The sequence below is a fragment of the Thalia democratica genome, chromosome 4 (assembly GCF_965202585.1).
Source record: "Thalia democratica chromosome 4, ktThaDemo2.hap1.1, whole genome shotgun sequence".
NCBI classification, from domain to species: Eukaryota; Metazoa; Chordata; class Thaliacea; order Salpida; family Salpidae; genus Thalia; species Thalia democratica.
The window spans coordinates 60,681,871-60,791,523 of NC_139168.1; the positions used below are offsets into that span (position 1 = coordinate 60,681,871).

The 109,653-nt window shown below is 25.2% G+C and overlaps 5 protein-coding genes and 1 pseudogene across 8 annotated transcripts; 5 read left to right on the forward strand and 1 right to left on the reverse strand.

Moving 5' to 3' along the window:
• The first annotated feature begins 20,160 nt into the window (after positions 1 to 20,160).
• LOC145834546 (RING finger protein 37-like) lies at positions 20,161 to 26,844 on the forward strand. Of its 2 annotated transcripts, XM_082941994.1 has the most exons (4): positions 20,161 to 20,290; positions 23,101 to 23,252; positions 25,138 to 25,274; positions 25,365 to 26,844. In XM_082941994.1, the coding sequence occupies exons 1-4, from the start codon at positions 20,174 to 20,176 to the stop codon at positions 26,000 to 26,002; spliced, it is 1,044 nt and encodes a 347-aa protein (XP_082798120.1). In that variant the 5' UTR covers positions 20,161 to 20,173; the 3' UTR covers positions 26,003 to 26,844. The 2 variants fall into 2 exon arrangements, with proteins under 2 accessions (XP_082798120.1, XP_082798119.1); XM_082941993.1 differs by having other exon boundaries at positions 25,138 to 26,844.
• Positions 26,845 to 37,638: 10,794 nt separating this feature from the next.
• On the forward strand, positions 37,639 to 73,879 carry LOC145834498 (uncharacterized). 3 transcript variants are annotated; one of them, XM_082941940.1, is made up of 12 exons: positions 37,639 to 37,785; positions 39,297 to 39,371; positions 40,572 to 40,669; positions 48,212 to 48,344; positions 48,970 to 49,006; positions 49,229 to 49,293; positions 51,216 to 51,249; positions 54,856 to 54,948; positions 60,861 to 61,021; positions 61,147 to 61,269; positions 72,345 to 72,530; positions 73,747 to 73,879. In XM_082941940.1, exons 1-12 carry the CDS (start codon positions 37,651 to 37,653, stop codon positions 73,780 to 73,782), a joined length of 1,176 nt encoding a protein of 391 aa, XP_082798066.1. In that variant the 5' UTR covers positions 37,639 to 37,650; the 3' UTR covers positions 73,783 to 73,879. The 3 variants fall into 3 exon arrangements, with proteins under 3 accessions (XP_082798066.1, XP_082798067.1, XP_082798068.1); XM_082941941.1 differs by having other exon boundaries at positions 49,232 to 49,293; XM_082941942.1 differs by lacking the exon at positions 72,345 to 72,530 and having other exon boundaries at positions 73,747 to 73,831.
• Positions 73,880 to 75,834: 1,955 nt separating this feature from the next.
• LOC145834597 (uncharacterized) lies at positions 75,835 to 79,579 on the forward strand. The gene is made up of 6 exons (XM_082942068.1): positions 75,835 to 75,924; positions 77,228 to 77,258; positions 77,500 to 77,615; positions 78,024 to 78,158; positions 78,536 to 78,671; positions 79,445 to 79,579. The coding sequence occupies exons 1-6, from the start codon at positions 75,922 to 75,924 to the stop codon at positions 79,471 to 79,473; spliced, it is 450 nt and encodes a 149-aa protein (XP_082798194.1). The 5' UTR covers positions 75,835 to 75,921; the 3' UTR covers positions 79,474 to 79,579.
• Positions 79,580 to 81,494: 1,915 nt separating this feature from the next.
• Positions 81,495 to 82,309, forward strand: LOC145833487 (uncharacterized). The gene is made up of 3 exons (XM_082940661.1): positions 81,495 to 81,598; positions 81,657 to 81,737; positions 82,153 to 82,309. Exons 1-3 carry the CDS (start codon positions 81,510 to 81,512, stop codon positions 82,307 to 82,309), a joined length of 327 nt encoding a protein of 108 aa, XP_082796787.1. The 5' UTR covers positions 81,495 to 81,509.
• A 1,853-nt stretch (positions 82,310 to 84,162) lies between these two features.
• On the forward strand, positions 84,163 to 84,949 carry LOC145833489 (uncharacterized). Its single transcript, XM_082940662.1, has 3 exons — positions 84,163 to 84,190; positions 84,307 to 84,409; positions 84,769 to 84,949. Exons 1-3 carry the CDS (start codon positions 84,163 to 84,165, stop codon positions 84,947 to 84,949), a joined length of 312 nt encoding a protein of 103 aa, XP_082796788.1.
• Positions 84,950 to 94,273: 9,324 nt separating this feature from the next.
• Positions 94,274 to 95,926, reverse strand: LOC145833490 (glutamate--cysteine ligase catalytic subunit pseudogene; annotated as a pseudogene).
• Positions 95,927 to 109,653: the final 13,727 nt, after the last annotated feature.

The window sequence follows — 109,653 nt, forward strand, 5'->3', positions numbered from 1 at the left end:
TGAACACATAGGACAATAAATAATTTCATTTACGGTTGCATTATTATTCAAGTTTAGACAACTCTTGTGGAACCATCGCCTACATTTAGTTTCATCGCATTGCACCTGTAAATAAAGCTTTGTTTAAATGAAAGAAAATATATAGAATTGAATTTGTTCATCCAATTTTTAAAATAAATCATACCCAGTTATCTGTCTTTCGCCTACACGATGCAGCTTCTTCTACTTCCTTTCTTCCACATTTATAACAAAAATCGCTAGGAGGACCTTTGTTGTATAATTAACTTTAAAATTATTTAATAATATTGAAAACTTAAAAATTTTTACAAAAAAACCTCCAATTTTTAACAGATTGTTTGCTATATCTTTGCGCAGATCATTCGAAGATTTAATTTCTAGATGGATCTCTCCTCTGTTTGACAAGATTTGTTTTGCCATCTGTTTATGTTTTGATGTTAATCTTAAAATTATAATTAAAAAAAAATTCGTTTTTTGTTTGTTTAACTAACCTCCAGCATAACTACTTTGGAATTTATTGTCTCAGATAAATGAAGGATGCTATGTGAGACCTTATTATACTTTAAATCACAGTTCATTATTTTACAAAGGTAAACTCCTAAAGACTTATTTTCTTGTTCAGGAAAAAAAGGTTTAACCAATGTCCATGTTTTATTACCCATGTCTATGAACTGAAATAAATTAATTATTAACTTAGTATTTTTAGAGCATAAAATAGTAAAACTCGTATTAATGTAGCTTTTTGAATAAGAAAAGCTTTAACACAGTTTCTAAAATCAAATTTTTGTTTAAAAAGAACTAGATATCAGTGATTACTTACCAAAAGTTTTGGAGTTTTTCCTTTGATAACAAAAAATAAATTCTTCAAGTGTTTTAAACTTCTATACTCATCATCTTCAATGTCTATCTCAAGTGTCTCATAATCCAAACTTTGTTGATTAATAAACATCGTTGATATATCTATACAAAAAGCAAAATTTATTTCAGCTTTATTTAATCACACTAACAAAAACTTACCGTTTGAATGAAACACTCTCATATAAAACAGCCATGTTTTATCAGTCATTTCATTTTTTGGCTTAAGGGAACAAAAGTCATGATGCGTTAAAAAAGTATTCTCGTGTTCATCAACTACGCAAGCCAATACATCAAGGCAGGGTTTACAAGTCCACAAATAGTTTCTCTGTAATTAAAATTAGAAATTTAAAGTTGCTGTGGATGTTTAAAGAGTATATTAATGCATTAATAGCTAACATCTTCGATTAATTGGCACAGTTTAGCATCATAAGTCGTATTTCCTTCCAAGTATCTAGATCTCTGTACCTTTTGAATAGTATATTGCATCAAAATATTATCTTTTAAACTTTAAATTGTTAGATAAATCAACCAACCTCTTGATTTTGGTTCCAAAACGACTTAATTGTTTTAGCATTTGCTTTTGTTTTTGTTTTGCATAGCGAAATTCCATCAACTGCCAGCTCTGTTTTACTCATTCTACTTTCATTTTTCTTGGCATTCTTCCAAACGATGTCATTATTCAAAATATAAAAATTTTCATTAAACCTGTTAATAAAAATTAAATTATTGTAGTGTAACTAATAAATCATTACATGTAAAACATATTCTACCTAAATCGTTTTCGAGAAGCTAATAGGAATTGCCCAATATCCCAAACTCCTGATCTTTTAGTAAAATCGTTCACTGCAACTTCTTCTCTCTCTGGGTGGGCTAATTGATGGTTTTTAAGATTAGAAAATAAAGCCTCAGCAGCTTGATTATTTTGTAAGAGTTCTACCTCTCCAATAATTTTTAGCATGAATCCGGTCCATAAAGGAACAATAGGAGCCCACTGTCTTAAGAAATATTTTACAAATAGTGGACAAAAAAACTCATTTTTCCTCATTGTTTTTTTGCTGAACAATTTTTGTTTGACATCTTTTTCAACTGCCTGTAAAAAGTAACTAATTTAAAACACAATAACAAATTTTAAAAACATATAAATTTTACTTAGTACAACTGGTTTGCATATTAGAATTCATTAACTTATGCTATATATATTTTTATTTTTTATTTTTTTAAACAACTTTAAAGTCTTTTGTAAATGGAGAACTGTAGAAAATCTCTTCTTCCAGTTCTTCCTCCTCCTCTAAAAACTTTGTTATTTGGTCTTGTAGGAGTGTTTTATCTACTAGCTCTTGCATATCAGGACTATACATTATTTTAGATGTTAATTTTTTTATTGTATAATAACATATATTTTAATGCATTAGCTTACCTGTTCTCTAGAAGTTTGTTGAGGACTCTTAGGCTTCCCTGCACTTCATTTGTAACTTCTGGAAAAGTTTATAGATAATGTTTATAATATTTGATAAAAAAGTTTGTAATAGTAATCTTTTTAATCTTACTTTGGTTTAAGAGTACTGTGCAAAGATGGTAAAAAATATATTGCACTCTTTCATAGTTTTGAGATGTTATCATTCTACAGCAGGCAGTCATCAACAATTTTCTTAAATCCTCTTTAATTCTGTTGTTTGTACACCAGCGTTTAAATGAATGCATCATGTGACAACCGCATAGATGGATTGTACAACGAATCATGTTGTCAAACATTTTTTTCTGCTCTTTTTCTGAAATTAAGTTAAGAAACTAGAGTTAATATTAAATTTATTACAACATATATAAGTGTATTAAATAAAAATGTAGTATTTATTGAAAAATTAACTAACGTTCGCTTGTAAAAACTGCGTATACCATTTGTAAATAGGTTCTTAGGTCAGTACCATTAAATTCTTCAGCTGCTGCGTTAATGATAGGGAAACTACAATCTGACTCCAACCTTTTGAACAATTTACCTAAAGTATTAAATATTTTTGTATACGTTTATAATATTTTATACTACTCATTAAATTATGTTTATCTTACCTCCTGATACCTTTTTGTAATCCCTTGCTATGAGAGACATCCATGCCTTGTAGTTGTATTTGTCAGTGTGGGCAGATATCATATCACTAACTACAAGGCAGGGTGTGTTTCTTGAACTCATCTTCTTCCCTTTTGACTTATCAAAACCTTAAAAAAATAAAAACTTAAAACTTAAAAAAAGAAGACTTATAAAACATCTTACCTCTCAAACAGGCAGCTGAGTAGCATATGTTACTACCATCCAGTTTATTAAAAAAGCCGGTGGTAGTATCAATGTGGAGTGTTTCATAAATGTTATTCTTCAACTTTTCTTTGGCTATTCTGAGTTGGCCTTCTTCGTGAGCCACTAATCTGAGAGGCTTTACACAGAACTCTTGAACTACCCCTTCAACTAACTGTAAAAATATAAATGTAACATTCATATTTTATAGCTTCATGGTTTAATGTACCTTATTATTGACGTATTCCTTGCTTAATTCAAGAGATTTTATTGCCTCCTTTATTTCTTCGTCAAACCCTTTATCCATTTCACTTCGTTTTTTTTTTATTCGATGTTTTTTGTTTCGAATAATCTTTGGGTTAACGAGGTTGTTTATGTTACCTTATAATTTTTAATGTTAGAAGTGCTTTTAAAGTAATAACTTAAACAAGTAGTAAATTATTAAGTATCTGTAGTTAATCTTAATATTAAGTTTATGTGGTGTTGTATAAAAAATTTAGCATTATTTAAGTAAATAAAAAACTAAAACCTGAATAAAAGTTATCTCTTTCAAAATTTTGTGACATTTTCATTGCAACTGAATTATTGTTGCTATTTTCATCAAGTTGTTTTTCAATACACTCTTTAAAATTAAAAGTTTTATTTATTAACTTACAAATAAAATTGATTAACTTATTTCTAAAAAATACATCAACTAGATAAATTGTATATCTAAATAGTATAATGTTTGTAATATATTTTAGAAAGTTTAGAAACTATATAATCTTATCCATTATATTAAAGTTAGAACAAATTTAAACCGCTATCAGTACGACTAATTTTAGTTCTTCTGTTTTTTTTGGCGTTGTGATGATTTGGTTCTCCCGTTCTTTTTAACTCGATTTTGTCTGAATCCATTGAACCTGACCAACTAACATTACAATCTTTGACCGTGCAGCTTAAATTTAGCCGGAAAGACTTAGTTTTAACCAAAAAAAAAGTGTTTTTAAACTTATAGGTATGACAAAGCTTTATTTTGCCGTGCAATTTTTTGCGTATGACCTGTATTAAAAATAAGCTAATTTAGTTAAATCAGTTAAACATCTAATACATCAATTAATTAATTTTAAGTGTAAATAAAATAAATAAAAATATACCACTTACTTCAGTGTAACCCTTCTTAGTCATTTTGAACTTTTTTTTTTTGCTTTCTAAATTCTCATTGTTTTTATTGTAAACTAGATTCCATTCATCTACAGTAACTGGTAATGATATCTTTAGTTCTTCTTCATCTTCAGTTACTGTTGTAGTTACTGGTGAGCAGTTACTGGTGATTTCTTCAGTTATTGTTGTAGTTACTGGTGAGCAGTTACTAGTGATTTCTTCAGTTACTGTTGTACTTACTGGTGAGTAGTTACTGGTGATTTCTTCAGTTACTGTTGTAGTTACTGGAGAGTAGTTACTGGTGATTTCTTCAGTTACTGTTGTAGTTACTGGTGAGCAGTTACTGGTGATTTCTTCAGTTACTGTTGTAGTTACTGGTGAGCAGTTACTAGTGATTTCTTCAGTTACTGTTGTATTTACTGGTGAGTAGTTACTGGTGATTTCTTCAGTTACTGTTGTAGTTACTGGTGAGTAGTTACTGGTGATTTCTTCAGTTACTGTTGTAGTTACTGGTGAGTAGTTACTGGTGATTTCTTCAGTTACTGTTGTAGTTACTGGTGAGTAGTTACTGGTGATTTCTTCAGTTACTGTTGTAGTTACTGGTGAGTAGTTACTGGTGAGTAGTTACTGGTGATTTCTTCAGTGAATGGTGAGGGTTCGTGAGTAGACCAAAAATTGAGTCCAGCCTTTATATTTGTTATTAAAAATGATAAATAAAAGCAAAAAATTTAAAACAATTATTTTTGTGTTTATTACATAGTAATAATTCAAGTCTTAAACTATTATAATTGACAGATTTATCTACTATAAAAACACATTATTCACTATAATACAACTAGCTATGATTTATTAAACTCATATTTAATCAGTGTACTTAAAAAATACTTTTAAAAAGATTATAATACTATATTTAGTTATATACATAATGTATATTTATTTACCTCCTCATTACAACTATGTAGTTGTTCATTTTTGCTTTCAAGGTAAGCATTTATCAGGTCTTCCTCGTCTGAATTGATACCATCTCTAGAAAAAATGAGTTTTTCTTTTTCTTTAACACTGCTACATCCAGCCTGGAGAGTTTAATCAGTTAGTGACATTCTTAAAATATTAAATTATTTAATCAACTAATATTATAAAAAAATGTAGTATTAAATTTTGTTATCATAATTTATTATACTAAGAATCAATTATACTATTAAAAACATTATAAAATATGATATATTTATTTACCTCCTCATTACAACTATGTAGTTGTTCATTTTTGCTTTCAAGGTAAGCATTTATCAGGTCTTCCTCGTCTGAATTGATACCATCTCTAGAAAAAATGAGTTTTTCTTTTTCTTTAGCACTGCTACATCCAGCCTGGAAATTTTAATCAGTAAGTAACAATCTTAAAAAATTAAAATTGTTTAATCAACAAAAAATTTAAATAAAAATTTGTTAAAAGAAAATTAGTGTGAAATTTAAATACCTTTAGCTTACATTTATAAATTACTGTAGTTAGAGCTCTATAAGTAATTAGTTATATAATTATAACTATAACTATAACATTAGTACTGACAATTTAAAATAACAATTATAAATTTCAAAAACAAACTTTGCTTTGGTTGATATTTGTACTTCTTCTTTGATTTAGTGATTTATAAAACTTTTGTGTATTATTTCTTGACCTTTTAATTTTATTAAGCTTTTTTTCTTGTATCCCATCTAAATTTTTCTCTTCGTTTGTAACAGGACTACTTAAAATAAGATATTTCTTGTTTTTATTAGCTATTTCAATAAAACTACTGTACCAACTTTTCTTAATTTTAAAAGTAGTTTTTTTCTTTAGATATTTTAAAATTATTGGTTTGATAAGAAATATAGGCATAGATTTTTTTTCTAAGGTTTCGTAGAAACATTCTAAATCATGAATATACTGCTGTACAGCAGGTTTTGAACTAAATAGTAGTTCGATTTTACTTTTAAACTCTGATAACAACATTTCCAACAATGGTAGGTTTATAAAATAACAATTTTGCTTATGTATAATGTTATTTAAAAACTTGTTCATGCATAAAAATATTAGCAAAAACTAAAACATTACATATTCGATAATTCAAGCTTGTAGAAGTATATTTGGGTAACTTATTGTTAATTCTAAAACAAATTGAGTATGATTAATGTAATAAGTTTGAAAAATAAATTATATTAAGAACTTTTTTTAAATATATATATAATATTTTCTATTCGTAAACAAGAACAACCGAACCTATAATTTATTTTGTAAATAGTCACTCGAATGATTAAAAAAATCTAAAATTAGTATATCTAAAAAGTATATACTTTAAATTTTTACAATAATTGTAAAGTAGATACTACTTAAAATGAAATTTGTTTAGAAGGTATTTTTTAATTTTTGTTCAGTTTTTAGTTAACTTAAAACTACCTGATTAATAAAAACATTAATCTAATCATACAGTTAGAGTTCATATTTTAAAAACATAAATAAATACTTGAAACTATAAACATATTTAGTATTTAAAAGGCTAGGTAGTTACTAAAATTTGTTCAGACTTTAGTGGTTTTTATTAAATTTATATGTTATTGAAAATATTTTTCTTAATAATAGAGTCGTCACCTCATTTAATCGGTAATTATGAAACTTAGACTCTAATAACTATTTAGCACATATAGTAAGTAGTTATATTCAATGCTAAATTTTATTATTCTAGAGAACAGTAATATTATTCAATACATAATACCAGTACTATAAAGACTACACATAGTTAAATTTAATTTATACAATCTTACGAAAAATTTAAACATTATGTTTTAGTTATTTGCATTAACGAATTTGTATTTAACTAAACTTATTATATTTTTTCCGTAATTTTAACCATATATTTACTTATATAACAAAAAATTAAATTTTTGCTCGAAAAGAATAATAAAATGTATAGAATTGTTAAAATAGTAAGTTAAGTAATAAAAACAAACTGAACTTTGTTTGTGACTAATCAGACACAATATTAATTTTTAATTTTTTGGTTTACTAAACAGCTTCCAAATTTGCAGATGTTTAGGTTTAATGACAATAAAATTTAAAGAGGTAAAAAAAAAAATAAACTCAATGTCTTTACACTTTTATTTATTTAAGTATTAACAGTTTCAAAGAGGAAAAGTCCGCTCTGTAGCATATACCCCTTACAGTTAACTTCCCTAGCTAGTTATACCAATCGCAGCAACCAGTTTTTATTGGTGAGCAACTTCTAGTGAATTAATTAATTGAATAATGGCTTAAATGTGAACAATAATAGTAAAAAAAAAAGTTAGATGAAAAAAGAAATTAATTGTACTTTTTATAATTGTTTCTGAATTATATCGTAGTTTAAGTTTATTTTATTTTTATTTATAGAGAAAAAAAGTTTATTTATCACGTAATTCTAGAAGTAATTGTTGTGTATAAAGTCACCCGCAATAAATAATCTTGTTTATTAAAATGCAAAACTTATTATATTTATTAACCGAAAAAACAACTCACATACAGCAGTATCGATGGCTGAGTTGTCTAGTGCCTCGGACGCTATATCTTTAGTTTCAGTTGTAAGGGTTCAAAGCCAGGCCTAACCACATTTTTTTTCACGAATAATTAGTTTTAGAGCGAACTAAAGTTTGAAAAAAGTATTTTTTAGTTTTTTCTTTAGTACAACTTTAAATTACTACAACTTTCACAATACTTTAGTTAGAGCTTTAAAATTTAAAGCGCAATTTTTTAATACCTTTTAAAACAATAATGTAAAGTTTGAGTTATTTCTGTAAAGAATTGTTTGAGTTAGAGCGAACTAAAGTTTGAAAAAAGTTTTTTTATGTTATGAATTGTAAGTTTGAGAGCTAACTAAGCTTTGAAAAAAGTATTTTTGGCTTTTTCTTCAGTACAACTTTAAAAAGCTGTTAGTTGAACAATACTTGAGTTAGAGCTTTGAAATTTAAAGCGCAATTTTCTAATACACCTAATTACATTACTGCAAAGTTTGAGTTATTTCTGTAAAGAATTGTTAGTTTTAGAGCGAACTAAAGTTTGAAAAAAGTATTTTTTAGTTTTTTCTTTAGTACAACTTTAAATTACTACAACTTTCACAATACTTTAGTTAGAGCTTTAAAATTTAAAGCGCAATTTTTTAATACCATTTAAAACAATAATGTAAAGTTTGAGTTATTTCTGTAAAGAATTGTTTGAGTTAGAGCGAACTAAAGTTTGAAAAATGTTTTTTTATGTTATGAATTGTAGGTTTGAGAGCTAACTAAGCTTTGAAAAAAGTATTTTTGGCTTTTTCTTCAGTACAACTTTAAAAGGCTGTTAGTTGAACAATACTTGAGTTAGAGCTTTGAAATTTAAAGCGCAATTTTCTAATACACCTAATTACATTACTGCAAAGTTTGAGTTATTTCTGTAAAGAATTGTTAGTTTTAGAGCGAACTAAAGTTTGAAAAAAGTATTTTTTAGTTTTTTCTTTAGTACAACTTTAAATTACTACAACTTTCACAATACTTTAGTTAGAGCTTTAAAATTTAAAGCGCAATTTTTTAATACACTTTAAAACAATAATGTAAAGTTTGAGTTATTTCTGTAAAGAATTGTTTGAGTTAGAGCGAACTAAAGTTTGAAAAAAGTTTTTTATGTTATGAATTGTAAGTTTGAGAGCTAACTAAGCTTTGAAAAAAGTATTTTTGGCTTTTACTTCAGTACAACTTTAAAAGGCTGTTAATTGAACAATACTTGAGTTAGAGCTTTGAAATTTAAAGCGCAATTTTTTAATACACCTAATAACATTACTGCAAAGTTTTAGTTATTTCTGTAAAGAATTGTTAGATTTAGAGCGAACTAAAGTTTGAAAAAAGTATTTTTTAGTTTTTTTTTTAGTACAACTTTAAATGGCTATAGCTTTAACAATACTTTAGTTAGAGCTCTAAAATTTAAAGCGCAATTTTTTAATACACTTTAAAACAATAATGTAAAGTTTGAGTTATTTCTGTAAAGAATTGTTTGAGTTAGAGCGAACTAAAGTTTGAAAAAAGTTTTTTATGTTATGAATTGTAAGTTTGAGAGCTAACTAAGCTTTGAAAAAGTATTTTTGGCTTTTACTTTAGTACAACTTTAAAAGGCTGTTAGTTGAACAATACTTGAGTTATAGCTTTGAAATTTAAAGCGCAATTTTTTAATACACCTAATTACATTACTGCAAAGTTTGAGTTATTTCTGTAAAGAATTGTTAGTTTTAGAGCGAACTAAAGTTTGAAAAAAAGATTTTTTAGTTTTTTCTTTAGTACAACTTTAAATTACTACAACTTTCACAATACTTTAGTTAGAGCTTTAAAATTTAAAGCGCAATTTTTTAATACCATTTAAAACCATAATGTAAAGTTTGAGTTATTTCTGTAAAGAATTGTTTGAGTTAGAGCGAACTAAAGTTTGAAAAAAGTTTTTTTATGTTATGAATTGTAAGTTTGAGAGCTAACTAAGCTTTGAAAAAAGTATTTTTGGCTTTTTCTTCAGTACAACTTTAAAAGGCTGTTAGTTGAACAATACTTGAGTTAGAGCTTTGAAATTTAAAGCTCAATTTTCTAATACACCTAATTACATTAATGCAAAGTTTGAGTTATTTCTGTAAAGAATTGTTAGTTTTAGAGCGAACTAAAGTTTGAAAAAAGTATTTTTTAGTTTTTTCTTTAGTACAACTTTAAATTACTACAACTATCACAATACTTTAGTTAGAGCTTTAAAATTTAAAGCGCAATTTTTTAATACACTTTAAAACAATAATGTAAAGTTTGAGCTATTTCTGTAAAGAATTGTTTGAGTTAGAGCGAACTAAAGTTTGAAAAAAGTTTTTTATGTTATGAATTGTAAGTTTGGGAGCTAACTAAGCTTTGAGAATTGTTTGTTTTAGAGCGAATTAAAGTTTCAAACAGGTTTTTTATTAAAAATTTTTATTAAAAAAGTTATTAAAACGTTTAATCATAAACTATAAAAAATTTGCTTTTCTGCTCTTTAGTTAGGACATTATAACGGCTAAACATTTACAATAAGTAGCCTACTTCTAGGCTACCTTTTTCAAAGTTGAACTATAATAACCTTAATATGTTAGCCAATCTCAAAAAGGTAGTCTAGAAAAAGGTAGCCCAAAGAGACACCAATCATATGTTCTAACTTCATTAATTTTTTCAATTTGTGAAGTTAGAACATATGGAATATAAAATTTCAAGTTGTTTAATTTCAAAAAAATAGATAATCATAAATGCATACAAACCAAAACAAAAGTATTATTTGTGTAACTAATAATTTACACAATGATCTTAAGTGGATAGAGTTTTTCGTTAGTTATATGTAGAGCACAAGTTTTCAGAAACTAGAAAAACAACTTGCTTTATTGGCTATTCTATCTTCTTCTTTAACTTTCTTTTGGTATAAGTTAATTAGTAAATATGATTTCAATGTTTCATACATTATTAAATCACTAAATTAAATAAAGTTTGTTTCAAACCAACTGACAATGAGTATTACTTTAAATATTAAAAAAGTTTGTACTGAATTGCCTTTTTTTATGCACAATATTTTTTTGTGTTTTACTGTGCAGAGCTTTTTAAAATTTGAGAACTACTGGTTTATGGTATCTAGTTAACAAAATTTTATTCATTTAATGCATTACAGAAGTCTTGACACTGGCTGCATATATCTTATTTTCTGTGAATTAATGTGTAATCTACCAAAAGACAAAGAGCTGTAATTTAATGCAACTCTGCTTACCAGCTATGTAGGTTGTAAATATAATGCTTAGCTAAGCACAAAAATGAAAAAGTGTTCAGCATTCAACACAAATTTAATAAATACAGAGTGTAAGTAATTAAAAAAGCTCATAACTTAGGATGAAAAAATAAAAAATGTTTTATTTTGTTTAAGTTTAGTCAAAGCTATTATAAGTACTATAACAAATTTTGTATAAATTATAAATGAAGTAAAAATATTGAACAAAGATTTTTTTTCGATTATGTTTTTTAGAATAATATGCTAAACCTTGTTTTAAAGTTGTTTAAGCAGATGCATATACATATTTCACTAGAAAACTTATCACTTAATTTAGTATTTCTTATTATGAGCATTAACTTAGCTCGGTTAGCATTTTTTGCAACTTTAAAAAAGTTTCCAATTTTAGATCAAATTAATTTCTTTTTTTTTAAATCTAACTAAGATTTTTTTTTCTAGAGTAAGCTCCTTTGGCTTTAATTTAAAAAAAAATAAATAGGATTTGGATTTGAATTTTTGAGTGCAGTAAAGCCCCTTAGAAAAAATATCCTTAAACAAATTAAGAATGTTTTAGAAATAAAAAAAAATCTTACTTTGCTGTTTTCTTAAGGGTAATTGTTTTATTTTTCTAAATTATAATGATTTAATAACATTTACAAATATGCCCGATTGTAAACTTCAAAAACCTTCAATTTTCTAACGATCACTATAGCAAAAGAAACTTATTTTAATACACTTAATTTTAACTTTTTTAAATGGTCCACGCTTTTTTTTTATGTAAACTGTTTTTATGTAATACATGACCCATGCACGTTATACTAAAGTTATCATTATTTGAAAATAAAATCCCTCATAAAACAAATATGGGAGGTTTTATGTTTGCTTATTGGGATACGATTATAAAAAATCTTTAATTATATATTTATTATAGTTACTAAAAGTTTCTTTTATATATTAGTGTTATATTATCAATGTATTAAGTTTGAATTGCAATTTTATAGTTTTAGCTAACGTACTAATGTTTTATGCAGTTAACGTTTTAATATATTTATTTTAATTTATATATTTTATTTCAATATGTTATAAAAATACTTGTAGTTTAACATTTAATATAATAAGTTGAAATTGTCTAATTGTTTTAAATATTATTATAACATATGATACTTTTAGTTATATAATAATAATTATAGTTTAAAAAAGGTATCTGTGTGTGAAGTACGTACGTACGAGTGTACGACTCAATAATCAAAAGGTTCTTCGCAACTTACACCGTACAGGACCAAATATTTTGAGCAATTTTTTTTGTCGTTCGACAAACTATATTATTGTAAATTGTTGTTTTAAATTTAGGCCCTGGAAGAAAAATTATTTAAATATAAATTTATAAGTTGGATATCAATATCAAAACTATGGGTGAATTGGAAACTCGTTTTTTTTTTTTGTGATCATTTCAAGCTAACTTTAAACTAACGATCTTAAATTTAATATTCATTATAATTTCAATACCAGGTCAAAACATCTACATAGATAGGGTGAACAACTATTCTATTCGTACAATTCAATTTCTTTTTTTTTAATTGCCTCAACTTTAAATTGATTTACTTATTGATATCTATAAGCCATTTTTAAATGTCGCAAAATTTTAAATATTTTTTGAGATATCCTTAAATAAGTTGTATTATAAACTAAATTTTATAATTTCTAAATATCTCAAAAAAATTAAAAAAAATGGCTTGTAGATATTGGCAAAACCTACAAACCTATATTTTATTTTCTCAAAAAATGCTTATATTTTAAGATATGGTCTCTTTAATACTTTTTTTTAGGAATTTTAGTTATCATATACCACAAATTTACTGTAACAAAAAAAATTAAGTTCAACGTATTTTTAAAAAAATCGAGACAATAAATGTAAAACTTTTTAAATAATGCACAATTACGGTGGATAGAAATAAATACTTCAACACTACACTACAATAAAACTATAAAATAACAAAAATATTACTTTTTAAATATGTTTTATTATTATTTAGTTTCATTTGAAAATAAATAAATAAACAGTAAAATATAATTACAAACTAAAAACTATATTCGGTTTAACATAGTAAAACTTAAAGAAATTACTACTTTAAAAATAAATAACGATAAGTAGTACCTCTTATAACTTTTTTTAATTCTTAAGTTATATTTTTACTTATTTAAACTATAAAAGACGATAATTACGATAAACTGGTTTTAAAACAAAAATTGAACTAAATTTAAAGCTAACAAAGAAAAAAACTCAAATAGAAATAATATTTTTAAGTAAAGTGTTTTTTATACAATTAAAAAGGATTTGTTTAAAAATTTTAGATGTTACGTAGTACGTACAGTGTGTTTACCAACAGTATGTTTTTTTTTGTAAAGTTTGAAATGAAAACACAGTTAAAAACTTTCTTTATTTAGTAAAATTTTAGAACTTGATTACAAAACGTTTCTTCATTTAGTAAAATTTTAGAACTTGATTACAAAACGTTTTTTGTTCTTTTTAATGAGGTTTTTAGATTTATATTATATTATATGTTTTAATTAGCTATTCACGTATGAAGGATAAATTTAAAAGACTAAAACTGTTAAAAATATTTTTTATGTAACTATTGACTAAAAGGAAACTTTTTGTTTAAAATAGAAACGAAAAAACTGTGAAACTACCTTAAAAAGGGTTTGAATACGATTAAATCTCTAATCGAACTAAAGTTTTATAATCAGATGTCTTAGTGGATTTAAACTAATAATTTGTTAGTTTCCCAAATATTAGTCTTTTACTAAAATAGACACTAGAAAATGTTTAAACGACCCTTTTATTAGCCTTATGAGAATAAAAGACAATATTTGGTAACAGCAGCAATTTAAAAACTTAATAAACATCCTTAATAGAACCCTTTTAATAAAGTAATGACAAAAAATTGTAAAGCTGATAGTTTTAGTATTAAAACTAATAAAAAACAATATTTTTAGTTATAACAAAGATAAAAATACATATAGCGACTTAATTATGACCCATTTTTACATGTGACAAAAAAGTTTAAATACGGAAATTTAGCAGATTTATTTAATATAGTTGACTTTGTATAATTATAGTAAATATATAATTAACAGTTTCTTAATTATAAACAAACAAAGTTTTTTTTATTCAAAACAAACATATTTTAACAATTTTTCTTGGTGTGATACAATTGTAACAAAATAAAGAGAATTCATTATTTATATAATTTTATACATCAGATATTAGTTAGTCAAGCAAAAAACAAAACAAAACAGTAATTAAAATGAAATAATCTGAACAAGGATGATTATTTTTATAAAATGCTGAAAATAATAACTAACGTGACGAAGTTTAAAGAACTAGAACTTGTGAAAGACAATTTAACAACAAATAAATTAGAAAAATTAATCTGTAAAATATTAAAAGGGCTTGTTAAAACAGAAAGCTATTACAACAATACACTAGTAGGTTCTATATGACTTCCTTAATATGATTTACCAAATTCACATAAAACTGATCTACCTCTCACACCTATAATCTCTTATGTAAGATCTCCGCAACACGAATCAGCTAGATATTTAAATAATTTTTTAGAACTAGTTTAGAAACACTTTTCACAATACACTGTCAATTTTTTTTCGAATTTGTTGATGAATTGAAACATCAAAAAGCTAATGATACTTTTCTTTGTTATTAGATGTAAAAAGATTATTTACAAATGATCTTCTGAAAGAGGGTGATTGATATTTGTGCTGATACACTAAACACTTTGATTACTTTTTTGTCTAGTTTTTACTTGATATCTAATTACTAATGTAATTATAAGGCTATATAAGTTTAAATTTTCTTTATTTTGTCACAATTGTATCTCATTGACGAAAATTTGTAGAAATATGTTTATTTTAAATATAAAAGACTTTGTTTGTTTTTAATTAAGAAGACTGTAAATTATATGTTTATTTATACTAGTTTAAATAGTATGTCTTAACTTAAATCTATGAATTTCTATTCAAAAACAAAACTAACTGCTTAATCACATATTTGTTGAGATAAAAATTGTGCACAGTGGGCTAAAAACGGGGATCAAGCGGCCATTGGCATAAAACTGTCATAAAAAGCACTATAATACAATTTAAAGTTACACTTAGTGTTACAATAAGAATAATGTTTGTTTTGATTTAAAAAATAGTTAAAATTTTAATTTGTAATTAAAGTTTAAAGAAAGAAACTTAAGAAAATAGAAAATTATAATTGGCTACCTCAAGAGAGCTACATTTACTCCCATTTTAGTTTAAATATGAATGAATTTTCAATATCAAGCCGGGTGAAACTAAACTCTAAATACATTTTATCTTTAATTTTAGGCTGATCTTTGTATATCAAAGTTTGTATTATTAATAACGTTACATTTGTACTAGTTTATCAAAAGAAAAAAACCGTAAACATTTTGAACAATAAAAACACTTATTCGTTGCAAAACAGTGCAAATAACATAATAATTTAGCCTGTATTTCAAAAAAGTACTTTAAATTTACTAGAAAATATAAGTCAAACAGTAAGTTCCTAGTACTTCTTTGAAATTAAGTTTCTAAAATAAGTAAAACACTCTATTCAGTAGCACAAAGCATATGTAACAACGTTTCCCATTCTGAACTAAATGATGAAAATTTTTCATTTAGCTGCAAACAACTTCGCGCAGTATGTCCAACTTCTTTACAATAAGTGCAATTAAGTCTGTCTAAAGTGTTGTTGTTAACATTATAGTCACTCTTGTCCCATAATCGATTTAAACAGTCTGTTAGATTTTCATACTGAGAAGTTTTTCTTGAAAAGTTCATTCTGTACTGTCTTAGAAACTTGTTGTTAGCTTCCAACCCACTTTCGGTGTAATTTAGCAAACCTCTACCGTTGTTTTGCTCAATTAGTTCAGCACAATGTGCAAGAACAGTATCCGCAGTTGGTGTAAAGCGAATCCATTTAACCGACATGACCAGCATCATTGTTTTTTGACATAAAACTGAGTATTTCTCTACAATAATCTTTCTGTTAGAATTTATGAGGCATAAAATAATGGAAATATACAAAATAATTTTGTGAATGTTTTCTTTTAAACTAACATCAGAAATATGCTTCGTCAGCAGAGTCCTATTATTGGTGTTTAGCAAAGTTTTGACTACGTTACATGTTGTAGAAGTTCCACCATGGCCTGTGGGATCCGGTTTTTCAAGAGCAACATTAATTTCTTCTTCTAAACATTTCTGAATTTTTCTTTTTGACTCAATTAAATTATTTACACCTTGACTTTTAGATATTCCTTCAAACTTCGATTCTGACCAATTAAAATGTCCAGCCTCAGCATGATAACATACTTTATAGATCCATCCGAAAACTCTGAGGTAACTGTGAAGCGGATGTATAGTCAAGTGCTCTTCATTTGTAATTGGTTTCTTAGTTACTCCCTGTCTAAGATGTTAGTTAAACTATCCATATTACTGCTAGGTTTAAATAAGTTATAGTGATAAATCTACAAAAAATATATTACTTTTAATCAGATGCAATACTCTGGCTATCTTGTAACATAAATAAAAACACTACTTTTACAAAAACTACTATTTAAACTTCAATAGCAGTACTACAAAACCTTAAATTTGCTAAAATAGTAAAATAAAAACTATTTCAATAACTAAAACATACGCTAAGCTACCATGTTTTGACCAATACTAACTGTTCTCATCATTCTTGGAGCTTAAATGATCTGTAAACAAAAGTAAGTGAATCTATACACACTAAGAACCTTCTAGAACATACAAAATGGTCTTTTTTGTCATAGTGAAAAATCAGGGATAGGATATTATATCAATTTTTTTAACAGAAATATTGCTTGTAAAAACCTAAAAAAATAGTTATATTCTACATAATAGATTTGTTTGTAAATTTGTATATAGATTCCTTGTCATTTTTACTAAATTATAAAAAAAAAAATTATGTTGGTTTTAAGGTGGCGAATTGAGAAAATTAACCCTAAAGAATACCCTAAATTGCCAGAAAATCATCAATGAATTTTCGGCAAGAATAGAAGATTTTTTAAATGAGAAATAATTTACTTTTACATTTAAATATTCAGAGAATTATGACTTTTTTCAATTAACACTAAACCAAAGAAATGAAAAAACTTTAAAAAAAGTATTTGTATAAAAGCTTTTAAGGTGTTTTTTAACAGTAGATGTAGACCTTAATTTTGACAAAAACTTAAGCATTTTTCGAGGCTTTTTTAAACTTAAAAAAAGCAAACTTTGGCTACATTTAAGCTTACATAACTTTTAGTATACTTTAAGCAGAACAGAAACAAACCCAGTTTTTAAAAGACGAAACCCCGCTCTAAACTATTAAATAAAAATCTTGCTTTAACTGTTTAGTCGCGAAAATAGTCAATGGCCACTTGCCAGCCCACTTTGTTGTGTACGGACTGAAATTGCAATAAATAGTTTTATGGTTAAAAGCAAAATTTATTAAATATATAAACGCAAAATCTACTCTGTATATGAACGATGGTCGAACGGTCTAGCTCTAGTATGCCAAACGATAAATTTGATAAAATTATTTTTGACAGTCTATGGGTTTAAAACCAGTCAATGGTGAACTTTCGTCATAAAAACTGATCTTGTTTTCCAGATTTCTTTTATCAAATGAGAATTTATAATTAATACCAGAAATTAAATATTATTAACTGTTAGCGTATTATATTTTATCCAAAATTGATTGTAAGTAACATTTTTAGTACTAAAATTAATTAAAAAATTATATTTTTGTTATTACGTCATAATTACTTTACAGGATTATTATAAACTATATGTGTAAACAAATTTTCAGGTCATCTTAAGGGAATATACAATAGTTTCTAATTTTGAACTGTATTTAAAAGAAATATTTTTCAAAATACTAAGCTACAATGTATATATAAAGTTTTATATGAACTTTACAGTAAACTTTTCTCTGATAGAATTTATTTTGAAAATAGTTAACTAATTATTTTTACTCTTGACTACAACAGATTACTGATTGTGTGTTTGTAACTGTATGACTGTTTAAAAATAGTCTTTTTGTAATAGTTAAAAAACTATTACAACAAATCAATAAGCTTTAACTACAGAAAATGGACACTAAAAAAGAATTAAATCCTTTTAAACTCAAATTTATTCAAAATCAAAAAAAATCAAGTTCTTCAACAGAATTGGTTATGGTATAAGAAAATATTGTAACTAAATAATCTAAATCACATTTAAAATCTAGCAAAAAATAAACTCTATAAAAACCGGTTCTTCTAGTTTATACAGTAAATATTTTATACATATAAGTGCTAATGTTATTTTTTTGTAAAAAAATGTTGGACATAACATAAAAGTTGTCATATTTGTTTTTAAGTGAAGTATAGGTTTTCTTGGTTGTTGTATTTAAACCAATTTAATATCACAACAGAAGCAAAAATTTGTTATTTTGAAAAGATAAGAGCAGCTTTGTTCTGATTGGCTTAATAAAAAAAAAACTGAGTTTTCAATTCATTCCAAAGTTATGTATACAATATAAACATGGGATTTACCTAACCTGAAACCTAACGCACTTAGAGTTTACTTTCCTTTAAAAATAAAAATGAGTAACTCAGTTAAGGATCTTATTATCTCAACTATTAATGTTGTAATAACTACAGCATTGCCACAGTGACATTTAAAATTTTTCTATAACCTGATAATGTTAGACATACTTTTTTTGAAGATCTACTAAAATGCAGTTTTAAATATAAACCAAAAATTTAACAAAGTTACACTTAATAGTAGTGAAAGTTTGTGTATGTACTATTAATTGAAATTTTTAAAATATCAATTAATTATAGTGAAACAAAAAAACTAGTTTTAATCTAGGAGCTACATTTAAAGAAAAATTACAGCTAATATAGTTGTGGAAAATATATAAATACTTTTGAAAACATTTTGAAATTCACTTTCTTATATTAAGTTAATATATATATTTTTTATGGTAGAAAAACATCAGTCTTACTTTTCCCTCATAACTTTTAACATTTAGGTAAAGCGATTAAGTTACATCATGTGTCAATTCTATCTGTCCCATTAAAATTGCCATTAAAATTTGTCCTGGACATGACTTTAAACTGTATCCTGGTGTATGACTCAATAACCGAAAGGTTTTTGCGTACACCAGGTCCTTGGACCAAATATTTGAGTGCTTTTTTTCTTTGTTCAATAAGCATAAACATTAAACTAACCAAAAATAATAAAAAACTATACTTTAAAGGTTTTTAAACAAATTTGGACTGGCCCTAGCTAGTTTGTTTATAATCAAGCTTTTTTTTTACCTTTGCTTCAAAGAGGTGCTACTCTGAATAGTAATATGATGTTTTAAAGATTCTATAGTTAATAAAACAATTAAGGTCTTTTAATAAACACAAATATATTTCAAAAATTTGCTTCAGTGTGTTACAATTGTTCAAAATAAAGAAAATATTTAACCTATATAGCCTTATAATTGCATCAGGAATTAGTTAATCAATCAAAAAAAAAAGTAATCAAAGTTCAAAATAAATATTTAAACATAACATAAGAGCTCTAATTAACTAAACAAAGATAACAAATAATCAAAATCTCTCTATTCACACAATTTTGGTTTATTTAAATGAATGTATATGGCTTCAATTTTGATGAGGTTATAAATATTATTACAACTTCTTGATTTTCTAAATTTAATTTTGTTTTAAGTTTTTCCACAGTTAGATTTTTTTATTAAATGTTCTGATATTGAGGATCTTTTCATTGTATTTGAAGTAATCAATTGTAACACACTGAAGAAAATTGTTGAAATATATTTGTTTTTAGTAAAAGGCTTTGTTTGTTTTACTAATTACAATATCACACTAATGTTTAAGATTCTATAGTTATTAACTTATATTACATTTATCTACAAGATACCAGAAAACTAGTTATACTTTAACATTTAAAGTACTACATTCACAAACTTTAATTATTTTTTAGACTGTTTAATCAATACAATGCTGAAGAATACTATAATTGATTTCATGTGTGAAGAAATGAGTACAAAAGTTTCTTGCACCTCAGTTGCCTCTGACCATTTTCCACTTTCCAATTTACTTAAAAATTCAGCTGAAGTATGTTATATAATCTTCTAATTGTTTTTTGTAAATTGAAGTTTTTAGTTTTTTAATTCTGTTAATATCTTTAGATTTTTTTTGTATTTTGTTAGTGTCTTTTAATTATTAAATGCATCAAAAATTAATGTTTCATCTTTTTTTTCCAGATAAAAAATTTAATTTGTTTAATATACCTTCATAAGTTATTTACTTATATTCACTAATTATTCTTATCAGTTTACATTTAAATAAGTTTTATCAGTAATTTTCATCTTATTTAAATACAGTTTAAATTTTTAGCTAATTTTAAAATTTTTGTTTAGTTAAATAGTGTCTTGTTTATAGTCGTCAAAAACAAATTATTTTTTTTAATTGAAACTTTTTTGTTTTTAAATAGGTTATTTGAGGTATTTTGAGTTTTAACAAAAATAAATCTATGTATAACAATTATTTCACAATTTTATTTAAAGAATATTGATTAAAATGTGTTTTCTAATTAAAGTACATAATAGGTCCTATGTTGTATTTTTTAAATAGACTTTTATTGAAATTTAACTAAGTTAAAAGAATTTTGTGAGAAATAGGAAATCAAGTACTTATGAAAACTTTTCGAAGGGATGATATGAAAATAGCCATTTTAAACAAAATTAAATTACAATATAATTAGAGCTCATTTTAAGCAACTTTTTTAAAAGTATTGATTAAAATTTTTTAGTAGTAATTTAGAACTAAACTATAATTAAAAATAACTTCAATTGGAAAAGAAGTCTATTAAAATCCCATATGACCTTCACAATAAATAAGCTTATAGATAAAAATCTATGATTAGACCAGGTCACTTATAAAAACTTTACAAACTGGTCAAGTGAACAAGAGACTTACATATGCTTGTTTAAAAAAAAAACTTTTAATACTCTTTTTTATATTATAATAGGGGTGGGCAAGGCTTTTAGATGATGGGTCATGTGTAAAATAATTTGATCCTTGTCACACTTTTTTTTGAATTTAGTTTAATTTTTTACATAATTTGATAACCTACTTGTTACTTTTTACCACTTGTTAAAATTCAGAGTAACTTTTGAGATATAAGCAATCAAAGAAAGAGGCTTCAATAGATTCTTTATGGGAGGTGCAAACTAAAAGGGCAAAAATAGACTATTACACTACAAATCTATCTCCTCCTTCAGTTTTTGAGCAATTTTTTTAAAAATTTTGAGAGTAATCTTTAATAAATTTTAATTAACTTGTAAAAAAAAACAGATTTTTAATTTTTGTAAAAAATAAAATAATAAAAAAACAATTTAAAAAAAAAATTATTTTGGTCATAAATTGTTTTAAGACTTTTTTTTCAAAAATTTGCTTTCTACAAGTTGTTTGTAATATTAAAAAACTACGCTTATTGAAAATATAAATTAAATTGTTAAAAAAATAAAGGAGTAGATTGATTTTTAGTGTTTTTTTCAATTCTGTGAAAGTTTGCCTTGAAAATTTTTCATTCCATACGGTTGTATCAGAATTTTTTTACAACACTTGTTATATCTCACAAGTTAATTGAATTTTTATGTTCTAAAAAAGTATCTTATAGTATATACTCTAAGCTTTGAAATAAGTTTTAGTGTTAATTTTCGTAACAAAAAATGTTAAATTCCCCTATGCCCTTAACAAGTTTTAAATTGATTTGATTACTTTTTTAAAGTTATAATTCTAGTTCGATATTTTATAAAAATACCTTTTTGTTTTAATATTGTAAACATGGTACACTTAGAATCCCTTAAAATTCTAAAGTATATTTCAAAACATATTCAATTGACATATATATGATATTATATGTATTATATTTTTATTATATTTATTTATTATATTAAATATTATGTTTTCAATACAAATTGAAATTTTAAATTTTTAGTTTTTTTTAATAAAGAAAATTTTTTTACTAATCAAAAATATTCAATTATAAATGAAGTGTTTGATAAAAGTTAAAAAAAAATTGTAATTGCTTTGATTATTACATGCTATAATATCTATACAATTTTTATTGTGTATAATAGTTATAATCTAATGTTAAACATTTAAGGGCATAGGGGGGGTCCAAATTTTTTTTTTTTAATAAAAATAACATTGCATCTTATATGAAAACTTGAAGTACAAACTACAAGCCAGTTGTTATAGAATTGAAATTTTTTATTTTACTTTTGATATATTGTAATAAAAAAAAAGTTTCCGATACAAACGTATAGACCGCAAATTTTTTGGAGTCAATTTTCTCGGAAGTTTAAAAAATCATTAAAAATCTATCTTCACCTTCATTTTTTGATCTTGATATCTTAAACTTTCAGGAAACGTTCCTTTTATAGATTAAAAAACTTTGAATGTATAAATTATAATAATATTAAAAAATAAAAATTGTAGATAAAAAAACAAAAAAATAAGTGGTTTTTTTTAATGAAAATTTTATTTTTTAAAATTAAGAAAATTCCTCCATTCAATCTTTTTTAAATTTAATAATACACTTTCTGAGAAAATTTAAAGAAGATTGCTTAAAAAATGAAAGAGGAGATAGATTTTTAGTGAAATGGTCTTTTTTTGCATTTTTAGTTTGCGCCTTCCATTAGGAGCCTTTTGAGGTCACCAACTTTGATAGCTTATATCTCAAAAAATACATTAAATTTTTTCAAGCGGTTAAAATGTCTGGTAGTTCAGATAAAACTCTATAAAATAAGATCACCTTGTAAAAATCAAGGTGGACCCCCCTATGCCCTTAAATTTATTGAGCAATTTAATTTTTACTGTTAGAATCTAATTTATATGAGCTTCTTTTTTTTTTGCAGAACAAAGGTTTTCAAGTTGAAAGTTTTGTTAAACCGCCTTCTTCTATCATAATACGACTTCCTTGCAGCATTGATTTGATGGAAATACATGTTGACCCTCGTATGCCTGGTCATTGTGGGAAAATATTTCACTTAAATGTATTTAGTGGAAAGTAGGTATACACTTTCATGTCTTAGTTTAAAAGTAATTAATTTTGCTGATGTTGCTATTATAAGAACTAATAATTAATTATTAGCGAAAGCTTATATTGGTCTAAATCAGGGTTGGCAAACTGCAGGCAGGGTTGCCACTCGGTCAGGAAAAATTCAAAAAATTGACAAGGTCAGGAAAAGTCAGGAAATTTGATAAAATTTAAAAAAAAGTCAGATTTTGTCAGTTTAAATTTACAAAATTCCTTGTTTTCCAAAGCCTTCAAATGGTAAATATTAATAAAAAGTCATTTATAGTCAGAAAAAAATTCCAAAATTTTCCTAGAAATTTACAAAATTATTTAATTCTATTTCGTATGCCTTTATCTGATATAAATTAATAAGATATGCTTTATAAAACTGCAAAAATTTTCTATTAACATATTGAACAGCTTTATATAGTTTCAAGTGTTAGATTATGTATTTTAGAATAAGTTAAATTTAAGATTTAGAAAAGTCAGGAAATTTTTCTCAGCTTGATCAGTGGCAACCATGTAGCAGGCCTATTGTGATTTGCAAAGGGTAAATGTGGGGCCTTCAAGTATTTTTTACTTTAAATGGAATATGACTGGTAAAAGGTAAAACTGCAGTCTGAAGGTATGTAAATTTCGCCTGCTTTTCCTTAAATTTTCAAAACTTGCACTAGATATTTAGAGTCTGTAATAAAGAGTAAAAAAGAAATTTTGTAACTAAAAATACAAATGTAACAAAAATTTTAATTTTAATTTATTTTTTATTTGCTTGTGACCACCAGATGACTCCCTGATCTAAAGGTATAATAATAATTTAGTTAAGCTGTAGAAATTTTTTGTTTCTAATTTTTGATTAAATATATAAAGATTTGGACTTAAAAAATCAACAAAGCTTTTTTAATAAAGTCCTCATTATTGCTTAAAGTACTTAAAAACTTCGTCAGCAATCAAGTAAATGGGACAATTTGGAAAACTTAATTGTTATAGTATTATAACTATTTTTAAGTACAAATAAAAAATAAGTAATAGATAGTTTGTCTAAACTTTTATAAGTCAAACAATCTTTTACTGAAAATGTTTTACAAAAAAATATTTTAGTAAATGTTTAAAAATAAATAGTATCTTATCTGAATTTATCTTTATCATAATTTTATTCAACAATTGTTACTTTAGCTGACACTGTTTCTCCTAATAGGATCTTCAGAGCATTTTAAGTAACTTAATAACAAAAATAGATAAACAATAAACTATTCATGATTAATATTAGCTTATTTAGTTTGTAAATACTAACTGAATTGATTTCAATTTATACATATGTACTTGTTTTATAATTTGATAAGCATATAAACTTTGTTAGAAGCCAGTGTACTACGTAATTTTACAATAGTATTAAAGTATATCTTTTAGTTAAATAAAAAACACATGCTTATGTAAACTAGATATTTTACTTATATAAGAAAAAAAAAACATTTGATACAAGTTATTGTTCATTTTCCTACATAGATTTTTACAAACTTTTAAAATAATGTATTTAGTTAAGGAAAACAATTTCTTTGAACTAAATAATGACTTTTTTTATAACAATATTCTTGATTACTTAGTTTCTAATTTTCTTTGTAAACTGGCTATATTATTAGTAACAATACAGTATAAGTTTAATTAAAAACTAATGCTGTTGAGTTCATAAAATAAAATTTTTTAAACACTGTATAAATCCTTTTTGCTTTGACACAACTCATTAAAAACTTGATTTAAATTAAAGCTTTAGTAATTTTTAAATTAAGTTTAAAAGTAAAGTTAAATATTGTTTTATAACTAGTATAATTATACAGAATTTTACATAAAAATTTAATATCCCTAATTCTATTAACAACAGAACTCCAAGTGGTTTAATAAAAGATGATGAAATAAAATTTCGATCTGCAACTATGAATCTGAAAAAAGCTGAGAAGTTTTCCTTTGTCGCAGCTAACAACAGCAGAAATTCAGATAACAACTTCACTGTGATGAAAGGTAAAACTTTATCTGTCCAATGCATAAAACTCACAATACAAAGGATGCTTAAAGGATTCGTTCCCGCAATAAAAAAAATTAATATTTTAGGGTCTGTAAATAGTTCGAATTCGAAAGAAGTAAAAGACAATGTGCTGAAGAATTGGAGTCTTCATCAGCAAAAACTAACTAATAGCTTACAAACAACGCCTGTAAAACCTCCTCTAAAAGAAACAGGTGTTTCAGTTTCAAATGAAAAAGACCAACAGCAAATGCTTGAGAGTTACGAACCTTTTCAAGACTCGTTAACATTTCTTCCAATGACAACGCCAATTCTCCTTCCCTCCGGACACCACGTGGACCAATCGAGTCTGGAGAAATTAATCTCCTCTCAGCAAAGCATGGGACTTTCTCCAAGAGATCCGTTCACAGGTATTGTTTTTACTGACAGGTACGAGCCCGTATTAGATGTCAGGCTGAAAGTTGAAATTGACAGCCGAAATTTGAAGAGAAGCTCTTCAAGTCAGATTGAAATTCCAAACAAAAAACTGAAGAGTGAGGTTTCGCTGAAATGCGCCAAATGCAATTGCTTTTTAGATTTTTCGGCTCCTACTTACAAGCTTTCTTGCGGACACAAAATTTGTGGTCGCTGCAGCCACTATGTTAAGGACAATACTCAAAAATGTTTTAAATGTGGTGTAAACTATAGTAGATTTGATATCACCAGAAGTCATGGAATAGTACAGTGATATTTTTTTTTTGATAGTTCTAAAACTTACATTTCCGAGTTTAATCATGTTTTACTTTTAAAATGCACAAAACTTTAGTTTGTTATGTAGTAAAATGTTGAAAATAGTTTTCATAAAATATATTGATTTTCTAGCCGATAACAAATTTTGAATACAAAAATTAATGTAAAAATCTTTTATCGTTTAAAACGGTTTAGTTTATGTATATGAAAGTAACAACTTTTTTTACTAGAAACATTTCTAGGATAACAGTAAGCGTTTAGTTTACCGGTTTTTATTTGTTTCTTAGAAACTTATATATTATTATAAGATCTACATGGTTTTTATACCTTAAATACAGGGTTGCCACAAAACCTGGAATCCTGGAATTTGACAATTTAGGCTATAAAAAAGGGGATTTGAGAAATTTTTGTTAAAAATCACTGAAAAAACCTAAAATTTTAAGCAATTTTTTACATTTAAGTAGTGAAATTTTGATATGACAAAAAAAATCTTTCATATAGATAAAAAACTTTGTCATCATCAATTTTTTTACTAAAAAACAGATTAAAAATAGCTTTACAGTAATTTTAATGTTGTTTAACTGTTTAACACAGTTTTTTACTTTTAACTTAGTTTTAAACTAAAAGTAGGTTTAAAAACAAGTACTTTTAAAAATCTGGAACAAATTTAGAAACCTGCTTAAAATTTACCAAAAATCAGTGGCAGTCCTGTTTGTATAAAATACGATTTGTTTGAGATACTTTTACTTTTTTGATACGATAAAGCCTTAAATACCTTTTTTCACTGCCAGTTTATTTATTTAGTTTTGTTAAAACATGGAAGAATGAAAAGTTATTTAACTGTATGCAAAGTTTATTGTTACTTGAACTGTAAAGCGTTTTTGTCATTTCAAGTTTCAAAGTCAACTAAAAGTAATAAAGTTAACATATAAAATGTGATCAGAAGTTTGTATTTTATCTCTGTGTTTTTTTTCAAAACAGTAATATAAAAGACTCTTAATTTATTTTATCATACCCAAGCCAAGATGTTTATTACTTTAAGAGTTTCTTGATATAAAAGTTAATTTATGAACTTTTATAAACTACAATAAAGTTAGCTAATAACTTAAATGCATTTTAGTTTTATATATTTTGCTGGTTATTTACAGTTCTTTAAAAAGTTCAATAGTTAAGAACAAGTTTCTGAAATTTATGGTACAATTTGTAAATAGATGAACTTTATTACAAAACGTGTTCACAAGTTCTTAAAAGTTAGAATTCCTGAATTCTTTTAATTCACAAGTGTTCTATAAAAAAGTTAAGGAATTCATTTTTGCCTTATAAATTTCTTTCAAAAATGTTTAAATTTAAAAAAGTCCATAAATTTTTTATTTGATAAAAAAGTACTTAATGAAACTTAAATATATCTTTTATAGACTTAACATTTCACTATTAGATTAAGTATCGCTTATCTTCAGAGTTTAAATCTATTTTTTTATAATCAAACATTACTGATTAGTAACTTATATAATAAGAAAATATGACACAAAATTAAAATAACTATATATATATATATATATATATCATAATTAATTTTATTTAAACAAAGGCAACGAACGTCGTTTCACCGAACAGGGATCTTCAGGCCTGCAAAGTAAAAAATAAGACGATGGATAACTTAATAAATAGTGCAAAACGGTTAATGTAATGAAATTTATAAAGTTTAAAAAAATCATTACGTCAGTTTAACATTATTGTCTACTAAATAAGATTTGTCGAGACCTTTTGTGCTAAAGGAATACTCATTACATATACCTAAATATATATCATGCTATCCTCATCAGTAAAATACAAAGCTAAGGGATGATTTTCAACTTATATAGTAACAAAGTAATCAAAAAGCAGTATAAGACACAAGTAGTTAAAAACAAATAAAACTAAATAAATTTACTTACAAATAATTTACATTAAGTAAATCTACACATTAATAGAATGACAATAACACGACTTATAAAAGATATTACGAAAATAAAGAAACAGTATAATTAAAATGTTTTATTTAGCTTCAAGTTTAATTATTTCGAAAATATAACTACAACTTTGATATTTTTTAAATCCATTTAAATAATAACCATTTTACCGTTGGGTTATTTACTAAATGTTAGATAATTTATGAGATAAGTAGTTTGTAGACAAAAAAAAAATGTACAAGATCAAATACAGCTATATTTTTTTTGTAAATTTTTTTTTTTTCTAAATAAAAATAATACATATAACTTAGGTATACTATTTATTTCTTTATCTTTTTTTTTTAATATTATTTTGTAAAAAAATAGTATTGCAAAGGCCTGAAGATCCCTGTTGGGTGAAACGTTGCCTTTGTGTAAATAAAATTAATATTATTAAAATATATAGCACAAAAAAGACGTGTTACGATGGAGTTGTTCTGATAGTAGGGTAGTCTTTCTTTAAGAACTTACTACTTTATAGCTACATTTATACGAACACTTTAGATTACATATTAAACTATTAATTAAATAAATTTTATAGAAGCTTTTGGATATTGAATAAATTACAAACAAACGATGAGTACTTTCAAAATAGTAATGTGCTTAACACAATAAAATATTTTTGAACAGTTAGGTCTAGAAATATTAGTACACTTATGAATGAAAAATTAAGACAATTTTGATATTTTTGATTACACAGTAATGCCTGTAAACTTGAAGGGCAACTAACAATAGTTTATATCAAAATAATCAGTTAATTTAATCTTGCAAGTTCTTTTAAAATACTCTGTTTTCCTTTAGTATGAACAGTTACAAAATTAAATTACATATAAATCTCTTTATATATGCAGCTACGATTTAGCTTTAAATTCAACATTTACTAAGCATTATTACGCTTTTATTTTGTTTTAAGAACTATCAATTGTTTAAAAAACGTATTTAAAATTTACACTTAACAACTAATACTTTGGTAGTATTTTAAATAGCATCAAAGAGAGCCCGTACTTAAATACACAAGTAGTTTTTTTCCTGAGTTTTTAAGTTCAAACTTCCCGTTGAGTTTTTAAAACGTTGTATTCAAAGTGCAAGTTTGTATTTTAGTAATCTTACGTTAACAAACTTCTACTAACTAGATATAAATGAAAAAAAAAACAAAGGTTTTTATATCTAACTAGTTAATAAAACAAGAAAAAGTATTAAAATGATAAAAAAAAGCTAATAAAAGTAAAGAAATACTGCAATTTATATCAAAAAATGTTGAACACTAATAAAAAAGTTTTAAAAAGCAATTAGTAAAACTTACATACTACAAAAACAGTGTAGTTTACATCTAGATATTTTATGATTAAACACGAATAAAAAATTGGTAAACGCCATTAATAAAACTTACATATTACAAAAATGAACATTCTAACTAAAATTTCTGTCATTAATAATTAAATTATGAACGTAAAAATTATCTAGAATGAAAACCTTTAAAAACAAATTTTAAGACTAAAATGATAAAAAGTAAAACTTACTTTGAAGTATGTCATGGTTTTCCAAAGTTGTCTATAATGAGCAAATTCGCAGGTCATGGAGCAATAAGCTGCAAATGAAGGGCCGTGACTAGTTGAGGGGAAATAAGGGGGTACTTAGGGTCATTCTAGAAATACATACGAGAAATTCAAAACTTACTTTATATATTCTAGGGTTCGTAATAAGCTAGGTCGATAATTTCTCAATTCTTTGAAAAAAGGGGCGTTTTCAAAAATAATCTTAGGAAACATTAATCTAGAAGCAATAAAGGCTTTTAATAATAAATTTTCAAGGTCTTGCTTCTTCAAGTCTTTTAGACAGGCTACTTGTGTTAACTTAAATTGTTTGACATACTTTATATTGTTTTGGAGTTTAAATGTTAATCGTTAGTTGTGATTTATTTGTAAAAATAAAATATTATAACATAACTGTTGAAATCCCAATTAAGCTAAGTAGTTTACAGTAACAAAGTATTATTGCTGTGTTAACTTTTTACTAGCACTGAAACAAGTTAAAAAACTTTTGGTAAAGAAAAATTACAAAGGTTTCTGGATAAAAAAACTTTTCATTTCCATCTATTAGAGTTCTTAATGCAATATTTTAACTTAATTTTTTAGTAGTTAAAACAATTCACAAGCTTAACTTTTTATTTCTACTATTCTGGTAGTATAGGACTCGATAACCGAAAGGTTCCTTCGTACACCAGATTCCCAGACCAAACTTTTTGAATGCTTTTTTTATCGTTAAATAAACAATATATATTCTATTTAAACATATACCTAATGAAAACTTTAGAAATTAAATTATATTACATAAAAAAAAAATTCTAAAAGAATCAAAATGAACAAAGCACATAGTAAACATAATATTTTTTAAATAGCATAGAAATCTTCGAACAAAAGCGATGAAATGCAAAACGCTTAAAGTGGAGGAAGCGACTTGCAACAATGAAATTCAGCAAACTCATAGCCCGAAGAAGCCTTCAATGGAACTAAACTTTGGGGTACGCAGCCGTCTACGTTAGTTCTTGATAATCCGCCTGAAAATAAAACTAAGCTTGAAAGATTGAACAAGCTGATAAAAACTTGGAACCTCATCGTTGGTATGATCTGGATTTGGTGCCTCCCTACGGTGGAAACTTGTTTCGAATCATGAAGAAATCAGTATATTTTGAAGTTTAATATCAATGCTTTACTGACAACTATAATTTACTAACGCACTTTTCCAGAATATTGAATGCACACAAGGGCGACAGAATCAAGTTTGTCTGGTTAAAAGACGAGTTTGCAACTGAAGAAGAACAAACGTTGAAGATGAAGCTTCTTAAAGTTTTCACAGAAAAGATTTTAAAAATTGATAAGTATAAAATTGACCATAAGTAAACTTGCTATTAACATATGTAAAATCTTATCATTAAGTTTCTCGAATATGAATAATTAAATGTTGACAGGTTCAGTCGCTTAACTAAGAACTAGTTTTATTTAAGAAACTATGTTAATTGTAAAGAATCGTTCTAAGTTTTATTAAAAATTATACTTACTCAAACTTTATTTAATGTATAAACATTACATTTGAAAATTATTTTAGACCTTATAGTGGTTAAAACTTTTGTAATAACTGTTATAAAAAAATTATAATGTTAATTTTTTGTAAGTTCTTTAAAAATATTAAGTTTCGTATTATATATTTTTGACTATGAATGATAAAGTTGATCATGATTCGTGTGTACGAAGTTTCAATAAAATATATATAGATGTATATGTTTATTTGTAAAACAATATAGCTTGATTCTTGACAACGTTGTTTAAATTCGACTTGCACTGCTTTTTGACACTTTATTAACCTAAAAAACTTTTGAGCAATAAATTATCTTAAAAACAAGAGAAACTATTATGTCTTTGTTTTACATAGCTTAAGTAATAATTAAAGTTTTATTGTATCAATCTTTGTAGTTTTTTAATAAGTCTTTAATTTTTTGATCCACCGGATTCAGTACAAAGGATTTTATAAAGATATCGATCCGGTAGACCACTGAATTAATTCGTTTTAGCTTCTTCAAGTTATTGTTAAAATGCCTAGAAAATTTCAAAGTAGTAAAGGTGCTTTAAAAAACGTCTCATGCATATGAAAAAAAAGTTTTGAAAATTACATTACAAAACTACTAGGATATTTTATTACAGTAACTACTATTTGGTTCTTGTTTTTAACAGTTTTATTATCATTTTTAAAATTTATCAACAGGTCATAACTAATAAGTAAAATTTTAAATTTTAAATAGTTTTAAATAATGTAAAGTAATTTAAGTTAATACAAATAGTGAACTACTTTTATTTTTATTTCAATTTATAAACTTTTAAGTTTATTTATAAATGTTTCTTACTTAATAACTAAAACTAAGTGTTAAAAAGTATATATATATATATAGAATAAATAACAAACAAACAAAATTCTTTAAACTAGTAATTCACTGAATCCAGTATCCAGAAATCCTAGAGTTATTGAACAATTAAATTACTGTATATACTTTAATCTTTCGAGATTCTTACAGTTATTTTATATAGAAAATTTTAGACCAGTGGTCTTCTCGGGCGCTTAAAAAATAAGGTCTTATGCGTATCTGAGGGAATTTTTGAAAACTACACTAAATACAATTTGGGAGCTTATTTTACAATTCAACTAAGTTATTATTATTACAATAATCTCAGCATGTAAATTTTTGTTTTTACTTCTCTATTTTTTAATGAGGATTTAAAATAGGCTTGTGTAAAAGTTTTAATTTCATTTTTAACGGGTTTCAAGCTCAAGTTTTTTATACTGAATAGATTTAGTATAAAGATTTAATAGTCTATCTAGGTAAAACATATTGAAGATGTTGCACTGCTAAAGATTATTTTAATATAATTTTTGTTGAACTGATTTTAGATAGTAAATATACATTTTAAGTATGGCTACAAGACTTAAGTTTGTTGTATTTTAACTTAAGATGAATGTATACCACAACAATAGTTTGAGAATGTTTATATCAGTATATTATTTTTCTTTTAGAAGTTAAAAAGATATAAATGATGCATTTTCGTTAATGTATTTAATATGGTGGTATTATTTAAAGTTGCAAAATTTTTTTAAGTTTAGCAAAAAAATTTTAAGATCTATATAATCATTAGTTTCGGTAAATTTGTGTTGTTTTTAAAATTCAGTAGAAGTAATTTTTTTTAATAAATATTTAAAACATGACATGCACATAGCTTGGTACGTTTCTGCAAATCTGCAGAAATGCATACTTTTGTGCGAAAAAAAACTTTCTTTTGTTTTAATTCTTCAACTGATAAAGGCCCTGCTTTCTTAGCTTTTAGTATTTATTCATACATATTATTATTGTTTAGTTTTGCACTCCTGATAGATAATTTAGACATATATTCACTCTTAAGCACTTTTAGTGTCGTAAAATTTAACGAATTAAATACATCTGAATTGTATGCTTTTAGCTCATATATATATTATTTATCAAAAAGCTATGCATTGCAAAATTTATTCTAATAAAAGCTGTGATTTTTTTTTCAAAATTCAAATTATACAATTTTGTGTCACAAAAGTTTGCATAATTTAATGTTGTTTCTATTGACTTCGTTAAGTTATTATTTTTGAAAATTTCCACAAAAATTTCGAAAGTTGTAAAGTTAAAAATATAACTGTTTTTGATTTAAATTGTCATTTTCATTCTTATTTTATATGAAATTATACAGGCTTACACAAGTGGCAACACATAAAGATACATAGGAGGTGTGGGGCAACATAAATTGCCTTGTATATAGATACAGCTATCTCTCATATTTCAACATTCCATTCATTTTTGAAGTTCAAACATAACTGCGTACTTTCACATTAAATTAAATAACATTAGAGGTAGTTTAAATTGCCCCGCTAGGATGTTATCACGCGCAATTTCAGATGTTTTAATTTATTGCAGATTCGTAACTTTTTTGAGCCAGCTACGTCCCTGAAAAATGATATATTGTAGAATTAAAATTATATTTAAAGTTTAACTCTTAGAAAATTTTTTTTAGCATATCTCCTTAAACCCTAGTTGTATGTAAACTTTAACTGTTGAACTTAAAATTTAAAGTGTAAATTAAAAAAATGATACAAAGATTATTAATTTTTGTTTTATTTATGCTTTAAAAATGTAGATATTGTAAAATGCTTCCATGGTAAGTCTTTGTTTATGTTTTTTAAGCTTTTGTTGGTTTATATGTTCCTATATATATAAAGTCTTATTCTTATGATGTTTCTGTATTTTTAGGAATATATAGCTTCGACAAACAGGGGTAGCTTGAAAATATACATATTGTTAGCATATAAACTTATTGTTTGCATTTTACTTGTTTAAAACTTATACCTAACTTCCTTACCCAAACATATAAAAAGTAAAACAAAAAAAAAAGTTTTAATAATTAAATAAAATATAAAATGAAAGCGACAACTATTTTTTGCTGAAATAGTAAATACGCAAAAGTTTTGCAGAATTATGCAAACTATTTGCAGGTTTTTAAACCTACCCGACAATCTGTAGTACAGATTCTGTACACAACGAAATAAAGTAGGTTTATCCCCTAATTAGAAAAACAAGCATAAAACAAATTTTAAAACTTGCTACTAAAATGATTAAAAAAAATTAGCAGGAAAAATATGTAAGCTGAACTTAGTTTGTGTTCACTTTTAAAATTTTAGTTTTTGTTTTTAGTCTTACACTCTCAGAATGAATGTATTCTGAACATTAATATTTGTATAAAAAACAGAAGCTATCTATGATTTCAACATAATGTTGTGTTTGTTCTGATACGTTTATCGTTGTAGAGGGGAGAGTGGGTTTCTTCTGATGTTTTTCTACCTTTAAAAAAAAAAAATATATATATTTTTCAATGTCTGATGTTCTAAATATCTGATGTTTTTCTACCTTAAAAAAGATTTGACTACCCCAAAAATGTCTATAAAACTACATTGATAGAAATGCTCCAAAAATATATTATAATAGTCAGGTGATGCAGTAGACCACATTTCCTTACTCAAAAATCTACAAAAATAATACATTTTTAAGCTTTAAGATTTTTTGAGGTTTCAGAAGGTAAAAGGCAGATCTTTGAAATGAATTTTCATTTCTTATCTAGTTGAAAATAAGATAACTATAATGTAGAAATCTGTGTTGATTTTAATCTCCTATTCCAAGAAAAACAGAGTCGACAGTCAAGGTTTAGAGACTGCAGCCGAGATAAATATTAAAAATGGTTTTGCTGGTGGCATGCTCTTTTAGACTATCAATGACTACAGAATACTTTGAGTACACTCAGTAATTTTGACATAAACTCAAATTGTGAAGATTCTTATAGAAAAATAATATCTTTCTCTCCAATGCCTACGTTCAAGTATTTAAGCTCTTTTAAGCTTTTTATAATGCTTTTGTATACTTGTCATAGTTTATTTATAATATTAACAAGGAGCAGTTATCATCTTGATGTTTCTTTTCATTGAAGTCTTTAATCATATGCCTTGTTGATCTATTTAAGTTTATGTTTACTTTTTTCTGAACAGCTTTTTGTATTTTTTTTGATCAAGGAGAGGGTGCATCCAGTGCTCTGAAATTGGAGTTAAGCTGTGTAATTTTTTCAAACATTATCTTTTGTAGTTTTGAGCTATTTACCTTCAAATTTATACTTTATATTGGTAATTTTGATGAGACAAAAAGTAAGTCAAGTTTTTTGTGTATTACATGTTAGCTTTATTTTTTAAATTTTATCTATGTTTTAAGTTGCTGTTCACATATGCTTTATGATAAGATTATTTTTTAAGATATGAAACATCATAGTTGTAAAATTCGATAGGTATTCTGTAGAAAAACCAAACTAAAAGAAAAATCTTCTTGTGTAAAGTTTATGATCTTCTACAGTTTTCAAGCAGTTATTTTTAGGCTAAAAAGTTTAGTCTTTGTTGAATAATAATTAGTTTGTTGTCAGTAATTAAAATTTAAATAACAAAAATAAAGACAAAAGAAAATTTTTGACACCAAGACAAGAATAAAAAAGTTATATGTTTCAAAAATTTCAGAAGTAACAATAAATTTAAAATCTTCATCTTAATTTTGTCAGATTTCAATTCAATCCTTTCAAATCTTTTAAAGACGTTAAACTTTAGATTTTCTCATTTTATTTTGATTGTTAAAGAGCTAAAAACTTAATCTAGTAGCAGCTCTATTACATGGTGCCTACAACTACAAGCCATCCTAAACGTTTGCTTTATTAATACTCTTTAGTAGTGTCACACAAGTACTTGAAATATGCCCTGTATTGAAGGTTGTATATTGTCAAAATCCCTATCATAAGTGCTGTTCAAACAGTTCCATTTTTTAAGGTTCATCATTGCCACACATACCCATGCATCAAATATTTTGCAAATTTATTAAATTATTTCTTTCTTGCTATCACTTATGAGCAAAGTTATTCTAAAATTTCCTTATGTACTTTCAGCTTGTGTTTCTAATTTCTATTGATGTTGTCTTTTTCTAAAGACTTAGCCTAGCTATTCTGTTAGTTTTTATGCCATTAGGAGTCAAGTTTAATGATGTTTCTTTCTTCTTGAGATAAATTTGGCTCTCCATGCTTTTTATTTTCATTGTCTATTTAGTAACTTTTAGCCAAAAGGGCATATTTTTGTCTAAGGTTATTGTTTTGTCTTTATTACCATTAACCAGTGATGCACTAGTAGCTAACTTGTTTCTACTTTTTTACAAAACAACTATACTAATTTTAAGTTATATCTACATTATAGTTTTTTCCCCTATTTTTATTTTTTTTGCATATAGAAAAAACCTTCTAGTTTGAAGTTAATCTAAAAACTTAAAACTTTAATGTACAACAACAAATTTGTTCATTTTTTATAATAAGAAACTTTTGATCAATTATTTTTTTGTTGGTTATTTTATTTGTTTGATGGTTTCTGTATTTACTGTGTAACCAGAGTTTTTATTTAACAAACATAAAACCTAAACATTTATACCTCCAACAAAAATACTTATTGTCATTATCAAGATTTTTTCAACCCAATCTTTTAAGTTATCTTCTAACCAACAATTGTTGAAATGTGACCTTTATAACTTAGCCATATTAATTTACATTTTATTTCCAATAACAAAGGCAATACTACAAAAATGTTAGTATAAATGCATTAAAATTTCTAAAAGAAATTTGATAATAATACTTTTGAATATAGTGTTAAGTTGTGTATACTTTTTGAATAATCATTTGTTTTTTGTAGACTTAATTTTACTATAATTAAGGAAATGATGCCAAATTAAAATTTTTTTTAGTACAAATAATAAAATCTTTTTGATTTTCTAAAAAAATTTAAAAATAATATTTTTGGAATTGATAATGTACTTTTCTATTGACACATTCCAGGATTTTTTTCAAAGAGATGAGTATATTTATCAGTGAGAGGGGAGTATCTTAAAATAGGTGTATTAGTATTGCTGTAGTTTAAGTTGTTTTATAATTTAGAGTCAAGTGAGCTAGCACTCTGAAGGTAAAACGACTTTAGCAGTTTCATAACAATTTAAGTTCTAAAAACTCAAACTATTTTGATATTCTCCATGGGCTATATCAAATAAAATAATTTATAGTTGAAAAATGCACAAAAAAGTCTTATTATAATTTGCTACTCCTTTACTACTAAAAAAAGGACTTTATCATTTCATTTGGTTAATAGCTCAACTTGCAGCTGACCAACTAAGGTTATAAAAAATGTCAGTCTAAATCTAGGCATGTTAGTCTAAAATTGCAAAATAATTGTAAAAACTCTACAGCTATTTATTAATACAAAAGTTGAAAAATATTTTATTTTTAGTTTAAGTTCGTGCTTAATAATTAAAACGCTGTATTTGTGCAGTAATAAACTATACTTGTTTAAATAACAGTCTGCATAGTTTTGCATTATATTTAACAAAGAAAAAGTAAACCACAAGTGAAGGTATAAACTAATAATTTTCTTTCCACAGTAGCACTTTAACAAGCATATTAAAAATTCAACTAGAATTATAAAAGTTAATAAGTTTTTAATTTTTTAGTTCGGTTAACTTTAAATGATATAAAGTATGGACCCAGATGAAGATGAGTTCTATTGCAGCTTATTCAAGTTGCATGATGAAAGTAATGATAAAAAACTGAATGAAAATCAATTAATTGACATCTTCAATACTGTAAATGATGGATATCTTAGTTTACAACAGGTATTTATATTTCAGTTTAATCTGATAAAAAATTATCACTTAAGTAAAATTATCGTCAAAAATTTTTTTTGCAAACCTTTTGCATTAATGTCTGTTTTTGTTTTGCTTGCTTGATATTGTTAATAACCTGAATTTAACTCTATTTTCTACAAATTATTAAAAATTGTTCTTTATACTTAACAAGGTTTTGAAGTTTATTTGAATTTCATTTTTCACAGTCATATCAAATTTTTTGGAATCGTAGCTAGTCAGTACTTATGTTGTTTTAATTTTTACCTTTAATGCAACTTTGTAAACCTAGTTTATAACCTCAATTAAGCCTGCGTAGATAATTCAGTTTAAATGTTAGGTAATATATTCAATAGTTTTTACTTTTGTTGACAAATTGATTTTATTTGCAATATTTTATCATACTTATGTAAATTTTTACGGCTTACACAAATTTAAACAAGCAATGATTACAGGATTTTTCTTAAAGAAAAGACTTTTTTTATTTATTATGAAGCTTAATTTAATAAATATATTTTATATTTATAAGAATGGTATTCTATGTATTTTAACCAATAAATAGATTTAAAGTTCTTCTGTACTCAGATAATAATTACAAAGTCTTACCAAAACTATAACTAGCCTTACTGTAATCTATTTGTTTGAGTTCTAAAGCTTTTTAGCTTATTTTGTAACTTTTATGATATTTAATAAAACTTATTTTTTAGCAAATATGTTTTTAACAAGTTTTGTTTTGAAGTCTTAACTTCTTAATTTGTATTTAACGTTATGTAAATTGTATTCTCTATTAATTATAAGTCAGCCTATAGTCAAATCTAAAAAAAGGATGCTATTGACTATAATTCGGTTGTAGTAATGCATATTAGTGTTTACATATTTATATATTAACTGAGCAGTCTAATATTTTATTTTTGTCTTATATCTTGAGTCTAAGATGTTTTTAAAGTGTAAGATTTTAAATACTTTAATTATCTAATTCTTATGTCTAATATTTTATATTATTTTTTATATATAAAACTAACAGTAACTTAGTAATATTTTATTTGCACTGTTTTTTTATGCAGATAAAGTGTAGAATTTTATATAACTGTTTATATTATATGCTTGATTGTGGAAGAAATAGTTAGAGATCTCTACTTTTAAAAGGAGAACAATTGTACTATTTATTTTAAGAAAAGTTTATTCTGCAAACAATCTTTCGTAAAAATAGCTCACCAGTGCTTACAAAACTGAAATATATTCAAGAATTTTTGATTATACAAGCACTGACAAGATCTTTGAGCGGAACACTGTTTGCAGAATAAACTTTAAAAATAGACAGTATATAGTTACTTGTTTTATTTTTTAAAGTTTATAAAAATATATAAAGCTTACTTTAAAACTTTGATACTTTTATTACTGATTTTAACAAAGGTTGATCAATTATATTTCTTAAATTATTATCCTGGTTTATAAACTTAACATTGCTTAACAAATACAAAGTTAAAAAATAATAATTAAAGATGTCAGCATCTGTTTTAGAAGTATGTGGAAATAAGTTATGTACAAGTCCTGAAAGTCTCAAGCTTGTTTTACAGGTAAAATATATTTTACATGTTTTGTTTACTATTTTGTTTTATATTTGATTATAATTATATAGATATAATGTGAAATTTAAGTTTGAAGTCACCTGATAAATTAGATTTTCCTTTCACCAGAATTGCAAAAAAAAATCTGGAATCCATAAAAAAATTTGAATTTTACAATTTAGACAAAAAAAACTTGAATTAAAAAAATAACTGTAGTTAAAATAATGAAATTTTTATTAGATACGAAAAATTTCTTGTATTCAACAAGTGGTGTTTGTATAATTTTGAATTTTGGTCATTAAAAAATACTTTTAATTAAGGATTACAATACATTTTCAAAATTTTTATACTATTGAAAAACTTTTTTCACCTTAAAGTTTATTTTATACTAGAAATGGACATAAAAAACTCTGACTTTCAAAAACCTGGAAGAAATTAAGAAAACTAAAAAAAAATTTCAAATAACCTTTGGTAACCCTGTTAAACATTTTATTCTATTTAAGTTATTTATATTCTACTTTATTTAATACAAACTTATTGATATGGTTGCTACTTTATAGTTATAATTTCATCTTTTTTTTGAATTATTTTTATTCTAGCTGTAAGATTTTTCAAGCTATGTGCTAAACTATACAAATTGATTTTGGTGAATGCTTTAATTAAATTCAAACTATATTTCTTTATGTTTTAAAATAATATTATCTGTCACAAAAATATATTATAAATTTAAAAACTTTTGTGAAAATAACTAAAGTAAGCTGTAAATAAATAAAAATTTTCATTCATCAAAATAAGTATCTGTTTACTAAACATATTTTCAATTAATCGGAAGTTAATACTAAACTTATAAGAAACAATTTTAGAAGATCACTAAAGTATGAATGAACAGAGTAATATATCCGTTTTCATATTTTTTAGCAATTAAAAAAACATATTTTTAATTAATATTTTTTGCGATCAAGTTCTTATTTTTCTAAGGTTATTTCTAGTCAATAATTTTTATAGCCCTATAAATTGCAAAATAGTTATTTATATGTGGGAATATATATTATACAAAGCTGATTAAAACAAGTTTAGTATTTTATTCTTTACTATGGATAATTTTAGTTTAACTTTACTAAACATAAGTTGTTAGTTTGTGGAATTTTGGGTTATTTTTGTATTTATTTATAATTGTTCAATTTTAGTTTTCTTAAATTTTTTGTTCAGGAAATGGAAAGAAGACAAAACTTAATGGAGGATATTGAATGGGAATTTAAGTTGTTAGATGAAATAAAAGATGGAGCAATAAATATAACGAATGCCAGGTATAGCAATACTCAATAGTAAATAGAGAAAATAATGAAAAACTTAAACAGTTGTAATCTTTTTAAAGCTATTTTTTTCGATAAAAATTAATAAGTAACAAACTTTATAAAAAAAAAATAACCATGTGTGTTATAAAAAGTAAGTTCCAGCTGTACACTTTTTTAACAAACTTTTAACTGCAAAATTTTTTTAAAGCCACAAATAAGTAATTTTTATAATAAATATTGTTAAAAGAACTTTAAAATAAACAAAAATTTCACAAGAGTTCTAAATTTTTCTAAAATATTGTTTATTTTTTTACATCATCAAGTTTAAATATCTTAAATGAGATTACGTAATAGTTATAGAACAAACTCTCTGAGTTTAAAAACTTATTATAGTTGTAAAAAAATTATAATCATAACAAAGCTTAGCTCTAACATACAGTAGTTTTATGAGACAGTTTTACCATCTATGTTTTAATATTTATTTCGACCATCTTGTTATGAACTGGTTTACTACAGTCCTAAAACTCTTATTAAAATTTTTTTTTATAAAGCTTTTATTTTCTTTTGACATTTTGATGACTTTTTTATACTTAACAAGTTTAACCTATTTTATTTACAAACTATAAATATTGAACTTTTTCTCAGTAAAATAGTTATTAGAACCAAAATTTAGAACATTTGAATATAAATAAAAACATGCTTTTAGTAATTTTTGTAATTTTGGTGGCTGTTTACGCGACAAAGTTTATTTATGTCTTTAGATGTAATAGATGATATGTATAGAAGAATTCATACGAGACATTTATATATATTTAATCATAATATAAATATCTAATAGTTTAAAAAATAGTTCTTATAAAAAATTTTGTTTCCAGTTTAACCTTATATTTTTATAAAATCGAGATATGAATAGAAATGATAAATATTAAAAATAAATATAAACATAGTTGTTAAAGCAAAAATATTGTTTTTAAGACTTACATTTTGATTAATTGAAAAAGTCGTTTGGATATGTGTTTTAATCGAGCTTTAATTATTTGATTTTAATTAGAAAACGAAAACTATTCATTGTTATAAAATGTAGTTTGAATTGTATAAGCAAGTAATTTTAATTTTTTGTATTAGAAAGTTGAGGTATAAATGTTGTCTACATTTTATTAATAAATAGTTTTTCGAGCGAGCTCGCTGAAAAAATCTATTAAAAAAAGTTTCAAATCTTTGATAGGATAAGTAAAAATACAGTTTTCAAACTTTTAGTCGTAAATATTTTGAAAACTAGTATGTTTAATATAATTTTAGGTAGTGTAATTTGCATTAAAACATTTCAAAAGTTAAGTTACGTTATTTTCCACTTGGTTACTTAACTTATTTACTGAAATTATATAGGTTTTTAATTGCCTAGTTAAAGCTTTAAATTTTTAGATATAAAAATGTAGTTTTCAAAAGTTACTATTTCGTAATAAAAATTTGAAAGCGTCATGAGCACTTAGAAACATGTTGTTATAAGAAACAAAGAAACTTTCAGCACATGTTTAAAAGACACAATGACCTTACTTTTAAAATTAACAAAAAACATCACGAATAACTAAGTAAACAATGATTGAATTTACTTTATTTTTTGATATATGAAATTTTCAATATAGTTTTGTTTAGTTTGTTTTATCGTGTTTTACAATCTCGTACTTTCTAAACTTTATCGTTTTCTCTACTTTTAAATATTTTATTTAACTATTAGCTGTTTTTTAAGATAATGGCCAACTGTAAACTTTTAAGTTTTTTTCATGTTTTTTTTTTTGATTTTTCTAAGTTTATTACAAGTATCCAAATATTTTATAACTATATGAATTAACCTTTTTAGTTAACTGTTTGAAGATTTGTTTATATAAAATTTTAAGTTTAGTCATCTATTGCAAATCTACGCACATTGTGTTTACACTAAAAGTGCGTAACTAAACAAGAGGTAGCAAGTATACTTACTGTTTTCTTATAATTCATTTGATTGGATAAAGTTTTGTACTTAATCACTTTTGTTATTTACAAAAATAGTTTTCATTCAAGTTGAAATTGTGAAAAACCTTGAATAAAAATTGTATATGTGTTGACAAATTATATTTTTTATACCTTAAAATAGAATCTTTCTCTAATACCATGTTAGAGAAGTTAAATTTTAAGGAGGTAAGGAGCAAATTACTAAAATTAAATGGTTTATTGAGTTGAAATAAAACTTTATGCAATAAGTTAAGTGAGGAATTGAACATTTTTTGTTTGATTTGTATATAAAGGGCGACTAAGACACCTGTAATATAAAAAGCAAAGCCCAGGGTTCTTGCGCGTCAGGCTAAGTCAGGCTAAATCAGGCTAAATCAGTTTTTTTGAAAAAAGTTGAAAAACGTCAGGCTAAATCAGTTTTTATGTTTAAAAATTTGAGAATCTCAGTTTTTGTCAGTTCAAATGCATAAAATTTTTTTAATTAAGAATAAATTGAGATGTGAATTTATTTCTAAATAAATATTTAGTTATTAAAGACAAAATCAGTCAGTATTTGTAAAAATAATTGCTTAAAACCTTTTGTTGAATCTCTAAAATAATTTTAAGAATCTTCATTATTTTGTTTTTAGTAGATTATATACGTCATAATTATAAAAATTCATAAAAAAGTACAGTTTAAACATTACAGTTTAGTTCAACAACTAAACTGTGTGTCTGAATTTGTTTACATGAGCTTTGTTTTTTAGAGCTTAGTTGTTTAACTGTTTTAATTTCTAATATAAAGGCTTTATACCAAATACTTTTTAGATTAATACTCTTAGTAGTTTGTTCATATATTTTATTTTCTGTTCATTCAAAGTTATTAGAGATATTCACAAGACTAAAACTTAGCTTAAAGATATAAGTTTCATAAGTAGTAGAATCATATTTTGCAAGTTAATGAGTTGATAGTAACCTTATTTTACTCTTTTTAAATGTTTCAGTTTATTATAACGCTTAGATAATTTTACTTAGCAAAATGAAGCTTATTTTAAAATTTAGTATTTTTATTTAAAAGGTTCAAATTAAGTGATATAAGCATGTATTTTAAAAACAGGTATGTGATAAACTTATTGTTTTCAAAATTATGTTGTTAATGAAAAGATAAGTTTTAGAGTCCAGATCATGTGTTTAGTACTTATCTTTATGTATTCGTTTAAAAGGATTCTTTGAAATAACTTTTGTAATATCATGATTAGCTTAATTAGTTATATTAAAAATTAAGATGCTTTAATGATAACATAAAGTTTTTGAGAGATGTGTTTAATTATATTTTGTTTTTCTTTTACAGACTTATTCACATTTCTGTTTTAATAAAAGCTTCTGGTCCAGTTATGTAACTTATAATTGACGAATTCAAGTACTAATTGACACGAACCCTGTATATGGGTGATAATAGGTGGATGTAACTAAGCCCCAAAATTTAATAAAGGTATGAATTCATTGAAGCAGAAATTACAATGACCAGTTAAAAATATTCAAGTTGCTGGGTAAGCGATTGATAGATGTTGAAAAATAATTCATTTATAATTTTATTTTCTTTAAAAGTAGTTTTGTGAATACTTTTATTGTGTTAATTTGCTAATTGAGACCCCCCGATACCCAAAATGCCTTCTGAAGGTGATTTTCTCTACTTTGAAAAAATGTCAGGCTAAATTGGTCTCTGTCAGGCTAAATGAAAAGGAATTTCGCGCACGAACCCTGAAAGCCATAGAATTCAACAAGTTCATTATGGAAGGCACAAACTAAAAACACGAAAATCTCATTTAATAAAAAATCTATCTCCTCCTACATTTATCCAAATATTTACTTTAAATTACCTTAAAATGTTCTTTTCAATTATTGTTTCCAAAAAATTAAAACTATTTGTTTTTGTACTTTTTTAGAATTCTAGAATGCGTAAATAAACGAGATGCTTAACCAATTAAGTGTTTAGATTTGCGAGAGGTGACTATATGTGTATTTATAAAGCTTTCTGCGTAAAGTCGCCATAATATTGAAAAATAATTTTTAAAGAAATACAATTTTGGTACTACTTTTGAATTTATTTCGAGGCAATACAATAACAAAAAATCTCTTCACTATAACTATTTAGAGTTATTTACGTGGAAATTTATTATAAAAAAAAACATTACAAACTATAAATATAAAATTTATGGAAACAAGTGTAAACAAACAAATTATGCAAAAAGGTAAACAAAAAACTTAACTGACTTAAAATGGACATAATGGCATAGAGGAGGGGGAGGTCCACCTTGATTTTTACAAGTTGATCTTATTTTATAGAGTTTTATCTGAGCTATCAGAAATTTTTAACCGCTTGAAAAAATTCAAAGTAATTTTTGAGATATAAGCAATCAAAGTCGGTGACCTCAATAGGTTCCTAATGGAAGGCGCAAACTAAAAATGCAAAAAAAGACCATTTCAGTAAAATCTATCTCCTTCATTCTATTTCATTTTTTAAGCAATCTTCTTCAAATTTTTGCAGAAAGTGTATTACTAAATTTTAAAAAGATTAAATGCAGGATTTTTTTAAATTTTGATAAATAAAACCACCTACTTTTTTGTTTTTTTTATCAAAAACTTTTATTTTTTAATATTTTAAAAGTTTCAACATTCAAAGTATTTTAAACTATAAAAAGAACGTTTCCTGAAAGTTTGAGGTCTCTATCTCAAAATATGAAGGAGAAGATAGATTTTTAGTGATTTTAAAAATTTCCGAGAAAATTGACCCCAAAAAATTTGCGGTCTGTATGTTTGTATCGGAAACTTTTTATAAAAATAACAATATCTCAAAACTTCAAAAAAATATATTTTAATTCTATAAAAACTGGCTTGTAGTTTGTACTTCAAGCTTTCATATAAGATCCAATCTTGTTTTTAGTAAAAAAAATGTTTGACCTCCCCTTATGCCCTTTATTTTAAAACCTTAAACAATTAATAATAATAAAAATAATAATAATACCGCTGTCAAAGTAATTATAGTTAAAAGTTATTACGGCACAAAAGCAACTAAACATAGATTTAAAGTTGAACAAAAAAAGATTATAGAAACTGCTGTATAGACAGGTCGGGTTAATATCTTAAGATATGAACTGCTTCTAATATTTTATTAAGGTAATAAATGTTGTCATTTTATACTATGGAAAATCAATTCAAATCATAATTTTTAAAACATTTAGGATTGTCAATCAAATATTTTTCTATTGAAGATGTACTACGATGATTACTGTTAAAATTACTATCTTTGATGTCTTATTTGCAAATCCATTCTTATTTAGTATTTTTTAAGTAAATGTTGATTGATTCTGTTTAGTAACATATTTAATATCTTTTCCACTTTTATATGCACACACAAAATTGTACACAATGTTGTTTCTATAATGAATGAAAATTCGTTCTTTGTTGTTCACTGTAAATAATCTATTCGTTTAAAAACGACTCTGAGTTATACAGTATGATAACAATTTTTAAATTTCTCCATTAAGTTATTTTGCAAGATATAGCTGTTAGTAATATTATATGGTAATTTTAAACATGCTGGACATTTCTTAGGGCTTAATTTGTTGTTTTATTATTGCTTTTCATTTCAATATTTTCAGACTTTATAATCTTTACTGGATACCCCAGGCTACTAAAAGTATTTACGCAGTTTAAAAGCTGTTTTTCTAAATACTTACAGGACCAATTTACGTAGCTTTATAAGCTATACAACTTATTATTTTTTTTTGTCAAACAAGTTATGTGATAATCACAAAAAATAATACTGAAAAAATGTGGTGAAAACCGCTTGTGTTAATGTTTTGTCTTGTAATAAACCTGAAAATGAGTAGCAAAAACCTTTTTGGATTTTTATTAGTTGCATGTACTCTATAGGTCATAGATATATAGAGATCTTGTTTGAAAGTTTAAAAAAAAAATCATAAAAAAAGCTTTAAAGATTTTTAGCTACAAAACCAGTAAGTAGCCTAATGTTTTTCATTACTTTAATTCTTTTTTATATGAAAAAGTAAGACAAAAAATAAATTGAATAGAAAATTTAATAATTTATAATCATTACTAGTTAACTAACTTTTAAATTTAAGCACTAGACAACTAGTTTCCATAAACGTTTTAGAGCCTTTTCAATTTGAAAAGTCGTCAAATTCTGTTAAAATAGTTTTTAATATTTTAAAATTATTTTTTTTTTAACGTTTTTTTTTGGTAAAAATTATAACCTCACAAACTTCAATTTTTTAATAATATGTAAAAACGACATCGAAGTTAATTAACTTAAAAAGTTTCAAAAACAGTTAGTTATTGAATTAAAATTATAAACTTTTCATTTTTATAAAGATTTATGCAAATTGTTTTTCTTATTAAAAGCTAAAACGTTTTAATTTAATTTAAAACTTCAAGATATGAACCTTAGTTGACTCAGTTTTTCACTTCATTACTATTTATAACTAGTTGGTGTTTTTTCTTATTGATTTTGTTCTGTTTTTTTAATAAGAAGTTCAATTAAAAACTTTTTCTTTACCAACTTTGTTTGTGATGAAGTAGTTTTACTTCTGTATTTTACCTTTTAACACAGACTAAATAAACTTTTTCAGGTTAAGTTTTCCAATAATCTTGAGTAAGTTTTCTGAAGTTTGAATGTCAAACAAACTCATCAAAAAAGAATTTAAAAAAAATACTATGTACGAATAAAACGGTTTTACTCGAAAATAAAACAACATTCCTTGAAGTTTGTTACCGGCCCATCATAACCGCAGTTTTGTTGCATTAATGACGTCATAATAGGTCGTTTTAATGCAGCAAAAGCTGCGGAGAGGATGGTAAAAGTCGGCAAGACATTTTTAGTTACTTTTTTAACCTTTGCTAACTGAAAGATCTAGTTGTTTTACATGATATTTTTAATTAAAAACAAACTAAAGTTTTTTTTAATTAAAATTTCACTTTTTACAGAGTTAAACTGTTAGTTCTAGTGATAAAACATTTTAACAAAAAAGAATATTTTTGATACAAAAAAGCAGAAATATTTTTGCTCAATAACTTGAACAACTAACTGAACTTGCATTAACAAAATGTGGCAAAAACAAGTTAGATTTCTGGCTTAAACCTTCTTTGTATGCGGAAATACACGTATAATTATTTGTCATCATTTCTTTGTGTTACACAGCAAATTATCACCACTATTTGGTGCAAGAGAGAATTTTTTCTAACCTCCAAAAGAGGAAGCAAATATTTAGCCAAAAGTTGAGAAATTTGTTTTACAAGAAATTTTTTTTTGATTGTTGCCTATCTATACAGAAAACGTAAGGTTGATTTGAAAAATTAATAAGTTTCTTGCTAACAAACTTTTTCAAAGATGCTTCACAACTTGTAAAAACAATAAAAATAATACTAAAACAAGTTTAGCATACTTAGTGCTAGCATAAGAGGTCCAAACAAAAGAAAAAGCTTTTGATAAAAACATTTATTTATAATTTATTTATATTTATAAACCTGTGTGATGTTAAAAAATCAATCTATTTTTTTTGTTAGATGCTTATTCGAAATAGTACACGGAGATAATTTCGATGAAGACACATGGTCTAAATTTGTCGAAAGCCGTCCAATTAAAGATGCTGAAGTTTTCCTCAGCGAAATTGAAGTGCTACTGTGTGATCCAAACATGGTTTGTTTTCAATCGCACTAAATTGTTGCTTACAAAACTATAATAAAATATGCGTAAGTTAAACTCGCTAATTATCTCTTGTACTAGAAAAATTGCGATTAAAAACGTTGTAATCAATTTGATCAATTTATAAACATCAACTGAAAACTTAATGTAAAATTTTTTTTTGGTTGCAAACCTGAGTTTTGAAGAATAATATAAGAAAGTATATTTAAAATTTATTGTTTATACTTTTTATTTCTAGAGTTAAAAAATAAAATTAAAGTTAGAAATTGATTTACTACTTTTGTAATACTTATTAACATAGTTGTCATTGTGTTTTGAAAGCATGGTCATTGGTCATTATAACTAAAATTATTTTAAAACCAGCGGCACTTTTTTCTTCTACGATTAATTTTTTGAGAATAAATGAACAGAAATATAACTGTAAAAAATTGAAGCAAACAAAGCCGTTAGATTTTCTTAAATTCTAGTTACTTTTCATTATGACAACCAGGCTCAACAGAGCTTTGTAATTTTTAAGTTAATTAGAATTTTTATACTTTATTTTTTTAGTCATCTTCATACCAAAGAAGAGCTTTGTAATTTTTAAGTTAGTTAGAATTTTTACATTTTATTTTTTTAGTCATCTTCATACCAAAGAAGAACGAACATTGAAACTGGTAAGTACTTTTAATTTTTATTTATTAAACAGATTGAGTTTATATTTTGAAAGCTCAAAAATGCTGAAAATTCTAAGTGTAAGTCTGCAAAAAAACTATTTAGTTTTTTGAAAAATAATTATTTCAACAAACAAAAGTGTTTAAGAAAATAAAATGTTTAAAAACGCTATCGTTGCAATGTATAGAACAATCAGTTCATAGAAATGAATCAGCAATTGTTAGCAGGTTTGATTGACAGTTCAACAAATAGGAAGGAAACAAATGAATGTACAAATGACAATCTTCAGGTTTGTTAACATTAAAAATTAAAAATTAAAATATTTTAGAAGGTTTTGCATATATCGATATTAGTAACATATTTAATGTTTTAGTTTAATGCTGTAAATACGTTTCAAAGTTATGTAAGGTTTTAAAAATATTGTTATATTTTTCTTTAAACTTTTAGTGACATTTAAGTTATAGTAATTGGTTAGTTTTATGACTAATTAAACCCTAAAGTAGCTAATACAAAAATGCATTTAGTTTATAAATGACCAATGTCGATGAACACATGATAAAGTTTTTTATACAAATTATTACACAATTTGAAGTTTGTCATACACTCACTTTAATAACATTCAATTTGAATATTTATAGTATTTTTTTTAAGTCAATGTTTCAAATAACTATTTTACCTTTTAGTTAGTTTTCTAACTAAAATTCACCTTATTATACCAACCGTTAGGTTGTGCTGATAACCTAAAAAATGTTTTAAAATAAGATATTCAAACAAACTTCAATACAAAATTGTCAAAGTTGTTATTGTCACTGTAAGTAACCATTAAAAGTTTTTAAATTCCCGTATTTATTTTATCAAAAGTTTACAAATTTATTGTTTTTAATTTAAATATTATTAAACTGAAGTTTAAACCAAATTACATTTACAAACAAACTCTAATGTGATTTGAAGTTAAATTAAAATTATAAAATAGATATCAAATTTTTAGCATATTTTTTAGAATTCTCTATCTTAAGTTATAAAATTTATACTCTTAAAGTAAACAGGTTATATTAAACTTTTTAAACTGTAAGTATGCATAAAAGAAAAAAAAAATAGAGCCCTAAGGTCTTTACTTATAGTTCTTTTCTTTTTGAAAATTATGATTTACTGAACTGTTACTAAGTTACTTACTTTTACCTTCAGATAATAATTTTATTTGTATATTTTAGTTTCGCTCACTAATTTAAATAGTTGCTTAATTAACAATTCTTTTTCCATGGCTTTCAAATTTTTTTTTTAATTTTTAGTTTATTTAAGAACTTACAGGCTCTTAGAACAAAATTTAGTTTGCCAAATAACCCTTGGAAAATATAAAAATAAGTTTTATAAAATAGTGTTTTATGTGCAACAAATTATTATAAGATAAGTTTATTAAACTTTAATGTTGTCAATTAAAAACTTAATCTGCTTTTAGCAAATTATAATATATTTAGATAACTAAGCCTTTGATTTTTGCCGATTATTAAACTTGTTCAAAATTTTACATTTGATTTGTTTATTTTTAAGTCTTATGTAATTTTTATTACAAAATTAAAAATAAACATAAGAATAACCTGAATATATAGCAATCATCCGTTTAATTTTCACTCTGTCACAATTAAAGTCAGGTTTGTCTGAATTGATACAAAAACTTTTACAAAAAAATCTTTTTGTTTTATGGAATTATCGATATGACTGTTTAACATTGTTTCAAAGTTAAAAATGAACCCAAAGTACTCAGTTCTGTATAATTTAAGATATTCAATGGCTGCGCACCGAAACTAATAATAATGATTAAAAACTAAAAAAGTAAATACTAATTACTAATACAATTACAAATACCAAATATTAGTTTTAACATTACAACTTTAAAACACTTTTGAATCAATTATGGACTTGGTTGGCTTTTGGCTTTTGTGATAAAAAGACGTTTAATTTGAGATTTTAGTTTATTATTTTGTTCATTGTTTTACTAGAATAAAAAGTTATAATATAAAATAATTCAATGATGAATAAGCAATAAACAGTTAAAGTCATGAGGGTGTTAAAGTATGTTTATACTCTTTTTCATTAAGGATGTTTGTTAATGAATATTAAATTTTATTATTTTGAGTCTAAATATCAAATCTTGTGATTACTTTAAATTTTGATTTGTTTTGAAGTAAAAACAAAAGTTCATTTATTTTTCAGACTGAAGAAAAATCTAAAGTTGAAGAATTAAACGGTATGTTTTTTCTGTTTTTTTTGGGTTGTTTAAAAAGTAAAATATATTTTTATACCAGTTTATATTTGCGGTTGAGATCATTGAACGTGGAATTTACAACTACGTACATTTCAGAGTTTTATGTTACATCTACCGATATTTTATTATTGACAAATTACTTCCATCTTTTGACTTTTAAAGCAGTGCTATTACTCTACGTATAAAAATTTTCAGGGAATTTTTAAACGTTCCTTATGATTTCGATCTTTCACAGCAAACTTTTTTATAGACTTAAACCAAAGAGCTAAAATAAATTCGAAGTATTTCTTTTGTAGTGATAAATTTTTTTTTAGTATTTTTAGATTTTTAGATTTAAATTAAGTTTATTTATTTTATAGAGGTAAAGTTTATTAGAAATATTCTTAGAAAAAAGTTATTAAGGAATCAATTACTAATTATTCAAATTTATATTATATGCTTTTATTTTTAGAAAAAAAATAAAAAGATCTCAAATACTAGAAGGAAATAGTATATTTTATTCTTTTAAGACTTAATTACACAAACTCAGTTTTGGTCAATGACCTCGTCAGTGCTTATTTAAAAAATCGTATTCAAATAGAATATTAATAAAGTTATGTTGCCCTAATATAATTTTTCTAAAAGTCTGGTTCTTAATGAGTATTTACAAAACTTGACCCCGCCGACTCGAAAATTTGCCCAACCTTAACTTAAAGGATGTTGAAAAATCAATTTTTATCATATTTTATGACTTAAGTTGTATATTAAATTAACTACTGAGTTACACTTTTAGCGCAATATCTGGAAAAAATATTAAAGATAAAAATTTTATAGTTTTTATTTTATTTTTATTATAAGAAAATAACATTTTAATTGCTTTAGAAACCATTGAAGGTAAAAATATCTAATATTGATTATAATTTGAAATTAAATTCTAAATTGTAAAAGTAATTTATGATCGATGAGTATGACTTTAGACCAGGGTTTCCAAAACTAATTTAGTTCTAGCCTACTTGGCAGAAATTAAAAAATAATTGCTCTCCTATACTTTTATCTCCCATTTACTAGCAAACTACCTTCATTTAGTTTCCAAACTTACATAATAACTTTGATTACATGCGTAAATGTAACAAAATTATTTATGAATATATAAGTAACAATTCTCTACTATAAATATTAATTATCTGCTTGCTATATACTCGCCTAATAAAATCAAACTATACAACAGTTGTATACTGTAACATGTGGTTGATACCCGTAAATGGAAAATTTATCGTTTTTTGCTGTACAAAGTTAAAACGAAAAAGTTATTTTTGACTCTTATTTTTCTGGTGTTTATGTAATAATTTATAGTAAAAAGAAGTATCTTTGTTCATTTCGACTCAGATTAATTTAGTTAAAAGTAAAACGTTACGTAAGCTATAAACAATTATATTATTATTCAACACTGACCTGGAATTTTAGAGCTTAAAGATTAGTAATAATAATGAATAATAATTAATAAAAGTACAAATATTTTTATTATTTCTAATTGTCTTATTTATTGTATGTTTAAATTCTATTTAAACTTTTATCAATAAACTTAAATCAAATCAGAAAAAAATTCAGTTATTATAAATTATAAAATCAGAAAAAATTATATTTTTAATATTTTTTAGCGTTTTTAAAGTATTTAACTAACTAAATAAAAAGTTCAAAACTTACTATTACAACTACTGCAGCCTATGTTAAGAGTTGACATGAAAGTTTTCTGTAGCTTGAAAAAATATTTTACAAAAAGTTGTGTTATTTGAAACATATATACTAATATAATTTTATTAGGTTAAACATATTTTTATTAAAATCAACTTAAGTTATAAAAATTGGTGTCAATTGTGTTCCTTATGTAGGTTTGGATTAGTTTAATATAGGTAGTAATTAATTAATTCGTTTTTGTAAAAATGGTTTTAATGATAAATTTTTTTTTTGAAAATCATTCAGACTTTATATTACTATATAATCTCGAAGTACATTTTACAAATAGGTTTTAAAAATTTTAATTGCACTTATACTTATAACTAAGAGCAAATTTCAATCGATTAAAAAAAATTACATATATTGTAATTTTACTTTCTGTGCCTAATCTAACCTTTGTTCACAAATAATAAAAGTACTTTTAATATAAAAACATAATTTCTATTATTTATACACTTTTAAGTTTAAATTAGTTTTATAACAAATAAAAAACCCTTAAATATTTAAAAGACTAGGCATGGCGTCCGTAAGAAAACTTGTACAATGAGCTTGTTTTATAAAATATTAAAAAAATTTACTTAAACGTTACCCAAAAACTTTTAAGTAAAAATTGTTTTATTAAATTTATTACTTTGCGGTAGAATACTTTTATTATTATTGTGAGCAATAAGTCTAAAATAGTATGTATATGTTAATTTAAGGATATGATATACCTACGAAGGTACTTAAAAAAATTACCGTTACTTTCTCTTTTGTATTATAAATAATAACAATAAAAATAGGAATGAAATAGTTTTTTAAGTTTTTAATGTTCTTGTTACTAATACTTTTTCATGATAAAATAAACATAACTACAGTTTATTATAATGATTAAACTATATAGGCTTTTGTTTTCGTTAAGGAATTAATTTTTCAAAACAAAAAAGATAAGCTTTATAGTTTGTAACAAAGCAGTACCCTTGTTTTTACACGTAATAGTTTTTTCAACAGTTTCAATTTACACATTAATAAAAATCTAAAGAGTGTTTAAAATAAGTGCCCTTAACTTAGTTTTAAATAATTAAATCAAAGAACAATAAAAAGACTTCTGCTTTTTTATGTTTAGACTTACAGTATAGTTTATTTCAATTTAATATCTTAAATTAAAATCGTTCTGTAAAATATTTTCAAAAAATTTCAAGTAGATCAGTAGCTTTATGTTTAATTTTTGTCTAAAAAACAAAATAAAAAGTAACTGGTATACATTTTAATACGCATATTTAAGTGGAACACATATAATACAGTAAGAATTAATTGTATTTTGAAAAACTCTTTAGTTAGAATTTATTTTCATACTTTCTAGAAAATGGTATACTCAAAATAAGAAAAGGAGAAGTTGTTTTCAAGTATTATTCAAAGTGATTCTCAAATAATACTTTTTGTTTATGCTTAAGAATGCTTTTAAAATTTAACTTATATGTGCGTCTTGTGTAGGCAATACTACTTAAGAACTACAAGTTAAAATATTAGAGTAAAACAAAACCAACAAAACCTTTAACTGTTTTTTTTTATTTTTTACTAACAGGTTTTTTACCAAATTTATTTTTTTCTTTAATATATATATAGAAAATTATGTATTTAAATTAACTAATACACCTTCCACTTGAAGGGCTTTTAAATAGTTTATGTTGAAAATTCGAATTTAAATATTAAACTATATATATATATATATATATAAAGAAGATTTATAATTTCAATAAGTTAATTAATATTGTAGTTGCTGCCAAGCTAAAACCGAAGTTATCTGTAGTTTTATTTAGCTACAAATTTTTTATTGGTTTTTATATATATGTAACTAAATGAGCTTCTAGTTTTAACACCAGTAATTAAAAACAGAAACTGTTGAAAGTTTTGAACAACTGTCAAAAGAAACAAGAGATATAATTGAAGCTACTAACATTTCTTCAGATCTTATAAAATGCACTAAAGGTTTTTATAGGCGAACGCTGTAGTTTTAGTTAATACGAATTAGTTTTAGTGAAATTTTCCAGCAAAATAACCATAGTAGTATTTTAGTTTTAGATGTTTTAAAAGCATGCTCGGATTTTTTTTCGCTTTTAGTATTGTACTTTTATTATTAGACTTTATAAGATGACTTCAAAATTGTTTATTTGTTTTGTTTGGACTAAGATTATTTTTCTAAACTTCAAAAAACATCTATTTATATATTAAAATTATGTTATAAGATATGTTAGCTGCCTTTAATTTTCATTACTTTTTGTTTGTTGTATATTACCGATTGATGATATTTTTATATTACATACGTTTTTTCAATCATAAGTTTTAACTATAAATATTGATATAACAAACTCTTCATATGTTATGAATTTATATATAGCTCTTTGTAATTTAATTTTCAAACTTAGCTGATGTAAACTTGAATAATTGTAGCTATTAAAACGATTTCAAAATAAAGCGCGTATTTTACCTGTTTATAAAAAAAAATTTATTGTTTCATAACGTTTTTGTTTAACATTCGTTATTTTAATTAAATTAAAATTTTGTGCAAAAAAATTATTTATTTAGAATAAGTCTAGGTTCAAAAACTTATTAGCATATGTTTATTATAATTTAGAATTATTTCTACTTTTCAATAGCTGATTAAAATAAATTTGAAATACAGTTTTTATTCAAACTTCGATTTGATAAAAATTGTGTTAAAATTGCTAAATAATTTAACTATTTTTTTGTAGGTTTTAAATGTTTTAAACTTGTACATTTCAAGTAAACATAATTTTTCAAATGTAAATAGTATTAAGTAGTTCAAAACTTAAGCCTTCAATTGAATGTTTATGTACTAAAACGTAATACAAACATGGTATTTTACTCATAAAAACTTAAACAATAATAACTTTTAAGCGAAGTTAAAAATTATAAACTTTTGATAAACGTCTACTAAAAGATTAGTTTTGCTACTAGTAAGTGTAAATTTTTTTAGATATATTTTTATGTTACTCTTAAAAAAACTGGTACAGTTGATCTTAAATTACATAAAACATTGTAAGATAGCAACACTAAGTTTATGTCTCTTCTAAAAATATATGTTTGTGATTGTGAAACATTAGAAAAAATATAATATTTCTAAAACTTTCAATTCCACCAAGACATATCTAGCCTTAATAGTAAGTTTTATTTAAGTCTTATTAAAATGAGTTTTATATTTTCAAAAATTATTCTTACATTTTATTAAAAACAAATTTAAGCATCCTTTATGAGATAATTAAACTTGAAAAAATCTTTTAAACAATTACTCTAAAAGTAACTTTTTAAAATAGACTCGCAGAAAGCTATACTGCTTTGATAACTTTTGTACTTTAAGGAAAGTTATTATAATGGTATTTGAGAAAATATATTTTACTTATGAGTCTAGTAACTAAAATATAAAAATTTGTATAATAAGATATTATAAAGTTTTGCATCTGAATAGTTTTCTTTTTGAGACTACGATGGTAGACAATAATATACTTTTCATTGACATAACGATAAGCATACCAGATACCTAAAGACACCTGTAATCTAAAACTTTGAATTTCTCACCTATTTACAAAGAGATAAAAACTTGCTGTCAAATTTATAATAACTTCCAGTTAGTTTTATAGTTTTCACTTTAAATATCAAAAGCGTTTATTATCTACTAAATAACACTAAAACTCTATAAATTTTTAGTTTTAATATTTTCTTAATAGTTTCAAAAAATTATACTAACTCTACCCGTATGCTTTGTAAAATATATAAATAAAAAACATTTTACGCAGAGATATCATTAACTAGTTTGTTTACTTACATTAGAAAAAGTTAGTTAAGCTTTAACTTTAATAATTTAAAACTAAATGATGAAATTTTGACATTTGTAAATAATTTTTTACATGATAACATTCATAACTGTATTTAACATTTAAGTATTATTACGTTTGATAAAATCATATTGTATCATTAAAATTAGTTTTGTAGATTTCTTCAACTTTAGTATACTTTTTTTTTTAATTGATTTATTATCACAGCTCTCAGTAAAGTTTTTTAATCTATATACATTTATTTTTTCCAAATTTATATAGTTTACTAGAGGTTTTCAAAAGAACTTGAAAGAAGTATTATAGTTTTAATATAAAACAATATAGCAGTTGAAAAGTAGTATTTTCTCGAGATAATCGTTTTCAATATAAAACAAAAAGGTTAAAACTCTAATTTGCCATACAGCAATAGTTTAAACACTAATTTTTTTTTCAAAGTTTGACAAGTCATTAGTAATACTTTGGTTTAAACGTATTTAAAAAAAAAGATTTTTTTTTGATAGAAATTTTTTGTTATTGTACTAAACTAAAATTATAAAAGCTCTCTGAAACTAGCGGCAGATAGAACGAATTATTTTCAACTTTATGTTATCATTATTTTTTCAGTCTTTGACTTTACTTAAGCTCATTCTTTTTTAATATATTGGTTCAAACTTACTTACATTTTGGTTAGTAGCTTAGTTTCAGCAGAAGTATTTTATTTTGTAGCTAATAGTTTTTTAATAACTTTTTTTTAATAACATAAATAGAAATTTTAACATACTGAGTTATTTTCTCAAGCTTTAAAAAAGTATTTTTTACAATTAGTAAGCTTACTTAAAAATTTTAGATAAAAATGATGTTTTATAACACCTAAATAGAAAGTTTTACGTACTAAGTCATTTTCTCAAGTTTTATAATGTGTCTTTTACACCCTAAAGAGATTCTATTTGATTAAAAACATTGCTATAAATAGTCGGTAAGCACCGTAGAAAATTCGGCATTACCTTTGTTGCACGCCACAAAAATAAGTAAAATATATTTCATCAAGTTTTTTTTAACCAGCCACAGGAAGCAGTTTGACAGATCTTTTAATTTTTTGCTTACTGTAAAACGGTCGAACTCGTAAATGTCGAATTTTGAAAGTATTTCTTGTTATTAGTATAGATATTTATGTTATAAATACACTTAGAAATTAGGTGCTTTTCCAACTTTTTATTACAGAAAAATTTCTTTTAAGTTTGTAAAAACAAATCTATTGATATAATGAGTTATAAAAATGGACAGATTATTTGTGTAATAAAATCAAAAATTGCAAGTTTTAGCTTACTTAGAAACTAATTTTCTCCATTTTCTCTATAAAAGAACACATTTTGTTTTATTTGAGAACAGTTTTTATTATTATTTTGTAACTGGTAGAAAAAAAATTGTTACCTTCACTGTTTTTCCAAGTTGTAAAATACTTTTTTTAATAAACTTTTTTAAAAGTATGTTTTTAAAATAGCCGCTGTAGTCTACAATACTCTAACGTAGTTTTTTACAATGATACAATTTTAACTAATATATTTTTTATAATAATTATATAATAGTTATGTGTAATATAAATAAATAATTACATGTGCTTTAGAAGAATAATAAAGTATATATTTTAAATTGAAACTAAAAATTAAGCTTTATATAACAATGATACTTTATTTAAAGTATTGAATTTTTTAAAACTAAGTTTTAAGTAGTAACATAAAAAAGTTTTTAAACATGAAAGTAATAATGTTCCACTAATGTTGTACTCACAAAGTTTTTTCTAAATAGAACATTAATTTTTTAATTTAGAATTATTCATATAGAAACTATCTCTTAGCTTTTAAATTTTATAAAACACCTTGATAACTGTTTTATAGTTATTAATCAAAAAAATCCAAAACAGTCTTTTTTAAGTTTCGGTAACTAAACCAAAAGCCGAACAAGCATACAAACCCCTAACTTGTATAATGATTTGCATACTGAATGCAATGCATGTTTCTGAATCATTTGTCTGGATTTTTTCCAAGTGAACTTTTTATTCACTAGTACTAAACTTTAAGCTAAGTTCACTTATGTTCTTTCCACTTAGCTAAGAACTAAAGTGGGTATCAAACGAGGTTAAAACAGAAAGCTTGTTGTAAAGTTTTATTTAAATACTATTTTATTAAAGTTTATTTTTAAGGCCTGCTCTATTGTAATAAACTTTTTTATGAATAGTTTTAAACTTATTGAAAAGATGCATTAGTTATATTTCAAAAATACTTGTTCGAAAAAACTGCTTTGCATTTAATCATTAAAACATAATAAAACACTTCAAATAAAGATGTCAGATAGTATATAAGTTTTTCTTTAGAAAAGTATTTAAATCAAATAAAAACATTTATTTTTTAAAATTTGCTAAAAATTAAGCAGTTTTTATATAATGTATAAGCTATTTCGACTATTTTTTTACTACATTTTATTAGAAATAAGTGGTTTCAAAACAAAAAAGTGTATTTATAATTTTAAACCGAGAAAATTGTTTTGTATAGTTTTAAAAATACAAAGTTTACGAAAATCTGTCATTTTAATTAATATCTTTAGTATGATCTTTACATAAAAAAACATAAAGATTAAACACAAATGCAAAGTATTTTGCTGCAAAAATATTTTATGAAATTGTTGGGTATATAAGAATCGTTTGTTTGAATGTGACAGAACTTATACAACTAATTTTATAAAGGTTTCTTTATGGTCAACGTAAGCGTTGTAAGTAATTTCTGTATGATTGTATAACCTGAATTAAAAAACTTCAATTGTATACAAATTTATAACTTTTTTAAGTTAATTCTTTGCTGTTTTGCTAACACTGGGTATTAGGTTAAATCTTCTTAATTTTATAAAAAAAAGTTATCGAATTAAAATTAAGCCCTTCGATTTTCGTTGTTATAAATAATTATTCGATTAAAATTCTAGCTGGCATTGATCTAACTTGCAAAAATACCTTTACATAACACTAAACATACTTTAGTATTAAATTCATATATTTTAAGGGTGACAAATGAAAAACTAAACTGCATTTAAAAATTATTTTTACTCACAAAAAAAGAAAAAAAAAATTAAACGCATAAGCATGATTTAATCGAATTGATATAGTAGAACTTTTTTTTCGAATAAAAGTGTTTAGGAAAAATAATCAGTAACTATGATAATTTCTGATTTGCAAAAAGCATATTAATCTATTGTTAAATGCAGTTTTGATGTATAATAAAAGAATTTGCAATGTAGATATATTTTTTATCTTATCTTATCTAAAAAGTATCTTTTAAATTAGTTTTTAAAATGTTTAAAATTTTTATTAAACAGTTTACCTAAGTACTGTTTGTTTATATTTTAACAACCATTTACTCTAAAATTTGGTCTGCACCTAATATTTTAAGAGATCTATTGCTTAATTCTTTATAAGAAGCTATCTGCTAAAAGCTAATTCATAAACAGCGCTGATTTTCATGCTTATTTTAAACACTAATTTTTTATTTACAGATACCTATCATAACTTTTAGGTAAAAAGAGTAAAAACCAATATGTCAAAAAATCCTTAAGTAAAATTGTAGTAGTTAAAAAATATGCAAGAACATTCTGTTCAAAAAAAATTTTATCGCTATGGTTTTTTTATGACTATAATAAATGAAACTTGAGTTTTGTTTAAAAATTTTTAATTTCAAAAAATTCCGGTTTAATAATTTATAAAAAATTGTTTATTTTAAGCAACTCGGATAATGAACAATTTTTGTAATGTTTTTATTGAAAAGTACTCAAGATTTTTAATAATTTCGTTTTTATAGAAAACTATATATTGATTTTTTTTACAAATTTTTAATCAAAGTTAAACTTGTACAAATTTTGACGAAAATAATAGATATTAATAAATTAGCTTTTTGTATTTTTAAATTGATCGTTAGCTTGCTAGAAATTATTTTTGACCTTAGTAGTGATTATCAAAACAAAATAAATTTCTAACTTAATATATATTGCGATTTCACTATGGTTTTACTAATATAAAAAATCAAGCTCTTCAAGAAGCCGTTTCCAGCCGAGAAATAAAAAAGCTAGTTTCTGCCATTTCGCTTGCAATTAATTTCGGATTCGACCAGAGCGAGCTTGCAAACGAAACCATTGAAGCTTGCAAGCTGCTCGAAAAACTTCGCAGACTCGAAAAACTTCGAATGGAGGTTGTATTGACAGCTTTTGTATATTTTATAATAACACACTTTATAAAAAGTAAGAGCAATTTGATGAATAGTTTAAGTTCCAAATGTAATTTACACATTGACAAGAAAAAAACATATATATTGAGGTATTGGAATTAAAGCAAAGTACCATTTCTGAGCTGCGAAGTTACAACAGTCCATTGAAAATGATACATACGGTTATGATTGCAACTTATCTACTGCTTGGAACTCCGGAAAATGAAACAAGAGTTAGTCACGTTCGTACAATACCTTTTAGAATGTATATTCTGGAAGTTTACAATATGACTTCTGTTAGTGTTTTATAGATTTTAAAGTCGTTTAAGTATACTTACATCAATAAAAACTTCTTGTATTGCGCTTAAAATTTGTTACAATAGTAAACTTTTTTGTTTTTAATTTTAAGCGCTTCAGAAAAAAATATTCATACAACTAACTATACAGATTTATTCTGTATTATAATTTATCTAAAATAACTAAGTTTAAAAATGTCAACTTTTAATAAAAACAAAAACGCAAAGATATCAGAGATGCTTTACATTAAACATTTTTAAAAACCATAAAAGAAGCAATTTGCATTATCATATTATACAAAATGCTGGTCAATGCTATACAAGTGTCAAAATGCACTTTATTAACATATTTAAAGCGTTAAGCATCATACGCTTTGTAAATCATATCATACACAAATCAATTTTCGCATTTGTGCTTATAATGTAAAGAAAACACAAAAACCTGTCGTTCTTAAGCTAAATATCTAAGCAAGACAAATTGAGAAAAGTGTAACAAGTTAAATAATACTGTTTTTTGCTATGTTGAAATTTGTTGTCGATGTGTTTATTAATAATATTTTAGCAGTTAATTTGCTTTTTAACAAAAGTGTTGCTCGATATAAATCTAAATTTACAGTTAAAATAAAGTGAAAAATATTTTCTATAAAATTTGTAAAATTTTAAACAGCTAAAATTTTCTTTAAATCTTGTTAAAATATTCATAAGAATCTTATATACAATGTTTTATAAAGTATAACGTAAGATAATAATCATTCAAAAAACTAATTTGCTTGTCTAATTTAGTTGTTTTTGTTTGACAAAACTTTTAACTTAGAGAATTTTAACAGTATTAAAAATTCTATTCTTTTTTAAATTGGATCAACTAAAAAGTCAAAGTAAATATATTTTATAACGTTTTTTAGTTTAGATTAAATATTCTTTTAACTTTAAAAGCTCAAGCGATGCTTAAAAAATATTATCACAGTGTAAAAAATAAGTCAAAAAACCAATTTGAAGCCACAAAGTTATTAGGTCTATGAGAGTTATAATTAATTTTATACATCTTTCAGCTTTAGATAAAAATCTATGAAATAAATTACGGAGAGTTTTAGGTGATAAAAGCAAAATCGATACAACTGCAGTTTCGACGCTTATTGTCTCTTTTTAAAACAAAAACACTGCATAGCTCACTGGTTATATGATATTTATTTCTTCGCAGACTGCAGGTTATTATTGATTGAAATTTGGCGTAGCTTGTACTTAACATAGGCGTGCAAAATTAAAACATCCTTTGTTTTTTATCATTTAGTTTCGCTTTGCTATGGAAGTGTTTGCTTTAGAAAAAAGAAAATTTCAAATTTCGTAACCAACTTCATTCAAGCAGATTTTTTGGTTTAAAATTAGATAATGTTAATTAATCATTATGTTTTTAATTAAACTCATACTAGTAGGTGTTTAAATGTGCATTAACTATAAACTGCATTAGAAAATTACCAAAAAATAATTTTAATTTTCTGTGGTTAAGCTTCAAAAACCAAAACTGATAATCTTTCTAAATCTATTCAAGATTTCCGAAGTATAAAAATGAGAAAAAAGTATGGCAGGCTAGCGAAAATGTAACTAAAAAGTAATAGATATAAAATAATATATTAATGACATATTGCAAAATGTTTTTCACACAATTGTTATGCCAAAATTTTTAAAAGATTTAAGTTTAGTTGCTTTTATAACATAACAAAAAATTGTAACTATGTATTATTGATTCTCCTTTGAAAGTTAAGCAGATACGGCTGTTGTGTGTCTTATAGCACCTTTAGGTCACTATTACCTACCACAAGTTGTAATGTTTGATAATCTAGATGTGGTAAGATACTTACGAAACAAGTGTGTAATTTACTAACCGATAAGCTAAGCACTAGTCGAAAGAGTAAAACTTTTAAATTGTTTCAGATGCGAAACTTTTGAAGAACTTCAAATTAAAAATCATCAGGTACTAAGTAATTTAAAAAAAATAAACTAAGGCTAGATTAAACTTTATAATATAATTTTAAAAAAAGCTCATACTCTTTCTTGTCAAAAAAAGCTAACAAAATAAAAGCAAAATGCGTTTTTATTTTTGAAATCAAATCAAAATACTATTTAATAAATAACAACCTAGGTAAAGTTTTTAAGTATTAGAAATTATAATATCATTTGAAAACTTGACGAGTAACTTTAATTAAAATTCAAAATAACATGAAGTCGACTGATATTAAAAAAAAAAGTATTTTTTAGTAATAATTTGTTTTTTGTAAAAAAATATATCCTAAAATAAATAAGTAGCTTTCAAATTTTTTTGACTATGCTAACAAGTATTCTAAGCTTTTATATTGAATGTTAAGTTTAAAAGTATGTTAATTTATTTTATACGTTTTTCAATGTTAATTATTTATGACATTTGCAATATTACTTAGAAAATATTATGGTTATATTTCAACTAGCTTTACATGTTCTTATAATCTTAATAAATAAAGGATTACGCTCGTTTTTTAGACTATTTAAGAATAGTAAAAGAAGGCAATTTTTTTTTTACAATTTTAGTTTAGAAAATTTAAGTATTGAAGCATTTTATAAAACATATCATAGTTTAAAAGGCAACTGTTTTGAACTTTGAATATTCCAGTCGTATGACTGACATTTACAGTACTAACCTTTAAATGAAAAGCACGAAAACACATTTCTATTCAATAAATTTTATTTCCAAAAACGTTGCTCAGCAAACAAAAACAAAAAAGATTGAATTTACTTGTTATAACCATTTAACTTTTCAATAACTCATTTCTTATAATCGGCACAAATAGTCTAAAAAAGTTAAATAAATACCCTGTAAATGTTTAAATCTTACACTCCAAACAAAAAATAAGGCATAAAACGAAGAAAATTGCACCTTTCAAATAGTCACCTTAAAGACTGCAATGCGTATACAAAAAAAAAAGAAGCGAAGCAAATTAATTTTTGATCGAATTAAACGTGTTCAGTAAGTTGTTGCTGCTACGGCATAATAAACAAAAAAGAACATAACTCAGTAGGAAAATATTGATTTAATGCTTCCTTTACCTGCGCACACGCGCTAGTTCACTTTTAATTGAAGAGCAAAATAACCTAATTTCACAGTTACAGTTGCTTGTAAACATTATTTATGCGAAAATAGAAGGGCGAAAAACTTAATGCGCGAGCAAGTGCAAAAAGAAAAAAAAAGTTTAGCCTCATAACTAGAAAACAAAAGCTAGTTAATTAAAAGCTGCAACTTTGCAGCAGCAAGCGTCTCCATCTACTAATTACAGGAAACAACGTGAAAAGTCGGTCGAATCGATAAAAACATCATCTAGCAGCTAAGCAGGAAACTGATGGCCCTAAAAACATTTTTCTGGGTCACGCGAACTCAGAAAAACGAAAACGTCTTTATCCCGCAAGCCTCGTCGGTTATGGACAGCGTGTTGTTGCCAGACAGGCAGCAGGTCCTCGGCTCGACCAGCCCGTCTTTCTTGGACAGCAGCACTCCGATGAACCCGCCCACCGGGTTGTAGATGAGCACCCTGGCTGTCTGCCTGTCCACAATCAGGATGTTGTTGTTCTGGTCAACGCAGACGCCCCGCGGGTCCAACGGCACAGATTCATCGTTTTCAACCACGATTTCCGACACGGTCTTCGAGCGGTCCCTCCTGAAAAATTAAATATATGCTTAAGATAAGAATGAGACAATTAATAATAGATGTAGTTTTTTGTTACATACAGCTAGCTTTTTTCGTTGAAATGCTAGTGCTTACACTTATTACGTTTTTATCGTTCATCTTTAGAATTGTAAAATTGCAGTAAATTACTAAACAAACGCAATAGCTTTTAAAAATTAAGCGTAAAATAAATTCGTTTACGTGTTTTCTTTTTGACAAAAAATTGTTTATGTTTTGCATAAACTTTTTCTGGTAAAACTTTATAAATTTTTGAAAATAATAAAATTTTGACTAATGAAATTAACCAAAAAATAGTTGTTAATTTTGTAATAATAAAAAAAACATCGTTTATTAGAAACTTCTAGCTACTATTTGAAGCTAAATGTTATTACAGAAGGCGAACGAACAAAATATCGACAAAATTATCATATTTCCTTTTGTCAAAAAACAGAACAAAAGAAAGCGGCAATGCGTGCGCAAGTGACGCAGAACATTGATTTATTTCAGCCGAAAAAAAAAAATTAAAAGGCATTCATTTGTGCGCGGTGCGAAAATTTAGGTGAACGCCTTGCGTCGCCACGCTAATAATCACACAACGCGCGACGCAAATATCGATCTGCGCAGTTTAATTGACTCACCTCTGCTCGTACTTGTTGCTTCTGTGCGAAGCGTGCGATTTGTCGCTCTGCTTGAAAATCGTCGCCTTTTTGGTGGGTGAAGACGATACGTCGCTTCCACGGCTCTGATTGGACGATATATGGAGCCCGTTGACCATCAGGATCTCGGAAAGGGATTTGTTGGACTTTCCCCGCCGGATCGACCTCAGCAGCTTGCGGCACCGGCTCTCGCTGCTCGCACACAGCGACTTTTTGCGACCGCTGCCCGACGGCAGAGAAATTGAAAAGTCGAATGGCGAGCTCGATCGGTCACGTGCCTTTCGCTGTTCCGCATGACTGCTGCCGAAGTTGATGAGGGACATAGCGCGAACCCTGGCCTTCGATTGAGCTGAAACAAAAATGAGATTGAGATGGTATTGAAATGCGATTTGTTGGGAATGTTAGTGCGACTTACCGTCTAAAAGATTGTCTTGGTTTTCTACCGGTTCGGCTTTTACCTTTCCAAGCCTAAAGAATACTGAGCCGTCTCTGTTGAAACCAATGACAGAACGTTCTTCGGTGTCAGTAACAATGATCTAAACATTGTTGTAAAAATGAATATTTTGGTAAAGTTTTAAATTTGTTTATATCTATGAAAAATTTAATGTTTTTATGAGTTTTTGTATTTATGTATATATTCTTAATAAATGTATCAAACTTTGCAGCAAAAAAAAAAAAAATCAAAGTAATGCAGCAAAGCGACTGAATTCTTTTTTTGAGTTTAAAACTAATGACCAGTGGCTGATCCCTGGTGTGCTTTCAAAACAAAAGTTTAGTCGAAAAAGCGGCTAAAAACAAAAGAGAAAGCGAAAGCACCGAAGGGGATTTATAGTAAACACAACAAAAAAAAGCTTTGAAGAAATTGTGCACAGTTGATGGATTGTATTGATTACCTGATTTTTGCTGTTGCAAGCGACGTAGCGCGGTGCAGTCAGCTTGACTCTTCTGCCGCTCCTGCTGCCCCTCGACGCTTTCTTTTCCTTTTCGTCGTTCGCCGCAGCTCCCTTCGCGTCTTCTGGCTTCTCTTGGCGGTGGTACAGTTCTTGGCAGTAAGATTTTTCATACCCGCAGCCGCTGGACCTGCGCAAAAATAAAATCTTTAGTAAATTTTGTTTACTTCTAAGCATTGTGTGACTTACAAAACTGGTTCTTTCTAAATGAAACATTTTGCTCGTGGAGAGAAAGCTTTTTAGTATTTTTAGCTGATTGAGCAAAACATGAGAAATATTTTTTCTAACCAAAATATTGTGACGGACGCTCTATTTTAATGTCTGCTTTCGCTGCCAAATAGGTTGCGTGGCTGCGTGATCGATTGATTTTAATTTAATTGTACACAGCGTGGTCAAACTCTGTTGAATCACATCAGTTCGCTAAGTAGTGGATCAGTAAAGAACTCACTCTTTATTTTTTTGCTAAGTAATTTTTAAACAAAACAAATACACATTTGCAGTTTTAATTTTATTAGCAGAAAAAAAAAGTAAATAAAAATTTTTGTAGATTTTATTTCATTAGAAAATAAGAATGAAAAACTTTGAAAATAAAATTTCAATGTAACAAATTCTATTAGCCTCATAATTATAAAACAAAGATAAACATATTTTCTGTGTTTTAGTAGACAGATATTCCAGCCGAAAGCAAGCAAAGCAAAATCGATCTGATAAAAATTCGGAGCAAAAAGAAATGTTTGAAAACTTTGAAAAGCTTAACGTAAATTTCTGTGTTTGGATGACGTTTGTTTTTATAACAGCGCTAATGCCTGCATCAACACCGACCGAAGCTCTTGAAATTGTTATCAGATATTCTAAAAGCTACTGCTTACACAACAGAAAAACGCATAATTCCAGACACATTAGCATTAAAAAAGTGAGCTGTAGCACACTCGAACGAGCTTCGAAAACACGATGTGGTTAGAGCTAAAAAAAAAAAACTCACCCCTTTTTGTATTTTGAATTTTTGTGCGCTGATCCGTGAAATTGCTGAAGAACGGTGCCCCTTCTGTGATGAATGACATGCACCATACCATGCTTGCTCTCCGTAACCACGTAGTTTCCTAAAGTTAGAGAGCTTTAACTCATTAGCTCTGTTGCCATATGTTGCGCTAGACGCTGAAGTGAAGTTTATAGTAAAAATTGAAAAAAATAATTCTGTTATTATTGAAAATTTTGCATGTAACTTTCGAGTTAGCTAATTGATATAAAATTAATCTTTAAGAAAGTAACTTGTAATTTTTTTTGCCATGCTATCACTTGTACTACTTTTAAAAAACCAATATAATTTATAACCACCTTTCTAACAAATCACATACATTTGGAAGAAATAACATAATTCTCTTAGATTTAAATTGCTTAATATATCAATAAATTAAAATTTGTTTATCATTCTGAGCACTGCAAACAAAAACGCTAGGCGCAGAAGAAAGCTTAAAACAAACCGTCGCGGTCGCAGGTAATCCCCCAGCACGAGTAAAAATTTTCAAAGTTGAACCTCCTCTGCAGCTGGCCTTCCAAGTTGTACAAGCACACCTGAGTATAAAAAAATAGAGAAAATAAAATATAAAATAGTTAAAATAAATTTGTAACAATCAAACCGCCCTCACCTCGCTCAGATGGCACACGGCCATGGTCGTCTTGTCCTTTGAAAGGGTGATTCCCCTACCGCAACGGGGCCACGTGGGGGCGCGGAAGGCGATCTTTCGGTTTTCCGTGATAAGATTTATCTGTTGTTATTGATTTATTAATTTTTGCAGCTTTGCAGTAATTTTTTATTTATTCCAGAATTCATCGCCGCGCTGCCGTTTCTCTTTTTTCTTCAGTTTTTATTGACTCCGTTTAATATTTAATGATTTGCCATTACAAGGTTGGTATTTTAAGATGATTAGGCATTGAACCTTTAGCTTTTGTGTTTGGTGTTATTTAAAAAAAGCCAAGGCAAGCAGGTTCAATGTTTTTCATGTCCTTTTGAAGTTATTTTTAAATTGATATATTTTAGAAATTTATTGATTTAAAGAGCATTAAACTTAATTGAACTTACAAAAACGAAAAAAAGTCGTTTATAACATAAAAAACAATTCACTAAAGCTTATTTTCTTTATCTCACAGACAAATGTTTATGCTTACATTAGAAAACTATTTAAAACCTAAAATACTTACATTCACTTTTCTTGCGTCCGTCGCCGCAAGGGTCGGATCGTTGGGAAAGCCAGCCAAGTCATGCACATCATGTTCAATGGTGAAACACTGGAACCTCCCGCAAACGTGCGACTGCTTCCATTTGAGAAAATCTAGCTGCAATCAACATTTTATGCGAATGTTATTACATGAACTATTCAAAAATTTCAATTTATAAGTGATCATTTATACTAAAAAAAATTACCGAGTCCATGCAGTTGAAATAGGAAGATTTTAAGTCTGCCGACTTTTGAATGTTTCTCGTCATCGGTATGGACTGTTGCAGCAAGGAGCTGGGCTGACGTTGTGGACATGGAGTGGAAGTTGACGGCTGGTTTTTCTCTCTGACGTCAGGGAAGGAAGCCACCCTCCGCTCGAAGTTCCACTCGCTCGTCGTTCGGTTTACCGCCGGAGGAGTGATGACGTTGCGTTCGAGTTCCTCGACTGGTATCTTTTATTTAGATTAGTTTATTAAAAAGTTGTCAACGAAAACGGTCTTAATTGTTTAGTGTGACAAAATTTTATCTAAAAAGAGTTTAAAAACTTAATAAAATATTTAACTTTAGAATATACTTTTTAAGTTTGCTTACTCTTTTGCTTCCATTGCCATGAGTCAAAAGTCCATGAGAGGCTACTCTAGTGAACACTGGTCTCATTTCGCTAACATTAACAAGCTGACTGTTTCCTTTTAGTGACTTCCCTTTTAAAATTTTGAGTAGCGGGTCTGAGCAATCGACACTTTCTGTTTAAATAAAAAAATAATTTTATAAAAAGTATTGTTTCTATTCAAAAGTCTTGAAATAACTTTTGTACAAGTTATAAGGTTTTGATTTGATGCTTGAGTAAAAAAAAAACCACTTAATGTTATAAGACTAAGTCAAACGATGCACTTGTTAAAAAACACAAAACAATCAATTAATCTGCACAAATTTAAACTGTTTTAACTTACGCGATCTCAGAGTGTTTGGGATGCTCGGGCTGGGTTCGCCACTTGCGGTGCTGCTGCTGCAGGTGCTGTTGGTACCCGCCACGCTGTTGTTGCCAATCGACGAGCTGTATATGAAGTTGGGCTTGATTTTCAGGGTCGGGTGCAGCACCTGCTTCTGGTATATGTACTTAGGAGTGGGCGGCGGAGTTCTGACCAAGCCTCCCTTGCCTCCACTGATGTGCTGCATTCTAACTTTGCACCTGAAATTTTTAGTTTCTATATTTTTGTGCTTTTTTAAGTGCTTTGACAAAATTTAAACTGTGTATCATTGTAGCATCGTAATTGTTATGTAATTTCAAGTTCTTTACGTAATAGCCTGTTCTACTTTCAAAAAACTTCATTCTTATGCTTCTAAGTGTTTTGTTGAAATATTATTCAGCAACAAAATTTACCCGTGGCAGTATATTTTTTGCTGTTTAAAAATGGAATCCTTCATCAGGGATTCATCAGTTTGGCACATGACGGTTCTAGTTTTCGGGTTTGCGTCTGAGAAATTGCTGCTTGTGCTTGTTTTCATCTGCTTCGAGCTAGACACGTTGATACTTATCGTTACGTCACTGCAGTTCGTCGTCATCGAGAGCTTCTTTCTGTTTTGCTGGCCGCTGCTGGCGCTGTTTGTTGCAGCCGCTGCCCTTAAGTATTATATTTAATTCAGAAAAAACAATAATAAACTAAAACCAATATCATTAAGAGACTATAGGCAATTTATAAAGCTATGTATGATGGCACTCTTTATAATTTAATTACCTTACACTTTAAAATAGGTTAGAAAATATTAAGTTTTAGTTAAAGTTGTGTTGAGTTTGCAAAAGAAAATTCAAACGAAATAACTTATTATGCCATGCATTTTTTTATAAAATATTTATAAATTAAAATAAGAAATATTAAGGTAGTAAAATTTTATTAGCTCTAACTTTAATTTTTTATGTTTAATTGCAACGCAAACTCAAAATATTTTTTAAAAGGCTGAGATTTTGAAACTTCCCAATAAACTAAATTAAAAAAAGCTTACATAAATGAACTCTAGTTTGTTGATTTATTAATACATTTTTTAACACACTATGTTTTTATTACAGAAATTTTCTATACTAGATGTAATACATGTTGATATATAATTTTAGTTGAAAACTTATGTAACAAATTTTTGAATTTAATAGAGAAAATAATATTGTTCGTAAAAGATAAAAACTCTTTTTTTTAAATCGATTAAAAAGTTCCAAATTTATTAAGCTACATACCTATACAGCTTGTTTCGATAGAAAGTGTAAGTATAAGCATAAAGCGAGTTATTCATAATTTAAAGCAAAGTTACTTCGTCTTTAAACACTTAATTTTAATTTCAAAGATAAACAGATAATTTACAAAACTGATTGCCTTAGAGATAGTTTTAAAAATCGTTTCGTAACATACAAAACTTAAGATTCGTAATATCTTGAAGAGAAAAGTTTCACCCTTATTAGTTTTTTTTTGTACATTTTAGTAAATTTAATTATGTTAATATTAATTATTGTTAATATTAAAAACTTAACTTTTATATTAATAAAAGTATTGTAAAATTTAGAAAAAAATATTTCATTTGTTCAAGTAATAATCTTGATAAATATTTTGCTCTTCAAATAAAAAAAAAAGTTTGTTTTAGAGTTTTGATGTTTGTTTTTATATATTTAAAGTTCAGTACTGTAAGAAAGCGTATAGAAATTTATATAGCTACTTTAAAACTTATTTTAAGATTCTAAAAGAAAATGAAAACTAAGAGGTTGAACATATTTTACAGTAACTACTATGATTTAATGAAAATATTTTGACAAAGTTGTAAAAAACTATTTTGAAAATATATTATGTTAAAACCCGTATCACTTTGATTAACATTAAGTTTTAAATTCCAGCAAGCTTACTTTTTAACTCTTCGCTTACTTGCTTAAAGTTGTTATACAAACCAAATAAAACTCGTGCTAAAAATCTTAACTTTGAAATACTCAAATGCCTATCTGGTGTTTAAAACAGTTTTTAAGTTATAAGGCTGATGAAAGTGAATTGAAATTAAACTTTAACTAACATGTTTACAAAACTAACTTCACTCTGTGCATTGCTTCCTCATCGAGGTCAGTTTCTACTGGTTCAGGACTTTTTCTTAGATTCTTGCAAACAACGCTGGTTAAAAAAAATTTGATATTTAAACAGTTCTGGAGATAAACGGTCCGTTTTACTTTATTTTAACTAAATCACAGTTTATCAAATTTCAAGCATTAAAGTTTTTTATTTCAAACAAAGTTAAGTAAAAAATGCCAACTCACGCTTTAAAATAAAAAAGCACAACACCACATCTCTATAGGAATAGAAACCAAAAAAGTTAGTTCAAATAAACGACTTAGAACTAAAAAATAAATATAGGAATTTTCATGTTTTCTAAAATAAATAAAGTCAAACTAACTTGTCTAGATTAATATCAACTGTTGTGTTATGACTACTTTCTGTTAAGTCCATCTGTAAAATATAACAATTTTTTCTACAGAAATGGACTACAGTTCAAACAATGCTAGGAAAAATCGGCAAAGACAGCCTTAAAAGGCGAATCAGCGAGTTTAAAGTAGTTAATGTCAAAAAGAAGGCTGCGAAAAGAGCTAAATACCTACTTGATGATGTTGACTTAGAAGTGATTCGCGACGTTAGCAAAGGAGCTGCTACCTTCTTTGTTTGGGTAACAGTTTACTAATAGAGTTTTATCAATAAAACAAATCAGTATATCTAAACTGTAAGTAAACTTACTTTAGGTTTTAACGTTTCTGACAAATCTTCTAACTTCAAACAGCTTTTGCTAATATTAAATGTATGAAGGAATTCTTTCAACTAAAATGCTTTTATAAACTTTTACCTAAAAGCTCGTGCTAGAGAGTCGAGTAAAAATGCTTTTCTTTTCTCTTTTTTCTACTTACCTATCTACCAAATGATTAATATTACTGCTTAATATTAGGCTTGCGAAGTGATTTATATTAACAATTAAATAAATGTATAAACATATTAATTCTATTCTCATTGTTTATGCTATTAAAAAAAAACGAAATTTAGCTTAAAATGAAAAAAGTACCTATTAAAAAAAATGTAAAACAGCTGTGAAATTGTATTACTTTGGGACTTTTTAAGAATTTTAGAAAAATTTTATAATTTTGAAATTCTGTAAAGTTTAAATAATTTTGTTGCAAGAAGTTTATATTTTATTATTTACATTTAAAAAATAAATAAAAGTTACATGAACTTAGTCAAAGTTTACCTACTATTTTTTTAATTTACTAAACAACAAAGAATTTTATTTTTTTAACACTCACATTCAAAGGTTATAAGTGTTTGAAAATATGCAACTTTATTTTTTCTGGATAAATTCTTAAAAAAGTAATAAGGAAAACTTTAGAATTTAAAAGATAAAAACTTAACATTTTAGCTGTGAATACTATAACGTATGTTCTTATACATTTGTATATTTGTACATTATTTAAAGTTTTTGCTATAGATCCATTTAAAATGTTGACTGTCTTAAACAATAGTACAGACTGAACTGAACCAAATTAACCTTCAAATAATAGTTCAAGTTATACTGTTCTAACTAAATGAATTCAAGTATACTTTACGCAAATTTTTCAAAAAATTTTGATTTCGAATATATCAAAAATTTAAAAAACTTTAATCATATAGGTCGTTTAGCATTTGCTTTTAAAAATTTTGATCGATTTTATTATATAGTTTTGAGAGAACAAAATAGTGCAAAAATGCGTAAGTATAATTTTATAATTAATAGTAAAGTACACTTGGAGTCTTTCTAAAAGGACTTAAAATTGTTATGATTATCACCAAGTTTTGCTACACATCTTTTGTAAACTAAGTGTTTAGATTCTACTAATTTAAAACTTGCTGTTTTACAGGTTGAAGGAATTGTTGCTGACTTTTGTGGAAACTAGTTAAAAGAAAAACTTGTCTAAAACTGTACCATCCTCATTTATTTACGACTAAAAAATACTTTAAATTTTTTTATAAGAAGCTGATAAGTAAAAAAGCTACAATAAAATCGTCTAAAGAAGCATAACTTATTTGAAAGTATTTGATGAAATTCAATCAAATTATTTTATACTCAAATTTCATTAAATTGCTTATTGTACTTTAACTTTGTCATATATTTCAAAATCTATAATTCTAAATCGTATTTAAGGAAAGTATATATAGATTAAATACTTAATTCATTTAAAAATATTTTAGTTCTAAAGATTTTATTTAAAAAAGTAAAAGTTCACATAGACTTAGTTAATGTTTTATCATAAACCTATCATTTAATAAAACTAATGACATAGTTGTTTTTTCCTAGCAGTTAGAAAATTTATAGCTTAAAATTGTTTTGAAAACATCTAATAACTTATTAAAGAAAACTTTAACGAGTTGTCATTAAAGCCTTGTATCTTAAGTGCAAAAGTGTAATTTGCGTTTGACAGTATTATCAATTATTCACTAGACGTAAAACGACGTACTGTAAGTGAATTGGATTTTTTTCGCGATGTTGGGCTTTAATAAACAAAAAATAAATAAAACAGAAAATTTACCAAACATATTTGAAAATAAACGTAACTTATGGCTGCCAAATGACCACATTTTTTTAATTAAAACACAAAAAATTTTTGTTATTCTTAATTTTTACAAACTGTTTGTATACCAAAATATCTTAGACTGTAATTCAAAAATAACTAGTTATACTTTTGTAATAATTGTTTTTTACTACTTGTAACTTTTAGTACTAATAGTTGATATTAAATGTAGTTTTATAAAATATACGCGTCTAACTGTAGTAACATGTTGAAACTTGTTTGTACATTAAACGAAATAATCAATAAAAATTTGCAGAAATTGTTATATTTATAATTATGCAGATATAAACGATAAATTTTAACCAACTTTTTAAGCATACGGCTGCAAAAAGTTTTCAGCTTCAAAGTAAATCTTTACATGGTAAGCTAGATTGTTTTTGTAATGATGCTTTTTATGAGTACTTTACATGGAAAAGTCTTTAAACAATGACCTACACAAAAGACGCTAAATTTAAGGTGTGACTTTGACGTACGAAAACGAAAGAATGAGTGTTTAAAAATTGTTTTAATAAGGTGTATGTTTAGCAGTTTTAGACAGCATATTTAGTTTGACTTTTAGTCTAAATTAAGCTTTGAACTAAAACAACTTTAATAAAACTAATGTTTAGTAGTTGTTTGTATCAGTATAAAATATATATTAGTTTTCTTTAGCGATTTTTAAGTAAACTTTTGGGTTTGAGATTTTTAAATAGTAGTTAAGCAATAGTTTATTTTACAGTTTTTAGTAAAACAGTTAGATTATGTAACAAAAAGTTATAAAACAGTGGTCGGCAGCTTTATATATGTAACAAGCAAACTTTTCTAGAAAAACTTGCTGTCGGGCTGCATTGCCTAGAAAAAGTTCTTCAACGGGACGCAATTATTTAAAATAATTTTAGTAGTTAGCATAACATACTGTTTTAAAGCAAAATGTTATAAAATGTGCAATATTTAATTACTAGTGATTATTAACTTTAAAATAAGGAGCCGAATTGTAAGTTTTAATGTAAATTTTACTTTTTTAAAAATGTATAATTTTAAAATAAAAGTACATCGCAAGCCAAAATAACTGAATTGTGGGTATTATTAAGTGTATTTTTAAGCATTAGTTTTAAAGATTTTGTATTGGTACTGTATTTTTCTTGGTTGTGTAATTAAGTAAACATTTTTATTTGAGCCTGTTGTGCTTAAGAATATATGTCAGACTAATCATGCATATAGCTAATTATATTCTTTTTGAAATTTAGTTTTATTTTGATTAATTTATTCCATGAAAATTTTTTATGAGTTTTAAAATAAAGATTCAGAATTAGTGTATTTTGGGTAAAAAATTTTAGTTGTGTCTTATATTTATGACAAGTTGCTTAATTAACTTTAAAACTTATTACATAAACATTTAGAAGTTGAACGCTTTTTATTTAACTTGTATAACGTACTTTTATCTTTAATGCTAGGAAGAATTCATTCAGTGTGAATCGAAATAAAATGGTAAGAATTTAACATTCATGTTTTAAGTTTAATTAATGTTCTTAGTCATTCAGTTTTAGACAAAAAAAGTTTTTTTTCGTATAATTTCGATAAGTTTGAAACAAATAAGTTGTTTTAAGTATCTTTGACTAAACTAAACTACGTTTAAAAAATTATACTTGTATTAAAAGACAATTTGTTAACAATGATATTAAAAGAATCTTAACATTTTTAAATACGTATTTTAGTAAATTAAGAAAGAATAACAATTTTGTGTTAGTGTTGCTATCAGTCAAGTTCAAACATATTCTTAAATTTAATTTTTTTTTAAACTACTACCATTGGCTTAGATATCATTAAAATTTTTATTTTTACGTTTTATATCACATACACACAAAACATATTTTTTTTCGTTCAAGTTTAACTAGACTTTTTATCGAACAAAACGGTGACTTGCTGTTATTACTTATTAGTTAAAAAAAAAAAAACAATTTTTGTACTTTTGATAGTAAAGGTTTTTTTTTTTTAACCTATTTTACACTTTTATAAAAACATAAACCTTTTTATAAACACTCGGTTCTAAAAACTGAAACTTTTGTATTCTTTTTTAAAAACCTTGTTCTTAACTCAGTATTTCTACTACAAATAACTTTTTACTAACTTCTACAAAAGATTTCCATGTATTTAATATTTCGCTATACTATTACAGTTATTAAAATATTTTGAAATAATCTACTAAATGTTTTGATTATAGTTTTTATATGTCTTATTAGAAAAAAAGTTAATTGAGCGTTTTAATATTTAACTTTTTTCCGCGGTATTAAAATAGTTTTTTTTTAATGTTTTTAAAGTAACAGAAATCGTTTTATTTAAATCAAGCACATTAAAAACTAAAGAGTGTTTTATACTCAAAACTTTACAATAGAAAGTTATAGATTGCGTTGTATCCTGTTAAATCTTATTTTTCAATCACTTAAGTTATAGACTTAATACAAAGATATTTTACATTCTGACTAACTGTTTTAAATTTTAATGCACAGTATAAAAAGAGTGTAATCAACTTGTTTTTAAACTTATTTGTTAGTCGACTATTTAAATGTATTAGTTAATTTACGCGTTATATTAATAACATTAAATATAATATAAAACAATTTTTAAAAAGTAATCAAAAGTTTTTCTATAACTTAAGGTAAATTTAAACGTGATTTTTTGTACATTTAATGTTAATAAACTTTTAAAACGAATTCAGTTTTAAGCTTATTTAGCTTAATATTTTTAATATTTATTTTAGTAATAAATTCATAATATTAATTTTCTATAATAGGCTGATCAACTTGTGCACGAACAAATAGCTGGTAAGTTAGGACTTTAAATTGCATCATGTTAAATTATTATTTTTCATTTTAGTAAAGTTAGCTTCTTTTATTAATTAAAATACACTTTATATTAATAAAAGAAACGTGGTATTAGCATATATGTTTTACTTTAAAACTATTTTAAATAAAACGTTAACTTTAAATTCTATAAGATTTTTTTTAAATCAAATAAGTTTGTACCAAAACAATAAACACGATAATCAAAATGTCATGCTTGTAGAATTCAAAGAGGCATTTTCGTTGTTTGATAAAGATGGAGATGGTACCATTTCAATAAATGAATTAGGGTATGTAATGAGGTCCCTTGGACAAAACCCAACCGAACAGGAACTTTTGGTAAACAGTTTTGAAAATACACAATCACTATTGAAAAAATTGCGTTTATCAACATATAACCATGAATTTCAAATTATTATTTTAGCCTTGTTTACTAAAATTGGCTATATGATTACACATGATAGTTAGGATAGACAGCTTTGAACTTCATTTTTAATTATTTAAAGTTTTCTTTAACTTTAAAGTTAAGTTTAATTAATTTTACGACTTGGTTACAATGATTAATTTTATAATATATTTTTATAGATTATGCAACTTATAGATCTAAAGTTTCAAACTAACTAAAAATTTTATGTTCGTAATAATAATAACAAAGATAATAATAATGTTATAAACAACAATAAAACTTAAAAAAAGACAGAAAAAAAGAGTTAACAATAAATATAAAAAAACATAACAATAAATCAGGATATGATAAACGAGGTAGACATGGATGGAAGTGGCTGCATCGATTTTCCTGAATTTCTGACTCTGATGTCCCGTAAACTGCACGACACTGACACAGAGGAAGAAATAAAAGAGGCTTTCCGCGTTTTTGATAAAGTTATTATCTACCAATGAGCAACTGTAATATGTACAAATTACTGCTAACAGAATTAAATAAAAGCATTATATGATAAAATTTACTGTTTGCAAATAACACTTTGAACTAAATTAAAAGTTTTAAGATGTATTTTTAATATGATACCATACTTATAAACAATTTTTTTAACAACAGTTGATTTTAAGAATAGCGTACTTTTATTTTATAATTAAAAACCCTTATGTCATCAATTATTAAGTTTTAAAAGGTAACATAGAAGCAATCAACTATAAATGGCGCTTAATAATAATTACCAATTAACATTCTCATACCATACACACGCAATATTTACAAAAGTAAGTTTAGTTGTTCTTGCTCATCGTTACAAATTTTGAAGGACGGGGACGGCTTCATATCGAAGGCGGAATTGCGTCACGTGATGACGAACTTGGGAGAAAAGCTGACTGACGAAGAAGTGGAAGAAATGGTCAGGGAGGCGGATGTTGACGGGGACGGGAAGATTGGATATGAAGGTAGATTTGCTTGAATTAATTGGAAAGTTAAAGTTTTTGTTATTATTGAGTTTAAGCATGATTCTCACGTCAAATAGTCTAGTTTTGAATGGAAATGTTTTAATCGAATTGTTCTAAAATTAAAGTAAAGGTCATATAGTTAGTAGAGTTTAAAACATAGTAGCTGAGTTATATTCAAATTAATTAAGTAAGTACGGCAAAAGTTTAAAAACTTAAAACATGCTTTTAATATCTAAAATTCGTATAATTTTTGAAAAGTAATTTTATAAATAATTATATGTTAACTTTATTATCAATGACAAGATGATCATTTCAGCTAGATAATATTTATCTACAAACTTAGCACTAGTTTCTTAAGATTTTTTAACGTTTTTGTTATTTCTAAGTACTTAAGTTATTTTATTCTACGTTTGTCTATTAAAAAAAAAAACTTTAAGTACTTTTAAAACTAACTTTAGGGTAAGTATTGTTTACTTTTAATCGAAATTATAAAAACAGCATACATTGCATTTGAATGCGTGTCTAAAAGGGTTTTGCAACCTTTAAAAATTCATGATGTACATAAATATATAATGTCATACCAAAAAGTATAGTTCATAGTTAAACTGCTAATTAAGTTAAATAAAAAAGTAAACTGTTAATAAAGTTAAAAATATAAATATTTTTAAAATATCTAATACTGTAAATTTTACGTCAACATATTAATTTTAAAGTCACACAGTTTTAGTTTATTTATATGTTATTTATAAAATTGTTAAAATGATTTCAAACAGAGTTTGTGAAAATGATGATGTCAAAATGAGAATTTCGGAAAATGTTTAATTCAAGAGTCCTAAATTGAATTTTCTTATAATAGCTTTTATTTTTGTATTGTTTACACTTTAGTTTTATCTTAATAAATTAACCTAACTCAAGTTTTGTGTATTTTAAATATAGTACGTAGTCATAGTGACGTTATATTAACAAGTTTCCTGCATTTACACTTTCTAAAAAGTTTTACTAGGTAGATTAAACTTCTATTTACTTCTGCAAAGCTGTGAATATTTTGTTATGCTATAATTTAAAATTATTATATTAGTTTAAATTTTCTAAGCTTTTGTTTATTTTTTGTAAAAATGCGTTGAGAACATTTTCGTAACAGTTTTATTTTTACTACTTAGCAAAAAAAGTTATCATATGATTGAGTTAAACTAAGCAAGTGGAAAGTAATACAAGTTGTTCTAAATCTTATGTTTGTTTACATTTAAAAGTATTAAGTAAAATATTATAATTATCAGAGAAGGTATTGAACAGATAAAATTTGTAATAACTTTTAAAAAGTTAGTATTTTTACAATCACAAGCAATATACCAATGTTTTTAATCTATACAAATATACTTTTAAAAAACTATGCGATTTTTAAATTTTATATTCTATAAAATACCAACAAAAACATTATTTTACCAAAGTAGAACATCTTATACAAAAATATATTTTTCATGAGTTTGAAAATCAAAAGTAAGAGCTTATTTTTTTTTCCCATTAAAACATTTGTTTTTGCAGTAACACTTGACTTGACTTTTATCAAAAATTATTTAACAAAAATTAATGCAAAAAATATTGTTGCAAAAACATTTAATCATGTGGCACAATATTTCTAAAAGTAATGTTTCTACATAGCATTAGTCTTTTTTATAAAGTAGTCTGCTGGTTGATTAGGTACTTTTGAGCAAGAAAAAATTTTTTACTCAAATTTATTTTTTTTTAAATCATAAAGTTAAAGAAAATTACCAACTACAAGTGAAAATGTAAGAAAAAAAATTCTTAATTAAATTTTTCATGTTATTAAAAAGAAACAAAAAATAAAAGAACTCGTACAAAGATGATAGATAAATATAACTAACGAATAGTTAAGTAGTTACATACTTCAATATAAAAATAAAAGTAAAACAATTATAAATAGACCTATCGGATATAATGAAATATGTACATATATTTCTTAAAACTTATGAAAAATATCTATATTAGGGTAGACTGTCGTTTAGTTCTAGTAAATTTTTTGCAGTTGTTGGAAAGATTATTTTAAACTGTTTTGAATGTAGGTAAAAACGGGTTAAAGATTTCCTCCAGCAGTTAGCATTGATGAAAAATCCATTAAACCATAAACTTCAACAATATTAACGTCATTTTCTTTCAAAAATGGCAGACTAAAATGACGTTAATATTGTTGAAGTTTATGGTTTAATGGATTTTTCGATTATCTGTAAACATTAATGCCTTTTCTTATATTTGAATTACGTTTAATGTATAAAATTTAGACTAGACCATATAAAGTTAGCACTTTTGAGCTGTTTTTTAAGTCTAATTTGCTGTATAACTATGACTAAAGATCTATTTGAAATAGTTCAATTTTCCAATTTAGATCAAGAAGTACCTAGTAACATAGAACGTGAAAAATGTTATCTTTTTTATTTCAATTTACAACCAAAAAAAATAAATTGATCTATCTGGATATATCAATATACCATATAGAACTATTTTTAAACTATAGTTAATAAATTTATATAACATTTTTTACATTTTTAGTTATTATGTTTTACAATGATTTAAAAAAAAAAATTAGATTTGTATTCATATGAAATACTAAAGTTTAGTTTTTGTTTATTTCTCACATAAAAATCAAAATGGTACAATACAATAAATATATTGACAAAAGCTACTCTACTAATCATATGAACTATAAAAAAATTACACCTACGCAATTTGCTTTCCGGTAAAATAAGTTAAAGACTTTGATTTTATAAAACATTTTCAATAGTTTGATTACTTTATTGATAAGTTTAATACTTAGCGTACAAAATGAAGTGTTTGCTAATACTGTTAATAGCTTTAAACAAGAGCTGTTACAGTATAAGAAATAATAGAAGAAAAAATATTGCAAATTCTAGGTAGAAAATTTTCTTTTATTAGTAAAAAATAAATAGACTAATGTTAGTTTTTTAACAGTGAGATTCAGCAATACACTGAAATTCAACAATTAAGTCCAACAAAAAGTACTCTGAACAGTTCTGCGTTAGAAGCTATAAGGTAAAGAAAACTATCGTATTAGTTTTATACTTTGGCCTAAGCTGGTATTTTTTTAAAATGTTTGACTCGAGTAAACTTTGCATACAAAAAAACCGTTTTCTGAACTAAAAAAATATAAAAGAAAACTTTTAAGATAATACATTGTCATTAATAATTTGCATTAAATAGAGAAGGATTTTATGTTGTGTATTATACAGAAAACTTATTGTTCATTGATTTTTTTTTTTAGAATTGCTTAAAAAATTTTCAGTTGCTATATGAGTTTCTTAACTAAAGTTTTACTACAAAATATAAATGTGCGTTCAATATTCATATATAAACAAAACTTTATTTGCAAACATTTAAGATTTTTGAGTCACTTCAAGAACAATATAACTTTTTTTTTAAAAACTGTAATAAATCATACACTTTGCAGGCGCAAGAAAATGGAGAGGTTTTTAAAAACAATGAATGTTTCTTCAATTCAATCACCAGAAGACTTACAACTGTATGGAGCCCCGGCTTTTTGCAAGTGGAACGTTTATAAGAAATGTTATAAAGAGCAGTTTACAAGATGTGATGATTGTGTGTAAGTTTACTTAATTGATTTTAATACAAAGCACAAACAAAATAAAACTTAAAAACTTTTGACTCAAGCTTCTTGTTCATAATTTTTTTTTTTGTTTTCACTTAATATATATTAGCAACTTTATTGAGCTATTAACTCAAAAAAAAAACAAACTAATTCAGTTTGTGGTATCAGAACTATTAAAAGTTAAACTAAAGTAATTTTTTAGCATAATAACTAAAGTTTAAATTTAAATCTAAATGATAAACATCTACAAAATACTTTTTTTTTATAATGACCAAATGCAGTATTCTACTTAAAACCGTACTAGTCATATGCTACCTAATCCTTGGATTGTTCATACTTTTTGGAAACTTGTTTGTTTTATTTCAAACTTGGGTTGATACAAACCTCAAACCGACTAAGGTTGATATTTTACGGAGCTCACTATGCATTTCAGACATCAGTACAGGTTTACATACATTTGTTTATAACCTGTTTTTTCTTTAAAACTGTATTTTTAGAACAAAACTACAAAATTAAAACATCCAAAGCTCGATTGAACATCTTACAAATAATATATTTAATAATACTTATTACTTTATATAATCACAGTTAACTTCGTTTTTAAAGCTATAAAAAAGTCTTTCAGAAAACAAACAATAAGAAAGTTCTAAAAATCTAAAAGCAATAAAAAACTTCTTTTCGATGCAGCTATGTTTATTTTCTCCAAAATTCTACCGAACATTTATTGGACACTGAACAACAACGGATTTCAACTGGTTTTGAAAGTACAGAGGAGTAAGGACAGTGCGACGAGCAAAGGGCTTTCTACTATTTTTATTTTTTTCTATTTGTTGTCCTTGTACCAATTGAACAAAATATGCATCCATAAGTTTATTTCCGTTGCAAGACCTGGCAAGAAACTCCGAAGGACTCATGTTCTTTACATTTTAGCTGGAGTTTGGATTTTCGCTTTTATGATATCTACCTTTCCGAGTATTTTTTGTTATACAATAGTTTATTAAAATTAAACTAAAAAGTTAAGTTTAATTTGTCTATTTAGTTTAGAGGTTTTAATTTGCTTACAAAAGGTTTTTAATAACGTAGTTGTAAAACAAAGTTTTTGTAATGTTATCTGTGTTTAGACTTAAAAAAATTAAAACTTTTAATATTTAATATGGATTTTTCATAATTTTTTTATTAAAAAATATATACTTGTACCTTCAATTGACATCTTGGTTTTATTGGTTACTACTAATAATGTGGAAGCATATTTTTCTTCAAATTTTTTTTTAGTGTGGCGTGCCTTAGACTTAAATGTTGCATACAACCAAGTTTTGTTTCTACATTTCCTTTCACTACAGTCAATAAAGGATAACTCATTATTTGTCATAATCATCTTTATATATCTTCCCTACGTAACTATGGTAGAAAAAAATTCAAACTAGAAAATTATAAGATTAATTTTTTAAGTATGCTTATTTATGTTCGATATCTTTTTGTAAAAAAGTATTTGTTTTATTTTTAAACATTTTGTTGTTATATTTTGGCAATTTGTGAGTTTATATGTGATTTTATTTAGTTTTAATACTTAACTCTACAAAAAAGAATCTTAGATTTTGGTAGATATTATTAAGAAAAACACCACAACATTGGTTTTATTCTTTTCAATATAAAAAGTTTATTCACTGTAAAGTAACAAGTATCGTATAATGTGAATAATAACAATATATTTTAAATATTCTACAGTTGTGCACAAATTTTTCAACTTATTTGATGATAAGAAAAAGATTTCTTCAAAGTCCGAAAAGTCTTAGATCACAGTTTGTCAGTAAAAAGTTAAAGGACTTAAAAAGAAACAAAACAATTACTTACATGGTCATAGGATTTGTCATAACTACTGGTGAATTTTAAGTTTTTATCTATAAAATAACTTGAACAGTTTTATAAACTAATTACTAAAAAATAAAACAACTCTATTTATACCACTATAACAAATTACTTATAATTTCTTCATAGTTCCACTATTGATATTTGGAATAGCAGTTGCTGGTAATGGTATTCCAAAAGAATCCATATCCGTTCCTTACACAATTCTTTTCTTCATTTTTAATTGCAGAAGGTTTTTAAATAAAAATCTATTGAAGTTATTAAAATAAAATTAGAAAAATTATTTTACTTCTTATTAATAATACTATTCGTTTCACTAGTTTTCTAAAAAAGTAACATTTTTTGCTTCAAATTTTCAAAATTTAAAGTTAATCGTTTGCTAATAGAGATTCTAGCGAAGCAAGTTTACTAGAATATGTAATAAAAAACTTTCACAGCACTTTTTCTTGTTAAACTAACATATGTATCTGTGTGTTTACAAGATAACACATTCCAACGGAGCTATGCAAGTCCATAAGATACTAAACTTTTATATATATTTTTTGCTTCACAATAAAAACTTTAAAGTGTAAAAAAGATAATTTTTCACAGCTGTGTGAACATTGGAGTTTTTTATTATCTCGAACAAACCCGAGAAAGCAACAAATACAAGAGAAAACGTGCAGCAAAAGACAACAAAAGAGAAGCTAAAACTCAAGTTGGAAGGAGAAAGGATTCAATTCACCACACTTTAAGAAAGAAAGCACGAATGTTTATGTGTACAAAAGTTTGAAAACTCTTTTTTACTAATAAATATTAATGATTCTTTACCAATTTTTTATGGTGATTTTTATTTTTATTTTTGATATTACTATGTCTTAATTAAAATAAAAAGGGTCATAAGTTTCGCTTAAGTTAATCTTTTCTAAAACTGTTTTATTCTGTTTGGTTGACCCCTAAGGTATAGCCTATAGTTGATACCTGGTTTAAATTTTACTAAGGTAATAAGTAAAAAGAAACCAATAAACTATAATTTTTTTTGGATAAATGCGTTGTAAAGTGAGCGTTGTTGAAGGTAAAAAATTAGGTATTTTAATTTTTGCAAATTACTAACTATTTTTTACTACTGCTCGTGGTTATCAACTATCATGTAGTATAATTTAAACTACAATTCGATAATGGTAGTTCGATTAGATTTCAAAAAGCTAGTGTGTTCCACAGAAAAGTTTGTCTTCTGTCGGTATCTGCAGAAGATTCGTTAGCTTAATTTGATTGTAAAAGTTGCAGTAAAAAAATATAAAAGCTTCGAAATTTTGATTACATGTTAAATAGTTACAATACTAAATGTGATGCGGCCCGCAAGCATGCAAATCTGGCCCTCAAAAGAAAATTTTGAAACTCACAATAGGTACTCTAAAGTCATAAATGTAGAGTGAAAAAAGGTTTAGGGTAGAGTTTACGAGATATTTAAATATACACTATAAATGTTTGGGTGTGTTATTAATAGTAAAAATTGAATTTACAACTGCGGCCTGCGAACATTTTTATTTACGAAAATAGGCCTGTGACTATCAAATGTCTGCCGACTACTGGTTAAAAACCAACTGAGGACCGACTGATAAAAACATTGTTTTAAAGGTCTCAACTAAAACTTTTATACCTTCTAGACTTTTTAGAGTTCTTATCATAAGAAAATTAATTACTGTTATATCTTCATATACAACTGTACATTTTTTTCTGGTTATAAAATCGAAATGTTTTTAAAATATATATATAAATATAATATATAAAATAAGGTTAATGTTTAAACTTAAACACTTTCAACTGAGCCCACTTGAAGGGCTTTTAAATAATTTATTCAAATGGCGGTTTTAAAAATTCTGGAACATATGTTTCACAAAGCTTTAATTTTTCATAAAGCTTTGATCATCAGCCAGTTAAATTCAAAATAAAAAGCACTGTACTAAACAAAGATACATAAGTTATGCAAAAAAACAAAAAACATTATGACGTAATATTGTACATTACAAATATTCAGTACAAAAATCGATCTACCCTCTAACTAATTAAACAACTAAAATTAACGAAAACAACAGTTAATTGACTATAAAATGCTTCAAAATTTGTTGTGTTTTAAGAGAAGCTTTTAGTCAATTAACTGTTGTTTTCGTTAATTTTTGTTGTTTAATTAGTTAGAGGGTAGATCGATTTTTGTACTGAATATTTGTAATGTACAATATTACGTCATACTGTTTTTTGTTTTTTTGCATAACTTTTGTATCTTTGTTTAGTACAGTGCTTTTTATTTTGAATTTAACTGGCTGATGATCAAAGCTTTATGAAAAATTAAAGCTTTGTGAAACATATGTTCCAGAATTTTTAAAATCGCCATTTGAATAAATTAAATATAATATATAATATAATATAGAAAACTTAAGATACATTTATTAAAAGATTGACTGTTTTTCAGAACTCATGTAAAAAAGTTTAACTTACAAGAACTAACAACAAACTTTTATGGTAGTTAGCGTTTTAAAGTGTGTCGAACATGATGCTTACCAGGTTGTTTTTGATAGGAGTTTTTTATATCTTAAATATACCCATTAATATTTTACATAAATGCATTTCAAAAGTATTATAAATACAAGTTTTTAAACCTAGCTTTATAGGTAAAAAAATAGTTTTGATTTAAAGTTTAAAAGTTTTCTGTTTTCTGTACATGGGTCTTGTATGCTATTCGGTTTTTTTGAAACTTTTGTTTATACAATTTAAAATGTTTGTACTGTAGCAAGTACTTAACACAAAAAACTGATATTCCAAATTACTAATTTATTATTATATCTAAAATTTTGTTATACTAAAATATCAAGTTTTTCTTTAGTGTTAAAAAGCTTTTTAGATTCTAAATATGTTTTGATGGCTGAGATAAAACTAAAGAAAAAATCTAGGAAATAGAAATTAACAATTTATTATCACTAAGCTTTTTTACGCTACGGTTTTCGAGTAATATTATCATTTCTTAAAAATACCGTTAGGGCACACTTAGTACGACATAATTCCACCATCAGCAACTCATCAATTATAAATAAGGAAGCTTGCTTAAAATTTGTATGCACCAAACGATACAAGTTTAACTTTAAATAAAATATATTAAGACTTATTCTAGATAGAGTCTATCTATACGAAGCTTAATACTCCGTAAAATATTAAAGAAGACCTTAAAAGTTTTCTAGACGTTTTCTTACTTATAGTTATCCCGGTAGTAAATTATTCTAAGTTGTAGAAGCAATGAATTTATCTGTTTTTAAAACTGTTTGCCTTCAAAAACTCTAAGTCCGAAAAATTCTACTTAATCTTGTTGATATTTTTTAAAACTTTCTAAAAAAATTGTTAAAGGTGTAGCAATCGCTGAAAGAATTTGATAAAGGTTTTTTCCAACTTAACAGAAATACTGATGTCATAATTAAATAATCTTTCAAAAACCAACGTAATTATCGACCATAGTGTTCCGAAGTACCTCTAGAAATTAAATGAAAGCTTGTAAGAAAAACATTAAAAAAAAACTGGTATCTTTTAGGTCAAGAACTAGCTTAATAAAAAAAAAGTAAAACATCAATAAATTTAAGGGCTACTTGAAAATTCAAATTCTGAAAATTAAACTTCTTGCAATTCAAATTCATAAAAGAATGTTTAGGGGACCTTACCTTAAAAACTTATATATAGTTGAGAAAACAAAAAAATCTCATGTAGATCTAAATAATAAGATCTTAACGGTAAAAAAAAACATTGAAATACTTATTTAGAAAAGAGAAATTTAATACCAGTTTTAAAAGTTTTAAGTTTTAAAAATTATTTTAGCAGTACCTCAGAATACAGTTTTGATTAAAAAAACAAAAAAACGTACGTACCGCTAATGTTTACAAAATTAAAGTAAAATCCAGCTCGCGAAAGGTAAAAGTACAGTTTGCTAGTATGTAAATTTATCCCGCTAAACAAAATTTTAAAACTTACGTTAAACATTCTGGGGTTTAAAATCAATAGTAAAAAAGATCTTAGGTACATTTACGGAGATTATAAAGTTAAATTAGATGCAGTAAAAAAACGTCAGTAAAATTAGTGTTTATAATAAGATTGTTTTCAATAATTAAAAATCAAAAAAGAGTTGAAATTTTGTAGTTTGAATTTTCAAATTATGAGTTGTCAAAATTTAAAATGTTGTTCACTCTAGAAAAGTATCTAAGCTAGTAAAAATAGTTTAATCATGAAGTTTAATTTGTTACGTTCAACTTCTTATACTACCTGCCCAGTAACTTTGTAATTTTACCTAGATGAAAAAATACCTAGATCACAAAAAACCATTTAAGGTTTAAATCTAAACTTTAAAGTACTGATTAATTGGTAGGTCCATTGTCATTTATTGTGCATGTTCAGGTTTTGTTATTTCAAGTATACAAGCAAATTGAATAGAAAAGAAGTTTAATTTTTTTAAACAGCTATTTAATTTGCAGAAAGGACACAAAATCTAGCAGCTAATAATGTTTGACATATAAAAATAAAATAAACACTGAAACTTGTTTTATATAACATAACAAATCATTACTCTGTCTTCAAGTAAAACACCTCAAATTATATTAACATTTTTATTTATCAAATAAGTTTAATATGAATTACGATTTCTAAATGTCTAGTTTCAACCAACTTAAGTAAGTAACACTAATATTACTACTACTAGTTTTAGTTACATTTGTTCTACAATAAAAACATTCATTTGTAAATCTAAGATGTTTTAAACAGTTAGATTCAGGAGTTAAGTGGTAGATTACTGTAGTTTTTATCGGGTTGTGGTTAACATTTTATGCTTGTTTTGAAAGCAATCACACAGGATACATTTATTCACTAAACTCTAGAGGTGGTGATTTTTAGTAAATAGCTTTAAATTGCAGAAATACCATGGTCTAACTACTATTTGTATTTTTTTATAATAAATAATATATATTCTAACACTTAGTTCTAATATTTGTATTGTTTACAAACTTTGTTGGCTGCATCATGTTAATAGTTAATCGCTATAAACATCTACAAAAATTTCTAGTAATATTTGATATTCTTAAATTTTTAATCATAAAAAAAAGTAATTGGGGTGATTAGTCCAAATTTTATTAAATTTTCAAATAAAAAAAATTAGAGCAACTATAAACTTTTTAAGATAACTTTTTCATCATTTTAAAATAAACTCATTAAGTTTGTATTTATCTAATGTAATATTTTTTATTACTGTATAATTGTGCTTTATAACACTATAGTATGTTTTATTGAAGATCTATAAAAATGCTTTTTTTAAATCTAACATAAGAAAGAAACATAAGGTTTAAAATAAAATTTTGTTATTGATATAGTTTTTGCTGAATTAAAGTTATTATACTATGAAAAAATTTGAATCACTACTTAGATTAACTATTTTAATACTTAAAAGTACTTTTTAAATGTTTTTTGATCTATAAACAAAAACAAACTATAAACAAACAGCTGTTTATATAAATCAAAAAACATTTTATCGATATCAAAAGATCATTAGTTTTAGATACAATCAAGTTGTTTTTGTATAAAACAAGTTGTTAGATGTGTAACTTTTATTTAGTTAATTAAAAGTTTTGTTTGAAACTAAACTTCTCTGTAAAAAATATTACAACAACTTACTTTTAGTTATGTTATTTTTTAATGTTTAAATTTATTTTTGCTACTATACTGTAAGTACTTTGTTCTTGATTTTAGAAAAAATTATATAGTACAAAGTTAAGTAGAGTAGAAATAAAATTGCAAAAAAATAAAATTCCCACAGTTTTTTAAGAACATAACAATAACTTTTGCTTTTATGACAACTAAATCGTAAAAGAAGCTAAAAAAGGTAAGGAGAAAACAAAATGTTTACACATGTAACTTTAAAAAAAGCTGTAAAAGTGGCGCATAGAAGCTACACAGATTCTATTTCTTAATAAAAGTAATGAATTTTTTCAACAAAAGAAAAGTATATTTTATTATTTTTATTAAAGGTCATCTTTCGTGTGAAAATTTTACCTTGAATACTTTTATTCAAAAAAAAAACTGTAACAGAGCAAAAAAGGTGTTTTTGACTTGTTTATTAAGCACGATGTATTACTTCTATGTCATTGTCATTTAGCAGACTTACTGTTAGTTATTACTTAAAAAGTTGAAAATATTAGTTGGTACACAACGAATTAAGTAATCGTCTCAAACGAGTTTTGTAAATAACCGGCTCTTAAACTTTAGCCGGTATTGACATAATCGTTATAGATGTAACTTAGCCGCCTTGTGTTTTTATAACAGTTTATAAAAATGAGCTTTATTTGTTGCTGTATAGTAAATATACTATTTTTTTATTTTACCAAAGCAAAAATTTGAGCAATTGATTTTAAAATTAGTACTTCATTGACCAATCCAGTAAACAGTGAAGTATTTTATATACTTAACAAAAGAAAAATATATATTTTAACTCTTAACTTATTGTATATAAAACATTCTTTTAATCAAAATATATACGTATTAAAAAAAATGTTAATGTTTAAGTTTTATTTAAAAACTATCAAAATGATTAAGTTTTACAAGATTTCAGCTTTTAATGGAAATATTATTAAACTAAGCTTGATAAAAAGTTTACAGCTTACTTTTTATTAATGTTCTTATATATAAGTTTTCAAGCAATTAAATAATTAAACTAAAAAAGTATTAGTATGTCTTAAAGTTTTAAAGATTTTGTATGTCATAAAAAGACCAAGCAATAAGCTTTAGTAAAAATAAGTTTTTAAATTTAAATTTATAAAAACTCTTTGTTTGCCGACAAACCAATTCTAAAACTTTTAGGCCTATTTATAAAATTAAACGTTAAATATTTACTTTAATTTTTTTTAAAGTAAAATTATTGCAGTGAGCATATGCTTTTAATTTTTTCTAAATTATTGTACTAGATATTTGAATATTTTTATACTTATTACGCTGTCTATAAGATAAAAATTTTTATAACCAAAGTTTTTTTCAGATTATTCAACTTTTTTATTAGTTAAATTTACTATGCTTTGTTTAAAGTGTAAATATTTATAAATAGAAATAAAAAAGATTGAAAATGAAATATTTTCTATTAAGCATTATAAAGTAATGTTAAAGAAAAGCATTTGTATTATATATTTAGAATTAGTCGAAAATAAGCTGTATTGAAGTTTTAAAGATTTCAATAAATAGGATAGATTTTATAAAAGTTTATTTATTAAAGATAAAGAAATAGGTTAAACAAATCCTAAATAATTAAATTTTAACATAGAAATAAGTTTTACATATCTATCTACTTATTTAATGTATAAAAAAAACTGTTTTTGATGTTGCTAAAGACTGTTCGACGTAAATAGCGTCAACTATCCAAGCAATTAAAATATATTAGAAACATTATACACATTGTGACTAAATAAATAACTTCTTTCAGTCCATTCACAAAATATTATGTACAAGCAATTTGTTTTTAGTATCTGTTCTTATTTTTTTTTTTAATTTTAATGACTAAAGTTATTTTTCTATTTTGAAAAGTTTTGATAATGGTTGTTAACTTTTTTCTTTTGTTTAATGCTAACTCTTTAATTTTAGTTTGACTTCTTTTTCTCGATTTCATACTTTTTCAAGCTGCATAAGTTACACGTGTTGTTATTTTTGTTTTGTTTTGTTTCTGCGAAGTAGTTTCCATTTTAAATTATACTCTTTTTTCCTATCTTTTAATTCCCATATATGATTTGAAAATTTGTGCTATACCTTTTAGTCGACTATTAAAGCTTGCCTTATGGTTCTGGCACCTAAATTCTAATCTTGTACTGTTAGAACCTACTTAAAATTTTGTTGTATTGTTTGTTTTATTGCGGATGGTAAACTAGGTTGCTTGCTAAGCAATTGTTTCACAATATTTATACTTAATTGAAAATAGTAAAAATAACTTTTTTAACAACTTATCGTTAATACCGGTAATATTTTTGTGATTGTATTAAAAACTCAGTTTAAAAAAGCCCTTTTTGTAATTTAAAGATAAAATAATCGAATGATAAAAAAAATCTTATTGCACATTGAAGTTCAAACCATTTTTAAAATTTTTACAATAAACAGAAGTTTTAGAACTGATTGTTGTTTATTTATTGTTTCTTTGTTTTATTAAGTTTATTGACATTAGAAAAACTTTTTAAATCTTCTAGAACTTAATTGTGCAAAAAATATTTTTATATGTTTTTCAAAGATTCATTCGAACATTTTATCTTTTTGATGGAGTGAAAAATTCACAAACGAACATTGACTGTGTCTTTGACATATTTGAGTAGTATATTGTATATTGAATATTGTCCAAAACTTAAAGGCAAATAAAATTTATTTTTATTGTTTTCATGAAGACTATGGACATATAAATAAATTATAAAGGGGTCTGCAGCTTTTGTATGTGGCGGGCCAAATTTTCTACAAAAAGTTGTTTGCAGGCCGCACTGTATAAAAAAAGTCTTCTGCGGGCCGTACTTATATTAAAATACTTGTATTAATCAATATAAAATTACTTTTTAAATTAAAAATGTTAGAAACTACACAATAGTATAGAAATATTAATGACAAATTATTAGGTTAATAGCATAATTGTAAGATTTCACAACAAAAACTTTTTTTATTACTGTTTCTAAAAAGAAGTGGTTTAAGCTGATAAGTACTTAGCTGGCCGCAAATTCTATCTTTGAGGGTCGCATTTGGCTTGCAAACCGTATTTTGCAGACCTGCGATTTAAACTAATTTTCATGTGCAAAGACTGAAAAAAATATTTAGATACTCTTTAAAAGCTGTGAATATCAATAAAATTAAAAGTTTATGATTAAGACTATTTTTTAGATTTAATTAGGAATATCAATATTATCAAAGTGAATATGAAAACTGTTACAAACTCCCAAACTTTAAATACATTAAAAAAAAACATGAACAATAAAAAAAGCCTTAGTTATATTAAAATCTTAAAATACTGACTAAAATAATAGCTACATTAACAAAATTAAAAAATATTTGTCCTTAATTGATTAACTATAGCAAATATAAATAGTTTTTTGATGTTATTTATAATCTCTACATTGTCGTAAACAACTTTAACAGTTCTTTTAAGAGGATAATATAAACTAGCTATAGCTTAGTGAAATTTGTATTTAAATAAATTTGTTATCATTAAATTTTTATAAACAATTTAAATTTATGTTATACAAATTATTATATCGAAGTCTTTTAACAGTAAAAGTAAACTACTTTTAAATGATAAAAAATTTAAAGCAAGACATTAACTCAGTACTTTTCTATCAGATACTTGCTGCAGTTTAAACAGTGAATAGTTTTACATTTATAACAAACGTTTTTCTCAAAACATTAACTATGGTAAATATTTTCATTTATATAATAACCTTGTAAATAAATTAAATAAGCTTACTGACGGTTTATTGCAGTTTTTTCTATAAAAACTTTATGAAAAAGTTATAAAAAGAAAAATTAACAAATTAATGTCCTAAAACAAATGCAAAGTTAAATACTAAACGGTATCAATATTTAGTAAAGTGCGACTAAGCAGTTAGTCAAAACTACGAAGTTAAGAAACTTTAGTTGATAAATGTTTTTTGAACCTATAAACAGTTATCTATTAGACAAAAATCTTGGAAAAGAAAAGTAGAATTAATCAAAAAAATTAATGAAGGTTGTGAAGAAAATTTACGACAACATTGACTACAATTAAAAATAATATTGCAAACTTTGTTATAAAAATGCGATTTTTGTGTAACCTATTTTATAAAAAAATTGTATATAAAAGTATATTAAAATATTCACTAAAATCAAAGTTTTGCAATTTTCAAACTATTCTTAAACAACGCATAAATAATGATAACGTTTCAAGTAAAATTATTGTATAAGTTACAAAGCGCAAAATAACACACAGAGAGTTTATAATTTTACCAAAATACTTTGTTTTTAATACTATTACATTTTATATGTTGGGGCTTTCAGTTACTATGTCGACGAACTATATAAAAAATATATACAATACACTTTTGTTTCATCATACTTTCCATATTGACTTCATCATGTCAAAGTTAATTTTGCTACTTATTTTGCTGTCCTTTTTGTAATCTTCGTGACTTCTAACAAAATGTCGCATTTTTTGAGCTGTCGTAAGTACCTTTCCCGAAGCAATGTTGCTGATGTGGTTCAAGTAACTTTGCACTTTCTCTAAAGTCACCTGATTAACACTTTGAGTTTCCATAAATTTATTGACCAAACCTACCAAACCGACGAAACTGTCGTTTTCACCGTTCACAATGGCATCAATAGACATTAGACTTATCTTCTCGTTCTCAGCACCATCATATGAACTGATATTGTCACGAAAACTGAAAAGGGTTTTGCGGCAAGCGTCGTTCCCTTGCGCTTTCTCCATATTCCTGTGCACCATCGACATCGGCATGGTCAGATCTACTTCAAAGTGAACGAGCGCCCTCGCCAGCACCACCACGAAGCAAACGAACGCCGAGTTCTCAAACTCGCTCGGTTGCGCCTCCAGCGGCCGGAACTCGACCCTCCATCCGATGTCGGAGTGTGGATGGGGCGGCGGCTTGAACCTAAGGTCCTGCCACACGGTCGACTGGATGTTTTCGAAGCTGCGGTAGGTATCGTCGCTCTCAAAGTCCGTTTCGTCGGTGAACAGTATGAGCGGGTCTCGGACCCACAAGTGAGCCACGTGCTTGGCAAGCTCTTTGTTGACGTCCTGGGAGACTAAGTAGTCATACGCTTCGCTATTCACCGCGACTCCAACGTCGTTCAGTTTCGAGCGCTCCTGCGACAAGTACAACTGCACGGAGCTGTAGCGCGAGTGCTTGATTTCAGAAAGCTCTGACTCGCTTCTGTCGTCGCAAAGTTGCGTGCAGAGCGCCCACCTGGTGTCGACGTCTGAGACGTATCCGCGGTAGAAAGGACTAGACGCGCTCAGAGCGTGCATTATCGGGGAAAGGACTGCAAGCTGGTCGTACAAGTGCGTTGCTTGTTTTAAGTTTGCCGCTTGCATGGTCACTTGCACTGAACAGCTGCTGAACGCAAGTAGAGTTGTGTCCATATAAATGTGGTTTTTAAGACTTGAGCAGTTGTCTTCTTCATTGGTAAAAGTTTCCTCAAAAGGTGAGCTGGTATTTGTGTCTGAATATATTGGAATGTTAGCCGTCAGTTTCTTTCCTTTTCTTTTGTACATAGCCTTGGTGAATGCTTCAAATCGTGAGTGCCTACCTATAGCCTGAGAAGGAAAAAATATCGATTTGGTTACTTGGTTATTACTTTCTGGTCGCACATCATAAACAGGTTCCGTGAACTTTTTGCAACCTATTAGAGGAAAGTGAGTCATCGTTATCATCTTTTCGTGCTTGTTTAAAACCTTCAATGCTTGGTTTCTGCGAATCAGCATGTTGTCTTCAACATGTGCCAGTTTGTCCAATGAATCGTCGTATGGCGCACTTGGCGAACTTTCGACCATAAACTCGGAATACTCCGGCCTCCAATCGATTTGTTGTTTTTTTGGCAAGCTGCTGTTGAGTGCATACAACTTTTTCAAAACTTTGTCTCCGTTCAAGCACAGACTTGCAGTTTTACTAGTTTGTTCTACATTTATTATGTAGTGCTCCACTTCATCGCCCCATTTAAAGCCAAAATCTTCCTTTTTTTTCATTCTGTTATAATTTTTAACAAACTGGATTAATCCAAAAAACTTAATTTTTTTACTGTGAACTTTTGTCTGTTCCCAGCTTAGAGGATTTCCAACAATTTTTAACACTCCCATTTTTCTTCGGAAACAAACAAATTTAATAATGAAAAAAGAGCTAAAGTATTAAAGTAAAATTAAGTTAACCACAACTATATCACTTGCATTCGCTTGAAAATACTTAAATACATAAAATACATACTCAAAATATTTGTCTAAAAATACTTTCTAAACACATAAAAACCTTGCAATGTGATGTCTAATAAGTAAATTTGAAAATTTAAATAAACAATTGCTTTTTCTTAAACCTTAAAATTGTTACAGATTTAGATAACAAAAATTTAAAACATTACGTTATTTAATATAAAGTTAAAGAAAAAGTCTAAGCTTGTTTATTGTTAAAAAACTTGTAAATATAAAGATAAGCACTGATTTATAAATTTTATAAATTTTATTTATTATACAAATATATACTAAAATCACAGTAAAAATTTTTTAATGTTTACCGTAAATGTTTCTGAAAATTATTTTATAAATTTTGTTAGTAAATTTTTATAATATTAAACTTATAACCATGTTTCTAAGAGTTTGTAGATCAACAACAAAACAAAACTGTTGAGTATTTTTTGGAACTAATAAACTATCCAAAACACTTAACTAAGCTCTTCAACCTATTTGTTTAATAATCTAAAGTTTAGGTTTTTGATAACCAAAGTTTCTTTTTTTAACTGTTTTCTCATTAAAACTAAAGCTATGCTTTCAGCTTTAAATACTTTATATTGACTATAAAAACTAAACGTATTTTTCATACGGAAAAAAGAATCAAACGTTATTTCATACAAACGTTAAATTTTCTATCTCAAAGTACTTTTCATAAATATGAATTTAAAATGCCGATTCTAGTATCTCAAGTTATATATTTATATTTTTTCATACCAATTATAGTAATGTGCTTCGCAAAAACTATCTCGAAGTTGCAGCTACTTATGTCATAATTTTCAACCATGTAATATTTAAGACTAACTTGAAACTTATTTAAAATTAAAATTAGAAAAATTGTTAAATGTTTTATCTGCACTCTAAGTAAATAAATTACTTAAAAGCTTGATACTAAATATATAAGTCAAACTTATAAAAGATTTTTTTTTACACTTTTATTAATTTAAAAGTAAACATAGTAAAAAAAATTAAAGTATATACTAAAGAGGTATTTGGGTATGTTTTATACATTAAGAAATATTTCGTTAAACGACAAATATCAAAAAATACTTTACTGATCAAATACGTTTGAAGATTGGACAACTACCATTACTAAAATAAACTTACCAAATGTTTACCATAATAAGTAAAGCATATGACCATAACAAGTGAGTCATTAAATTATACTAAAACGGTTTAAACATTTTTGGAAGAGTCTTGACTTAGATTTGAGGCATTAATGTAACACTTAAGTTCAATAATAAAACTGTTAAACAAATTATTTTGCCAAGAGACAAGACATACATATACGGGAGAAACTTCTGTTTCAATCTAACCAGTGGATAAAAATTCTTTATAAAACTTACGATTGGTTTTATTTACATTAGTACTTGATCTTTCAATAAAGTTTTAACTTTTATCAAAACTATCTTTTGACCTAATTATCAAATCAGTATATTTTTTTTGATAAAACTAAAAATTAATAGTTACAAAAAAACAATAAAAAAAGCAATGTTTAACTAATTACTTTTCTAAAAGTTTTTTAGAAAACTTAAATATTAGTTATAAAAAATGTTTGGTTAGATTTTCTTTTTTAATGATTTAAAATAACTTTAAAAAATTACGTTATGTATCCAAATGAAAACTTAAATTTTTTAGTGTTAGTTTTTAAATTTTGAACTTTATTAGAACTTACTCAGCTTAAAAAAAAACATTACGTATAAATGACTAAAGTTAACTGTTAACGATTCTTAAACATAAAATTTTCGTAATGTCTTAACCTAAAATAAGTTATTATTTTTGTTACACACTGTTTTTTATATAACAAAATTTATAAATAATTTAAATGTTTAAGTTCTAGTTTATAGCTTTAATAAGAAAATCTAATGTTTTTCAATTTAGTATTGGAACTTTTTTTTAAATTACAACAAGCTGCAAAACAAAGTTTCAACCTTAAAACTTAACTTTAAAGCATGCAGAGTTACCGTATAGCCAACAGCACTGGTTTACAATAAGTGTTCAGTTAGTTTCAGCAACCGACTACTAAATGAGCGAGATAAGATTTTATCAAAACTTTTGTGAAATATATTTTATTCTAAACCTGCATTTTCTTGCACAAGAAACTAAGTTCACATTTAAAATAGGTATGTAGAGCTTAAGCTTTCCTTTCGATTTAAAACTCTCGTATTCAGATTAAAGCTGCGTGAAATTATTTTGTAAAGACTTATAGACCCAAAACCAGTATTTGGAATACATGAAGTATTCAAAGTGTATAATTAGAATGAAATTTGGTATAGTAATATATTTTGCCGCTTATAATCGTTTTAACTATATACTGTTTAGGAAAATAAATGATTTACTCAGTGATAAAATTAAAACAGTAGCTTAAAATACTTTTAATAAAAAGTCTATTTTCAAAACTAAAACAATTTTACAAATACACATTTTTTTTGTTAAAAAACATTTAAGCTAGCATTTTTTAGCTTATTTACTAATAGATAATACAGTAACCACCTGTCTCAAATTTATATGGAAGTAAGTCTTATACAAAGATGTATGCTAAGATACAATACATAAACATAACGCAAAAATCGCAAACAATTTTTACTTGCTCAAAATAAGTTTATCTTTAGTTGAAACAAATTTAAATTTGTCCTTGTCAACATGCTTTAATTTCTATAAACAAATATATTTCTTTTTTAATCTATAAAAAAACTAAAAATAACTTTACAATAAAAACTTTCAGTATTCAAGGCCTGTGAGTTTAATGTTAAACTCGTTTTTTTAGTATCGCTTATTTCAAAATACTTAAATTATGCTTAAAATCTTAAAACTCAAAAGTCCTAAAAAATTACCTAACCGCTCGATAAATTTATTTACCCTAACTTTTTTTATACCTTATTTTGTTAAACAAAATACAAAGTTAAAGTGTAATTTGCGTTAGAAAATTAGAAAAAAAGTATTGAAGCAAAAATAAAAGAACTACCATTTGTTAAAGTAATTTAAATCTTAGATATTCAGGTAAAAAGAATAATGAATATTGTTTTTCTTTTCATTAATTGAATACTAAACAAGAGAACTAAAAATTGTCAAAAAAATCGACACAAACTAAGTTTTGAAAATTTGCTCCTTATTCGCACGGATTACACTCATTAACATAAAAATTGATTTAAGTAACTTAAACAAGAAAAAAGAGTTAAAAACAGGCGGAGTTTATAAAATGAAACCTTTATTTTCTCATTTATCTAACAATTAAAGTTTGTAAAGGATACAAGATTGAAAACTAAGTATTATAATAAAGTATTGTTCTAAATTTGGAACTAAATTACATGTTTTTAGTGATAAGAAAAACAACATTTTTTATGATTATTGATTTTAAAATAACCTGCTTTTTTTTTAATTCTTCATGTTATTGTAGAAAAATAAACTATAATATTTTAAAAACAGCATTCCCAACAAAGTATTGCTAGGAAAAAAATTAGTTGTCTAAAATTTCGTTTGACATGTTATTTTCAAATAACTAAGACTAAGGAATTCAATATTATCGTTAAAAGATACACACAACTCTCAATTAACATTATTTGAAAAGTAAGAAATGCTACTTATAGTATGTTTTGAAATAATTTTATATAGCAAATAAAAAAAATAAATTTGTATGTTAAACAAAGAAAGATTGATAAATGAAACTGTTATTACAGCAGGAGCGTGTTTTAACTGGTTTTCTCTTATTTGTGCAACCCCTGAAAAAAAAAAGAATAAACGCGATAAATGGATTGAGTATGTTTTTTTTTTAAACAGTTTACTAAAAGTTCATATCTATATGTTAACTTTTTGATATTAAATAAATTTAGTTTATAAGATGTAACATTAAAAGGCGTTAAATCCTGGACATCCTGATAAGCTAAGCTTATCGGAATATATACCACAGATGTTTTAGTCGGAATAAAGTTTTGACACAAAAACATCTGTGGTAAATTTAGTTTATATTTTTTATATAACTAGTAAAGTGACGTAGTTTTATAAGTTTTTTATGAAAAAAAAAATTATCCACCATATAAAATCTCTATAATAACGGACTGAAAATAAAAATAAATAAAAAATTTATGAAAAACCAGCGAATCAAAACTGTTTTAAAAAACTATTTTTGAATATTTTGACAACTCTAAATGTTTCAATTATAACTGTGAAACTCTTGACTGTATCACATATTGTTTTTTATTTTTACAAAGTTAGAAAAACCGTTGTAAAATGTTTGAGTCTACCATTAATTAGTTTTCAAAAAAATAATTTGATTTAAGTTTTATTTTTAATTAAAATTTTTTAACTTGAACTGTTTGACTTAGTAATTTATTTACATATCATAAAATATGATTTTTACTATTAATATAGTTAATTACTAACTTTGATTAGTACTTCGTTTTTAGTTTCTTATGAACAAAAGATTTCGTAATATATGTTAGCTTCACATTGTAAATAATAACAAAACTTAGGTTTAAACTTGAATTATTTTACTAACAATATAAAACTGGATTACTTATTAACATTTTGCATTTTGTTTTAAAGGTATTTTAAAATTGTTTAAAGTTTAAACATTTTTAGGTGCCTGCGAAACTTATGAAAGTTTTAGAAGTTTTTATGCGTTACACAGTTATGTAAATATCTAAATTATATAATTAAAAGCTACTATAGAAAATACAGTATTGTTGAAATAAAAATTGTGCAACCCCACTGAAAAAAGTCTGGACACGCCCCTGAAATACATATTTATATATATATATATATTTGTAAACTTAATTATTTATAAAACAAACCTTAGTTTTTTATTATATAACTAATTAAATAATTTGCTCTAGTTTTAATTGTCTAACATTATTGACCAAAGCTTTATAATAAAACTACATATATGTATATGTATATATATATATATATATAAATAAAAACTTATCGTGTAACCTATATATAACATATGTACACAAGGTTAAACTAAAATGAACTATATCAACATCAAGCTTAAGTTTTTTATAGATTTTCTTAAGTTACTTTGTCTATCTTAAAATGGTGCATTTTGAATGTATTCTATATCATTTTGCAACGGGTTGATCAAACATAGTTTAGAATCATGATCTATATAAATTGTACTTCCACTATACAATTCCAAGAGATACGTATGTTATTTAAAGTCAAGATAATTTTTTCTTTTATTTAAAAAAACATAGTCTACTAGAGCCAATTTAATGGTTTGTATTACAAGTTAAAAAGTAAACTTACACTCTTAATAAAACTTTACTATTAATAAAGATTATATAAATAATAATAATGCTGTAACTCATTGTTTTGTTATTCAAAAATGTTTGGTTATTATTACAACTAAAACAACTATGTTACTAGATTAATTTAAAAAAAATTAAATTTTATAATTTTTCTAATTAAATCGTACTACATTTATAAGAAAAAATGAGCTCTTTAGAAAAATAAATACTGTTAGGAAAAAATAGAAGCTAAAGTAGGTATGTTTTAAACTACAAGTTTGTGCTTAATATGAAAGTTGAAAAGTAAAACATAAAACAAAAAGGTGGCTATGTGCTAAGTATAAACCTGCAGTAAAAAATATTTTTCATTTTCTATTATGTGTTCAGTTCCAAGTTTAATTGCATGCCTGCATTCAACTCACAGATAAACTGTGCTTTTTTACCTACTACGCCTGATAGATCGGCTATAGGATTTTTTACTGCAGGTTTATACTTAGCACATAACACCTTGTTGTTTTATATTGTACATTTTAACTTTCATAACAGACACAAGTTCTTAGTTTACTGCATAATTTAATTTATTATATATTTAAATCATCTGTATAAGATCTTTTTAATTATAATACACGACTGCTCTTTTCTAAACCATTAATTAATTATCTTACTTAATATGAAATATATATGCAGTTGAAATTGTGATTGTTTTATGTACAGCGCTATAATTTAATTGTTGGTCAGGGCTTTGAAAGCTTAATAACAATTTTAGTTGTTTTTAAATTTTAAGTTCAGTTTGTTATTTTGAGTTGTATTTAATTTTACTTTCGTTAAAAATAGATTTAACCAATATAAATATTTTACAAACATATACTATCCCAAGTTTCTATGGCTTTAACTACCTTTACTACTGATTAATTTATTAATTCAGTAATTAATGTTTGTTGTTTTACTTCTTTTCATTTACATTAGATTACTTATTATTTCAAAATAATTGCAAAAAAATTCTTTTAAATTAAAGTACCTTACTACTTTTTCCAGACATAAAGAATAAGTTATCAGTTCATAGTGTAAGTTAATCGACTTGTTTTGAATGTTAGTATATAAAAGCATAATATTGTTACGTAGTCATTTTAGTTTTTTTTCAATTATTAGTAACGTTTACAAGTTTGAATTAGTAATTCTTGATTTTAATGTAAGTGGTTTTATATTTTGATTTGTTATTTGTTTTGTATTTTACTTTACTTTATCTAATTTAGACTAAATAATTACAAATATTATATAGTTTTATAACAGTCGGAATCAACATTATGTATTGTATCATTAATGTAACCATTAAACTACAATAATCTATATTATCTATTTTTATTTTTAATTAAAACATATGTATATATATATATACCTACTTAAGCTTCTATTTTTTATATTCAGTATTTGCTTTTTACAGAGCTCCGTTGAAATGTTTTAACTTGTTAACACGCATAAACATGTGTTAGTGTAGTAAAGAAAGAATACGGTTTAATTTGTTGTTATTATAAATTCCAGGAACTTGTTTCGATTGGATCTTTGTTAACAAACGCTTAAGTTTATGTTTTTAAATAGTTAAGTAAAAATTTACCATTTAATTGAAAATTTATTAATGTAAGTAGGTAATTGAGTTTTGTAAAACATATCATTTTATGCTTGTTTTGTAAATAATTTAAATTTCTAATCAGTCATCCTGGAGAATTTTATGCATACAAGCTTTAAAATTTTTGCTACTTTATTATAAAAAAAAACAAACAATAAGTTTGATGAAAAACGTTTATTACAACATAAAATTTCATAAATTACTAATATTAACAAGTTATACTTGAGTTAATTTAGGACAGTCTAACGAATACGTTCTTGATACAAATACACATCACTCTAGTTCCAAGGAAACAGTTGTTTATTGACTGTTTTCGAACCTAATTTGTACGCTGGTTGCTTTCTTTTAATTTCGTTTATGTTAGTACTGAGCAGTGAGCTAAAATTGTTATTTAATTTTTTCGATAAGCTTGCATTTAAAACAGATTTAAACTAATTTAAAGTTAAGATATAACTACTGAAGGACCAAAGTATTATTTATTGAAAATAACTGTTATAAGATTTGTTGAAATATAAAAACCAGAGTTTTAGTAAAGAAATTAATAAAAAGAATCTCAGTGTGAAATTTGAACAACATACTATTTTAGCAATTAGGGAAAATATATTCGATTGTGGTTACAATAAAGTAGAAGCTCAAGTTTACAAATACTATAACATTGTGGTAAGTAAGCTCCATTAAGAATTGAATAAATTATTATAAATATTGATTATTAGGTTTACTAGACAAAAATTAAGTAAAAAGCATGATTTTAACTTAATATATATAATATTGTATTCAACATTTAGAAAAAAAAAAGTTATTTGAATTTTGACGCAAAGCTTTTTAAGGCAGTTTATATCGTTAATAATGTATGCTGCTTAATATCTGTAACATTTTTATAAAAGCGATCTTTAAATTGAATGACTTTATCATAACGCGCATCGTTTGTTCGACTACTTATTTAAATTTTTAGATAAAAGTTAGTTTTTTATAAATAAAAATATAATACTTTATATCAACTTAGGAAGTTTGTAGAGATTGTTATAAAAACCATAAAATATAAATAAAGATGTACAGAAAATCCCTTAAAGTATGTAATAATTTATACCAAAATGCGTTAAACAAAAGTAATTTCAAGTATAATTTAACCTACAAACAACATAATAGTACAAGCATTAACAAAAATATAAAAATAAATTGTATTTATTACAACCCGGGCTTTTTAAAATCTGTACAGACTAAAATTGGCAAGCGTTTCCTAGAATGAATTGATAAATATTTTAACAACGACAGTATATACAACAAAATAATTAACAAAAATTACATAAAGATATCATATTACTGCACTCCAAGTATTACGGCCTCTATAAATAGACACAACAATAAGCTTATAAATATTCAGATAAAATTGAAAACTTTGCAGTTGTAACTAGAAATAAAAAGTCCAGTTAACGACAAGTGTTGCTTAAGTAACGTCATACATCAAGCTAAGGTTTCCACGTCCGATAATGACAACAAAATTTACATATGTTCGACCAAAAAATTGTTCAAACCCAGTTATTACGAACTTAAGGCCACTTTCCCAAAACCCTATAAAAAACCCAAAAATTGTACCAACTTGCAAATCATTTATGGAATTTAAGCAATAACAACAAACATACTCAATTGAATGGAAAAAAGTGAAAGCAGTAAAAACTAATACAAACCATACTAACTTATTTCCCTTATGTGCTAGGGCTATCTTGAAAAAAAAAATAAACTCTACATAGCCCTAGCAGACAAAAGAAAAACCTTAAACAAAAGAAACAAACTGATAACTCAATGCCGCATTGCTTAAATGAATATTAATAAACTATAATTTACATAGGTAAATAGTTTGTTAAGATATTAAATAACTTGTGCATCCTTCAGTTTTAAATTATTTGTTTTTATATATTTTTAGGTTTTTAGTAGTTTTTACTTTTTATGGTTGAGTCTGAACTAAAATTTTGTAGTTTTTGTTTTTTTAACTTAATTTAACATTCTAAATACAACCCTTCTAGTATTTTTTCCTTATCAACTTTATCAAAATTCATATGTTCTGCATGATATCTTTACCATATCAACAATGTTCACAACTCAAAATATTTTTTTAATGTTTACCCCTACTATTTTGTTTTATATTCTTTTAAACAATTAAACATTGTATTTCAAACATAAGAACAACGTGTTTTATGTCAAAAAAATTTCCAACTCTATAGTTTTTAAAATGTTTTGTTTTATAAAGTATTAAATTTAAATGCCTTATGATATACTATAGTTCAATGGTTTGTCTTTACCCTTATTTAAGTTATACCTTTTTATAGCTTTTAATAATTTATTCAAAGGTTTATTTTAAAGATTTTATAGAATTGATATTTTTATTAAAATTTTATTTTTAAATTTTATTGTTCTCAACATATAAATTAATTCACATAAATTCTAAATTATTTGTCATTTTTACCATTATTATTTTATTACAGATTTACAATTTGAAATTCCGCTTTGCAGTAAGCAGTGTAATTGTGTTTCTTATAAATAATAAAACTTTAACAATATATGTATAACTTAAAATAAAAATATTGCATTAACAAAAACTTATAACAACAAAACTTTATTTAATAGTTTTACAAACATTTTTAGTCAACTATTGTACAATAAACTATTGTTTACATTGAAAATCTATTTAGATAAAGTATCTTATTAGGTTTAACTAGAAAAATTTATATGTTTTTATTCAAATAAATTTAGTAATCGATTAGCTTTTAATTACAAACCTTAGCAATTAACTTATTTTAAAATAGTTATTTTATTTTTAAGTTTTATTATTGTTTATCTGAATAAAAGAATAAAGTTTTCAAAAATCGGTCATTATTTTGGCTTGCCAAATTAAACTTCAAGGATGTAATTTAATTTGTCAAAACTGCCTAAATAACTTTTAAATTAAACTTTTTTTAGAAAACTCAAGTGAGTTTTGTGTTTAAAAAGTTATTTTAAAATATATTTATTGCGTAAAAAACTTTGTTTTTAGTTAAAATCAAACAAAATTAAAAAACATTAACTATCTTTAAAAAAAAAATGCACCTCAGAAAAAAAAAAAATTAGTTTATAACTACACTGGTCTGATAAGTTTAAACTTTTCAATGTATACAACTTAAAAAAAAAACAAACCGTTTTCCAAAATAAATCATTCTTCTCAGGTTTCTCATAGCGATCAGGTCTTTTAGCATCTCTCTTCTGTGAGTCATTAACGCTGCCGAGTATCTTTTCAATATTAGTTCTTTGTTTGAATTTTCCTCTATAAAAGGATTAGACGCTTCAGTTAAATCTTCTTGTATTCTTTAAAAAACATTAAAAAAGTATTTTAATTTGAATGTTTTAAGTTTAAAAAAAAAACATAAGTTTACTCCTCTGTTTAGTCTTTTTTGTTAGACTTTTTGGAGATTTAAGTTAAGTTAGACTTTAGATAAATATTTTGGTGTATATATTTTTTGGTTGATAAATACGGTTTCATAAACTCCGTGAAAAATTTAACCCCGAGCTAATTTCATCTTAAAACAATGATCTTTTAATCAAAGCACTTTAGGTTGAACACATACGTATTACTATTGTAAAATCGACAACTAAAAAAAAAGAATTTTTAAACAGTTGCACAGCTTTTTAACCAACTACCCAATATTAAGGTAGTTATTCTTTATGGAAAAATTGTTTTTTACATTACTCAAAACTTACTAACAGATAAAAAATAAATAAAGTTATACTGTTGTTTTCAAATTATCTTCAGTAAATCATTAGTGGTAATAAAGTTTTTTTGAGTATATTTATAAAGCTTAAACTAGACTGTAGTTTCTAATCGCAAACAAAGTTTGATGTAAGACGAGCATAAAGATCGATGTTTATAAAATCGTTCTTAATAAACACATAATACGCCTTCTGTTCTAAAGGATTAACGTATTGATTAAACCATTTACATAACTAAACATTGATTTTATGAGCTACAATTTACACCTTCTTTTAACAAATTATAAAAGTACGAGATGCTTCTCAAAGTTCTTTACTATCAAACTTTACTAAGTTTTTAATCATTGCATAGAAAAGGGATAAATTTTTTTAAAGATATTGTTTATTTTTACTTTGTCAATTGCTTATTATTTGTACAGTCTAAGGTTTTAAATTAGCTGGTACTTGTGCTTAGGATTTTTATATAAGCAACCTTTGTATAAAAAAACTAAACATTCTTAAGTAGCACTTGTTTTTTTGATGATTCACAATTTTAAAAGAGTAAGTGTTTCTTTTGTCTTTTTTTAGATCATTATAACAAAAATTTTTTGAAAAATAAAATTAAAGTTCTATGATACTTAATTTTAAATCAGATCGTGTAATATTAAACTCGCAGTTTCTTCAAATGTCTTAATTTTGTTTTACACTTAAGCTCTAATAAAAACACTATTAAAATTTTTAAAAACGTTAAGATTTCGTAAACCATTGACTTTTTTGTTTGTTAAATATAAATAAAACTTTTTACACAGTTTTATTTTCTGATGCCGTCAATTTATGTATTAATTAGGGTTTTTGTTAAGTTACACATAAATCAAAAAGATATGCAAAACTTTTAATTTATATTAAAAACCTTTTTTAACAAGGAAACATATAAGTTTCAGTCTTAAAGTTGATTTCCATATCAATTTTATTTTGTATCTATTTTGTACCAAAAAAACGGAAAGTTGATAACTGAAATACTCTAAATAAAATTGATTCTTTGTATAAAAATCATATTTTAAAATCTATTATTAATTCATATTAAAAAAAAACTTACAGACTTAAGTCATCAGCTGTATTTTCATCCGTACGCAAACAATGAACTTTTTTTTTAAGTTCTTGTAGTACAACTGCATAACAAAATATGTAGACAAAAGCTTTCATACTCATTTTACAGTTACTTGAGTTAAGTCAGTTTAATAGTTCCTATAAAAAATCTACAAGTTAATTAACATTTCATAAGTCTGAATAAAAAATATCTTTTTTTACAAAATGCTTATTATTCCACATAAAGTAAACTAAAGTTAAAAAAAAAACTAACCTATATTATTTAAAAAAAATAAGTTTCTTTAATTAAACGTAAAGCGTATGAGCATTTTAAGCTCTTTTAAACGAGCTATACCTTACACAAAATTATTTTTAACTAGTACGTTAAACAATTCTACTAATACATTTATTAATTAAAATAGTTTCGATAGTTCTTATAGTGGCTAACTAACTGATACTTAGTTTTAAAGCTGCTTTTTTTTTTGTTTTGTGTAGCGTGTAATAAGGTAAACTACATAAAAGTATTTAAAATAGTTCAAATTAGAAAAACGAATTTAGAAGTATTTGAGACACCTAAATATTTAGTAAATTAGCGTATTTATATTACATAAATACTATAGTCCAGATTTATCTGATAAAAATTAGCTGTACAAAGATTCAAACTATTCAGCTTAGCGAAATATCGTTTAAAAAATTAGTTCTGTGATACTTCAATACAGTTTAAAAAAACATAAATGTTTTTATGTTGATTTATAATCAGAGAATTATAAGTTTATTTTCTGTCGATCTACTTGGCATATGATTTTAAAAGTTATTACAACTGAAATACTTGTAAAAAGTGTTTTTAAGTACGGTAAATTACTCAATCGATACGGGTAATCTAAAAAAAATGAACCTTAATCAAAATCTAAAATTTATGTTATAATACTAATTTAAGACACAGTTTCATACAAAAATCTTTATTGTTATTTATAAAAAAATTATATTCACAAAAGACAACTACTTTTACTATGATACTATTTGAATTGTTTACATTTAAATCATAATTTTGTTGTAAACATTTAGTGACTAAGAAAAACTTAAATGTTACCTTTCGTATCGAAGCTGCTAATTACGATATATAAATAAACAAGTTTAAAACAATACATGACTTTCACTTATAGTCATACTAGTAATAAAACATCACATGATGTACATATGGTAGACAAGTATGAATATTATTTATAGTGTCTTTAAAATAAAATGTTTGAACAGTGAAACAGCAAACTAATGTATGATTTATGGCTTTAATAAAACTAAATTAATCTTTATGCACATTTTTCAATTTATTGTTGCGTTAACAAAAATTAAGCTTAAATGATAAACAAATTGAAAAACTAACTAAGTTCTAAATTTTAGTTTTGTTAATAGTCTAATTGACATTAAAACAAAGCTTTAAACTTTTGTCCTTTATGAAACATTTTAAATGAAATGTAAATTAATCTAAATTGAATATATATTTGCTTATTTTTGTGTACAAAAATATAAGCTGTACCCCAAATTTTTCTCTCTACTCGAGAAATTGATTCTTATATTCTTTTTTTAATTTAACTATTGAAAAGAATATTATTTTCAATACTATCATAGTTTATGTTCAACAACTTCATAAAAATAATCCTATATAACTAAGAAAGTTTTTTATACTAATCATTTTAACCTTTGTTTAACTATCTTAGTTTTAGTTAAGCCTTTAAGCGTTTTTATAGAACATAAACACGTTAAAAATAAAGCCACTTAAAAGGATTGATACGTTGACGCCTTGAACAATAAAACTTAAATAG

Excerpts from the sequence above, each read along its gene's own strand:
- LOC145834546 (XM_082941993.1), top strand. The coding sequence starts at position 20,174 with ATGCTGAAGAATACTATAATTGATTTCATGTGTGAAGAAATGAGTACA. Across the intron at positions 20,291-23,100 it reads TACTTAAAAATTCAGCTGAA|AACAAAGGTTTTCAAGTTGA; the intron begins GTATGTTATATA and ends TTTTTTTTGCAG. Across the intron at positions 23,253-25,137 it reads TTAAATGTATTTAGTGGAAA|AACTCCAAGTGGTTTAATAA; the intron begins GTAGGTATACAC and ends TATTAACAACAG.
- LOC145834498 (XM_082941940.1), top strand. The coding sequence starts at position 37,651 with ATGGACCCAGATGAAGATGAGTTCTATTGCAGCTTATTCAAGTTGCAT. Across the intron at positions 40,670-48,211 it reads ATAAATATAACGAATGCCAG|ATGCTTATTCGAAATAGTAC; the intron begins GTATAGCAATAC and ends TTTTTTTGTTAG. Across the intron at positions 49,294-51,215 it reads GTACAAATGACAATCTTCAG|ACTGAAGAAAAATCTAAAGT; the intron begins GTTTGTTAACAT and ends TTTATTTTTCAG.
- LOC145834597 (XM_082942068.1), top strand. Across the intron at positions 77,259-77,499 it reads TGTGCACGAACAAATAGCTG|AATTCAAAGAGGCATTTTCG; the intron begins GTAAGTTAGGAC and ends TCATGCTTGTAG. Across the intron at positions 78,159-78,535 it reads CTTTCCGCGTTTTTGATAAA|GACGGGGACGGCTTCATATC; the intron begins GTTATTATCTAC and ends CAAATTTTGAAG.
- LOC145833487 (XM_082940661.1), top strand. The coding sequence starts at position 81,510 with ATGAAGTGTTTGCTAATACTGTTAATAGCTTTAAACAAGAGCTGTTAC. Across the intron at positions 81,599-81,656 it reads AAAAATATTGCAAATTCTAG|TGAGATTCAGCAATACACTG; the intron begins GTAGAAAATTTT and ends GTTTTTTAACAG. Across the intron at positions 81,738-82,152 it reads TCTGCGTTAGAAGCTATAAG|GCGCAAGAAAATGGAGAGGT; the intron begins GTAAAGAAAACT and ends TACACTTTGCAG.
- LOC145833489 (XM_082940662.1), top strand. The coding sequence starts at position 84,163 with ATGGTCATAGGATTTGTCATAACTACTG. Across the intron at positions 84,191-84,306 it reads AGGATTTGTCATAACTACTG|TTCCACTATTGATATTTGGA; the intron begins GTGAATTTTAAG and ends ATTTCTTCATAG. Across the intron at positions 84,410-84,768 it reads TTCATTTTTAATTGCAGAAG|CTGTGTGAACATTGGAGTTT; the intron begins GTTTTTAAATAA and ends AATTTTTCACAG.